Genomic DNA, 144179 nt, shown 5'->3' with positions numbered 1-144179 from the left:
TTCTCTAGTTCAGTACATGTACTTAGTACATGTAGTTCTATACGATTGACACCTATGATGAGGTAATTATAATAGAGTATATAAAAGCCAACAAGGACTCAAACAGACTCAGAGAGACATTCACACCATCTCTTAACACCATGGTGGCTGGCCAATCCTCCTTCATTTTTCCATGAGACCAAGGCCTGTCTGAAAGGCCTTCAGAAAGTTAGCCTGGGGCCCCAGGCAAGGAGATAGACTGTGAAGGAGACAATAAAGACTTTAGGATTTTATCTCTATCAATTGTCATGGTGATTATTCCGCTGAAACGAAGGCTGGTCAAAAGAACTTCAGAAAGCTAACCAGAACATTATATCTCCCTTCTGGGATTAATCCTGAAGTAGAGAGATACATTTTCTGCTTCTATAGCTCATGGCTCCCCATTCCTCTTCCAAGTGATTATTAGCAGATATCAGTTAGCCAGAAATTGACTTTTAGTACAGAATTAAAAAGGGTTTATGAGTGAGGGGGTACCAAGAAATAACAGAAGTATTCAAAGTATTACTAGTCATTATTACTCATAGGAATACAAATGTATGGCTTCCTCACCCTAAAATCTCAAGGGCACACAATAGTGGCTTGTGTGTACAATTGGGATGTATGATTTAATCAAGAACTCAGATACCCTAGATATTTGAGATACACATATCTGAGAATACAGATTCTCATATCTTACTATGAGAAAGATTCACATGGATTGGTAAAAAAGTAAACATGAAATTGTAATCATAAAGTATTCAATAAAGTTAAACTGTTTGCATTCCTTCATAGACCTCCTAAGAACTTTATCATTATTACTTTGAAAGAACTTAGATAAAGGGTATGAATGTAAGCAAATTATTTTGGCATGCTCTCCAGAAAAAAAAGAGCAATGAGAAATATAATTGCACTGGGAGAAGTGGAAAGGTAGAGATGAAATGGGTTAAAATTTATCACATAAAATGGGCACACAAGGAAATGCTTTTATACTAGATGAGAAAATGTGGATGGATAATAAGCAATACTTGAACTTCATTATTTTTTGAATTGGTTCAAAGATGAAAGAATATAAATGCATATCCAGTTGGGTAAAGAAATCTGTCTTACCCAATAGAGAAATAGGAAGGGAGATAAAGGATATGGGATTGGGGAGATGATAAAAGGGAAAATTAATTAAGGGAGATAATGGTGAGAAGCAAAATAAACTTTTGAGGAAGGGCAAGCTAAAATAAGGAGGATAAAGGGAAGAAAAACATGATGAAGGAAAACACACAGTTAGTTATTATAATTGTGAATGTGGGACTTCTGGCCAAGATGGTGGAGAGGACACATACATCTATCTAATCTCCTTCTTGCTATTAGAATACTTTATTTCCTGACAAGGCCTCAGAATTAGTGCTGGACTGAAAAAATCCATAGATAATTACCAACAGAAGATATCCTTGAAATTCCCCAGAAAAGGTCTGTTTTGCTCGCGGGTGGGGACAGTTAGATCAGGTGCAGACTTCAAGGGAGGCAGTGAGAGGACAGCAGGCAGAGAGCATGGCAGGAAGCTCACACTGACCAGAACTGAGAGAGTGTGGTGTGATCTTAGCCATTTCTGTGGGGAGAACTTTACCACAGTGTGGCCACTTTGCCCTGGCAGCAAGCCAGTAGATCAGCAGAGAAGCTATAAACACAGGGGGTAAAGACTATAACCCAGGGTCTCTTGGGACCTGGCCACACCCAGACAGCATCCAGAGTGATTCAGCACACTCTCAGAGTCTCAGAGTGCAGATGCAGCACAGTCATTGCTGCCTTGCTAATGCTTCACTGCTGCCCCCTGCTCACAAGAGTTTGGACTCCCGCCCCCCCCCCCCCCCCCCCCCAAAAAAAAGCAGAGTGCATTTGCTTTTTTTATTAGTTTGTTTTCTTTAATTCTTCTTTGACAAAATGAGCAAAAAAAAAATAAATAAAGCAAACTCTAACAATAGAGAGCTTCTATACAGATAGAGAGCAGACTTTAAACCCTGAGGAGACTAAAAACAGACTATCTCCAGATGAATCCCCAAAGGGGAATATGATCTGATCCTCAATACACAAGACTTTCATAGAAGAAATTAAAAAGGCTCTTACAACAGAGGTAGAAGAAAAATGGGCAAAGGAAAGGGAAGCTTGGCAAGAGGGTCTGAATAACTCATCCCACTCATTTAAAGATAGAGTGGATAAAGAAATCAAATCCTTGAAAAACAGAATTAGTGAAATGGAAAAAGAAAATAGCTCTCTAAAAAATAAAATTGGAGAAATGTTAAAAAAATTCCATAGAACAAAACAACTCACTTAAAAACTCAATTGGACAATTAGAAAAAGAAATAAAAAAGTGAATGAAGAAAATAATTCATTAAAAATCAGAATTGAACAAATGGAATTAATTGACTTGAGGACACACCAAGAATCAGTCAAGAAAATGAAAAAAAAAAATGAAACAATGGAAAAAATGTCAAATACCATCTTGGGAAAACAACAGACCTGGAAAATAGATCTAGGAGAGATAATCTGAGAATTATTGGACTCTCTGAAAAATATGATGAAAAAAAGAGTCTGGACACTATATTCCAGGAAATTATCAAAGAGAACTGCCCAGATGTTATAGAAACAGAAGGTAAAATAGACATTGAAAGAATTCATCTATCACCTACTGAAAGGGACCCTAAAATCAAAACTCCAAGAAATATTGTGGCTAAATTCCAGAACTATTAGACCAAGGAAAAAATACTACAAGCTGCTAGGAAAAAAAAACAATTGAAATATAGAGGAGCCACAATAAGGATTACTCAGACTCTAGCAGCATCCACATTAAAGGATCAAAGAGTCTGGATTCTGATACTCCAAAAGGCTCAGGAACTTGGCATGCAGCCAAGAATAACTTACCTAGCCAAAATGAGTATTTTTTCAAGGGAAGATGATGAATAGGTGAATTTCATCTATTTCTGATGAAAAAACGGAGCTAAACAAAAAGTTTGACCTCCAAATATAAAACTCAAGAGAAACATAAATAGGTAAAAAGAAATTTTGGGAACTATATTTCTATTACAAAGATACACAAAGAACAAATATATAATTTGTTCTAGAAACTAGAGGTGGAAAGGAAATTGTACCAGAAAAAGGGTAAAGTCTCATGAAGAGGCGAAGGAAACCTATCATATCTGAGGGAAAGAAAGGAGGGCAATGAACATATTGTGTATCTTATTCTCATCAGAATTGCCTTAGAGAGAAAAATATTAGACATATTTGATTTACAGAGAAATTTCTCCCACCTCATTGAAAAGTGGGAGGGGAAAAGTGAAAAGAGAAGGAGCAAGTTAAGTGGAAGGGAATACAGAAATTGTGAGAAAAAAGGGTAAGAAAAGGGGAGGAAATCTAAGGTGGAGGGAGGGATCCTAAAGAGGGAGGGCTGTGAGAAGCAAGTTGTGCTCACAAGTTTAATACTGGGGAGGGGGAATCAGGGGGAAGAAAGGAGAAAAACGTAAGTAGGGGTTAACAAGATGGCAAGCAACACAGAATTAGTAATTTTAACCATAAATGTGAATGGAGTAAACTTCCCCATAAAGAGGAAGCAGTTAGCAGACTGGATTAAAAGCCAGAATCCTACAATATGTTGTTTACATAAAACACACTTGATACATACAGAGTAAAAGTAAAAGAGTGGAGCAGAATGAGCAGAATCTACTATGCTTCAGGTGAAGTAAAAAAAAAAAAGCAGGGGTAGCCATTCTGATCGCAGATCAAGCAAAAGCAAAAATTGATCTAATTAAAAAAGATAAAGGAAGGACACTATATTTTGCTAAAGGGTAGCATAGATAATGAAGCAATATCAATATTAAACATATATGCACCAAGTGGTGTAGTATCTAAATTCCTAAAGGAGAAGTTAAGAGAGCCACAAGAAGAAATAGACAGCAAAACTATAATAGTGGGAGATTTCTACCTTGCACTCTCAGAATTAGATGAATCAAACCACAAAACAAATAAGAAAGAAATTAAAAAGGTAAGTAGAATATTAGAAAAACCATATGATCATCTCAATAGATGCAGAAAAAGCATTTGATAAAATCCAACACCCATTCCTAATAAAAACACTTGAGAGTATAGGAATAAATGGACTTTTCCTTAAAATAGTCAGGAGCACGTATTTAAATCCATCATTAAACATCATTATGAAATGGGGATAAAATGAAACCATTCCCAGTAAGATGAGGAGTGAAACAAGGTTGCCCACTATCACCATTATTATTCAACATTGTATTAGAAATGCTAGCTTTAGCAAAAAGAGTTGGGAAAGCAATTAAAGGCATTAGAGTAGGTAATGAGAAAACCAAATTAGCAATCTTTGCAGATGATATGATTATATACTTAGAGAACCCCAGAGATTCTACTAAAAAGCTATTAGAAATAATCCACAACTTTAGAAAAGTTGCAGGAAACAAAATAAACCCACATAAATCCTCAGCATTTTTATACATCACCAACAAAATCTCATAGCAAGAGAGACAAAGAGAAAATCCATTCAGAACAACTGTCAAAAGCATAAAATATTTGGGAATCTCTCTACCAAAGGAAAGTCAGGAATTATATGAGCAAAATTACAAAATGCTTTCCACACAAATAAAGTCAGATTTAAATAATTGGAAAAATATCACGTGCTCTTGGATAGGTCGAGTGAATATGTTAAAGATGACAATACTACCTAGAGTAATCTATTTATTTAATGCTATACCAATCAGACTCCCAAGAAACTAATTTAATGAAATAGTTATTTCATTTAAAATAAAAAAAATAAGAAAATTCATTTGGAAGAACAAAAGGTCAAGAATTTCAAGGGAACTAATGAAAAAAAATCAAATGAAGGTGGCCTAGCTGTACCTGATATAAAACTATTATAAAGCAGTGGTCACCAAAACCATTTGGTATTTGCTAAGAAATAGACTAGTTGATCAGTGGAATAGGTTAGGTTCACAGGACAAAATAGTCAATAACTATGGCAATCTAACATTTGACAAACCCCAAAATCCCAACTTTTGGATTAAGAATTCACTATTTGACAGAAACTGTTGGGAAAACTGGAAATTAGTATGGCAGAAACTAGGCATGGGCCCACACTTAACACTGCACACCAAGATAAGATCAAAATGAATCCATGATTTAGGCATCAAGAACGAGATTATAAATAAATTAGAAGATAGGATAGTTTATCTCTCAGACTTGTGGAGGAGGAAGGAATTTGTGACCAAAGAAGAACCAGAGATCATTGTTCATCACAAAATAGAAAATTTTGATTATCTTAAATTAAAAAACCTTTGTACAAACAAAACTAATGCAAACAAGATTAGAAGGGAAGCAAAACATTCAGGAAACATTTTTACAGTTAAAAGTTCTGATAAAGGCCTGATTTCCAAAATATATAGAGAACTGACTCTAATTTACAAGAAATCATGTTATTCTCTAATTGATAAATGGTCAAAGGATATGAACAGACAATTTTCAGATGAAATTGAAACTATTTCTACTCATACAAAAGAGTGTTCCAAATCACCATTGATCAGAGAAATGCACATTAAGACAACTCTGAAATAGTACTACATAACTGTCAGATTGGCTAAGATGACAGGAAAAAATAATTAATCATGAATGTTGGAGGGGATGTGGGAAAACTGGGACATTGATATATTGTTGATGGAGTTGGGAATGAATCCAACCATTCTGGAGAGCAATTTGGAATTATTCCCCAAAATTTATCAAACTGTGCATACCCTTTGATCCAGCAGTGCTACTACTAGGATTATATCCTAAAGAAGGGAAAGGGACCTGTATGTGCCAAAATGTTTGTGGCAGCCCATTTTGTAATGACTAGAAACTGGAAAATGAATGGATGCCCATCAATTGGAGAATGGTTAGGTAATTTGTGATATATGAATGTTATGGAATATTAGTTTTCTGTAAGAAATGACTAGCAGAATTTATACAGAGAAACTTGGAAAGACTTACATGAACTGATGCTAAGTGAAATTAGCATAACCAGGAGATCATTATAGACTTCAACAACGATACTGTATAAGGATGTATTCTGATGGAAGTGGATATCTTTGACAAAGAGAAGATCTAATTCGGTTCCAATTGATTACTGATGGACAGAATCAGCTACACTCAGAGAAGGAACACTAGGAAATGCATGTGGACTACTTGCATTTTTGTTTTTCTTCCCAGGTTATTTTTACCTTCTGAATCCAATTCTTCTTGTGCAAAAAGAGAACTGTACCATTCTGTACTCATATATTGTATCTCGGATATACATATTTAACATGTATAAGACTGCCTGCCATCTAGGGGAGGGGATGGAGGGAGGGAAGGGAAAAGTCAGAACAGAAGTGAGTGCAAGGGATAAGGTTGTAAAAAACTACCCATGCATATGTTCTGTCAATAAAAAGTTATAATAGAAAAAATAACTGTGAATGTGAATGGGATGAATTCATCTACCAAATGAAAGCATGTAGCAGAATGGATTTGCAACCAGAATCCAACATTATATTGTTGAAAACAGAAGTACACACATGCTAAAATAAAGGGCTCAAGAGAATCTATTATGCTTTAGATGAAATAAAAAAAGGTAAGGGTAGCAGGCATATTCAAAACCAAAAAGTTCCAAAGAAAAAGAAAAAATTAATAATTAAAAGAAACAAAAAGAGAAATTACATTTTGCTAAAAGGTACCACAGAAAATGAAACAATGAGAAAGAAAACATAAATCCTTCCCCCACAAGAAACCCTCAAGAACAAGTTTTTTTTTTTTAATATTATGATTCAATCTTTTTCTGGGTATAGATGGCATTTTTTTCATAAGTCCTACAGCATAGTCATGGATCATTTTATTGCTTGATCATCCCAAATATTGCTGACTTTGTACACAGTACATTTCACTTTGCTTAAGTTCTTGGAAGTGTTTCCAGGTTTTTCTGAGAGAATCCTGCTTATTATTTTTCATAGAACAATAATATTCCACCATAATCCCAATATCAAAAAAAATTACAGCAATTTTCTCTGATGAAGGCTTCATTTTATATATATGTATATATATACACATATATATATATATATAAATATAACTGAATCAAAATTTTAAAATAAAAATTCCCCTAATGATTGTTCAAGGATATAAATAGGCAGTTTTTAGAAGAAGAAATCAAACTTATCTAAGAAAATACTCTAATCAATAATACTATTTATTACCAAAATGAAAATTAAAACAACTCTGAGATATCACCTTAAACCTACCAAAAATGACAAATGCTTGAGAAGATGAGGGAAAATAGGTACACTGATGAACCGAGTTCTGAACTGATTCTGGAAAACAATTTGAAAGTATGCCCAAAGGAACATAAAACTATTTTAATCTAATAATACCACTATTAAGTCTATACCCCTAAAAGATAAAAGAAAAAAAGAAAAGGACTTTCATGTACAAAAATATTTATATCAGCTATTTTTGTCATGGCAAAGAATTAAAAATAGAGAGAAAGCTCATTAATTAGGTGGTGAGTCACATTACTTTAATGGTGTACTATTATTCTATAAGAGATGACAAGGAAGATTACAAAGGCAATAGTTTCAGAAAAAAATTGGCAACACCCATGTGAACTGATGCAAAGTGAAGTGAGAAGAACCAGATCATAGTACACAATAACAGCAATGTTGTATTGATGATCAAATGTGAAAGACTTGGATATTCTGAGCAATAAAATCATCCAAGACAATTCCAAAGGATTCATGATGAAAAAATGATATTCACCTTCTTAGAAAGAACTGATGAATTTTGAATGCAAATTGAAGTATAATTTTCTCTATTTATTTTTTCAATATATCTATTATGAAAATATGTTTTGCCTTCTCAGTGTGTCAGGAAGGAGTGAGAAGATGGAAATCTGGAATTCAACATTTAAAAAGAAAAGAATGTTAAAAATAGATATGCTAAATTTATTTTAAAATAAGTAAAGCAATTCCAGCCTGATTAAAAAATTCAAAAACAGAATTCATATTCATATGTTATGTTAGCATATTGCAAAAATACACAAGCATTTTAGGGGTACAAATTGATACTTTCTATCCTTAATATTTGTACTGATGCAGTAATACAAATGATATCAATAAATAAACATTGAAATAAATAAAGGTCATTTGGAAGAAACTTCTTAGTGTTAAGGAAATACAGTAAACAATAGACTGATATATGATTTTGATCTAAAAGACAAAAAAATTAAAAAAAATTTTTCTTCCTCTTCGGTAGAGAATCTATCCATTGGGGGCCCCCCCAATGTATCTTCAGGGCCAGGTTGTTTATATCTCTCTTTAAGAATCTAGGGGAACTTGAGCAACTATGAGGTTAGGGTGAATTTCATATATATGATGAATTTCACCCATTTCTAATGAAAAGACCGGACCTGAACCAAAAATTTGATCTCCGAACACAGAACTCAAGAAAAGTATAAAAAGAAAAAAAGAAAAGAACTTGAGAACAATATTTCTATTCTGGGTATACTTAGAGAATGTGGGTATAATTTGACTTTATTATGATAATATAAAAAAGAAACTACAGGTGGAAAGGGGATCATACTGAAAGAAGAGGAAAAAGGAGGTAAAATAAGGGAAATTACATCTCACAAAGAGGCAAAGAAATCTATTATAATTGAGGGAAAGAAGGGAGGGGGATGAGCATTGTGTGAATCATACTCTCATCAGATTTGGCTCTAAGAGAGAATATTAGACATACTTGGTATCACAAGGAAACTTGTGTCACCTTATAGGGAAGTAGGAGGGAAAAGGGGAAAAGAAAGGGAAAGACTAATAGAAGGGAAAGTCCTCCCCTCTAAAGGGGGAGGACTGTTTGAGGGAGGTGATCATTAAAAGCAAAATAGTGGAGGAGTGAAGGGGGATAGGAAAGAGAAAAATCATAACCTAGGGTAAATAAGATGGCAGGAAGTACAGAATTAGTTATTTTAACTGTCAATGTGAATGGGATGAACTCTCTCATAACATGGAAGCATATAGCAGACTGAATTAAAAGACAGAATTTTATGATATTTTGTTTACAAGAAACACATTTAAAGCATAGTGATACATACAGAGTGAAGGTAAAGGGCTGGAACAGAATCTGTTATGTTGCAGGTGAAGTAAAAAAAAAAAAAAAAAAAAAAAAGCAGGGGTAGCAATCCTGTTCTCAGATCAAATGAAAGCAAAGATAGATCTATTTAAAAGAGACAAGGAAGGAAATTATATTTTACTAAAGGGTAGCATAGATAATAAAGCAACATCAATACTAAAAATATATACACCAAGTGGAATAGCATCCAGATTCCTAGAGAAGAAGATAAGAGAGCTACAAGAAGAAATAGAGAGAAAAACTACACTGATAGGGAATGTCAACCTTGCTTTCTCAGAACTAGATAAATCAAAACACAAAATAAATAAGAAATATGTTAAAGAGTTAAACAAAATGTAGAAAAATTAGGTATGATAGATCTTTGGAGAAAATTAAATGGAGAGAGAAAGGCGTTTACTTTTTTCTCAGTGGTTCATGGAACACAAAAATTGGCCATGTGTTAGGGCATTAAAAACCTCAAAATCAAATGGAGAAAGGCAGAAATAGAAAATGCATTTTTTGCAGATCAAGATGCAATAAAAATCACATACAATATAAGGCCAGGAGAAAATAGACCAAAAAGTAATTGGAAATAAAATAATCTTATCCTAAAGAATGAATGGGTGAAAGAGCAAATCACAAACACAATAATTTCATTCAAAAGAACGACACTAATGAGACAACATACCAAAATTAGTGGGAGCCAGCCAAATAGGCAATGAGAGGAAATTTTATAGCTCTAGAGGCTTACTTGCATAAAATAGAGAAAGAGAAAATCAATGAATTGGGCTTGCAAATAAAAAAAATAAAGAACAAATTAAAAATCCCCAATCAAATACCGAACTTGAAATTCTAAAAATAAAAGGACAGTTAATAATATTAAAAGTAAAAAAAAAACAAACAACTATTGAATTAATAAATAAACCTAAAAGTTGATTTTAAGGAAAAAACAACAAACTAGATAAACTTTTAAGTTAATTTGATTAGAAAAAGGAAATAGGAAAATCAAATTGTTAGTCTCAAATATGAAAAGGGAGAATTATCCACCAATGAAATTAGAGCAATAATTAGGAGTTACTTTGCCCCATTTTATGCTAATAAATTTGATAACCTAACTGAAATGGAGGAATATCTACAGAAATATCTATATATAATATATATATATTATATATATATATATATATAATATATATTGCCCAGATTAACAGAAGAGGAAATAAATGACTTAAATAGTCCTGTTATAGAAAAAAGAAATAGAACAACTTATTAATCAACTCCCTAAGGAAAAATCCCCAGGATCTGATAGGTTTACATGTGAATTCTACCAAACATTTAAAGAACAATTAACTTCAATACTATAGAAACTATTTGAAAAAATAGGGAATGAAAGACTCCTCCCAAATTCCTTTTATAACACAGACATGGTACTGATACCTAAACCAGGTAGGATGAAAACAGAGAAAGAAAATTATAGACCAATCTTCCTAATGAATATTGATGCAAAAATCCAAAATATTAGCAAAGAGATTACAAAAAATCATCCCCAGGATAATACTCCACAACCAAGTAGGATTTATACCAGGAATGCAGGGCTGGTTCAAAATTAGGAAAAGTAGTAGCATAATTGACTATACCAATAGCCAAATTAACAAAAAAAATAATTATCTTAATAGATACAGAAAAAGCATTTCATAAAATCCAACATACATTCCTATTAAAAAAACTAGAGGGTGTTGGAATAAATGGACTTTTCCTTAAAATAGTCAGTAGCATCTATTTAGCATCTATTTAAAACCATCAGCAAGCATCATATGTAATGGTAATAAACTGGAATCATTCTCAATAAGATCAGGGGTGAAGCAAGGTTGACCATTATCACCATTACTAGTCAATATTGTATTAGAAATGCTATCTTTGGCAATAAGAGAAGATAAAAAGATTAAAGGAATTAAAGGTCACGAGGAAATAAAATTATCACTCTTTGCAAATGATATGATGGTATACTTAGAGAACCCTAGAGAATCAACTAAAAAACTATTAAAAATAATCTACAACTTTAGCAAAGTTGCAGAATACAAAATAAATACACATAAATTGCCAGCATTTTTATTCATCACTAACAAAATCCAACAGCAAGAGACACAAAGAAAATTTCCATTTAAAATAACTGTCCATAGTATAAAATATTTGCAAATTTATCTGCCAAGGAAAGTCAGGAATTATATGAGCAAAACTACAAAACACTTTCCACACAAATAAAGTCATATATAAACAATTTGAAAAATATCAAATGCTCTTGGACAGGTCGAGAGAATATAATAAAGATGACAATACTCCCTATACCAACCAGACTCCTAAGAACCTATTTTAATGGCCTAGAAAAAATAACAATTCATCTGGAAGAACAAAAGGTCAAGAATTTCCAGGGAATTAATGGGGAAAAAAGCAAATGAAGGTAGCCTAAGTTGGTGATTCTAAAACTATATTATAAAGCAGTGGTCATCAAAAGTATTTGGTGCTGGATAAGAAACAGAGTAGTTGATCAATAGAATAGATTAGGTTCACAGGACAAAACAGTCAATAACTATAGCAATCTGGTGTTGCCAAACCCAAAGACCCCAGCTTTTGGAATAAGAACTCAGTATTTGACAAAAACTACTGGGAAAATCAGAAACTAATATGGCAGAAACTAGTCATTGACTCTACTTCACACTGTAAACCAAGATAAGGCCGAAATGGGCTCATGATCTAGACATAAAGAATGTTATTATAAACAAATTAGAAGAACATAGGATAGTTTAGCTCTCAGATCTGTGGAACAGAAAGGAATTTGTTACCAAAGAAGAAATAGAGATCATTATTGATCACAAAATATATAATTTTATTATATTAAGTTAAAAAGTTTTTGTACAAATAAAACTAATGTAAACAAGATTAGAAGGAAAGCAATTAAAGTGGGAAAACATTTTTACATTCAAAGGTTCTGATAAATACTTCATTTCTAAAATACATAGAGAACTAACTCAAATTTATACAAATTCAAGCCATTCTCCAATTGATAAATGGTTAAAGGATATGAACATACAATTTTAAGATGAAAAAATTGAAACTGTTTCTAGTCATATGAAAAGGTGCTTTGAATCACCATTCATCAGAGAAATGCAAATTAAGAAAACTCTGGGATACCACTACACATCTGACAGATTGGATAAGATGACAGGAAAAGAAAATGACAAATATTGGAGAAGGATGTGGGAAAACTGGGAGACTGATAAATATATCAGTCGAACTGATAAATATATCAGTTGGTCGAACTGTGAATGGATCCAACCATTCTGGACAACAATTTGGAACTATGCTCAAAAAGTTATCAAATTGTGCATAAATTGTTTCTACAGGGTTTATATCCGAAAGAGATCTTCAAGGAGGGAAAGGGACCCACATATTCAAAAATGTTTTTGGCAGCCCAACAAGACTATAAGATGATCCATTCTGATAGACATGACTCTCTTCAACAATGAGATGATTCAAACCAGTCCCAGTTGTTCAGTGATGAAGAAAACCATATACACCCAGAGAGAGAACTGTGAGAACTGAGTGTGGACCATAATATAGTATTTTCATGCTTTCGGTTGATGTTTGCTTTTATTTTGTTTTTCTTCTCAGGTTTTTTTTTTTCTTTCTAGATCTGATTTTCCTTAACTGTATAAGTATGTATACATATATTGTATTTAACATATATTTTAATATGTATTAGACTACCTGCCATCTAGGAGAGGGGGTGGGGAAAGGAGGGAAAATTTTGGAACAGAAAGTTTTGCAAGGGTTAATGTTGAAAAATTACCCATGCATATGTTTTGTAAATAAAAATCTTTAATAAAAACAATTAGATTATTGATGTGGCTCAAATTTTTGGAAAAATACTTTGACAGCAGTATAAAAATTGGGTTGTACTGAGGAAAGATTTAAATCAAGGAAACTAATGAAAAACAATTGAAATGATCCTTGCAAGTATATTGAGGGCCTAGACTAGGGTAAAGGCTATGTGAATAAAGGGCAGGAAATATGTACTGTTGGAAGAGATCATATTTGTCAACTGATTGTATGTGTGGAAAGAGTGAAGGAATGAAGAATTTGAGGATACCATAGATGTCAAACCTGGATGACTGAAATAATTATGATATAGTTATAAGAAATTAGAAAATTTGGACATTAGAAAATTCAAAAAAAGTAGGTTTTTGAGAGAAAATGAGTTATGTTTGGGTAGGTTTAGCTTGAGATACCTATAGAAATCCAATTAAAAATGTCCCACATGCAATTCCTGATGTGTATTTATGGTACATACACTAGCAGCATAGAGATAATATAAAATCCATGAAAGCTGATGAAGTCCCTAAAAGAGAGGGGGTGCAGAAAGATAACAGAATGGTTAGAGTCTTGGGGTATAATCATAATAAGGATCATGATATAGACTGACCCAATAGTTCCTCTTCAAAGGTGCATAGTTGGTGTGGAGAATGTGGAAAAGAAAAGGAAATATCTTTTTTCTTATTTTTCTTTCCCTCCCCCAAAACTCTCACTCCAGAACTAATTCAAAACCTTGACTAAGGAGCTTTTAAAAGCCCTTAGAGCCCTGGCTAATTTTTTTTCTTAGCTAATTGCAATTAACTAAATCAGGTGTTCACACTTCATCAGAAATAAGGACATATTTACATATTTAATGTCCCCTTTTCCTCCGCCTCATTATTTTGTGAATGCATTCTAGGCCTCTTAACTGAGGATGGTGTGGAGGGAGCAGCTTTCTCTTCTTACACGTGGTTGATTTTTGGATAATTGTTCAATAAAGGAACTTATGTTATAATCCAGATAAAGATGAGAAAGAAAATTGGCTCATATCCTCTGATCTGGAGGTCCTGCTGCTTTTCATATGCCCCAAAGAAATCAATGGTTAAAAAAAAAAAAAAAAAAAAAAAGCTGCATAGTCACTAATAAAGAACTGGAAACAAAGTAGACATTTATTGATTTCATGATGTCTAAACAAGCTGTGGTACATGAATTTAAATTTTGAATTTAGTATTGAATTCATTATTGTTGAATTCTTAAGAAATTATGGATATTATGAATAGAGTAAAACATGTCAAAACTTATTTGATACAAACAGCAGCAGAACTTTGAAAACAATATGTACAATAGCTACAATAATGTAGGAGCAATTAGGTGATGCAGTGGATAGAGCAATGGCCTAGAGAGATGGAGATCTGAATTAAATTTGTGACCTCAAACATTTACTAGATAGATATGTGACCCTGGTCAAATCACATAACTCTCTATACCTCTGTTCTTCATCTGTAAAAATGAGGAAAAAATGACAAACCACTTCAATATCTTTGCCAAGAAAATCCCAAATGGGATCACAGAGTCAGATAAAACGGAACAATGACAATAATACCATCATAGTAACATAAATGGAAAAGCAATAATCAAACAGAAATTGAATATCGCAAAACTGTAATTGATAAACTTTGTCTTCTAAAAATGAAATGTCTTTCCACTTACTTGTAGAGTTTGGAGTCTAAGTTTAGAGCATTGAATATGATTTCAAACTGAACTTCTGCTAGAGGCAGTTAGGTAGCATAGTGGAGAGAGAGTTGAGCCTGTAGTCAGGAAGACCTGAATTAAAAATCTCTCTTTCTTTACTAGTTAGGTAACCCTGGGCCATCATTTATTTTTTTTTCCTCTGTTTTTTTCCCTCAGTTTTATTTTCCTCAGTTTTCCCAAATATAAAATGGGGATAATAACAGGAGCTAATTCTTAGGGTTGTTGTAAAGATCAAGTGAGATAATATGTATAAAGTGACTTCTTAACATGCCTGGCACATAGTAAGTATTTAATGAATGCTTATTTACTTTTTCCTGACTTTGCAGAGGGAGAGTTCTATTGCGAAATGGAAATATTGTGTAACAAAAATGTTAATAGTATGTCTTTTTTTTTTTAAAGACTCTTGCTTTGATGTTTATTCCATCAAATTTAATCACCCCTTCCAATGAAAATGATACACGGACTAAGCACATGGATTATAGAAACTGGGAAGACCAATCACTAGTACATCTGGTTATAATATCCTAATATGCCTAACTAATAGTTTCTAGTTCTACTTTCTTGCAAAATTGGTTCTTGGTTTCTTCATCCATAAAAAAGGACAAAATTGTACTAGATAACACACATCACTTCAAGCTCCACTTCTCTAATTCTTAAATTGAAAAAGGAAGAGTCCAAGAAAAGAAGTAGTAGAAGTGGGCAAATGGGAGGTGGCAAAATTGTTGATTTTGGATTTACCTTTGATATAGAGTTCTTAGGCAATTCTATGTTATTGTAGAAGTCATGTTCTAAATTCAGTTCTTTATAATTTCTTTCAGTGAGCATGCTTCTGTTGAGCCATCTCTAAATGCAACTCCTTCAGTTTTCCCAATTTCTTCACATTATACTCTCTTCTCATCACTACCTACCCAGGAAAAGAGAAAAATTTTTTTTTATTTGAAGGAGACACATTGTCTTTGATTCATGGTGTGTAGAGAGCAGGATTTGTGCTCAGGCTTAAGTTTTAGTTATCTCCCATTTGTGATCTAGGACTAAGAATGAAAGTAGGAAGGACATTGTTGATGGGAGAAATAAATTTAATTTAAAACAATAACAGTAGCAACAAGCCAAATGATGAATTTACATTTTATTTTTTATTCCTATGGTTTTGTAGCTATGGTTTGGCTCTCCTCTTGTGCTTGGCAAACATTACCCATTTCATATCTTGCTTCTCTTTTGGCTCATGTCCTACTCTATTCTTGGCTCCAGCAATTCAACTTCTGGCTGCTTCAATCCCGCATAATATTTCATGCAAATTTATATGAAATTTAGTACAACACTTAGCAAGGAAGCAACTTTTCTTTTTCTTGATATAAGTAATCATTTATAACTCTGTGTTATGGGTCCTCAATTCTTGGTAAAGGGAGCGATTCCCAGACCAATTACAATAGGCATAAAAAAGCTTTCCATCATTGATAGTATCTTTAGCCACCAAGGTAGTCTCATTTTGAAGATTACCACTCATTCAATTTAGAGTCAAAGTCAGCAAATGCTCTAATAAATTTATTTCTTCTTTTTCCCTTTGTATTTTCCCACAGATCTTTGGCTTTTTAAGACTGTTTTCTGCATCAACAATTTGACAAACTTCCTTCAGTTGTCTGGGCTTTCTTGAATGATTGTAGAAAGCTTCCTTGCATTCTCCTATCAACCACTCCTACTATTTTTAATCATGTTAAATGACTTCCTGAAGGCTAGTTTATTCACTGATATTATGCCCTGCTGATGTACTTACTGTAAGGACAAACTTGTGCATCATGAGTACTTCTACACTTTTCAATCTGACTACTGAACCCTCTTCTCTATGTTGTCTCCCCTTGTAAGAGTGAGAGCACTTCACATTTCTATTTGAATCCTTAGTAATTTTACAAGTTCATTCACATTGTTTTACGTAACACCCACACCATCCAAATTCTAACACAAAAGACTTATCAATCTCTGGAGTTTAGCTCCTTAAAATTAGAACCTGAATAAATAACATTTCTCTATTTGCCACTGCTGCTTCATTAACAATCAAGGAATTTTCTTCATTTATATTAATGATAATAGGGAATGTGCAATGCCAGTGAAAAAAATGACTTGTTTAAGCCGCATTTTCCTTTTGGCTGAATACACAAGACCGTCATACATATTCTGATAGTACTCTGGATAAATAGGATCAACATTTATTTCACTGTTTGTTTGTTTGTTTGTTTGTTTTTTTCATCTTCTCCTCCCCACTACTCCCCTATTCACAAGTCAGATCCTGCCCCCTGTGAAATTTATCTTTGGTTCAAAGTTCTCTATGGGTCTACACCTATTAAAAATCATAGCTCTTAAACTCTCTTTAATATGTTTAACAATCAGCTAGAGAAATTTATTTATTTAACCAAAATAAATGCATTTAATGAAATAGCAAAGATATGGAGAAATAAGTTTCTCCCCTGTAGGTCTTGGTATATTCTCCCATAAATAAACACAACAGCAGAGGGAAGATGTATAAAAAGACATACACACAGAGAAAACATGCTAGAGGAACATATGTTGGGCACACTACCAGCTGTATTGATGAGCTTGTAGTCCTTCACACATAACACTCCATTTGCTGATTCTGTGACCTTGGAAAATGGTCTGTATTGACAGTCCTACAAGTTTGAGAATCCTTTTCCATACTCCAATTTCCTGAAATACCTGATTTTTTTAGAAACTTTGTTCATTTAACATGAAGCTTTTTGTTATCTTCCCAGTTATGTTCCCACACTGAATGAGCTTTTCTTCATTTTGTGTATATTATGTATGTAATCACTACATGTACACAAACTGTAAATTATGCTGATTCAATAGCCCATTCTTCTCAGACATGCTTGTCAGTATTGGGGGAGATGTTGCTCTGTGGCAATTCACTCCATCTCAAGTCACCCATTGCCTGTTTGCACCTGGCAAATTGTCACATATTTGCTATGTTGAGAAGGAACTGAAATGTTTTGCTGATGTGAACCTATTTGAATTATGAAAGCCATCAATATAAGCTGTCCCATATTGAAACCCTTGCAGATTTCTAACGATCAGCCCTTTAACATATCATTACTTTGATATACTTTTAATAAACCTCTGTTGGGGAGGGTGGAGCCAAAATGGCGGAGAGAACACACCCATCTATCTAAGCTCTTCCTTACCCTCAGAACACTTCTTTTATGAAAGGCCTCAGAATTAGTGCTTGACTGTTAAAACCCACATTACCAACAGAAGATATTTTTGAAATTCACCAGAAAAGGGATGTTTTTGTTCACATGTGGGGACTGTGAGGCCAGGTGCAGTGTCAAGCAAATAGAGCACGGAAAACAGCTCATGCTGAGCAGACCAGAGGTGGGTGTGGTATGGTCTCAACCAATGGAAAATGTGAGGGAGAACTTTACCATAATGCCAAGTACTTTGCTCTGGAAGCAAACCAGTAGATCGGTTGAGAAGGTATAAATACAAAAGGTAAAGAATATAACCCCAAAATGCTAGAGTCTCTCAGGACCTGGTCACACCAACCCAGCATCAGGAGGGACTCAACGCAATCTCAATGTGCAACTGCTTAGTACAGCGCAGATGCTGATCCTAGCACAGCCATTGCTATCTTGCTAGTGCTTCATTGCTACTTCCTGTTGTCTGTAGAGGAAGCTTGGTAACACCACACTGCTCTAAAAGCAGACTGCAGTTTTTTTTTTTGTCAAAATGAGTAAAAAGGGCACTAACTATAGATAGCTTTTATACTAATAGAGAACACACTTCAAACTCTGAGGAGAATAAAAACAGATTGTCTCTAGATGAAACCCCAAAGGGGGAGATGATCTAGTCCCCACCATACAAGGCTCTCAGAGAAGAAATTAAAAAGGTTCTTACAAGAGAGCTAGAAAAAAAATTGGGAAAGGAAAGGGAAACTTTGCAAGAGGGTCTAGATAAGTCATCCTACTCATTAAAAGATAGAGTGGATAAAGAAATCAACTTCCTGAAAAACAGAATTAGTGAATTGGAAAAAGAAAATAGGTCTCTAAAAAATAAAATTGGCAAAATGGAAAAAAATTCCATATAACAAAATTCATTTAAAAACTCAATTGGACAATTACAAAAAGAAATAAAAAAGTAAAAGAAGAAATAATTCGTTAAAAATCATATTGAACAAATGGAAATGAATGACTTGAGGAGACACCAAGAATCAGTCAAGCAAAACAAAAAGAAAAATGAAACAATGGAAAAAATGTCAAATACCTTTTTGGGAAAACAACAGACCTGGGAAATAGATCTAGGAGAGATAATCTAAGAATTATTGACTCCCTGAAAAATATGATGAAAAAAAGACTCTGGATGCTATTTTCCAGGAAATTATCAAAGAGAACTGCCCAGATGTTATAGAAACAGAGGGTAAAATAGACATTGAAAGAATTCATCAATGACTTACTGAAAGAGATCCCCAAATCAAAACTCCAAGAAATATTGTGGCTAAATTCCAGAACTATCAGATCAAGGAAAAAAATACTACAAGTAACTAGGGAAAAAAAAGAATTCAAATATAGAGGAGCCACAATAAGGAATACTCAGGATCTAGCAGTGTTCACATTAAAGGATCAAAGGATCTAGAATCTGATATTCCAAAAGGCTAAGGAACTTTAGTATGCAGCCAAGAATAACTTACCCAGTCAAAATGAACATTTTTTTTTCCCCAGGGAAGAAGATGGACATTCAATGAAATAGGTGAATTCCATCTACTTCTGATGAAAAAACCAGAACTAAAAGAAAGTTTTGACCTCCAAGTATAGGACTCAAGAGAAACATAAAAAGGTAAAAAGAAATCTTGGGAACTATATTTCTGTTATGAGTATACATAAAGAATACATGTTTAATTTAGTTTAACTGTTATAATATAAAAAAAGAAGCTAGAGTTGGAAAGGAAATTATACCAGAAAAAGGGAAAAGTGGAGGTACTACATCTCACAAAGAAGCAAAGGAAATCTATTATATCTGAGGGAAAGAAGGCAGGGGGATGAACATAGTGTGTATCTTACTCTCATCAGAATTGGCTCAAAGAGAAAAATATTAGATATATTCAATTTACAGAGAAACTTCTCCCTCCTCATTGAAAAGTGGAAGGGGAAAAGTGAAAAGGGAAGGAGTAAGCTAAATAGAAGGGAATACAGAAATTGTAAGGAAAAGGTTTAAGAAAAAGGGAGGAACTGTAATGTGGGGGGAGGGATCCTAAAAAGGGAGGGCTGCATGAGGCAAGTGGTGCTCACAAGTTTAATACTTGGGAGGGGGATAAGAGGGAAAGAAAAGAGAAAAAAGCATAATTTGGAATTAACAAGATGGCAGGAAATACAGAATTAGTAATTTTAACCATAAATTTAAATGGGATAAATTCTCCCATGAATCAGAGGCATGTAGCAGACTGGATTAAAAGTCAGAATCCTATAATATGTTGTTTACAGGAAACACACTTGAAGCAGGGCAATAAATACAGAGTAAAGGTAAAAGACTGGAGCAGAATCTACTATGCTTCAGGTGAAGTAAAAAAAAAAAAAAAAGCAGGGGTAGCTGTCCTGATCTCAGATCAAGCAAAAGCAAAAAAAATGATCTAATTAAAAGAGATAAGGAAGGAAACTATATCTTGCTAAAGGGTAGCATAGACAATGAAGCAATATCAATACTAAATATATATGCTCCAAGTGGTATAGCATCTAACTTCCTAAAGGAGAAGTTAAGAGAGTTGCAAGAAGAAATAGACAGCAAAACTATAATAGTGGGAGATCTCAACCTTGCACTCTCAGAACTAGATAAATCAAACCACAAAATAAATAAGAAAGAAATTAAAGAAGTAAATAGAATACTAGAAAAGTTAGGTATGATAGATCTTTGGAGAAAACTAAATGGAGACAGGAGTACACTTTCTTTTCAGCAGTTCATTGAACCTATACAAAAATTGACCATATATTAGGACACTAAGACCTCAAATTCAAATGCAGAAAGGAAGAAATATAAAATGCATCCTTTTTGGATCACGACACAATAAAAATTACATGCAATAAAAAGACAGAGGCGAATAGACCAAAAATATTTGGAAACAAAATAATCTCACATTAAAGAATGATTGGGTGAAACAGCAAATCATAGACATATTTGATAACTTTACCCAAGAAAATGACAATAATGAGACATCATACCAAAATGTGTGGGATGCAGCCAAAGCAGTAATAAGGGGAAAATTTATATCTCTAGAAGCCTAATTGCATAAAATAGAAAGAGAAAATCAATGAATTAGGCTTGCAACTAAAAAAGCTAGAAAAAAGGAAATTAAATAACCCCAGTCAAACACTAAACTTGAAATTCTATAAATAAAAGGAGATATTAATAAAATTGAAAGTAAATAAAACCTATTGAATTAATAAAACTAAAGTTGGTTCTATGAAAAAACCAACAAAATAGAGAAACCCTTGGTAAATTTGATTAGAAAAAGGAAAGTAGAAAATCAAATTGTTAGTCTTAAAAATGAAAAGGGAGAACTTTCGACTAATGAAGAGGAAATTAGAGCAATAATTTGGAGTTAGTTTGCCCAACTTTATGCCAATAAATTCAATGCCTTAAATGAAATGGATGAATAACTTCAAACATATAGCTTGCCCAGATTGTCAGAGGAAGAAATAAATTGTTTGAACAGTCCCATTTTAGAAAAAGAAATAGAACAAGCTATTAATGAAGAAAAAACCCCCAGGACCAGAAGGAGTTACATGTGAATTCTACCAAACATTTAAAGAACAATTAACTCCAATGCTATAGAAACTTAAAAAAAAAACAGCAAATGAAGGAGTCCTACCAAATTCCTTTTATGATACAGGCATGGTACTGATACCTAAACCAGGTATGATGAAAACAGAAAGAAAATTATAGACCAATCTCCCAATTGAACATTGATGCAAAAGTCTTAAATAAAGTACTAGCAAAAATATTACAGAAAATTATCTCCAGAATAACACATCATGACCAAGTAGGATTTATACTAGGAATGTAGGACTGTCAATATTAGGAAAACTATTAATATAATTGACTATATCAATAACCAAATTAATAAAAACCATATGAACATCTCAATAGATACAGAAAAAGCATTTGATAAAAAAAACACCCATTCCTATTAAAAACACTAGAGAGTATAGGAATAAATGGACTTTTCCTAAAAATAGTCAGTAGCATCTATTTAAAACCATCAGTAAGCATCATATGTAATGGGGATAAACTGGAATCTTTCCCAATAAAATCAGGAGTGAAACAAGTTTGCCCACTATCACTATTACTATTCAATATTGTATTAGAAATACTAGCTTCAGCAATAAGTGATGAAAAAGAGATTCAATGAATTAGAGTAGGTAATGAGGAAACCAAATTATTACTCTTTGCAGATGATATGATGGTATACTTAGAGAACCCCAGAGATTATACTAAAAAGCTACTAGATATAATCCACACCTTTAACAAAGTTGCAGGATACAAAATAATCTGCATAAATCCTCAGCATTTTTATACATCGCCAACAAAATCCAATAGCAAGAGATACAAAGAGAAATTCCATTGAAAATAACTGTTGATAACATAAAATATTTGGGAATCTATCTGCAAAGGAAAGTCAGGAACTATATGAACAAAACTACAAAAACACTTTTCCACAAATAAAGTCAGATTTAAACAATTGAAAAAATATTAAGTGCTCTTGGATAGATTGAGTGAATATAATAAAGATGACATTACTACCTAAACTAATCTATTTATTTAGTGCTATACCAATCAGACTCCCAAGAAACTATTTTAATGACCTCAAGAAAATAACAACAAAATTCATCTGGAAGAACAAAAAGGTCAAGAATTTCAAGGGAACTAATGAAAAAAAAAATCAAACGATGGTAGCCTAGCTGTACCTGATCTAAAACTATATTTTAAAGCAGTGGTCACCCAAACCATTTGGTATTGGGTAAGAAATAGACTAGTTGATCAGTGGAATAGGTTAGGTTCACAGGACAAAATTGTCAATAACTACAGCAATGTAGTTAGACAAACCCATAACCAGATTTGGGATAAGAATTCATGATTTACAAAATCTGCTGGGAAAACTGGAAATTTGTATGGCAGAAACTAGTCATGGACTCACACTTAACACCATACACCAAAATAAGATCAAAATGGGTTCATGATTTAGGCACAAAGAATGAGATTATAAATAAATTAGAACATAAGATAGTTTACCACTCAGGCTTGTTGAGGAGGAAGGAATTTGTGACCAAAGAGGAACTAGAGATCATTATTGATCACAAAATAAGAAAATTTTGATTATATAAAGTTAAACAGCTTTTGTGCAAAGAAAACTCATGCAGACAAGACTAGAAGGGAAGCAATAAATTGGGAAAAGATTTTTTACAATTAAAGGTTCTGATAAAGACTTCATTTCTAAATATATAGAGAAGTGACTTAAATTTGTAAGAAATCACCCCTTCTCCAATTGATAAATGGTCAAAGGATATGAACAGACAATTTTCAGATGATGAAATTGAAATTATTTGTACTTATATGAAACTGTGTTCCAAATCACTATTGATCAGAGAAATGCAAATTAAGACAACTCTGAGATACCACTACACACCTGTCAGATTATCTAAGATGAACGGAAAAGATAACAAAGAATCTTGGAAGGGCTGTGGGGAAAACTGGGACACTGATGCATTGTTGGTGAAGTTGTGAATGGAATTAACCATTCTGGAGAGCCATTTGAAACTATGCTCAAAAAGTTATCAAAGTCTGCATACCCTTTGATCCAGCAGTGTTACTACTGAGATATTAAGGAAGAGAAAGGGATCTATGTGCAAAAATGTTTTGTGGCAGTCCTTTTCATAGTGGCTAGAAACTGGAAATTGAATGGATGCCCATCAAATTGGAGAATAGATGGGTAAATTGTGGTATATGAATGTTATGGAATATTATTGTTCTGTAAGAAATGACCAGCAGGATGAATACAGAGAGGCTTGGAGAGACTTACATGAACTGATGCTAAGTGAAATGAGCAGAACCAGGAAATCATTATACACTTCAACAACAATACTATATGAGGATCCATGCTGATGGAAGTGGCTTTTTTTTTTCTTTGGTAATAAGAAGATCCAATTCAGTTTCAATTCATCAGTGATGAACAGAACCAGCTACACCCAGAGAAAGGACACTCGGAAATTAATGTGGACTGCTTGCATTTTTGTTTTTTTCCCCCCAGATTATTTTTACTTTTCTAAATCCGATTTTTCTTGTACAAGAGAACTGTATAAACGTGTACATGTATATTGTATTTAAGATATACTTTAACATGTTTAACATGTATGAAACTGTGCCATCTAGAGGAGGTGGTGGAGGGAAGAAAGGGAAAAGTTGGAACAGAAATGATTGCAAGAGACAATGTTGAAAAATTACCCATGCATATGTTCTATCAATAAAAAGCTATAAAAAAATAAACCTCTGTTAGGGACCTCTCTAAACCACCAGGCCAAAACCAACAGGGTCAAGTAAGGGCACATTCTCATGGAAACAGAGGAATGTGCTGAGAGCTTCAGAGTGTGTGGGACCATGCAAGACTATATACTGTTTCTAGGGACCCAAAAGGAGTTGGGAAACAAACAGTGGCCTTTTGCGCAGGAATATGCATGTCCTCCTGTTTGTCTCTCCCAGGCTCCTGGTTGATTGACTGTGGCTGTTTCCAAGAGCCCCACATGTTCACTTGTTGTTATTTGGCTTTGGATGGGCAGAGGGGATGAGGAGGAGGAGAGGAGTTCCTGAACATGTAACTGATTGACAATAAAGCTGTCTTCTCTTTCCTGCTTTTCTGGCTCCTGACTCTTCCTCTCAAGAACATGGCTGGCTGTGTCCAGTAGTACTCTGCAGACCAGTAATGGTAAGACCCCTTGCTGCCCCCAGTGGTAGGATATGGACAAGTGGCACCCAAACAGGGACTTTTTCAGAGGGGGCCCTTCAGTAAGAAGGAAGGGGAGGTAGAGTGCCCTGTAGGTTAATGACTCTAGCTCAAGTCCAGGCAGGAGGATGGGGAACATGATTCTGATAATTAAGCCAGAGGAGCAAGAAGTATGGCCTAGACAACTTTACAAAGAAATAGAGAAACAAAGTCTGAAATCAGAACCAGAAAAAGAGGTCAGGAAATTTACAGTTGGAACACAGACAAGTCCATCTCTTAGTAGTAGATATCTCTCTTCTGAGTCTGAGGAGGACAATAATGAATGGCCTCCCCCTGCTCCACCACCTTAGGTCCCACCTTACTCTTGTGTCTATCTGAATTTACAGCCTTTCAAAAGCTCTCCTAATGTAAAGCCTAAGAATGAAATAGGGATGACAGAATTTTAGAAGAGATTTAGAAGAGATTTTGTTGACTGCTGCTCAGGTTGCTCCAGGAGCAAACATGAACTTTTATTTCAAGTAACTTAGTGGCAGGAATAGGTGTCAGTAAGAAGACTCTGATGTCCACTGAACTGGTAAATTGGCAAAAAAATCTAAAGACAGGAATCATTTTTCCTTTAATAATAGATGACTTACAACAAACTTATGGGAGAGGGATATTTTATATCAATTAGGGATGAAAATCACCACAGATTTTTAGGAGGGGTCTTTGCTGCTGCAGCTTCCACCACTCCATAAATGTCTTGGACTACTGTCACACTGATATTGGGGGAGCAATGGCCCCTGACCAAAGAAAAAACAACCACTCTACATCAATTAGTACAAGAACAATTAGAGTTAGAACGCATTGAGAAAATAAACAGCCTGTGGAACTCTCCTGTATTTGTTATAAAGAAAAAATCTTAGTAAATGGAGAATATTAACATATTTGAGACAAGTAAATTCAGTCCTGGAAGACATGGGTTTTTTATAGGCAGGTTTGTCATCCCCAAACATGATTCCCCAGGAAATGGCCCTTATGTTTAATAGATATTAAGGATTGCTTTTACTCTATCCTCCTTCAACCTGAGGACAGGGATAAATTTGCTTTCTTAGTACCAACATATAATTCTTAAAGACCTGTAGGGCTGGGGACTAACCCCAGAGATGACAGGTCAAATCATATATGGCAAATGGATGTTATATATTGGGAAAAATATGCATTCATGTTACAGTTGACACGTATTCAGGCTTTTTATCTGCATCCTCTAAATGAGGGGAAGCTGCTTCACATGTAATAAATCACTTACTTCACTGTTTTGCCTCTATGGGTATCCTACACACCATCAAGACTGATAATGGATCCTCATATGCCTCAAAAATATTAAAACAGTTCTTATAGGAATTCTTCACACATCATATTTTTTTGGATTCCTGACAACCCCACAGGACAGGCCATTATAGAAAAGACTAATCAGACCCTCTAGAGATTCATCAAAAAACAAAAAGAGGGAGAAGGAGGTAGGATCACTCAGAAAGATATAGAACACAAGAAATTATTTAAAATTTGATTCAAATGATTTATGTCCAGCTATGAAGTACTCTCTTATGAATATAGGCAGAGAATTAATAAAAGACAACATGCCATTTTCATTAAGAAAGCCCTCTAAGAATGAGACCATGGTAATGAAAAAGGGTCCTGAAGGATGGGAGGGATCCTCTAAGGTTCTAATGTAGGGGCCAAGATATGCTTGTATCTCCATGGGAGAAAATCTTCAACAGTGGATTCCTACCAGATATCTCAAAGTTATCCACAGAACTGAAGAGGAAAAGAAGGAAGAAGAGTTGACTGATCAAAAGGAGGAGAAGATGTGCCCCCAAGACCGCTAACAAGATGCTTTCTGTACCTATAGGTTTGTGTTACATACAATCAGGACTGGAAATAGAGGCCAAAAGGTGAGCTATGGATCCACCATGGCTTAGGATTGTCTCATGGGGGGAATGGGGTATCTTATGTAACATGCTGAATATGCAGGGGACGCACTGTCATAGCAACACCCTTACCTGCACAGGAGGATTGCAGCAGTGTGTCTACATAAAGGACCATCAGGTTGGCCCCTCACAAGCCTCTATGAAACACCTTCTTGTCACTCAGGAATTGGGTCAGCTGTTTGAAACATGGAAAAACATCTTGGACCCTGGTTCTTGGACAAATGGCATGAGAATTGGATACCAGTTCCTTACTAAAGCCTATCTGCAAGGGAAATATGCATTCAGGTTGGGGGATTCTGTAACTGTTACCAAAGAAACAATAAATTTTTACAATGCTACTTGTAGGAATTGTACAGTCAGTGATTATCCAGAGAGTGAAATTGAAAATCAGGGTGTATTTGTTATTGCTCATGAATCAATATTACTGTAAAAAGTGAGAAATGTATCATACTAACATTGATCATATGTTCAATACCATAATAGAAAAGAAGGAAACTGACCTTAGTTCCATTAGAAAAAAGAGATGTATCAACTGATACATATCATACATGTCATATTAGGTATATCATTATGTAGGTTTCACTTAGAATTTTATCAGTCTGTCTTGCAATGTCCCTATCTAATATACAAAACAGTATAGTACAAGCTAGATATATAGAGAAACTAGCTAGGACTGTCTCAGCAGGTGTTGCCTGACAAACAAGGTTTAATAGATTTATAGTCATTTACATTGACATTTACAGGCAAATTCCTGGTGGGCAGATATACAAACCATATTGATATGGTTTTTTACTTTTTTTAAACTTGTTTTTACTATTGCTTGGATTGTTCCCTTGTATTATCAAATATGTATTGGCTATACTCAGAAAGACACTCTATGTCTGGCAAGTCTTTCTACTCTGACACCCCTTTCCCCATACCTGTGAGCACTCTGAGCTATAAGGGGATTCTTTCCAATTGTATTGTTACATAATGTATAGGTCCAGGGGCAACAAGCCCTGAATCTCCAGAAAACTGCCAAATAGATTATAGACTTTTTTTTTTGGTAATCATTTTTTTCTTAATGGGGCAAGAATCTGCTTATTAGGATTATTATGATCATTTTTTGTTGTATTTCTCTTGTGCTCTTTTATTCCTGTTATATTGTGCTGTGTATATACTATTGTAGATAATTCCCTCTCTATGCTCAGACATCCTCCTCCTCTTCCTATTATTTAAAATGTATAAGTGCCATAACGCCAAAGAGAAAATAAACCTCTGTTAGGGGCCTCTCCAAACAACCAGGCCAAAACCAACAGGGTCAGGTAAGGGCACGTTCTCATGGAAACAAAGGAACATGCCGAGGGCTTCAAAGTGTGTGCTGTCACAGAAGACTGCACTGTTTCCAGGGACCCAAAAAGAGTCGGGAAACAAACAGTGGCCTTTTGTGCAGGAGCATGCATGTCCTGTTTTGTCTCTCCCAGGCTCCTGGTTGGTTGACTGTGGCCATTTCCAAGGGCCCTGCATGTTCACTTGTTGTTGTTTGGCTTTATAAGATGGGGCAGAGGGGATGAGGAGGAAGAGAGGAGTTCCTGAACATGTAACTGATTGACAATAAAGCTGTCTTCTCTTTCCTGCTCCTCTGGTTCCTGACTCTTCCTATCAAGAACAGGGCTGGCTGTGTCCAGTAGTATTCTGGAGAACAGTAATGGTAAGACTCCTTGGCTGCCCCCGGTGGTAAGATCTGGACAAATCTTCCTTTAATTCTCTTTGTCTTGAGTTTTGCCTTGTTAATCAGAATAAAAGCCCAAACAAACAATTTTCCTTTTAATTTTAGAAATTCACAGAAGTTTTGAGCAAGACTGATGCGGTCTTCTGTTGTTGCCATCTGGGCTTGTTCCTCATTGCTGGTCTTTTTTGTTTATCTGTGCCAGAGCCTAGTCTTGCAGAATCTGCCACATAATTCTTCTGCTTTCAGCTTTTGGGTTCAGCCTAAGCCTTATGGGTGTTGCGTTTGTTCTTTCTTATGAGAAGTGGTTTCTACCATTCTTTTTCAGTTCAAAGATTTGGAGCTTTTTAATACTTCTTTGAAAAGGGCAGTTACCTTTGTCAGCCAAACATCCAGTAACAGTTTTCTCAAGGTGGTGAGGAGAATCCTTCCAGATTTTCCTTTCAGAAAGTTCTGTTCAGTTTTTTTTCTAGAAGTTTGAAAAAAAAGAAACTCTAACAAGAAATTCTTTGTCCCAGGTATCAATCTTTCTAGAACAGAAATTTTTAAATATGCAAATAATCAATGGATCTATAATCTCATCAAATCAGGAGTTCCCTTCAATGATACAGACTGTAAACATGCCTGTCCATCCTGTGAAAATGTGAAATGTGAAAAAGTCACATCCATTTTCTTCTCAAAGTATACCATATGGTATCTACCTAACTATCTAGAGACCTTTCTTTAATTTTTTAGGTGAGGACATTTACTAAGACTGAACAGGTCATCCCTTACTTTCTTCTAGGAGATTCATCAGTCAATAAAATAAGTCAATACAATGCCATCTTCAAACAGGAGTTTTTAGAAGACTTCACCATTGATAGGGGTTCTCTCCTTGAATCTGAGAAGAATTCACTCTACCACAGGGTAAATACCTTTGATAAGCAAACATTTCTTTGTTTTTATTAACTTGATAATAATTTGTCTAAAAAAGTAGCAATGTGTGTAATATAATGTAACTATCATCATGATTTTTGTATAGTGTGAGAAGTAAATTTATGTCTCTCATGTTTAATAACTAATTATTGTATTAAGGCCAATTTTTCATCCAAAAACCAGTCAATGTGGGAAATCTCTTAAAGATTTATCCAGGCTCATATGAAAAGATGCTCCAAGTCATTATTAATCAGAGAAATGCAAATTAAGACAACTCTAAGATACCACTACACACCTGTCAGATTGGCTAAGATGACAGAAAAAAATAATGATGATTGTTTGAGGGGATGTGGGAAAACTGGGACATTGATGCATTGTTGGTGGAGTTGTGAATGAATCCAACCATTTTGGAGAGTAGTTTGGAACTATGCTCAAAAAGTTATCAAACTGTACATACCCTTTGATCCAACAGTGTTACTACTGGGCATATATCCCAAAGAGATTATAAAGAAGGGAAAGGGACCTCTATGTACACGAATGTTTGTGGCAGCCCTTTTTGTAGTGGCTAGAAACTGGAAACTGAATGGATGTCCATCAGTTGGAGAATGGTTGAATAAATTGTGGTATATGAATATTATGGAATATTACTGTTCTATAAGAAATGACCAACAGGATGATTTCAGAAAGGCCTGGAGAGACTTACACGAACTGATGCTGAGTGAAATGAGCAGGACCAGGAGATCATTATATACTTCAACAACAATACTATATGATGAACAGTTCTGATGGACCCGGCCATCCTCAGCAACGAGATCAACCAAATCATTTCCAATGGAGCAGTAATGAACTGAACCAGCTACGCCCAGAGAAAGAACTCTGGGAGATGACTAAAAACCATTACATTGAATTCCCAATCCCTATATTTATGCCCACCTGCATTTTTGATTTCCTTCACAATCTAATTGTACAATATTTCAGAGTCTGATTCTTTTTGTACAGCAAAATAACGTTTTGGTCATGTATACTTATTGTGTATCTAATTTATATTTTAATGTATTTAACATCTACTGGTCATCCTGCCATCTAGGGGAGGGGGTGGGGGGTAAGAGGTGAAAAATTGGAACAAGAGGTTTGGCAATTGTTAATGCTGTAAAGTTACCCATGCATATAACCTGTAAATAAAATGCTATTAAATAAAAAAAAAAAGATTTATCCAGGCTAAGATATAAAAAGACAGTAAAAGAAATTCTGAGTTTGGTCCAACAGGTATATTCTTACTTACTGACTTCTCAGAAGGTTCTGGGAAAAGGTTGATTCTCCTTATTATCAAAGATAGATGATATGGAAATCGATGACTAAGATTTGAGTGACCTAAGTCATGTATCACAAAACCTTCATTTTCAAATATATTGGTCCCTGAATGTTTTTGTAATTATATCACTTTCAACATGTTTCTTTCCTCTATATATTTAGTCCCAAACAAGCTTTTCTTCTTTTCTATCTCTTTAGAAAAATTTGTAACTTTGTGAATAATATATCAGATTGTGATATTAGGGACCTACTAACTGGTGGTTGGTTCCACTATCCTTGATGAAGAAAACAGATTGTTTTCCCAAATATTTTCCATTTTTCTTCAGTTTGTTATTCTTCCATTTTCAATTTTAATGTTCTTGGATGACTTTTTTAGTTGGATTTCTCGCCAACTTTTCTTTTAAATTGATTTTACCTTTCACTGCTTTTTTCTGCTTTATAGAATAATTATACTTATAACCATCTATCCTTACTCTTCATAAGATTTTACAAATGAATGTAGCTCTTCCTTATGAACAATGGCAAAGAGCTATAAATGTCTTTGAAGAAACTTCAGAAAGTCTCTCTGAGAAAGTGATTTGAATTAGTTCCCAAAGAGAATGCTATCACTTCCTGCTGAGTTTTGTTTAGAGTGAACAGAAATGCTGATGATTTATATTATATTCTATAGCTTTGGTGAAGTTGTGAATTGTTTTAATTAATACTTTGGTTTACTTTCTAGAGTTCTTAAGTTTATAATATCATTTGCAAAAAGTGAAACTTTTGTTCCTTCTATGTCTATGCTTATTTCTTCAATTTATTTTCTTTTCTTATTCCTGTAGTTATCATGTCTAAAACTCTATCAAGTAACATTGATGCTGAATAACCTTGCTTTATCTCTAATCTTATTGGAAAAAATTCTAGATGATCCTCATTATATATAATGCCACCTTTTGATTTTATGTGTAAATTATTTACCAAGTTAATAAAAAGGTCTGTGTATTTCTATGTTTTATAGATTTTCTTTTTAACAGAGTTGGGTGTTTTATTTGTCAAAAACTTTTTTTGTTTCTATTGATATAAACATGTTTGTTTTCCTTATCAACATTATCTATGATTTCTATAGTTTTCTTAATATTCTACCACCCTGAATTCATGGAATAAATTCTACCTGATCATTTCACACTTCCCTAATTGATTCACCAGTGCAGTTAGGTGGTTTAATCAACAGAGTATTGGGCTTGGAGTCAAGAAGATCTGAGTTCAAATCTGGCTTTTAGCTATTGACCTGGGAAAGTCAGTTAACCTTGTTTGCCTCAATTTCTTCATGTATAAAATGAACTGGAGAAAGAAATGGGAAACAACTTCAATATCTTTGCAAAATGGATGCATGAAAATTTGGACACAATTAAAATGACTGAACAATAACAACAAACTAAATGATTATCATGGTCACCATAATGGCTTTTCTGAATTTTTTGCCCCTCTGAAAATCTCTCATGGCTTCTCTTACCCTATTAAGAACCTATATTTCACTGAAAACAGGCCCATGGCAAAGAATTCCCTATTTTCCCTTCCTCATCATCTCATATCACTTAGATGACTTCTGCCATTAATCTTTTTTCTTTACCCTTGTCTCACACCAGAAATGTGGCCTGTCTCCTTGCTAAGTCATGCTCCTTTAAATGTGTATATGAACCTATTCCATCCTGTTTCTCTAGTATATTTCTCTCTACATTATCATTAATATTTAATTAGTCTTTGTTTACTAGCTGCTTCTCTGCTGCCTATATAAACATGTTTATGCCTTTCCATTCAATTTCAAAAATCCTATCACATGATCTGTCTATCTTCATGATTTATCTTCCTACCTCTCCTCCTTTTTTTTTTTTTTTTGATAAACTGCTTAAGAAGATTGTCTACTTTGGTGCCTTCACTTCCTTTTCTCTCATTTTTTTCTTAACTCTACATTCTGACTCTTGATCTTATCATTTAACCAAAATTATTCCATCTAAAATTACCAATGATCTCTTAATTACCAAATTTTAATGGTCTTTTTTTCAATTCTCATTCTTTTTGAACTTTCTGTATTCTTTGACCTCATTGGGTACATTTTTCTCCTTTATATTCTCTTCTTCCTACGTTCCCTTATATTATTGTTTCTTGATTCCATTCCTATCTTATCACTCTTTCTCTGCCTCAACTACTGGATCTTCATCTAGATCATTTTTGCTAATAATTGGTATCCCACAAGGACAACCTTGTTCTGGACTCTTTTCTGTTCTCTTTCTATACTATTTCATCAGCTTCTCAAATTCAATTATCATCTCTATTTTAATGATTTCAGATGATTCACTGACATTCATATCATTCTCTATTATTTATATCATATCTCTAACTGCCTATTGGCCAGATGGGAATTTGATATCTCATAGACATATTAAACTCTACATGTTTAAATATTTAGTTAGCATCTGCTTTCTTCCAGGCACCACACTGTTTCCTGGGGATAAAAAAAAAACAGTCTCTGGCCTCAAAGTACTTGAAGTTTAATAAGGGAGACAATATACAAACAATTATGTACAAACAAGTAATATCTAGGACAGATAGGAAATAACTAATTTAGGGAATTTAAAGGGGCTGGAAAAGACTTCTTATAGAATAGCACTTCTTAAACTTTTTCTACTTGTGACCCCTTTTCACCCAAGAAATTTATACATGACCTTGAGCACATAGGTATATAAAATAGGTATACAAATCAAATATTTACTAATAATAAATTATAATTTTGGGATCCTCCTATATTCAGTTACATGATCCTGTATGGGATTGCAACCACAATTTAAAAAGTTTTACTCTAGAACATGCGATTTTAGTTCAGACTTGACAGATATTAAGCAGATCAGTAATCAGAGCAAAGAAAGAAGACAATCAAAGTAGATGCCTAGAGTTGAGAGATGTAATGTCTTGTTCCTGGAACAACTCAGAGATGCACCTAGCTTGAAGGGTACACCTGGAGAAGTAAGGAGGATACTGGGAAGATGGTGGTTGGCAAATTTCAAGCTCTCTCAACTTCCCCCACAAATAGAACAAATTTATGTCTCAGGGCGAACTAAGATTGGTAGAAAACCAAGAAGATCAGGAGTGGTCCTAATACAACTCTACAAGATCTGAAGAAATATGCTAGGCCAGGATTAATCTGTCTGAAGTGCAAACACTTACGGGCTAGTTCCCCAGAAACATCCAGTGGGGATCCCTTAGGCTAGTTGGGTGTGGCTGGAATCTCAGCAAGAACCACAGACATTTTCACTTTCAGTACTGTCTGTGAAGGGGGAGAGGAGGTTGAGTTCTGAAAGACAAGATTGAACTTTGGCTGATTAGGAACTCCAGCCCAGCTGTGCTGCTGAGATGCAGTTCTGGGCAAGAAAGAACCAGCACTTAATGAGTGCAGAAGCAGTGGGGGCAAGAACACTAATGGCTGTAAGCACTTGCAGAAGGGTGGAACTCTTGATTTGGGGTTCCTGGTCAGAGTAAAAAGCTGAAGGGAAGATTGAGGCATCATCCTTCCTACCCCACAATTAGAGGTACTTACATTTATACCTCTTATTTAAAAAAAATGACCCAGCAAAGAAGAAAGAACTATGACATTGAAACAAATTATGGAAACAGGGAAAACCATGATTCATTTTCAGAGAACACTCTAGTAAAAAAAAAGTTTCTGCCTCAAACAGTAATATGAAATGGCTCCCTGCCCAGAGAAAAATTATAGAAGAATTCAAACATCAAATGAGAGATATTGAGGAAAAATTGAAGAAAAAATTAAAACCATCCAAGAAAAACAAGATTATGGAAAAAGCTAACTAATTAGAAAAGGAAATAACGATCTCAAACATGAAAATAACTCTTTGAAAATTAGAATCATTCAAGTTTATTAAGCCAGTGAAGCTATGAGCAACCAAGAAATAACAAAACAGATTATAAAGAATGAGAAAATAGAACAAAATGTGAAATAGATCATAAGAAAAACAACAGATCTGAAGAACAAATCAAGAAGAAAAAATGTAAGAATAATTGAACTACCAGAAATTTGTGACCAAAAAAAAAATCTTGACACAATAACGCAGGAAATTATCTTAGAAAATTGTCCTGGAGTGATAGAACATTAGGGAAAAGTAGAAATAGAAAAAATCCACCAATCACTACCTCGAAGAGATCCTTTATGAAAAACACATTATATCATTATATCATTATATCATTGCCAAATTTTGAAACCTCCAGATCAAAGAGAAAATTTTGCAACAAACAAGGAAAAAACAATTCAAATATGCTGAAGCATAATTAGAATTGTACAAAACTTAACAGCAGTTACAATAAAAGACCACAGGTCTTGGAATCCTATCTACAAACAAGCAAAAGAACTAGATCTATGGTCCAAAATATCACATCCAGCAAAATTGGGAATGGGTAAATAAGTTATTGCCCATGAAAGAAATAGAATATAATTTTTCTATGAAAAATAATAAATAACCTGATTTTAGAAAGATCTGGAAAAATTAAGAGGACTGATGTTGAGTGAAACAAGCAGAGCTAGAAAAACATTGTACACAGGAACAGCAAGACTATGTAATGATCAAGTATGACAGACTTGGTTCTTTGCAGAGGTTTAGTGATTCAAGACAATCTCGATAAACTTTGGATAGAAAATGCCATTCACATCCAGAGAAAGAATATGGAGATTGAATATAAATAAACACATGCTCTGTTCACTTTTTTCTCCTGTTTTTTTTCTTGTGGTTTTCTCCTTTTGTTCTGATTTTTCTTTTTTTCATGATTCATAGGGAAGCATATAAAAAAGATAATGCACATGTATAACCAAAAAGAAGTTATTTTACATGTAACTGGAAAAAATAAAAATAAAAAGGAAAAACAAAATAGGCTAAAAAGAAAAAGAAAACAAACAAAATAGGCAAAGGAAGCACAAAAATACAATGAGAAAAATGCCTTGAAAATGTGTTGACACACAATTAGGCTCTCATGAGATTTAGCAACTTCTATATCAAAGGTTCTGAGAGCTTGGAACATGATATTGGAATGAAATAGAGGAATTTTAACATTCCTGATGAAAAGTCCACAGCTGAATAGAAAATTTGACTTTCAAATACAAGACTCAATAGAAGTATAAAAGGATATAAACAGGAATGGAAAACATAAATGGCTTAAGGGTAAACTGTTGTGAAATGATTCCTATCTGGTAAGATGAAACTTGTACTTAATAAGAACTTTCTCATTGTTAGGAAAGTTAGGAGTATATTTTGTCAGAAAGCGTAAGTGTGAGTAGAACATAATGGAATGTTACCTAAAAAATAAAATTAAGGGGTGAGAAAGAGGAATGCACTGGGAGAAAGGGGAAAAGGGAAAGGTAGAATGCGGTAAATTAGCTTACATAAAAAAGGCCCAATGAGATTTTACAGTGGAGGAGATGATGAGAGAGGTGACAGGGAATACATGAACCTTCCTGCCACTGAAATTACCTCAAAGAGGGAAGAACATGCATATTTAATTGGTCATAAAAATTTATCTTCCCTTACAGAAAACTAGTAGGGGAAGGGAACAATATCATGAGGAGGTGATGATGGAAAGGAAAGTGGATTTAGAGAGGTGATAAAACACTTTTGAGAAGGAATAAAATGGAAGGAGAGCGTATAGAATAAACAGAAGAGAAATAGGATAGAGGAAAACAAAGTTATCATAACTGAAAGAAATTTGAAGTAAATTTCTCTGATAAAGGCCTCATCTCTCAAATATAGTGAAATTTATAGTTAATTTATAGTAAAATTTATAAAAACAAGAATCATTATCCATTGATAAATGATAAAAAAATACAAACAGTCAATATTCAGATGAAATAATCAAAGCTATCTATAGCCATATATATTTTGGGGGTATTTTTAATTAAAGCTTTTTAATTTACAAAACATATGCATAGGTACTTTTTCAACAGTGATCCTTGTGAAACTTTCTGTTCAAAATTTTTCCCTCCTTCTCCCAACCCCTTCTCCTAGAGGGCAGGTAGTCCAATACATGTTAAATATGTTAAACTATATGTAGAATCCAATATATGTATACATATTTATAATAAGAAAAATAGAATCTAGGGGAAAAAACAGAGAAAGAAAACAAAATGCAAGCAAACATCAACAGAAAGCATGAAAATGCTATGTTGTGGTCCACACTCAGTTCCTACAGGGCTCTTTCTGGGTGTATATGGCTTTATTCATCACTGAACAATTGGAACTGGTTTGAATCATCTCATTGTTGAAGAGAGCCATGTTCATCGGAATGGATCATCTTATAGTCTTGTTGTTGTAGAGTATAATGATCTCCTGGTTCTTCTCATTTCACTTAGCATCAGTTCACGTAAGTCTCTCTAGACCTCTCTGAAATCCTATTGGTTGTTTCTTACAGAGCAATAATATTCCATAACATTCATATACCATAATTTATTCAGCCATTCTCTAATTGATGGGTATCCATTCAGCTTCCAGTTTCTAAGGGGACCACAAACATCTTTGCCCCTGTGGGTCCCTTTTCCACCTTGAAGATCTTTTTGGGATATAAGCCCAGTAGAAATACTGCTGGGTCAAAGAGTATGCACAAATTGATAACTTTTTGAGCATAGTTCCAAATTGCTGTCCAGAATGGCTGGATTCTCAAGGATTCTCTAAGTATATCATCTTATCATCTTCAAAGAGTGACACTTTTATTTCCTCATTGACTATTCTAATTCTTTTGATTTATTTTTCTTCTCTTTTTGCTATAGCTAAGATTTATAGTACTATATTTAATAATAGTGGTGATAATATATCATAACTTATTCATATTCAGCCATTCTCTAACTGATAGGCATCCACTCAGTTTCCAGTTTCTTGTATCTACAAAAGTGGCTGTCACAAACATTTTTTGCACATGTGGGTCCCTTTTCCTCCTTTAAGATCTCTCTGCAATATAAGCCCAATAAAAACACTACTGGATTAAAGGGTATGCAAAGTTTGATAACTTTTTGAGCATAACTCTTAAATTCTTTCCAGAATGGGTGGATTCAGTCATAATTTCAACAACAATGTATTAGTGTTCCAGTTTCCCCATATCCCCTCCAACATTTATTATCTTTTCCTGTCATTTTAGCCAATATGAGAGGTGTGTAGTGGTAACTCAGCATCAGTTCGTGTAAGTCTCTCCAGGTCTTTCTGAAATCATCCTGTTGGTCATTTCTTACAGAACAGTAATATTCCATAATATTCATATACCATAATTTATTCAGCCATTCTCTAACTGATGGACATCCATTCAGTTTCCAGTTTCTAGCCACTACAAAAAGGGCTGCCACAAACATTCGTGCACATACAGGTCCCTTTCCCTTCTTTATAATCTCTTTGGGATATAAGCCCAGTAGTAACACTGCTGGATCAAAGGGTATGCACAGTTTGATAACTTTTTGAGCATAGTTCCAAACTACTCTCCAAAATGGTTGGATTCATAGAACACCTTTTCATATGATTAGAAATGGTTTTAATTTCTTCAATCTGAAAATTTCCTGTTCATATCCTTTGACCATTTATCAACTGGAGTATAGCTTGAATTCTTATAAATTTGTATCAATTCTCTATATATTTTAAAAATGAGGCCTTTATCAGAACATTTAAATGTAAAAATGTTTTCCCAACTTATTGCTTCCCTTCTGATCTTGTCTGCATTAGTTTTATTTGTGAAAAAACTTTTTAGCTTAACATAATTAAAATTATCTATTTGGTATTCAATTATGAGTTCCAGTTCTTTGGTCACAAATTCCTTCCTTCTCCATAGATCTGAGGAGTATATTAACCTATGTTTTTCTAATTTGTTTATAATATCACTTTTTATGTCTAAATCATGAACCAGTTTCGACCTTATCTTGTTATATAGTATTAGAAGTGGGTTAATGCCTAGTTTCTGCTGTCCTAGTTTCCAATTTTCCCAGCAGTTTTTGTCAAATAGTGAATTCTTATCGCAAAAGGTGGAGTCTTTGGGTTTGTCAAATAGCAGATTGCTATAGACATTGACTATTTTGTTTTGTGAAATTAACCTATTCCACTGAACAACTTTTTTATTTCTTAGTCAGTAGCAAATGGTTTTGATGACCACTGCTTTATAATATAGTTTTAGGTCTGGCACTTCGTTTGCACTTTTTTTTCATTAATTCCCTTGAAATACTTGCTCTTTTGTTCTTTCAGATGAACTTTGTTATTATTATTTTTTTACATCTGTAAAATAATTTCTTGGGAGTTTGATTGCTATGGCACTAAATAAGTAGATTAATTTGGGTAGTATTGTTATTATTTGCTTGGCCTACCCATGAGCACTTGATATTTTCCCAACTGATTAGATCTGACTTTATTTGTGTGGAAAGCGTTTTGCAGTTGTGGTCATATAGTTCCTGACTTTCCTTGTACAGAGATTCCTAAATATTTTATACTATTGACAGTAATTTTGAATGGAATTCCTTTTTCTATTTCACTGCTGGATTTTGTTGGTAATATATAAAAATGCTAATGATTTCTGTGGATTTATTTTGTATCCTACAACATTGCTAAAGTTGTAAATTATTTCTAGTAGTTTTTTAGTTGATTTTCTGGGGTTCTGTAAGAATACTATCATACCACAAAAAGAAATAATTTGGTTTTCTCATTATGCATTGTAATTCCTCTAATCGCTTATTCTTCTCTTATCGACAAAGCTAACATTTCTAATACAATATTGAATAGGAATGGTGATAGTGGGCAACCTTGTTTCACTCCGGATTTTGTTGGGAATGGTTCGTTTGTCCTTCTTATATATGATGCTTGCTGATGGTTTTAAATAGATGCTACTAATCATTTTAAGGAAAAGTCAACTTATTCCTACACTCTCTAGTTTTTTTTTTTTTAACAGAAATGGATGTTGGATTTTATCTATTGAGATAATCATATGATTTTTATTAGTTTGGTTATTGATATAGTTGATCATGCTAATAGTATTCCTCATATTGAACTAGCTCTGCATTCATGGTATAAATCCTATTTGGTCATAGTGTATTATCCTGGAGATGACTCTTTGCTAATGTTTTATTTAAGATTTTTGCATTAATATTCATTAGGGAGATTAGTCTATAATTTTCTTTCATTGTTTTCATCCTACCAGATATCCTATCTGTATCATAAAAGGAATTTAGTAGGAGTCCTTCTTTTCCTATTTTTTCAAATAGTTTATATAGTATTTGAATTAATTGTTCTTTAAACATTTGGTAGAATTCACATGTAAATCCATCTATCCCTAGAGACTTTTTTCTTAGGGAGTTGATTAATAGCTTGTACTATTTCTTTTTTTTTTTTTAAATGGAATTATTTAAATAATTTATTTCCTCTTTTATTAACCTGGGCAATTTACATTTTTGTAGATATTTCTGCATTTCACTTAGATTATCAAATTTATTGACATATAATTGGGCAAAATAAATTTCTAATTGTTGATCTAATTTCTTCTTTTCATTGATGTAAAGTTCTCCCTTTTCATTTTTGAGACTAACAGTTTGATTTTCTCTTTCCTTTTTCTATTCAGATCAACTAAAATTTATCTATTTTGTTGGTTTTTTCGTAAAACCAATTCTTACTTTTATTTATTAATTCAATAGCTTTTTACTTTCAATTTTATTAATCTCTTCTTTTATTTTTAGAATTTCTAGTTTGGTGTTTGATTGGGGTTTTTTAGGTTGTTCTTTTTCTAGCTTTTTAAATTGCAAATTCAATTCATTGATCTTCTCTTTCTCTACTTATGCAAGTAAGCATCTATAATTATAAAATTTCCTTTTATTACCATTTTTGCTGCATTCTACAGATTTTGGTATATTGTATCATTGTTGTTATTCTCTTGGATGAAATTATCAATTGTGTCTTTGATTTGCTGTTTCACCCTTTATTGTTTAGAATGAGATTATTTAGTTTCCAGTTACTTTTGGTCTATTTTCCTTTTATTGAATGTAATTTTTATTGCACAATATATCATATTGTGATATGAAAAAAATACATTTTATCTTTCTGCCTTTCTGCATTTAATTTTGAGGTCTTTATATCCTTATATATGGTCAAATATTAGGTTAAACTTTATGACCTAATATTTGATCAAGGTTCCAAGTACTCCCAAGAATAAAATATAATCCTTTCTGTCTCCACTCAGTTTTCTCAAAAGATCAATCATGCATAGCTTTTCTAGAATTCTATTTACTTTCTTAACTTCTTTCTTATTTATTTTGTGGTTTAACTTATCTAGTTCTGAAAGAGCAAGGTTGAACTCTTCCACTAATATAGTTTTGCTGTCTATTTCTTCTTGCAGCTCTCTTATTTTCTCCTTCAGAAATTTCCATGCTATATTACTTGGTGCATATATGTTTAGTATTGATAATGCTTCATTATCTATGGTACCCTCTGGCAAGATACAGTTTCCTTCTGTATCTCTTTTAATTAGATCAATTTTTGCTTTTGCTTGATCTGATCGGGATGGTTACCCCTGCGTTTTTTTTTTAACTTTACCTGAAATATAATAGATTCTTTTATCTTTATCTTTTATCTTTACTTTGTATGTATCACTCTGCTTTAAATGTGTTTCTTTTAAACAACATATTATAGGATTCTGGCTTTTAATTCAGTCAGCTATCCACTTCTGCTTTATGGGAGAGTTCACCCCATTCACATTTATGGTTAAAACTACTAATTCTTTATTTCCTTCATCTTATTTACCCCAAATTATACTTTTATATTTCCTTTTCCCCTTTCCCTCTTCCCCAGTATTTTACTTATGAGCACCATTTGCCTCAAGCAGCCCTCCCCCTTTCTTATATCTTTCCCCTGCTATTTCTGTTTTTCCTTTTATATAGCCTATCCCTTCCCTTTTCCCCTTTCTCTTCGCACTTTTCTACAAAGTGAGAGAAATTTCTTTGTGCAACCAAATAGGTATAATATTCTTTCTTTGAGTCAAATCTGATGAGAGTAAGATTCACTCAGTGTTCTCTCCCTCCATTCTTTTCCTTTATTATAATAGATTTTCTTTGCTTCTTTGTAAAATGCAATTTCCCTCATTTTACCTCTATTTCCCCCCTTTTCTGGTACAATCCCCCTTCCACTTCTAGTTTCCATTTTATATTATAACAGTAAAATCAAATTATACATGCATTCTCTATATATATCCATAACAGAAATACACTTCTCAAAAGTCTTTTTTTCTTTTATGTTTTTCTGCTTCTCTTGAATTCTATATTTGGAGATCATTTTTTTTTTATTTAGCTCTGTTTCTTTCAACAGAAATGAATGGAATTCACCTGTTTCCTTGAATGTCCATCTTCTTCCCTGAAAGAAAATATTCAGTTTAGCGGGATAGTTTATTCTTGGCTGCATTTCAACTTCCTTTACCTTTTGGAATATCAAATTCCAGGCCCTTCAATCATTTAAGGAAGCTTCTAGGCCTTTGGTAATCCTTATTGTGACTCTCTCAGCTTTTTTTTCTGATGCTTGTAGCTTTTTTCCCCCTTGTTCTGATAGTTCTGAAATTTAGCCATGATATTCCTTGGAGTTTTCATTTTGGGATCTCTTTCAGGAGTTGATATGTGAATTATTTTAATGGCAATTTTACCTTCTGATTCTAGGATATCAGGCAGTTTTCCTTTATGATTTCCTATAAGATAATGTCTAGGTTCTTTTTTTTTCATCCTGGCTTTCAGGGAGTCCAATAATTCTTAGATTGTTTCTCCTAGCTCTGTTTTCCAGGTTAGTTGTTTTTCCTAGGAGGTATTTCATATTTTATTCTATTTATTTATTTTGGTTTTGTTTGTCTGATCCTTGAAATCTTATTGAGTTGCTCACTTTTAATTTTTAGTGTATTATTACTAATTTTTGTGTCTTATTTTCTTCAGTTATCTTTTTAGCTCCTTTTGAAAAGAAAAGAAAAATCCTGATCAGGTAAGTGATGGCACATCTATAATTAGGCAAATGCACATTTTAACTTTGCTTAGTAGATATATATCCCAGGCAAGGAAGAGATGTTTAGAGCTGTGGAGATAGACTTTCAAACAGTAATTGCCCTTCACTATCTTATACAAAAAAATCAAGCCCCCAAAACGAAGATTTTGGTAAAAACATTCCCAGCAAGCTCCCAGTGGAGTCAAGCTGACAGACAAGACACACATGGCTTTCTAAGCTCCTCTCATACCCTCACTACTAATTACCAAATACATATTCAGAAATAAAGCTTGGGTAAAATCCACAAATATTGGAAGTATAACAACTTACCAGTAGAAGATAATCTGGAAGATTGCTAGAAAAGGTTTGTTCTGATAGGTGGGAGCAGGCCATCACAAGCAGGGAAATAGAACCAGAGGCTAGCACACTGAGTGGAATGGGGAGTGGGCTGTCTCTGCTTGTGTGGAGATTTTGCAGGGAGGACTCTACCACAGGTTGGCTGCTCTGCTTTGGTTGCAAAGCAGTAGATCAGAAGAGAAGTTACAAAAAACCCAAAGGTAAAGTGTACTCCACAAACAGCCAGAATCTAACAAGATCTGGCTACACCCATATAGCACCAGAAGTGACTCAACATGGACCACAGCACAGCTATGCAGCTGCATTCTGCAGCACGGGGCTTTTGCCCAGGGCAGTCACACTTCTGCACAGTAAGGAGTCCCTGACCAGGGCAGCCTCTGATCTGCAGAGGGCCAGTGATCTGCCTGGGACAGGCACAAATCTACATACCAAAAGGGCTCTGCCCAGGGCAATAAAATTTCCGTAGCTGCTGTGCTTCCCGGAAAAGTTCCAATGCAGGGCTCTTCCCAGGGCAGCCACTGATCCACACACAGTGAGATTCTGCTTTCTGCAATGATACTTTCGCTGCTCAACCACTAGCCCCAGGATAGCCACTGATCCACACAGGGAGACTATTCCCAGGGCAGAGACACTTTTACTATGTGGAGCTACTCCCAGAGCACTTCTGCAGCTCCGCAGCTCTTAGCAGCAAGTTTGCAGGACAGCTACTGTAGTGGAAGCTGGTAATCTCCTCGCCCTGAAGGCAGACCCTAAGGGCTTTTAAAAAATGGGGAAAAAGCCAAGTTTACACTAAGTTGGATAGCTTCTATACAGAAAGAGAGCAGGTTTTCGATCCCAAGGAAACTATTAGCAGACACTCTCCAGACAAAATCCCAAAAGGGGATGTAACCTGGTCCCCATCATACAAGGCTATCCTAGAAGAAATTATAAAAGATCTTAAAAGAGAGCTAGAAGAAAAATGGGGAAAGGAAAGAGAAGCTCTGCAAGAGAGTATAGAAAGGACATATAATTTGCTTAAAGAAAAATTTGATAAAGTGGAAAAAGAAAACAACTTTCTGAAATGTAAATTGGAAAAAATAAAGAACTCCCAAGGAAACAGATTTTGTGAACTGGAAAAGTAGGATTTGTGAACTGGAAAAAGAAACTAACTCAGTTAAAAAAAAGTTAATGAAATAGAAAAAATTCCATAGACCAAAACAACTCATTTAAAAACTCTCTTGGACATATACAAAAAAATCAGAACTGAACAAATAGAAATGAATGATTTGTGGAAACATCAAGAATCAAGAAGCAAAACCAAAAAAAAAAAAATAGAAAAAATGTTAAATATGTACTTGGAAAAACAACAGACCTGGAAAATCGATCTAGGAGAGATAATCTCAAGATTATTGGACTTTCTGAAAATTATGATGAAAAAAGAGCCTAAACACAATTTTATAGGAAATCATCAAAGAGAACGGCCCACATGTAATAGCATCAGAATGTAAAATAAGCATTGAAAGAATCCATCGAACACCTTCTAAAAAGACCCTAAAATAAAAAATCCCAAGGAATATTGGGCTAAATTTCAGAACTATCGGACTAAGGAAAAAATATTACAAGCAGCCAGAAAAAAACAATTCAAATATCGAGGAGCCACAATAAGGATCACTCAGGATCTAGCTGCTTCCATATTAAAGAATTGAAGGGCCTGGAATCTGATATTCCAAAAGGCAAAAGAACTTGGAATGCAGCCAAGAATAAACTATCCAGATAAGCTGAGCATTTTCTTCCAGAAGATGGACATTTAATGAAACAGGTGAATTACACTTGTTTCTGTTAAAAACAACCAGAACTAAACAAAAAATTTGACTTCCAAATATAAGACTCAAGAGAAGAAGAAAAAGGTAAAACGAACACTTGAGAAATGTATTTCTGTTATGGACATACATAAAGAGTGCATGTATAATTTGATTTTACTGATATAATATAAAAAAGGAGAAGTAGAAATGAAAAGGGGATAGTATCAGACAAAGGGAAAAGAGGAGATTAAAAAAGGGAAACCACATCCCACAAAGAGGCAAAGGAAATCTATGATATCTGAGGGAATTTAGAGAGGGGGAAGAACATTTTGTGAATCTTACTCTCAACAAATTTGTCTCGAAGAGTTATGAGAAATTTCTCTCACCTCATTAAAAAGTGGGAAAGGAAAAGGGAAAAGGAAAAGAGTAATAAAGAAAAGGTATAAGAAAGGGGAAGAGATTTAAAGGGGGCGGGAGGGAAAGCTGCGGAAGGCAAATGGTGCCCATAAATTTAATACTGGGGAGGGGGTTAAATGGGGTAAGAAAAAGAAAAGTATAATCCAGGGATAATAAGATGGCAGGAAATACAGAATTAGTAATTTTAACTGTAAATGTGAATGAGATGAACTCTCCCATAAAGCAGAGACAGATAGCAGACTGGATCAAAAGCCAGAACCCTACAATATATTGTTTACAGGAAACACATTTAAAGCAGGGAGATACATACAAAGTAAAGGGAAAAGGCTGGAGCAGAATTTATTATGCTTCAGGTGAAGTCAAAAAAGCAGGGATAGCCATCTTTATCTCACATGAAGCAAAAGCAAAAATTGATCTAATTAAAAGAGACAAGGAAGGAAACTAAAGGATAGCATAGACAGTGAAACAATATCGATACTAAACATATATGCACCAAGTGGTATAGCATCTAACTTCCTAAAGGAGAAACTAAGAGAGTTGCAAGAAGAAATAGACAGCAAAACCATAATAGTGGGAGATTTCAACCTTATACTCTCAGAATTAGATAAATCAAACCACAAAACAAATAAGAAAGAAGTTAAAGAGGTAAACAGAATATTAGAAAAATTAGGTATGATAGATCTTTGGAGAAAACTGAATGGAGACAGAAAGAAGTACACTTTCTTCTCAGCAGTTCATGGAACCTATACAAAAATTGACCATATATTAGGATGTGAAGACCTCATATTCAAATGCAGAAAGGCAGAAATAGTAAATGCATTCTTTTCAGATCATGATGCAGTAAAAACTACATTTAACAAAAAGTTAGGGGTAAATAGAGCAAAAAGTAATTGGAAACTAAATAATCTCATCTTAAAGAATGATTAGGGGGGACTTCCAGCTAAGATGGCAGAGAGGATGCACACATCTGTTTAAACTCCATGTTTTCTCTGAGAATAATTTATTTCATGACAAGCTTGGAATTAGTGCTTGACTGAAAAAAGTCACAAATAATTACCAAGAGAAGATATCCTCGAAATTCACCAGAAAAGGTCTGTTTTTGCTCAAGGGTGGGGATGGTTAGATCGGGCACAGACTGAAGACAGGCAGGGGCAGCACAGCAGACAGAGTAAGGAAGGCAGCTCACAGCGGAACAGACCAGAGAGGGGTGGGGTGTAATCTCAGCCCTTTCTGTGGAGAGAGCTTTAACACAGTGTTGGCTGCTTTGCCCTGGCAGCAAGATAGTAGACAAGCAGAGAAGGTAAAAACAGAGAGGGTGAAGACTAGAACCCTGAGAAGCTAGGATCTCTTGGGTCCTGGCCACACCCACCCACAGTGTCTCAGCATGCTCTCAGAGTCTTAGAGCACAGACTCAGGGCAGCCATTGCTGTCCTGCCAGTGCCTTGCTGCTGCCCCCTGCAGTCTGTAGAGGAAGCTTGGTAATACCATCCTGTCCCCGGCCCTCCCACCTTCCCCCCAAAAAAGCAGACCATTTGTTTTTCTTGTTAGTTTGTTTTGACTCTTTGACAAAATGAGCAAAAAATTAAAGTGCACTCTAACTATTGATAGCTTCTATATGGATAGAGTAGACTTTAAACCCTGAGGAGACTAAAAACAGACTGTCTCCAGATGAAACCTCAACACATAAGACTCTCCTAGAAGAAACTCAAAAGGCTCTAACAAGACAGCTAGAAGAAAAATGGGAAAAGAAAAGGGAAGCTGGGCAAGAGAGTCTGAATAAGTCATCCCACCCATTTAAAGATAGCGTGATAAAGAAATCAAATCCTTGAAAAACAGAATTAGTGAGTTGGAAAAAGAAAACGGCTCTCTAAAAAACAAAATTGGCAAAATGGAACAAAATTCCATACAATAAAACAACTCACTTAAAAACTCAATTGGACAATTAGAAAAAGATATAAAAAAGTGAGTGAAGAAAATACTTCATTGAAAATGAGAAATGAACAAATGGAATTGCATGGCACAAGGAGACACCACGAATCAGTCAAGCAAAACCAAAAAAATGAAACAATGGAAAAAAATGTCAAATATCTTCTTGGGAAAGCAACAGACTTGGAAAATAGATCTAGGAAAGACAATCTGAGAATTATTGGACTCCCTGAAAAATATGATGAAAAAAAGAACCTGGACACTATTTTCCAAGAAATCATCAAAGAGAACTGCCTAGATGTTGTAGAAACAGAGGGTAAAATAGATTGAAAGAATTCATCTATCACCTACTGAAAGGGATCCTAAAATCAAAACACCAAGAAATACAGTGGCCAAATGCCAGAGCTATCATATGAAGGAAAAATACTGCAAGCTGCTAGAAAAAAATCAATTCAAATATAGAGGAGCCACAATAAGGATTACTCAGGATCTAGCAGCGTCCACATTAAAGGTTCGAATGGCCTGGAATATGATATTCTGAAAGGCTAATGAACTTGTTATGCAGCCAAAAATAACTTACCCAGCCAAAATGAGCATCCAGGGAAGAAGATGGACATTTAATGAAATAAGTGAATTTCATCTATTTTTGATGAAAAAATTGGAACTAAGCAAAAGTTTGATCAACGAATATAGAATTCAAGAGAAATCTCAAAAGGTAAAAAGAAATTTTGGGAACTATATTTCTGCTATAAAGAACACATGTATACTTTGTTCTAGAAAGGAAATTGTACCCGGAAAAGGGTAAAGTACATGTCATGAAGAGGCAAAGGAAACCTATTATATCTGAGAGAAAGAATAGAGGGGGATGAACATAGTGTGTATTTTACTGCCATCAGAATTGGGTTAAAGAGAAAAAATAATAGACATATTCAACTTACAGTGAAACTTCTCCCACCTTATTGAAAAGTGGAAGGGAGAAAAGTGAAAAGGGAAGGAGTAAGTTAAGTGGAAGGGAATACAGAAATTGGCAGGAAAGGGGGTAAGATAGGTGGAGGAATTCTAAGGTGGAGGGAGGGATACTAAAAAGGGAGGACTGTGAGAAGCAAGTGGTGCTCACAAGTTTAATACTGGGAAGGGGGATAAGAGGGAAGGAAAGGAGAAAAGCACAAGCAGGGGTTAACAAGATGACAAAGAATACAGAATTGGTAATTTTAACCATAAATGTGAATGAGGTAAACTCCCCCATGAAGCAGAGGCACACAGCAGACTGGATTAAAAGCCAGAATCCTACAATGTTGTTTACAGGAAACACACCTGAAGCAGGGATATACATACAGAGTAAAGGTTGGAGCAGAATCTACTATGCTTCAGGTGAAGTCAAAAAACCAGGGGTAGCCATCCTGATCTCAGATCAAACAAAAGCAAAAATTGATCTAATTAAAAGAGATAAGGAGGACACTATATCTTGCTAAAGGGTAGCATAGATAATGAAGCAATATCCATATTAAACATACACACCAAGTGGAGTAGTATTTAAATCTTAAAAGAGAAATTAAGAGAGCTGCAAGAAGAAATAGAAAGCAAAATTATAATGTGGGATATCTCAACCTTGCCCTCTCAGAATTAAATAAATCAAACCACAAAATAAATAAGAAAGAAGTCAAAGGGGTAAATAAAATGCTAGAAAAGTTAGATATGATAGATCTTTGGAGAAAACTAAATGGAGACAGAAAGGAGTACACTTTCTTCTCAGCAGTTCATGGAACCTATACAAAAATTGACCATATATTAGGACATAAAAACCTCAAATTCAAATGCAGTAACACAGAAATAATAAATACATCCTTTTCAGACTACGGTGCAATGAAAATTACATTCAATAAAAAGCCAGGGGAAAATAGACCAAAAAACAATTGGAAACTAAATAATCTCATCCTAAAGAATGATTGGGTAAAATAGCAAATCACAGACATAATTAATAACTTCACCCAAGAAAAGGACAATAATCAGATGTCATACCAAAATGTGTTTGGATGTAGCCAAAGTAGTAATAAGGGAAAATTTCATATCTCTAGAGGCCTACTTGCATAAAATAGAGAAAGAGAAGGTTAATGAATCTGGCTTACAAATAAAAATGCTGGACAAGGAGCAAATTAAAAACCCCCAGTCAAACTCTAAACTTGAAATTCTAAAAATAAAAAAGTAAAAATAAAAATAAAATTGAAAGTTAAGAAACTATTGAATTAATTAATAAAACTAAGAATTGTTTTTATGAAAAAAACCCAACAAAATAGACAAACCTTTAGTAAATCTGATTAAAAAAAGAAAAGAGGAAAATCAAATTGTTAATCTTAAAAATGAAAAGGGAGAACTTGCCACTAATGAAGATGAAATTAGAGCAATAATTAGGAGTTACTTTGCCCAACTTTATGGCGATAAATTTGATAACTTAAATGAAATGGAAGAATACCTTCAAAAATATAGCTTGCCCAGATTAACAGAGGAAGAAGTAAATATCCTAAACAGTCCCATTTTAGAAAAAGAAATAGAACCAGGTATTAATCAACTCCCTAAGAAAAAATCTCCAGAACCAGATGGATTTACATGTGAATCCTACCAAACATTTAAAGAATAATTAACTCCAATGCTGTATAAACTATTTGAAAAAAATAGGGATTGAAGGAGCCCTACCAAATTCCTTTTATGACACAGACATGGTACTGATACCTAAACCAAGTAGGTTGAAAACAAAGAAAGAAAATTATAGACCAATCTCCCTAATGAATATTGATGCTAAAATCTTAAATAAAATATTAGCAAATAGATTACAGAAAATCATCCCCACGATAATACACTATGACCAAGTAGGATTTATACCAGGAATATAGGGCTGGTTCAATATTAGGAAAACTATTAGCATAATTGACTATATCAATAACCAAACTAGCAAAGACCATATGATCATCTCAATAAATGCAGAAAAAGGATTTAATAAAATCCGACATCTATTCCTAATGAAAACACTTGAGAGGATAGGAATAAATGGACTTTTCCTTAAAATAGTCAGGAACATATATTTAAAACCATTAGTAAGCATCATATGCAATGGGGAAAAACTGGAACCTTTCCCAGTAAGATCTGGAGTGAAGCAAGGTTGCCCACTATTACCATTATTATTCAATATTGTATTAGAAAGTCTTGGCAATAAGAGTTGAGAAAGAGATTAAAGGAATTAGGGTAGGCAATGAGGAAACCAATCACTCTTTGCATATAATATGATGGTTGTACTAAAAAGCTTTTAGAAATAATTCATAACTTTAGCAAAGTTGCAGGATACAAAATAAATCCCCATGAATCCTCAGCATTTTTATACATCACCAAGAAAATCCAACAGCAAGAAATACATAGAGAAATTCCATTCAAAATAACTGTCGATAGGATGAAATATTTGGTAATCTATCTACCAAAGGAAAGTCAGGGATTATATGAGCAAAATTACAAAAAAACTTTCCACACAAATAAAGTCAGATTTAAATAATTGGAATAATATTAAGTGCTCTTGGATAGGCCGAAATATAATAAAGATGACAATATTCCCTAAAATAATCTATTTATTTAGTGCTATACCAATCAGATTTCCAAGAAAATATTTTAATGACCTAGAAAAAATAACAACAAAATTCATATGGAACAACAAAAGGTCGAGAATCTCAAGGGAATTAATGAAAAAAAAATCAAATGAAGGTGGCCTAACTGTACCTGATCTAAAACTCTATTATAAAGCAGCAGTCACCAAAATCATTTGGTATTGGTAAGAAATAGATTAGTTGATAAATGGAATAGGTTAGGTTCACAAGACAAAATGGTCAATAACTATGGCAATCTAGTGTTTGACAAACCCAAAGATCCCAACTTTTGGGATAAGAATTCATTATTTGACAAAAACTGCTGGGAAAACTGGAAATTAGTATGGCAGAAATTAGCCACGGACCCACACTTAACACCATATGCCAAGACAAGATCAACATGGGTCCATGATTTAGGCATAAAGAACGAGATCATAAATAAATTAGAAGAACATAGGATACTTTACCTCTCAGACTTGTGGAGGAGGAAGGAATTTGTGACCAAAGAAGAACTAGAGATTATTATTGATCACAAAATAGAAAATTTTGATTACATCAAATTAAAAAGCCTTTGTACAAACAAAACTAATGCAAACAAAATTATTAGGGAAGCAACAAACTGGGAAAACATTTTTATAATTAAAGGTTCTGATAAAGGCCTCATTTCCAAAATATATAAAGAATTGACTCTAATTCATAAGAAATCAAGCCATTCTCCAATTGATAAATGGTCAAAAGATATGAACTATTTTCAGATGATGAAATTGAAACTATTTCCACTCATGGAAGAGTGTTCCAAATCACTATTGATCAGAGAAATGCAAAGTAAGACAACTCTATGAGATACCACTACACACCTGTCAGATAGGCTAAGATGACAGGAAAAATTAATGATGAATGTTGGAGGGGACATTGATGCGTTGTTGGTGGAGTTGTGAGCGAATCCAACCATTTTGGAGTGCAACCTGGAATTATGCCCCAAAAGTTATCAAACTGTGCATACCCTTTGATCCAGCAGTGCTACTACTGGGCTTATATCCCAAAGAAATATTAAAGAAGGGAAAGGGACCTGTATGTGGCAAAATGTTTGTGTCAGCCCTTTTTGTAGTGGCTAGAAATTGGAAAATGAATGGATGCCCATCAATTGGACAATGGTTGGGGAAATTGTGGTATATGGATGTTATGGAATATTATTGTTCTGTAAAAAATGACCAGGAGAATGAATACAGAGAGGCTTGGAGAGACTTACATGAACTGATGCTAAGTGAAATGAGCAGAACCAGGAGATCATTATATACTTCAACAATGATAGTGTATGAGGATGTATTCTGATGGAAGTGGATTTCTTTGACAAAGAGAAGATCTAACTCAGTTTCAATTAATCAGTGATGGACAAAAGCAGCTACACCCAGAGAAGGAACACTGGGAAATGAGTTTAAAGTGTTTGCATTTTTGTTTTTCTTACCAAGTTATTTTTTGCCTTCTGAATCCAATTCTTCCTGTGCAACAAGAGAACTGTTTGGTTCTACACACATATATTGTACCTAGGACATACTATAACATATTTAACATGTACAAAACTGCTTGCCATCCAGGGGAGGGGGTGGAGGGAGGAAAGGGAAAAGTTGGAACAGAAGTGAGTGCAAGGGATAAAGTTGTAAAAAATCACCCAGGCATATGTACTGTCAATAAAATGTTATATATAAAAAAAGAATGATTGGGTGTAACAGCAAATTATAGACATAATTAATAATTTCATCCAAGAGAATGATAACAATGAGACAACATACCAAAATTTGTGGGATGCAGTCAAAGCAGTAATAAGGGGAAATTTTATATCGTTAGAGACTTTACTTGAATAAAATAGAGAAAGAGAAGATCAATGAATTGGGCTTTCAACTTAAAAGGCTAGAAAAAGACCAAGTTAAAAACCCCCAATCAAATACTAAACTTGAAATTCTAAAATTAAAAGGAGAAATTGATAAAATTGAAAGTTAAAAAAAACAATTGAATTAATAAATAAAACTAAGAGTTGCTTTTATGAAAAAAAGCAATATAATAGACAAACCTTTGGTTAATCTGATTAGAAAAAGGAAAGAGGAAAATCAAATTGTTAGCCTTAAAAATGTAAAGGGAGAACTTTACACCAATGAAGAGAAAATTAGAGCAATAATTAGGAGTTACTTTGCTCAAGTTTATGCCAATAAATTTGATAACCTAAGTGAAATGGATGATTACCTTAAAAAACATAGGTGTCCCAGATTAACAGAGGAGGAAGTAAATTCTTAATAGTTTCATTTTAGAAAAAGAAATAAAACTATTAACCAACTCTCTAAGAAACAATCCCCAGGGACCAGATGTATTTACATATGAATTCTACCAAACAATTAAAGAACAATTAACTCCAATGTTATATAAACTATTTGAAAAAATAGCGAATGAAGGAGTCCTACCAAATTCCTTTTATGACACAGACATGGTATTGATACCTAAACAGGTAGGTTGAAAAGAAATTTATAGACAAATCTCCCTAATGAACATTGATGCAAAAATCTTAAATAAAATATTAGCAAAGAGATTACAGAAAATCATCCCCAGGCTAATACACGATGCCCAAGTAGGATTTATACCAGCAATGTCTGGCTGGTTCAATATTAGGAAAACTATGAACATAATTGTCTATATCAATAACTAAATTAACAAAAACCATATGATCATCTCAGTAGATGCAGAAAAAGCATTTAATAAAATCCAACATCCATTCCTATTAAAAAACACTTGAGAGTATAGGAATGAATGGACTTTTCCTTCAAATAATCAGTAGCATCTATTTAAAATCATCAGTAAGTATCATATGTAATGGGGATAAATTGGAACCATTCACAATAAGATCAGGAGTGAAACAAGGTTGCTCAACGTTGTAAAAAATTACCCAGGCATATCTGTCAATAAAAAGTTAGAATAAAAAAAAAAAGTCATCAAACTGTGCATACCCTTTGATCCAGCAGTGTTACTTCTGGGCTTATATCCCAAAGAGATTTTAAAGAAGGGAAAGGGACCCGTATGTGGAAAAGTATTTGTGGCAGCCCTTTTTGTAGTGGCCAGAAAGTGGAAATTGAATGGATACCTGTCAACTGGAGAATGGCTGAATAAATTGTGGCATATGAATGTTATGGAATATGATTGTTCTGTAAGAAATGACCATCAGTTTGATTTCACAAAGGCCTGGAGAAACTTACATGAACTGATGTTAAGTGAAATGAGTAGAATTAGGAGATCATTATACACTTCAAGAACAACACCATATGATGATCAATTCTGATGGACGTGGCTCTCCTCAACAATGAGATGAACCAAATCAGTTCCAATTGTTCAGTAATGAAGAGAACCAGCTACACCCAGCAAAAGAACTATGGGAAATGAGTGTGGACCACAATATAGCATTTCTACTCCTGTTATTGCCCACTTGCATTTTTGTTTTCCTTCTCAGGTTATTTTTACTTTATGTCTAAATCCGATTTTTCTTGTGTGGCAAGATAACTGCATAAATATGTACACATATATTGTATTTAAGATATACTTTAACATATTTAACATATATTGGTCTACCAGACATCTGAGGAGGAGGTCAGGGGAAGGAGGGGGAAAGTTGGAACAAAAGGCTTTGCAAAGGTCAATGCTGAAAAATTACCTATGCAAATATCTTGTAAATAAAAAGCTAAAATTAAAAAAAAAAAAGATAAGCTTTTGTTTTAGGTAGAAGCTTGGGTATCCCTAAAAGTATTATGTATATAGGCAGGAAATAAAAGAGTCAATAAGGGGATAAAAAGCAATAGGTGACAATCTAAGAAATATATTAGCATTGGTAATGGAAAATAAAGTAAGACATTCTTATAGGATAATAATTGATTATATTACTAGAGGGAACAAAAAGTTAATTGCTATTGTAATACTATGTGCTAGGCACTGTGCTACACATATTACAAACTATTAAAATTTGCTGTTATTCTTATTTTACAAATGAGAAAACAGGCACAGAGAAGTTAAGTAACTTGCCTATAGTCAAATTGCTAATAAGCCTCTGAGGCTGAATTTGAACTTGGATCTTTCGGACTCCAGGTTCAGCATTTTATCCATTGCATTCTAGCTGCCACAATACATATATATATATATACATATATACAAATATATGTGTATGTGCACATATATCTATGTATATATACGTTTACACACATACACAAACACACACACATACACACACACACACATATATATATATATATATATATATATATATATACATATGCTTACCTATCTTTCTACATAGTCACTTAAAAATTTATGGATATCTACATTTCTTCAATTGCTTTGCTATTATTACCCCTTACATAAAATATCGATTGCATATTTATGTGTATATACACACATAAATAAGTTTTGTATGTATTCTACAAATATGTTTATATATGTATATGTACATATACAGTTTTCTATATATGTATAAAATAACTTTGCCTTTTACTGTTTGGATAAAAGAAGTAAACATATGACTAGTTGTGGTGTTACTTAATCAGTGGGTATGTGCAGCTTAATGACTTTTTTAGTATAATTACAAATTTTCAATCAATGCTCAATAAGGTATTTGTATGCCCTATGCAAGATTTAAAAATTTCAAGGCCCTGTTTTTGAAGATTGTGTTTCTTTGGAATATTTGTTTGCCAGAGGCTTTGAACTTTCACTTCTGATTTTATTTATTACAAAACACTTAGACATGTAGAGCAGAATTTTTTGGCATAGAGGATATGTGTGAGGCAATATGAAGAAGCATTTCTTGTTTTAGCCACCACATTCTGTGCCCTTTACAACTACCTGTCTTGTTTCTGCCTTGCTTTGGTTCTGTCTACTACTTCACTGTATTATTGAAAAAACAAAGTTAAAAGATATATGTGAAATGTATTGTTAAAATGACAAGCACTTGGCCTTGATAAAGATAATGTCCTTGCTAGGAATTCCCTACATTGATGAAATCACAGCTTTAGATTATCCCTAAATCATGCCACTTATTACTAAAGTAATGATAGTAAAATATGTCAATATCATTTTTAGTAATTTATAAAATAAGAGAGGCAGGGGAATTAAGAAATGAGAAATCTCAGTTATACCAGATGATAAAAAATACCTTCACTATGACCATTTAAATGGCATGATTTAGGGATAATCATGCAGTTTTTGCAAACTATAAGACAGGATTTTAATGTTCTGTGACTTTAGGAGAGAAGATGGCTGCTTTTCAAAATGGATGATTGAGTGAGGTGTGGATGGTGAACTTGGGCAGTAAGGAATCTCAGATGATTGTGAGGCATCTAATCTCTGATGAGAACTAGGACCCAGCCTATAGAAATTTGCAGTTTTACTGGTGCTTTGGATGGAAATACTTTCATGGAAATTTTGGCTATGTGACTATATTAATATTGGCTTAGATTTGTGACTATTTTCAGAGTCTTTCACGCATTTACAGGAAGTATCTTTCCTTTTAAATTTACATACAGTATTATTATTTTCATGTGTTATGCAAACACAACAACAGTTTAATTTGCTGCCATCGATACTCATGTTTAGTAAATCTCACACAAATAAACACAAACACACACAGTGGCTAAGCTAGGATTAAAAAAAAAAACAATAACAAACCCAAACCCTAATGTGTTGGAGATGCCATTCTTGAATGCTCTTTCTAGAAAACAGAGGGTCTAACAGAGTTATGGTCAAGTCCAAAAGTGGGCTTCAGTATGAGCTGTGGCAACATACATAAACAAATAAAATAAAGACTACAAGATCCGTGGAGAATTAGATCTTGCTGTCTCTTTCATGAGTAATGAATGTGGCAACCCCACAGACTTGGAATGGACTCGGGAGCTTCAAATCTATAAGCAGACTTTCAAATTGGTCAGTATAAGCTTATGGAGATTTGCTCAGAGGAACAAGAGAATTGATGAGATATGTGTGTATATGGGGAAGTGAGGGAGGGAATGCATGGGGAAGGGTGGGGAAGGAGGTTTCAGGGACAACAGCATGACTGAGAATATAACAGGTCTGGAAAGGGAAATATTTGATTTTGGGTGTCCCAGAACTGGAAGTCTTTGGGACTGTTGTGAGGGATCTAAATGCATTTTCCAGCACAGTTCTTTAAACATAAGAGAATTTATTCCCAAAGAGGCCCACCTGAGAAGGCCATCTGTCTCAAAGTTCTGCCTCACTGACCTGGGTGGTCCTTAGTCCCTGAAAGAGAATGTCTGTCACTTGAGAAATTCTGCATGAAGTAAACAGAAGACCAACTAGCTATTACATTTTTCCTTCCCACTGCCTCCCAAACCTTGCATGTTTTCTTCAACATGAACTTTCTTGACTATTTCACTTTATCCATTAGACCATTAATATGGTACGTTATGGTTATGAAACTAAGAGTATAGAGTTTGCTTTCAAATGTGGAGACATAAAGCACTGAATATAGTAGGTCAAATACTAATTGGATTCCATTGACTAAGAATGGAAAATGGTACTTATCCACTCTTAGTTTAACACATGTCAGAATAGTGAAGACCAATCTACAGCTCTCTTGAGATAGAACAAGGTGTAGATACTATAGATTCCATGAGTTTGCAATCTTGGTGATCACTATGGGAAGGATGAAGGTGATCTATGATAGGCAGGGAGATGGACCACTAAGTTGGGAAAGTATCACTAAGTGCCTTGGATTTTCTCTGGAGGGTATGCTTTGGGTATGCTATTATTGGAAATGAATAAAGTAGTATAGAGTTAATCTTCAAAGTGTATTGATTATCTTTGGATGATTAGTAACAAGTTCTCTTAGTTAATTCATTAACTACTTGTCAGGGATTATGCCAAACATTGGGAGCTCACATTCTAAGGAGATGTGGGGAGAGAAAACAGGTAAGCAACTATGTATGATAAAATAACTATACAATGGAAATGTGAAGTATGGGAAAGTGCTAGCTGGGTAAAAAGTTTTTTCTAGTTTTTCTGCAGAGATAGGGCTTTGGCATTTTTAAGGATGCCAGATCTCCAAGAGGTAGAGGTGAGGAGAGATAGAATTTTAGGCATAGGATCAGTGAAATGGAACAATATCCCAAGATAAAGTATCAAGAGAAGATACCAGCAAGATCAGTGGTACTACACTGAAGAGAGTAAAGTGAAGGAAGCCTGGAAATGTAAGAAGAGGACAGGTTGTGAATACCAAATGGATAATACTGAGTAAGTTTGAGTAGAGGAATAACGTTAGTCTTTAGGAAAGTTACTTTGGTAGTTGAGTGGATTCTGGAAATAGGATGAATTTCTTTAAAAAGTGATACTGGCCAAGAAAAAACACATAGTCCTTGAAGGTTTGAGCTTGGTTCCCCAGAAGACTCTACTATTGTCAGGGAGTGACAGAAGTTGGGATTATACAGTGGAAGAATATATTGAGCTATAAATTATTTAACAAATGGTATTAAAAGGGAATTGGTGCTTCCAAAGACATACTTTTCCCTTTTTAAAAAAATAGCTTTTTAATTTTCAAAATACATGCAAAAATAGTTTTCAACTTTCATTCTTGCAAAATGTTGTGTTCCAAAATTTTCTCCCTCCCTCTTCTTTTCCCTCTCCCCTAGACAGCAAGTAATCCAGTATAGGTTAAACATTTACAATTCTTTTAAGAATTTCCACATTTATCATGTTGCACAAGAAAAATCAGATCAAAAAAGGAAAAAAAATGAGAAAGAAAAAAACAAGGAAACAAAAACAACAATATATTATATTCAGTCCCCATAGTCCTCTCTCTGGATGCAGATGGCTTTCTCTCCATCACAAGTCTATTGGAAGTTGTGGTGTTCTCTTCTTTTTTATAATATGGTTCTCTCCGGGAGCAGGTTTCTTGGGGAGGTTTTCTGGAGGCAGCCTTAGTTTCAGTTCTGTGTAATAATCGCTCCAAATACAACCAGCTGATAAAATCCAAATGTTTATTTCTTATCTCTTTCCTTGGGCCCGGTTAGCTTTCTTAGAGGCCAATCTCTCTGCTTGGTTCCAAGAACTCTTGCAGCTTGTCCTTTCCCTCTGCTTTCTACAGCCTCCAGCCAGCACAAAGGTGGAAGATGGAATGAATCTGACTTCGCCTCCGAGAGTGGGCTCGTAGGCTTCTGTATCTCCGAGAGTGCTCTTTGGCCCTGAGAGCTTCTTGCTTATATGCTGTTCACTGAGTACACACCAATCATTATATCACTGGGAAACCATTATTTGTTGTACGATTAAATCAATGCTAAGCTAGATTTAAACATTGTCTCCTCAATTCCACTTAGTGCCTTGTTTCAAGTTCTGGCCCATAACATCCCCTTGTAGGATCAGATCAATCATACTGAACCATGCGAAATTAGATAATTATTGTCTCTATCAACTCTAATGAGTTAACACTTTGTAAGGATTCCAACAGGAAGTGACCTGAATCATCTTATTGTTGAAAAGAGGCAAATCAATCACAGTTGATCATCAAATAATCTTGTTGCTATATACATTGTTTTCTTTGTTCTCCTCCCTTCATTTAGTCTCAGTTCAAATATGTCTCTCCAGGCTTTTCTGAAATTGTCCTATCAATCATTTCTTATAGAACAATAATATTACATTATTGTCATATTGTAATGTCCAGGCTAGTTTTCTCAAGGGTCTTTGGAGAGTTCTTGGTTTGATGATGGTCAGGGGATAGAGTTTGGAGTCTGGAGGCTGGAGTTTGGAGTCCTGAGTCTGAGCTCGAGCTTAACACACTCGAGTGTACTTATTTCAAGTCCTCTAAGCCCTTATATACCTTAGTACAATTACATCACTACAGCACACTGAACATGTGCCAACTGTACAACCATTACATCACCATACTAAGTATTAAGCAAATGTGAACTAGAGAATCATTATCTCAACAATCACACTGAGTAAACACCCTGCTATATTGTTGTTTCAAGTATACTTTTCCTAGAGTTCTCCAATATCTGTGGTCCTCTACATCTCCTGCTTTCTTTTGTTTTAGAACACATGGGGTCATGCCCTCCCTGACTTCTCAGGAAGGAAGGTGAGAACACCAAAGGGAGGTTATCATGCCCTCCATGACTTCTCAGGAAGGGAAGTGAGAACACTAAAGGGAAATGAGGAGTTAACCAGATATTGTTAGCAGGTTTCCTCTAGGCTAAAGAATCTTACATGAAACGGGTCTACATAAATCCATCAGCATGGGTGGTAGTACACAAGCACATAGTAATATAACACAGGCTAGTAGTGATGTAACAAACAAGATGAATCAACATGAGGAATTATACATGTTCATAAGTCCTAGAAGGAGGATATATAAAGAATAATAACACATACACCTTCAGCAGCCAAGAGACAGTCCAAAATCAATCTATTGTCCACTACTTCATGTATCAGGGAATCCAGTGATTCCTGCAGATTTTGAAGCCCTAAAATAGTCTTATCATATGTCAGGAAATCCAATGATTCCTGTAAATTTTGAAGTCCTGTAATAGTCTCATTAATACTTTTTGCTATCATTGGTACATGTAGTTAGAGATAGAACTATCTGCTGTTTCTTGGATCTTCTCCTTTGTTTTAAGGGTCTTTCAGTCTCTCTCTGATAGACAAGGCAAATATGGCTCATTGGCCCCCATCTGATTCCTTCTCCATCTGTAGAGATACAAGCAAACCCTCTCCTGCAATGGTTAAGTTATCTGGTCCCTTCCATTTACCACTTTCTGGATCTCTCCCCATCACCTGGAGATTATCTAAAAATAGTGGAGCTGCTAGTGCTGGATACTGCCCTTCCAGTGTGTTATAAAACCTGTCTGCAGGAGCCAGTGCATCTTTATCAAAAATCAAAAAAATTAAGAGTGTAAAGAGCTAAATTTAAAAGTTCTCTAGGCTTACCTTTGGCTCTCCCTTTCTTTTGTTGTTTGGAGAAGTGTCTTGATGTCTCTGTTTCTCCTCCTATTTCCTGTCCTTGAGGATTAAAAGATATGCCAGTGGTGTGTAAAATCTGATATTATGCACAAAAATGTGCAAAATGTTTCTCTCCTTAAAATGTCATATAATGATTGTAATTGATAGGTAGTTAAGACTGACACTACACCCGTCCATTGGATATCTCCTTTCAATTTCTGAAAGTCATTTAAGGTCTTCAACTTCTCTGGTCTTAAAGAAAGCTTTTGTACTGTAAGCACTTTAGGATACACTTTATATCCTAAATTTTGAAAAGGAGCATGCCTTTGAATTTTTTTCTGGAGCTATATGCAATTTGCAGTTTCTTAGTGTTTCTATGGTCTTTTGTAGACATACTTCTAACATTTGCTCCTCAGATGCACACCCCAAGATATCATCTATTTAATGTAACAACATAACCTTTGGAAATGCTTTTCTTACTGGAGTAAGAGCAGCACAACATACATTTGACACATAATAGGGCTATCTTACATTCCCTGTGGCAAAACTGTCCATTCAAATCTTTTATAAGGTTCAGTTAAATTAATACTCAGCACTGAAAAGGCAAATCTTATTCAGAAGAATAAAATAGAAACAGTCCTTAATGGCTATAACCCAAAAAGGCCATTCCCTAGTCAACTGAGTAGAAGATGGAAGTTCAGGCTGAAGAGTTCCCATAGTTTCCATATGTTCATTTATTTTTCTCAAATCAGTCAACATTGTCCATTTTCCAGATTGCTTTTTTTTTATAGCAAATACAGGGAAATTCCAAGGACTTAGAGAAGGTTGTAAGTGTCCTTGGTGAAATTGCTGTGTACTATATCTAATGAGGCCTGAATTTTTTCACTAGCTAAGGGCCACTGTTCTATCCACACTGGTGTATCAATTTTCCATTGAATGGGAACAGGTAAGAGTACAGGCAGGCCTTTAACAGCAGCCCTGCCCAAAAAGCCAAAGTCCTCAATTGTAATCCTAATGGTTGTAAGATGTCTCTTCCCCATAGATTGATGGAGATTTAATTTAGTACAAAAGCAGTAAAAAACTCCTGTTTTATCCGTTACCCCATATCAAAGGGACAGCACTAATTTCAGTTGCTATTGATCCCTCTATGCCAGACATATGGGTGTTTGCCACAATTTTTGGCCAATGACTGGCCAACTGGCATCTCTAATGACTGTATGATCTGTACCTGTGTCCACTAACTCTTTCAATGGTATGCTGTTTACATAGGTAGTGAGCATAAGATGGTCAGCTGTAACAGCTGCAGTCTAGAATATTCATGTTGCTGCTGCTGAGAGTCAAAATCTGGATAAGACTATTAGGAGTGTTTATCTATATAATCTGTGTAAACAGTGTAAATCTGATGCTACTACTTCTCCTGGGTGATATATCACACATTGTCCATCTGTATTAGTGACTGGGATATTAGCTATACATTCCCCAGTTTCCCAAATCAGTGTGTGGATAGACACTCAGGAGGTGACATGGTCAAGCCTATCGTGTGTGGATGCAAAGAATCTATAGGCTAGACAGGGATAGATTTCACCTCTCCAGGGGATAGCTCAGTAATCTCAGCTGCATACAACTCTATTCTCCCCAATTGTAATCTCTTTCCCCTATCATATTGCTTCTTGGCTTATTGATCATGTCGAAGTACTGAATTCCTAAGGACTCTGTGGGTAAAACATCAGCTGATGTTTCAGGTGCCATCAGGCTCCAAGTGTTTTTTGCCTGGGGCTCTGGAGCTGAGAGCCTCTTCCTGTTTCCCTGAGTCAGTCTACATTCTGATGCCCAATGGAAGCCTTTGTTGTATTTTGGATATAGTGTTTTTTATGCCTACATTGAACTTTCAGATGTCCACATTGAAAGCATTGATGAGTTTCTCTGGAAGTCCGTTACCAAAAGGGAACCTGCCTTCCCATGTTCAGATCTTGAAAAGTCTGCATCATAGACTGGGTATAAAAGGTATTTGTGTCCACTGTGGCACACCATCTTATGATCTTCTCTAAAGGAACATCCTTGTGTTGTCCTAGTATAATTCTACAAACCTCATTAGCAGTTTCTCTAGCAAGTTGCCTTGTCATAATTTCCATTGCTGTATTTTTACCAATAGTTTGTATGACAGCTGTTTGCAGACATCCCTTGAAATGAGCAAACGGTTCATTTGTGTTGGAATACATGGGAGCTGTTGGAATACACGGGAGCCACCTGACAGTGGTTTTTGGAGAACCGACCCAGATCTGCAGAATGGATCTCCTCTTATGAGAGGATGATACAAGGAGACTAAGAGGCAGTTGCTGTTCTTGTGTTTCTTCTGGGCTAATCAGTTCTGCTTTGCTCATAGAGCACAGCATCTTCTCTGGTAAGAGCACAGCACCCTGGCAGGTGTCTCTCGTGTCATACAACTGATTATAAAGTTGAGAGTGTCTTTGTATCACTTTTTTCTGACTATCTTGTTGTTGTCCTGTGTGAGTTCTCTGTAAAATATTTTTTTTTGGCAAGTGTACTTTTGGTATTCAAACAATGTGGCCAGTCCAATGGAGTTGTGCTCTCTGCAGTAGAAAATCTTTCTAAGACAATTCAAATGGAAATGATTCACTTTCCTAGCATGGTGCTGGTATATTGTCCAGGTTTCACGGGTGTCCAAAAATGAAGTCAGTACAATAGCTCTGTAGACCTTCAGTTTGATAGTCTAATAACTCTCATCTCCCACATTTTAGATGGAGTGTATATAGATTTTTTAATCTCTAAAAGAAAATAGGAAGAACACAGGTAACATTTTAATGATGATAGGCCATTTCCTTTGCTTTGTACAATTGAGAACCATTTTGCCTGGTATGTGAACGTGGGAACTAGAAGACTTCTGCTATAGCCAAGGTATTATTCCTCTATGTACAATTCAAGGCAATAAAGTATTGCTCTTTTAACAAGGTCAAAATTCCTTGAAATACACCTTACTCATTTTCCTTGCTCCCACATACTCTACAATTCATGGATGCTGGGACTCCTTGCTTTTACTTGGTGAAGGCATCAATTCTGGGAGAGTGTAGAGCAGACTGACTCAACCCTAATGTACCCAGCTCATATGTTGAAAGCACATGTCTCAGGGTCAGTAAAAGGAATGTCTTTGTTTTGTAAGGTCACATTCTCAGTCAATGAGGATGAACCAATGGTGGGAAGAAAAGGGGTTTAATGTTGCATCAGGGAACTTATATATTGCCCCATTATCTGTGCTCAGAGCCCTCACATTCCCCTTCCCCCAATATGGTGAGAGTGATTGCCTGCCTCTCATGAGAACTGAATAAACTTTCTCTTTGCATCTTGAGAGATCTTTGTGATTTATTGGGTTAGTTGTGTATCATACAGTTTGGGAGCTTGTCCATGATCACATGATCAAAGAGGTTCACCAGGCTCTTAGAACTTGGCAAAAGGTGCCCTGCCTGATTTTAGCAGTTGCCATGGTTTGAAAGTCCTTGTTCCCACTTTGAACAAAAGTGATTCGAAGCAGAGAGGCTTGGTGTAAAGTGAAAATAAAATCTGCAATTGAAAATTTGATCAGTAAAAGAAGTTGGATCCTGGAATATGAGGGCATTAGCATTAGATTCCTGAAAGAGATCAGGACTTCAGTCAGCAGTTCTGTGCACAGAACACACAGTAAGTTTAATCTTGGAATGTGAGAGCACTAGATTCCTGAAAATGTCAGAACAGTTTGTTTGGGTGATTGAAAAAGGGTAGGCTAGAAGCAAAACACTGAATTGAGACTTGGAGTGAACCTGATCCTGGAGGTCTTGTCCAATGGGAGTTTCTCACTCAAAAATAAATTTTCTACTGTGGACAAGCAAATTGAGGTACCAATAGACAGACCCTTGGGGAATAGATTTAGAAACTGGGATAAATTACCAAAATATAGGGACAAAACCAAAAAACTGTTTTGTTTTGTTTTTTGTTTATTTTTTGCATGGGGAAACAAGAATATAGAGGATGGAACATTTGGCCCTTTTAAAGTTCCACTAAAGATTGGGTGTATCAAAAATTCAGTCTATTTATTAATGCAAAGGAGTCTGTGAATCCAGAGATTATATGTGCTAGCTTGTGGCTTCCTGGGGCAAAGGTATTTTTGAATTAGGGAAGTAAGACACAGAAATAAATAGTGAAAAATGAGGAGATCCCCTCCTCTCTCTACCTTCTCCTTACCTCAACTCCCCTTCTGCTTCCACTTCTGCTGCTATCGCTCCCTCTGTCCCTACTCTGACAAGGCCACATAGTTCTCTAAGGACAGAAATCAGATAGTTGCAATGGAATCTTGAAAACTTCCTTTTAGGATTGCCAGATGCCAGGATGCCAGAAACTAGACAATTCCCTCTGAGAGAGGTTCCCACTGGGCCAGGGACTATGGGTTATATAAATGCTCCACTCAGTACAACTGACATTAAGAGTTTTAAGAAGGAAATGAAATCCTGAATGGAGGACCTATCAGGACTGACAGAGCAATTTGATCAGTTTCTGGACCCAAGCTTATATCCCTGGGGTGAATTAATGTCAATTTTAAATACTCTATTTACACAGGAAGAACAGGGAATGCTGAGGCAGGCAGCTCTGAAAGAATGGGATTGTAAACATCCCCCCAGCAGAAGGTGTAATTCCTACTGACCAAATAGACCTACAGGATTTGAGAGAATTGTTACAGAGGTCAGAAATGCAGTACCCAGAACACAAAATCTTAAGAACACCTTTTCGGTGACAGAAGGAAAAAAGGAATCCCCTGCAAAATATTTGAATAGCTAAAAGAAAGTATGAGGAAATATTCTGGTCTGAGTCCAGATGATCCAGAAATTAAGCAACTTTGAAATTGCACTTTGTAACAAACTCCTGGCTAGATATTAGTAGAATGTTGCAGAAGTTAGATGGGTAGAGCTATAAATCACTAGCTAGTCTTCTAGAGGAAGTAACTAAAGTTTATACCTGAAGGGATGAGGAGAAAAAGAAAAAGAAGGCTAGGATTCTAATGCTAGTTGGACAAAGGGAGAGGCCCCAGCCAGTGAGCTATACTGAGGCTCTGTTGATAAGGGCCCTTCAAGGGGAAGAACTTTCAGGGACAGGAGTGAGGAAAGCAGAGCCCCAACCAAGTGTTGGCGATGTCAGGCAGAAGGGCACATTCTGTGAAATTGTCCACAAAGAAAGAATAAGACATATACTCTCTCACACAACTAGGTGAAAACTAGAGAAGTCAAGGGTTTTTCAGCACTCACGGTGAACCTTTAGCAAATTATTGGTGGGGTCAAAAGAGGAGGAGGAACAATGTTTCCTCATAGACATGGGAGCCACCTGAAACCTCAATCCTGGGGTTGAATTATCTAAAGAAACATTGATTATCTTAGGAGTAAAAAGAGAAAGTTTTCTTGTCCCCATAACCAAAAGATGTAAAATCAGAATGAGGGTTCAGGAAATATTCTGTAAAGTATGGTTCCCAAAGCTGAAACAAATTTAGTGGAAAGGGATTTAATTACTCAACTAGGAATAGCCTTGATACTGAAGGAGGTAAATATATGTACCAGCAAAATGACAAAGCTCCAAGAGGTGGAACTAACATAAATCTTACAAGATTCTGGGCAATATTAGATAATCCAGGTAGAATTGACATCACCCCAATCAAAATTACCCTTGGAGACCCAAAGGAGGTAGTAAGAATTAGGCAATATCCTATTTCTAATGAAGATAGACTGGGGTTGAGACCTGTCATATAGAATAAACTGATTGAGCTTTGTATTTTGCCCTTCAATATGCCAATCCTACCAATCCAAAAGGAAGATGGCACATTCGGATTAGTACAAGACCTAAGAGAAATTAATAAAATATTCCTGCCTTCCCATCCAGTTGTACAGATCAACACACTATCCTGAGAAGGATCCCAAGTTCCAGTAGTTTAGTGTGCTGGAACTTTTATTTTTTATCATTATTAAAGCTTTTTATTTACAAAGCATATGCATGGATAATTTTTCCAACATTGACTGTTGCAAAAACTTTTGTTCCAAATTTTCCCCTCCTTGCCCCTACCCCCTCCCCTAGCTGGCAGGTAGTACAATACATGTTAAATATGTTGAAATACATGTTAGATACAATATATGTATACATATTTATACAGTGATCTTGTTGCAGAAGAAAAATCAGATCAAAAAAGAAGAAAAAGAAAAACAAAATGCAAGCAAATAACAACAGAGAGTGAGAATGCTACATTGTGTTCCACAGTCTGTTCCCATGGTTCTCTCTCTGGGTTTAGATGGCTCTCTTCATCACTGCACAAAGGGAACTGGTTTAGAACTCTGGGAAATGATTATGAACCACTCCATAGAATTCCCAATCCCTACATTTTTGTCCACCTGCATTTTTGATTTTCTTCTCAGGCTAATTGTACACTATTTCAAAGTCTGATTCTTTCTGAAGTCTGATTCTTAATTTCTTTCTTATTTGTTTTGTGGTTTGATTCATCTAATTCTGAGAGTGCAAGGTTGAGATCTCCCACTATTATAGTTTTGCTGTCTATTTCTTCCTGCAACTCTTAACTTCTCCTTTAGGAAGTTAGATGCTATACCACTTGGAGCATATATATTTAATATTGATATTGCTTCATTGTCTATGCTACCCTTTAGCAAGGTATAGTTTCCTTTCTTATCTCTTTTAATTAGATCATTTTTTGCTTTTGCTTGATCTGAGATAAGGATGGCTACCCCTGCTTTTTTGACTTCCCCTAAAGCATAAATAGATTCTGCTCCAACTTTTTACCTTTATTCTGTATGTATCTCCCTGCTTTAAATGTGTTTCTTGTAAACAACACATTGTAGGGTTCTGGCTTTTGATCCAGTCTGCTATCCGCCTCCGCTTTCTGGGAGAGTTTATCCCATTCACATTTACAGTTAAAATTATTAATTCTGTATTTCTTGCCATCTTATTATCCCCAGATTACGCTTTTCTTTTTCTTACCCTCCCTTTCCCCCTTCCCCAATATAAAACTTATTGGCCCCACTTGAGTCACACAGCTCTCCCTCTTTAAAATCCCTCCCACCCACTTTCAATCCCTTCCTCTTTCTTGTATCTTTCCCTTATTACTCTTTTCCTTTTCTTTTTTCTCTCCCACTTTTTAATCAGGTGAGAAAAGTTTCTCTGTAAAGCAAATATGTCAATTATTTTCTCTTTGAGCCAACTCTGATGAGAGTAAGATTTACACAATGTTCTTCCCCCTCCCTAAATTCCCTCAGATATGATAGGTTTCCTTTGACTCTTCGTGGGATGTAGTTTTCCTCTTTTTATCTCCCCTTTTCCCTTTTCTTGATACTATCCTCTTTCAATTTCTACTTCCTTTTTTATGTTATATCAATAAAATCAAATTATACATGTACTCATAGCAGAAATACAGTTCTTAAAAGTTTTTTTTTTTTTTTTTTTTTTTGTTTAGTTCTGGTTTTTTCCTTAGCTGGGTAGTTTATTCTTGGCTGCATTCCAAGTTTTTTGCCTTTTGGAATATCAGCTTCCAAGCCCTTTGATCTTTTAAAGTGGAAGCAGCTAGATCTTGAGTGATCCTTATTGTGGTTCCTTGGTATTTAAATTATTTTTTTTCCTAGCTGCTTGTAATATTTTTTCCTTAGTCTGATAGTTCTGAAATTTAGCCACAATATTCCTTGGAATTTTTATTTTAGGAACTTTTTCAGAAGTTCTTCGATGAATTCTTTCAATGTCTATTTTACCTTCTGATTCTATTATATATGTGCAGTTCTCTTTGATGATTTTCTCTGTAAAATAGTATCTAGGCTCTTTTTTTCAATATAATTTTCAGGAAGTCCAGTAATCCTCAGATTATCTCTCCTAGATCTATTTTCCAGGTCTGCTGTTTTTCCAAGTAGATATTTTAAAAGTTTTTTTGTAATTTTTCATTTTTTGGTTTTGCTTGGCTGATTCTTGATGTCTCAATGAATCATTCATTTCTATTTGTTCAGTTCTGATTTTTAATAAGTTATTTTCTTCATTAGCTTTTAAAAAAACTTTTTGTATATGTCCAATTGAGTTTTTAAATTAGTTGTTTTGCTCTATGGAATTTTTTTCCATTTCACTAATTTTTTTTTTTTTTTTTTTACTGAGTTATTTTCTTTTTCCGATTCACAAATCCTACTTTCTTGGGAGTTCTTTATCTTTTCCAATTCACAAATTCTGTTTTCCACCACTTTCTGGGAGTACTTTACCTTTTCCAATTCACATTTCAGGAAGTTGTTACTCTCTTGCATAACTTTTCTTTCCTTTCCCCATTTTTCTTCTAGCTCTTTTTAAAGATTTTTTATAATTTCTTCTAGGAGAGCCTTGTGTGATAGGGATCAGGTTACATCCTCCTTTGGGGTTTAGTCTGCAGACTGTCTGCTATTAGTCTCCTCAGGGTTGAAAACCTGCTCTATATAGATGTATATCTGTATATAAGCTATTGATGGTTAGCATTTGCTTGGCTTTTTTACTCATTTTTTTTTTTAAAGCCATTAGAGTCTGCCTTCAGGGCAAGGAAGTTACCAGCTTCCTGTGCAGACCAGGGATAGGTATATGGCCAGTAGCTATCCTGCCAATGGGCTGCAAAGAATAGCTGAGTTGCAGAAATGTTCTGGGAAAAGCTCTGCAGAGGGAGTAACTCAGGCCTTTATATCACTGGCCAAGCTGCAGAATGTGAAGAGCCCTGCTCTGGGGATTAGTGACTGCCCTGGAGCTAGAGGTTAAGCAGCTTAAGTGTCAGTATTCCAGGCGAAAGCCCGCTGTGGGTATTAGCAGTTTTCCTGCGAATAGCCTGGCATGGCACCAGAAGTGTCTCTGCCCTGGGGAGCACAGTCACACTACGGAAGTTTTATTGCCCCAGGCTGTGCAGATTAGAGGGTGCCCCAAGTTGTGCCCCCTTGCCGTGCAGATTTGTGACTGCCCTGGGCAAAAGCCCCATGCTGCAGAATGCGTTTGCACAGGTGTTCTGTGGTCTGTGCTGAGTCACTCACTTCCAATTTTGGGTGCGTAGAGCTAGATCCTGTTAAGTTCTGGCATTTTTTAGAGTACTCTCTACCTTTGGCTTTAATTTTTCTGCTTGTCTACTGCTTTGCAACCAAAGCAGAGCAGCCAATCTGTGGTTGAGTTCTTGCTGTAAATTTTCCAGCCACTGAGACTGCCTCTGCCCGGTTCCGTACACTAGCCTTTGGTTCTATCTCTGCTTGCTCTGGCCTGCTCCCGCTGCTCAGGACAAACTTTTTCTGGTGATCTTCCAGATTATCTTGGACTGGTAAGTTGTTGTATTTCCAATTTTTGTGGATTTTACCAGTCAAGCGCTATTTTTGAGGCTGAATTTAGTAGTTAGTAGTGAGGGTATGAAAGGATCTTAGAAAGTCACATGTGCCTTCTCTGCCATCTTGGCTCCAAGTGGATTCATTTTACTACCCATTTGATTACTCTGATTAATTTAGTTAACCTGAGTAGCTCAAAATAGTATTAACAAGATGGTAACCATCACTTCCAGCCAAACAAGGATGCTAATCTTGAAAAGACAAGGGTGGATTCCCCTCAACACTATGGGACAAGAGGATCCTAAGATTGACAGTCAGATAGACCAAAGTGTGAATTAATCTTACAAAAATATGAAGAAATCTCATCAATATGAAACAGAGGGAATGAATGGAAAATTTGATATTTCTTCAAAAGGAAGATTATAAAATCACCAAGCTATGGGATCAGGTTCCTATTTTCCCCTGGCTTTTCTTACTAGCAAATAGTTTTCAGTATATGGGGAGGGAGAGCAATTCTGGGAGAGTGTAGAGCAGACTGACTCAGCTCTAATCTACCCATTTCATATATTGAAAGCACATGTCTCAGGTCAGTAAAAGGAATGTCTTTGTTTCAATTTGAATCTAAGTGTTGCTTTCCCATTTGCTGTAGTTTTCATGCTTAGAGTGTAAGGTTACATTTTCAGTCAATGAGGATATACCAGCAGGGGGAGAATGAGGGTTTAATGTTGCATCAGGGAACCTATATTGTCTGCTCTCAGAGCCCTCACTCTCACAACACTCCCCCCACCCCCAATATGGTGAGAGTGACTATGCTTCTCATGAGAACCGAATAAACTCCTTGCACCTTAAGAGATCTCTGAGAGTTATTGAGTAAGTTGCATACCATGCACAGGAAAGTGAGCCCTTACCAGGTTGTACCTCAAAGCAGGGGAGCATGGCAACAGACTAGAGCTGTGACTGTTATGAGGAGTGTGCTCCAGGACTCTAGGATTGTGTGACTGAGTTATGGACAAGAGGCTCATGGAAAGTCTTACATTTTTGGAACTGGTTAGGTCTAGAGACCAAAATAATAGTTCTCATTTTCCTCTTGTTCTTTTTTCTGTTTTTGTTCTTCTTGTTCTTCTTTTTCTGGTCCTTTTTCTTGTTCTTGTTTTTCTCTTTCTCCTCCTCCTCCCTATCTTTTTTGCCTACTTTACTCTCCCCTCCCTCTCTCCAAGACATATATATATATATATATATATATATATATATGTGTGTGTGTGTGTGTGTGTGTGTGTGTGTGCGCGCGTGTGTGGTCTATAAGTTTTTATTACATCTTTCTATTCACTTTGTCTTCTAAGCTGGTTTTATAACATAGTTTGAATATGTATTTTTTTTATACAAATATAGTTAGGAAAGTTCACAAGAAAACAATTGAGATAGGAGATTTTAAATTGTGGTATTTTGCCATAATTTTTTCCTGTGGGCTCAGAGCAGAAAAAAAGTGAATTATTGATTCATTTTTTTAATGTATGAAGAAAAAAAGGAACACATTAAGGAGATCTAACTAGGCAAAAAGTTAACAGTCTGACAGGAAGTGGAGAAACTGACTACCTGAGCTGAGATAGACATAGAATCTTTTCAGTGTTCCTCCTATTGTTTCCAGCAGTTAGTTTGAAAAGAAAATAATTCCCTCAGAGAGGAAAATCAGGAACTGACTGGAAGTTAGCCATGCTCAAGGAGAGGGGTTAAAGGTGATGATGGGACAAGGGTGGTCCACACAAGTTTGAGCCAAGTTACTCCCAAGCATAGTACCATATTACCATAATAAAGATCATAAGATCAACTTCCCCATTTTATTGATAAGAATTTTAAGCTCCATAGTAGTAGAATGACTAATGAGTAGGAGAGTTGTGGTTCAACTTCAAGTTTTGACTTTAGTTTGAGTGCGCTTTCCATTATTCTTTAAAATTTAATCCTAATTAGAGCAGTAAAAAAGTGAAATGAGTTGCTCCAGCATGTGGTGGGTTCATTCTCATTTAATGGACATTTTTTAGTTGGGGGCTGCACAATAACATGTCAAGATTTTGTAGAAATGGGTTCCTGTTCAGGTAGAGATGGATTGATATCTGAGATCTTTCCAAATCTAATTTTCTGAGACTTTATGACATGCTCTTTAGTTACCTAACCTTCATTTCCTATTAAAACATTAAAAGAAATATGACTCTTCCTTTCCTTTGAAATAATTGGCTCTACAATCCAACAAACATTTATTAAATGCCTACTGTGTAAAACTTCTAAGTGCTGAGGATACAAAACCTAAATTGAGACAATTCTTGTCTGTCTATCTATCTATGTCACTACAACTTTTTGGGAGGTAAGAAAAATCACAAGGTAGAATTTGGATGGTTTTTAAAGTGGATTTAAAAAAACACAACAAAAATTAATATAAAATAGAAATGATTTAAAATTTAACGAATCAAAGGTGGTCAGAAGGGAAAAGTCTAAAAGGCTAAAATCTGTAGCATGATAAATGACTTGAAAAATTAATGAAGAATACTGCAGATAAAAATTATTTTTGTTGGTACAAAGAACAGAAAAAATAGTTATGTTCCCCCTGACGTCTTAGTGTGGGATAAAGGAAAAAATCGCTTTCTGGTAACTCTTCAGAGAAAAGAAGGCGACTAAAGATATTCCTTATATTATAGATGTACAGTAGCAATGTAAGAAGACTTAATATTAGAAAAAAACATTTGTGACAAATTGTTGTTATTGATATCTTCTGTTATCTAACCAAAATATAAAGTTATGTCAGACAATACAAATGAATATCAATCCTTGCTCCCATTACAAAATAACCAAACATCCCTGCCTTGTCCCTTAAAAAGGTCATTACTTTTATCTCAATAGAAAAACTGAAAATTCTATTTCTAAAATGAAGTACTGTCTTTTCCACTATAGCTGTTCCTTAGTTACCACCAATTTCTTTTATTCCCCTTCATGCATGGGAGGAAAACTACAAAACAAGTCAAAGACAAAAAAACCTAAATAACACTTTCCACTAGAGGGACTCCAACACAACAGTAAGAATTTCAGGGGCCCATAAACCTGCAGCCCCAGAAAATTCAAAATTCTCAGATATGCTCAAATCTCATAACATTCTTGAAGCTAAAAGAATCTTAACTGGTAGAACTGATGGATGCCTAAAAGGTCTTACATCAGGGATATTTAGGAAAGCACCACTGTTTTTAAAAAATTTTTTTTTCTCATGTACACACTGATAACTAATACTCATCTGGAAAAAATCCCATTATTAAATCAATCTAATTTGATTGAATTTGGTAAATAATTATTAATGATCCATGATAATCCACAGATACTGGACTATGTATTATAGAAATAAAGACAAAAATGAAAGATCTTGCCCTCAAGAAGGTTTCTTTTTATTGTGAGAAATAACATGCTCACAGATAAGTAAATACAAGAAAATTATCCTGGAGAGGTAGAACTCACTGAGGGAACTAGAAAAGTCATATATCACTCAGTTAGACCTTTAAAGGATATTCCTGAGGAACAGAAAAGGGAACATTTTCTAGACATTGTGGGTGCTATGTGCAAAGGAACAGAGAAGGAAAATAGAAATTCATATATGAAGAATTAAAAAAGCTACTTTTGATCAGAACACATAATAAGTGAGGAGTCATGCATAACAGACAGAAAAGATAGGTTGTAACTAAATTGCAAAAGCTTTCAATGCCAGACAAAGAAGTTTATATTCCATCCTAGAAAAAATAGAGTCACTGATACTTCTTGAGCAGGAATGTGGCATAGAAATATATGTGTATTTTAAGAATATTAATTTGATAGCAGAGAAGAGGATGGATAAAAGTACAAAAAACTGAGTATAAGAGAATATTGTAATAGTTCAAGTGGAACATGCTAAAGATCTGTGAGTAGAGAGAGATGGAAAAGAAAATATGTTGCACAGATTGAGTTAACAAGATTTAGGGCTCCTAGTTACTATGATTGTCTATATGGAGACAGGCCACCCAGCTCCCATAAACCTATTGCAACAAAAACCTAAAATTAGCCCCAGACAGTTGAGAACATCTAATGAAAAATAACAGCAAGTAACTTCTATCCAGAACTGCATAAGAAGTCAATCAAAAATCCACTGACAAGAGGAAAAAGGGATTGTGCAAATAGTATGTAACCTTTCAGCATAACAAGACACAAGACAGAGACCTGTGTATAGCCTGCAAGACTCTGCATTTAGGAAATTATGGGGATAGAGAATAGATCATTCTATTGATGGACATTCCCAAGAAAATCAGAAACTCCTTGTAAAACCTGGGGAGTTTCAGTGATCAGAGTGGTGCAGCATTGCTCATAATGGAACAACTCAAAGACCTAGGAGCTTTGATGTCTTCAGCTTTGATGTCTTGAAACAACTGATAGAGCCATAAAGATCAGCATTCTGAATTTCAGAGATCAAAAGTTGCCTAATTATTAGAGATAGAAGTCAGTGCAGGAACCCAGGTGACCTTCATGGCTGAACTCTCTACCCCAAAACACATCAGAGAGTGTGGCCTAACAGAACTAAATATTAGGAGCTATCAAGATGGAGAAATGAGTATATACAACAAAAATGACACTGATCTGTATGTTCTCTTCTCTAAAATATAATGGTTCTCTGAAAGCAGGTTTCTTGGGAGGTTTCTGGAGGCAGCCTTCGTTTCAGTTCAGTTCAATAATCACCTCAAATGCAGTCAGGAGTTAAAGTCCAGTTCTTTATTGTCTCTTCCAAAATAGCCCAGTTAGCTTTCCTTGGTTCCGAGATACTGTTTGGACAATTGCTTGCTGATTGATCTCTCTGCTTCAAGTCTCTCCCCATTCCAGTCCATTATATTTTTGCCAAAGTAACATTCTTAAACTATTCCTAAAAGATTCTGACATGTTACTCACTCTTCTACTAAGTAAACTTTATTTTTTTTTAATGTTCAGGACCAAATATAAAATTCCATTACCACCACATTCCCTCTGCTGATTTAACTTGGCTTGGCTTGACCTCTTTTTAGCAAACCCCCCCCCCAAATTCACATTCCCTTATGGATTTCCTAAGCTGGCTGTCTAGCTTGCCTACCTAGGAAGAGCAGAACACTATTTCATTGAGCTCCCTTCCTAACGAAAGAGAGAAATGTCTTTCTATCATATTCCCTTCAGGAGAAGGAGAGAAGCATCATTCCATCAATATCCCTCCACTGGTGTTTGTATCTCTTGTTGCCTCAACATAATTCTTACTCATCCAATATTATACTGCTTTCCAAAATCCTGAAAGGATTCTATCCTCAGAATGAAACCTAAGGGATGTTGATAACCTATCTGAACTCATTCCTTAAAAATCACACACACACACACACACGCACACACACACACACACACACACACACACACACACACACACACACCTGTCCCTCTCCCTCTCTCTTCCTCTCCTTTCTTCCTCTCTCCCTCTCCCTCTCCTTCTCCCTCCCTCTCTCCCTCCCTCCCTCCTCCCTCTCTCTTTCTCTCTCTCTCCTCTCTCTCTGTCTCCATATGTTTACACACACACACACACACACACACATATATGGATGCAGATAGTGTCTTCCTTCATTTGTTCTTCATTTTTAATTTAGTTAGTTTATATATATATATATATATATATATATATATATAATAGTGAAAATGATTTAATTGATCAAGGCTACAGTAAACAATATTACTGTTACTCTATACAGTGCTCTATTCATTTTATTCTTTACTCATTCATGCAAATTTTTCCATGTTTTTATAAAATCATTGAACTCAACATTTCTTATAACATAGTGGTGTTCCATCACAATCCTATATTATGGCTTGTTCACCCTTTTCCCAATTGATGGGCTTTCCTAAATTTTCCAGGTCTTTGCCATCACGAAAAATTTTATACACACACACACACACACATATGTATGTATATATATGTATATATATATATATATATATATATATATATACACACACACACACATATATTCTAGAACTTATAGGTAATTTCTTTGGAAATAGATAAAATCCTTACCTGCAAAAAGATAAAAATCATATTATTAACTAGAAAGAAAACTTTTGAGAATTTCAGAGTGTGAAAAAGAAAGTACTCAAAGTTTTTCAATGCAAAAAGTGGTTATTTCTTTACCTTTAGTGAGTACTACAGAGATATCCCCTTGAGCATAATAAGATAATAAGATTGATAAAATGATTTATGGTTCCCTTTCAATCTTAATGGACTTTTTATTTTCACAAAAGTATTTTTGGCTGTTAATTAAAATTAAATTTTACTAATTTATGCTCTAATTTATAAGATATTTGCATTTTTAATGACAAAACAAAATTTTCTGTGCTGCTTTTTACATTAGATGATTGTCATCTCAAGTCCCATTAGAAAGTTTAATTTCTACCTAGAACATGTTTAAATTATACATAGAACTTTCTGATGTATAAAAAGGTGCTTCATACCCCATCTAGTCATACCTTTATCTAATTCCTTGCTATGTGACATCACACATCTATGGAACCCCAAAGCATTTCCACTTCTTGCTCTTGGAACTATAATCAAATCAACTACAATTGTTTCTAAAAGGGACATGTCAGTTGACTTCATTCCACTTCACTCCATTATGCAATAGCTCTATTCTCTATCCCCATAATTTCCTAAACCTAAACGCCCTTTCTTGGATACCAGTTGCTTCTATGTGTTGTCTCCTGATCATATTGGCTTCTTCCCAGAGTTTTTATCTACTTTCAAGGAACTGAAGAGAATATGAACCTCTGTGTTTTCTTTTATGAAGCTGGAAGTAAAAAGATCAAATTTTTGTGGGCAACACACCTTATGCAGGCATGGGACATTGGGTTCTTTACTAGGAGAGTCTTAGCCAAATTAGCTGTAAACCATGGGGTACACAAGCAGAAATAATTTTGGGGAACAATCTATTCTCTTGATACCATTTCTTCTAAAGAGAAAGAACTAAAGGGTTGAGATGGAGAATGGCAGATTAAGTGATATAGAGTAATGTTAATACTCTTTGAAGGCAAGCTCTATATATTCAAGTTCCAACTTTGCCAGTTGTTAACTATCACCTTACATAAATCATTTAAATTCTCAAGGTTCTTTCTTTGCTTGAAAAATGAATGGGTTAGATTAGATAATTTCTAAAATTCCTTCTAGGGTTAATTCTTATGAATAATATTTAAGAGTAACAATTCCTGCTCTTTGAATTTATGTTTTTCAATTTAAAGTTAGACTATTTAATATGGAGACAAATAGGTGTAGCTTATTACATTTTGCAGTCAATAAACTTTAATGTTGGACTTACCAAGTCCACATTCAGTTTTTCAGTTAGTAATCTGAGGCTGAATATGAAATGACAGATTATAGCTTTCTAGAAGCAGTTTTACATGAGAAGCAAATAGAGATTTTGTCAATCTTTCTTTATGGACTGTCTTAAACTGAGAGAGCAAGTAGAGTTGAAAGTGAAGTACAAGGTAAAACATATTCGATTTGTAGTAAAAAACCCTGGATTCTATACATTCAGTTAGTCAAATACTAAATATCAATATAGGCTAAAGGAATATATACTCTTTTAACAGATTATTTATCTATAGAGTGATTCTAAAAATTCTAAACAATAAGACTTACTTGAATTTCTCTCAACAAATTCAGGACTTAGTATTTCAGTCAGAAAAATGTATAATGTTATAAACAATTCAAGCCAATATGATTATTAAAAGCCAAGTTTAAATAAGACATAGAATATATTATCTGCTTTAAACTTATTTTACTTTCCAACCATAGACTCTTTTTTAACTTTTAAAACAAACTAGGTTTCTTACTTTTCTTTATACCTCAATCATAACAATTAACATCATGCCATCAGAATATCCTTTGGTAGCTCCTATATATAACTTTTCTTCTTTATTTTTATGCCATAAAGACTCCAACATGGTTCATACTCTGCTTCAGAAGAAAAATAAAGGTACAACATAAAATGAAACAAATATTCTTTTAAAAAAAGAAAATAGAAAACTATATTCTGTTATTTACCTATAGTACCTTACATTACAGTTGTATGCTTATATATAACTCCATACAGAGACTGTTTTGTGCCTATCAGACATTTGGGCAGTGGGAAAGGATCTGTTAGAACAGGGAGGCAATGAATATTTCTACTCTCACTGAAAGACAGAGAAAGGCTATAGAACTCAGAACTGTTTTGGTGCCTAGAGCAACTAAGTCTTAAATATGTCTGAGGCCTGGGGACCTCATGGAAAACTACTCAAAACAAAACAAAATAAAACCCCACACCAGAGTTGAAAGGGTCTTTCTTCTGCTTAGCATCAGAATATATAAATTGATTTTAATTTTTATTAGCTACTAATATAAAATTGTATTAAAATTAAACCCATAATTCTTTACATTTTTTTCCTTCTGAGTATATCTTCAACTTATCACTTGTGACACTGAAATTATCACATGGAAGTAATTGCCAAGGGAATGAGTTGATGGAGTCAGTATTGGAAATTGATGTAGAATCTACTTAAGGCAATCTGGGCAGAGATAACTATAGGTTCTGGAGAAGTGAACTCCAGAATTTCATCTCATCTATGGCTCTGATATAATTTGTATCCTCAAAAAAGAACTATAAAGACATCCACCAAAATACAATAATATCCTATAAAATTAATTCATATATCCTACCTTCCTTTAAATTGAAGAGTAATGAAGTCTATTGATTTTCCAAAATCAAAATATTTTTGTATTCCAGCAGTTTTTTTTTCCCAAAGAAAGAATCCTTTCCAGATTCTCCAGAAAACTTTGGATAGATACACCAAAGTGTTTCCATACAATACAAGTCTAATTTTTCCCCTGGAGCCATTTGGACACTAAAACCTGAGTGAAAGATTTGAGCTCTATGTACATGAGTGTGTTTACACAAACTTGGTGAAAAGCAAGGAGACAGTATCTAGTATTTGGATAATTGAAATAAAAATTGGTTGACCAAACAAAATCTGTGTACGCATTTAAAGAATAAGGTTGAGGTAAGTAGGATTATTCGATTTGGTTTGGCTGGAATTCATTGAAACATCACTTTCTCCATTGCCATTCAACCAGATGCTACAAAATTGGTGTGTACTGAAAGCAAAGGAAATAGGTGGTGTCCATAAAAAAGTGATATCCATGATTAGGAAATATTTAGACTAGGTTTAAGTTGTGCTTCTGGTTACAATCCCTTAATAAGAAAGGAGCATCACAAGCTATATATAAAAAAGCTTCATTCCTTTCTCACCAAATGTCAATTATAAAAAAGAAAACAAATAACACAAAATGAATAGGAAATAAGCTCATTTTCCCAAACTGGCAAGCAAACAGAAATCAGAGAAATTATATAGATGAGACCATCTTAGAGAAAACAGAATGAATGACCTTTACAGTTTGGAGAAAGAAAACTCATGCCCAGATCTCACTTAAATTGAAATTCTCCAAAGTAAGCTAAGTTGGGCAAATGAAGTTAGTGAGGTACTGACATCCCTTCTTTCCAGAATCTTTCCCTTTGAGGAGCTCTTCCTAAGAAGAATTTGGAATCTTCTTCCTTATCTCTTGGAGCCAGAAATCAGAAGATCAGGATCTCTCTCCTTTTCTAAACTCTAAGTAGGCTATATTTTATCCACAACAACAGAACTAAGTGGCATGGAAAGATATTTATACATCCAACATTTTTATAGCTTTTTATTTACAAGATATATGCATAGGTAATTTTTCAGCATTGACAGTTGCAAATCCTTTTGGTCCAACTTTTTCCCTCCTTCCCCCACCCCTTCCCTCAGATGGCAGGTTGACCAATACATGTTGAATATGTTAAAGTATAAGTTAAATACAATATACGTATACATGTCCAAACAGTTAATTTGCTGCATAAAAAGAGTTGGACTTAGAAATAGTGTACAATTAGCTTGTGGAGGAAATAAAAAATGCAGGCAGACAAAAATAGAGGGATTGGGAATTCTATTTAGTGGTTCATAGTCATCTCCCAGAGTTCTTTCCCTGGGTATAGCTGGTTCAGTTCATTACTGCTCTATTGGAATTGATTTGGTTCATCTTCATTGTTTCAGAGGGCCATGTCCATCAGAATTGATCATCATATAGTTTTGTTGTTGAAGTATATAATGTAGATCCAATATTCTAATATTTCTCTTAGAAGCTATAGGCCCACTGTAGGAGTTTCAAATCTTCCTTAATACATGAAAAATGATTCCTTTATTATACTTTTTCTTTGGTCTTCATTTAACTTCATGTCAAATATGTTTGACATATTTCATTAAGATGTAGTCCTCAAAGAAATGAATTAAATTTATTATTTCGTCCAAATTAACCATTAAACTTTGCTTCAACAACAACAAAATAAAAAAAATTGAATGTAAACAATGACAAACAAAAATGCCTGTAGTGATTCTCTCAGTGTAATGATGTCTATAGTGTTTTCTCAGTGTAAAAGAAAACAATATACATGGTCTTTATGTTTAATTAAATAATTTTTTACCCAAATTGACCAGAGCAAGTTAATGTTCCATCTTCCTTGCCTAGAGAATAAATCTTCATTTGTTAGTTGTTATAGACAAATTCTTGATCTATGTGCAAAATCAAGTCAAATATTTTGAAATAAGTTATCATAGCTACCATTTACTTCTTTGTAATTTTTATCCATTTTATTTGCTTGTCTAGAAAAATAAGCCTAACACCTTTTTTAGGAGACAATTCTTCAGATATCTGAAGATAGCATATCTTCTCTTTTCTTCCTCAAGTTAAACATTTCACATAATAGCAGAAAATAGTGAATTAATCCATGTCTAGTAACCCCTCCCATACTTTTACTCTATTTTAGCTTTTTTCTTCTTTCTTCTTTTTTGGATGCTATATTTTTAAATTTTTCTTCTACAAGTACTTTTGCCATCTTTCTTCATTTTGCTCAAAACTCTTCAGTCTTATTGACAATCTATAATCTATTCAGCCATTCCAAATGTTTCCATTCAATCATACTTCCTGGTATTTCTCCTCAACAAGGAATTTTTGATATTCATGTTTGTAAATGATCCAAATATTTCATTATGCCAGCAAAACTAATCAGTTTCCTTGTACACAGACTTATAGTCCTGTATTTGAGAAATATCAGAAATGATTCCTCGGCCTAGTTATTGTTTTGTTTTGATACTGAAAGATATGTCCAAATAGTTTAAGAATGGAATTAGCTAGCTCATTATTTTTAAATAATTAAAAAAAACTTAGCATTCCTAAATTCTTTCAGATTTTTTCTACCATTGGATAGAAGAAAATAATTTGTTTTCCTGTTCTCATTATTTAGAGTGTAGTTTTAAAAGAAAGTTGCATCTTGTGAGAGAACGAGTTTGGGAGAACATAACTGTGAAGCACTTGAAAAAAGTCTTAAATTTAATCTCACTCCCAAAGGTGCATCTGAACAAGATTGGCAATGATGTTGTCATTATTTCATCAATCATAATAAGGAAGAATTTTTTTATTAAAGCTTTTTATTTTTCAAAATATATATGTGGACAATTCTTTAATATTAGCCCTTGCAAAACCCTGTATTCCAATTTACCCCCCTTATTTCCCCATGCACTTCCCTAGATGGGAAGTAGTCCAATATATGTTAAACATGGGAGAAATGTATGTTAAATCCAATATATGTATACATAATTATACAATTATCATGCCGCACAAGAAAAAAAGAGAAGAAAAATAAAATGCAAGCAAACAACAACAAAAAGAGTGAAAATGCTATGTTGTGAACCACACTCAGTTCCCACAGTCTTCTCTGTGGGTGTACATGGCTCTCTTCATCACGATTATTTGGAAATGGTTTGAGTCATCTCACTGTTGAAATGAGCCACGTCCATCAAAATTGATCATCATATAATCTTGTTGTTGCTGTGTATAATGATCTCCTGGTCCTGCTCATTTCACTCAACATCAGTTCATGTAAGTCTCTCCAGGCCTCTCTGAAATCATCCTGCTGGTCATTTCTTACAGAACAATGATATTCCATAACATTTATATGCCATAATTTATTTAGCCATTTTCCATTTGATGGGCATCCATTCCATTTCCAGGTTCTTATCACTACAAAAAGGGCTGCCACAAACATTTTTGCACATGTAGTTCCTTTCCCTCCTTTAAGATCTGTTTGAGATATAATCCCAGTAGAAACACTGCTGGATCAAAGGGTATACACAGTTTGATAAGTTTTTGAGCATAATTCCAAACTGCTGCCCAGAATGTTTGGTTCCACTGACAGTGTATTAAGAGTCCCAATTTTCTCACATCCCCTCCAACATTCATTATTATCTTTTCCTGTCATCTTAGCCAATCTGAGAGGTGTATAGTGGTATCTCAGAGTTGTCTTAATTTGCATTTCTATGATGAATAATGTTAGAATACTTTTTCATATGATTAGAGATAGTTTCAATTTCTTCATCTGAAAATTGTCTGTTCATATTCTGTCATCATTTATCAATTGGAGAATGTCTTGAATTCTTATAAATTTGAGTCAAATGAGACCTTCATTAGAACCTTTGAATGTAAAAATGTTTTTCCAGCTTATTGCTTCCCTTCTAATCTTGTCTGCATTGCATTGTTTGTGCAAAACATTTTTAACTTAATATAATCAAAATTATCTATTTTGTGATCAATAATGATCTCCAGTTTTTCTTTGGTTATATACTCCTTCCTATGAGAAAGAATTTTTAGGAGATAAGCAACTCAAAAAAACTTTCATGAAGAACATAATTAGACTAACTACGCCATATTCTTGAAAAAGGAAATGGCAAACCACTGAAGTGGGAAAACTGGGACACTGATACATTGTTGGTGGAACTGTGAATGGATCCAACCATTCTGGAGAGCAGTTTGGAACTATGCTCAAAAAGTTATCAAACTGTGCATACCTTTTCTTTCTTTCTTTTTCTTTTCTTCTTTTTTTTTTTTTGGCTGAGGCAATTAGGGTTAAGTGACTTGCCCAGGGTCACACAGCTAAGAAGTGTCAAAGTGTCTGAGACCAGATTTGAACTCAGGTCCTCCTGAATCCAGGGCTGGTGCTCTATCCATTGCACCATCTAGCTGCCCCACTGTGCATACCTTTTGATCCAGCAATCCACTTCAGTATCTTTCCCAAAAAAATCTCCAAAATGAGGTCATTAAAACTTGGGCATGACTGAAAAATGACTGAATAGCAATGCCATATTCATCACAGAAAGAAAAAGTTGAGTCATTTCTTTACTGGAAAACATTTTGAATTTCCAGTAGTCTAAATATAAAAAAGAAGAAATAGTTTCTTGAGAGAAAATTTCTTGGATGAATCCACTCTAAGAATTGAAAAATGAAAGTAAAGTAATTTGTTAAGGAAAGTTATTCTCTTCTATTTCAAAGCCAGTTAAAATTAGTAGCATCTATTGAGAAATTTGTTCACGTAAAAATTGCTTTTCTAAAATGCAAATTAGTCCCTGAAATTCTAAAAATGAGAAGAGAAACTTTCTTAAACTTTGAATGTTCTTAGCACCTAAGTGTGTTCTGGATATAGAAGATGCTTAATAAATGTTTCTTTGAATTGAAATTGAATGTTGAGTGAATGTTGTCAAGGTACTAAATACCTGTATATTTTAGGGTAAAGTTGGGGATGATAAGGCAACTACTATATAAAATCAAGAGGGTGTGGTATAAATTACATCATTGAAACGGCTATCTATGGTAGTGTTTATTTCATTCTCTTTCTCCTTTCATCTTGTCCCTCCCTTAATGTGTCCTCCCTACTATCACTCCCCTTTTCTTATTCCCCTTGCCCTCCTATTTTCTTGTAGGAAAAGGTAGATTTCTGTGCATAATTGAATGTGCCTGCTATTCCCTTTGTCCTAATTCTGATAAGAAGAATGTTCACTCATTTTCCTTGACTCCCTTTATCTTCCTCTTCTCTATAAAACCTTTTTCTTGACTCTTTTATGTGAGATAATTCATCCCACTTTACCTTTCCTTTTCTCCCAATATATTCCTCTCTTATCCATTAATTTTATTGTTTTAGATACTATTCCTTTACATTTAACTCAAATTTGTGCCACCTTTCTATATGTTTTTTTCCTAACTTAGGAAAGTTCTTATGGGTTCAAGGATCATGTTCCCATGTAGGAATGAAAACAGTATAAATTCATTAAGTTCCTTATGAGGGACTTTTCTAAAGTTATGTATTTGAAAAACAAATTTTATATTAAATTCTCATCTTTTCATCAAGAATGCTTACTGGAAAGACTTCCATGGAATAATGCTCAGTGAAGTGAGCAGAATCAGGAGACCATTGTACACAGTAACAATAAGATTATGTGGTGACCAGTTATGATAGACTTAATTCTTATCAGCAATATATTGATCCAAGACAATTCCAAAAGACTTGGGATGGGAAATGGCATCTGCATCCCAAAATAGAACCAGGGAGACTAAATTTGGATCAAAGCATACTATTTTCATTTTTTTTTTTTTTTTTTTTGCTTTTTCTTTCTTGTTCTTATCCCCTTTTGTTATTTTTTTTTCTTTCACGACATGACTAACATGGAAATATGTTTAAAGTGAATGTACATATATAGCCCTCTTAGATCACTTGCTGTTTTGGGAAGGGGGACGTAATGGAGGGAGAGAAAATTTTGGAGATCAAAATTCTAAAAAACTGAATGTTAGATACTATTTTTATATTGTAATTGGAGAAAAAACATACTATTGAATAATAATAATAAAAAGAATGCTTGTTCTCTATTTTGTTGAATATTCATTTTCCCCTTGAAAGATTATAGTCAGTTTTGCAGGGTAGGTGATTCTTGGTTGTAATGCTAGCTCCTTTGTTCTCTGAAATATTATATTTCAGGTTTTCTGATCCTCTAATGTAGAAGCTGTTACATTGTGTAGGATCATGACTGGCTCAATGATATTTGAATTATTTTTTTTCTGACTGCTTGCAATATTTTCTCCTTGCTAGAAAAAAATAACTTGGGAGCTCTAGAATTTGGATATAATATTCTGGGCATTTTAATTCTGAAACATCATAATGTGATTGATGGAGTCTTTCAAGTTGTATTTTGCTCTCTGGCTCTAGAATATCAAGACAATTTTCCTTGATAGTTTCTTAAAAGATGATGTTGAGACTCTTTTTTTGATAATGGCTTTCAGGGAGTCCAAAAATTTTAAAATTATTTCTTCTAGAGATTTTTCCAGCTTAGTTGTTTTTTTAAAGAGATATTTCATATTGTTTTTGCTTTTGTTTTATTGTATCCTGATTTCTCATAAAGGAATTAGCTTCCATTTGTTCAATTCTTATTTTTAAGTTATTATTTTCTTCAATGAGGTTTTATTCTTCCTTTTCCATCTGTTTTAATTCTACTTTTTAAAAAGTTGTTTTTTTCTTGTGAATTTTTGCACCTCTTTTTGAACTTGGTCAATTCTGCTTTTTAAAAAGTATTGTTTTCCTCACTGGCTTTTTGTACTTTTGTACTTTTTTGTACTTTTTTTTTTTTAAACCATTTGGCCTAGTGTTTTTTTAAGATGCTATTTTCTTCAGTTTTTTTTTTTTTTTTTTTTTGTATCTCCTTTACCAAGCTGTTGATTTTTTTCATGGTTTTTTGCACACTTTCATTTCTCTTACAAATTTTTCCTCTACCTCCTCATATTTGATTTTCAAAATCCTTTTTGAGCTCTTCCAAAGCCTGAGATCAATTTGTATTTTTCTTGAAGGTTTTGATATAAGAGCTTTGACTTTATTAACTTCTTTTGGATTTTTTTTTGATCTTCCTTGTCATAATAGTAACTTTCTATGGTTAGAATTCTTTCCTCTTTTTGTTTGTTCACTTCCCCAGCCTATATCTTGATTTTTAATTCTTAGTTAAAACAGTGCTCTGCCAATTTTCAGATGAAGAAACTGAAAATATTTGTAGCTACATGAAAAGGTGCTTGAAATAACTATTGATGAGAGAAATGCAAATCAAGACAACTCTGAGATACCACTACACACTTGTCAAATTGACTAAGATGACAGAAAAAGATAATGAATGTTGGAGGAGAAGTGGGGAAACTGGGACACTGATGCATTGTTGGTGGAACTGTGAACAGATCCAATCATTCTGGAGAGCAGTTTGGAACTATGCTCAAAAAGTTATCAAACACTTCTGGCCAAGATGGCGGAGAGGAGGCACACGTCTGTACAAGCTCCATGTTTTCTCTCAGAATTCATTTCATGACAAGCCTTGAATTAATGCTTGACTGAAACCCCCCCTACCCCCCACAAATAATTGCTGAGAGAAGACATACTTGAAATTTGCCAGGAAAGGTCTGTTTTTGCTCGAGGGCAGGGACGGTTTTAGATCAGGTGCAGGCTGAGGACAGGCAATGGCAGTGAGAGCACAGCAGGCAGCTCATAGCCAAGCAGACCCGAGAGGGGTGGGGTGTGATCTCAGCCATCTCTGCAGGGAGAGCTTTACTACAGTATTGGATACTTTGCCCTGGCAGCAAGCCAGCAGACAAGCAGAGAAGCTAAAAACACAGGGAGTGAGGAATAGAACCCTGAACAGCTAGAGTCTCTTGTGACCTGGCCACCCCTCCCCCACAGTGTCTCAACACGCTCTTGGAGTCTCAGAATGGAGGCGCAGCACAGCCTTTGCTGTCCTGCTAGTGCTGCACTGCTGCCCCTCCCCCCCACAGTCTTTAGAGGAAGCTCAGTAATACCACCCAGCCCCCTCCCCCCAAAAAGCAGATTCCATTTGGGGTTTCTTTTCTTTTTTTCTTTGCTAGTTTGTCTTTGATTCTTCTCTGACAAAATGAGCAAAAAATTTAAATGGACCTTAACCATTGACCACTTCTATATGGATAGAGAGCAGACTCTAAACCCTGAGGAGACTAAGAACAGACTGTCTCCAGGTGAACCCCCGAAAGAAGGATATCATCTGGCCTCAGCACAGATGAATCTCATAGAAGAAATTAAAAAGATTCTTACAAGAGAGCTAGAAGAAAAATGGGAAAGGGAAAGGGAGGCTTGGCAAGAGAGTCTGGAGAAGTCATCCCACTCATTTAAAGATAGAATGGATAAAGAAATCAAATTGTTGAAAAATAGAATTAGTGAACTGGAAACAGAAAATAGCTCTCTAAAAAATAAAATTGATGAAATGGAAAAAAACTCCATAGAATAAAAAAACCTCACTTAAAAACTCAATTGAACAATTAGAAAAATATGTGAAAAAAGTGAGTGAAGAAAACACTTCATTGAAAATCGGAATCAAACAAATGGAATTGAATGACTTGAGGAGACAACAAGATTCAGTCAAGCAAAACCAAAAAAATGAAACAATGGAAAAAATGTCAAATACCATCTTGGGAAAACAACAGACCTGGAAAATAGATCTAGGAGAGACAATCTGAGAATTATTGGACTCCTGGAAAAATATGATGAAAAAAAGAGCCTGGACACTATTTTCCAGGAAATTATTAAAGAGAACTACTCAGAACTCATAGAAACAGAGGGTAAAATAGACATTGAAAGAATTCATTGATCACCTACTGAAAGGGATCCTAAAATCAAAATACCAAGAAATATAATGGCCAAATGCCAGAACCCTCAGACGAAGGAAAAAATACTGCAAGCTGCTAGAAAAAACCAATTCAAATATAGAGGAGCCATGATAAGGATTACCCAGGATCTATCAGTGTCCACATTAAAGGCTCAAAGGGCCTGGAATATGATATTCCAAAAGGCTAAGGGATTTGGTATGCAACCAAAAATAACTTACCCAGCCAGAATGAGCATCTTTTTCCAGGGAAAAAGATGGACATTCAATGAAATAAGCGAATTTCACCTATTTTTGATGAAAAAATCAGAACTTAACAAAAAGTTTGATCTACAAATACAGAACTCAAGAACTAAAAAGGTAAAAAGAAATCTTGGGAACTATATTTCTGCTATAAAGATATATAAAAATACATGTATACCTTGTTCTAGAAACTAGAGGTGGAAAGGAAATTGTATCAGAAAAAGGGTAAAGTGGGGGTATTACATCTCATGAAGAGGCAAAGGAAACCTATTATATCTGAGAGAAAGAATGGAGGGGAATGAATATAGTGGGTATCTTACTGCCATCAGAATTGGCTTAAAGAGAAAAATTTTAGACACATTCGATTTATGGTGAAACTTCTCCCACCACATTGAAAAGTGGGAAGGGAAAAGTGAAAAGGGAAGGAATAAGCTAAGCGGAAGGGAATACAGAAACTGAAATACAGAAAGGGAGTAAGATGGGGGAGGAACTCTAAGGCGGGGGAAGGGATACTAAAAAAGGGAGGGCTGTACTAAGAAAGTGGTGCTCACAAGTTTAATACTGGGGAAGGGGGAAAGGGGGAAGGAAGGGAGAAAAGCATAAACATGGGTTAACAAGATGGCAAGTAATATAGAATTAGTAATTTTAACCATAAATATGAAGGGAGTAAACTCTCCCATAAAGAGGAAGCAGTGAGCAGAATGGATTAAAAGCCAGAATCCTACAATATGTTGTTTATAGGAAACACACCTGAAGCAGGGAGATGCATGCAGAGCAAAGGTAAAAGGTTGGAGCAGAATTTACTATGCTTCAGGTGAAATCAAAAAAGCAGGGGTAGCCATCCTAATCTCAGATCAAGTAAAAGCAAAATACCAAAAATACCAAAATGTGTGGGATGCAGCCAAAGTGGTAATAAGGGGAAATTTCATATCTCTAGAGGCTTACTTGCATAAAATAGAGAAAGAGAAGGTCAATGAATTGGTCTTGCAACTAAAAATGCTAGAAAAGGAACAAATTAAAAACCCCCAGTCAAACACTAAAACAGAAATTCTAAAAATAAAAGGAGAAATCAATAAAATTGAAAGAAAAAAAACTATTGAATTAATTAATAAAACTAAGAGTTGGTTCTATGACAAAACCAACAAAATAGACAAACCCTTAGTAAATCTGATTAAAAAAAGGAAAGAGGAAAATCAAATTGTTAGTCTTAAAAATGAAAAGGGAGAACTCGACACTAACGAAGAGGAAATTAGAGCAATAATTAGGAGTTACTTTGCCCAACTTTATACCAATTAATTTGACAACTTAAATGAAATGGAAGAATACCTTCAAAAATATAGCTTGCCCAGATTAACAGAGGAAGAAGTAAATATCCTAAACAGTCCCATCTTAGAAAAAGAAATAGAACAAGCTATTAACCAACTCCCTAAGAAAAAATCTCCAGGACCAGATGGATTCACATGTGAATTCTACCCCACATTTAAAGAACAATTAACTCCAATCCTATATAAACTATTTGAAAAAATGGGGATTGAAGGAGTCCTACCAAACTCCTTTTACGACACAGACATGGTACTGATACCTAAACCAGTTAGGGTAAAAACAGAGAAAGAAAATTATAGAGCAATCTCCCTAATGAATATTGATGCTAAAATGTTAAATAAAAGATTAGCAAAAAGCTTACAGAAAATCATCCCAGGATGATACACTACAACTAAGTAGGATTTATACCAGGAATGCAGAGCTGGTTCAATATTAGGAAAACTATTAGCATAATCGACTATATCAATAACCAAACTAACAAAAAACATATTATCATCTCAATAGATGCAGAAAAAGCATTTGATAAAATCCAATCTCCATGCCTAATAAAAACACTTGAGAGTATAGGAATAAATGGACTTTTCCTTAAAATAGTCAGGAGCATATATTTAAAACTGTCAGTAAGCATCATATGCAATGGGGAAAAACTGGAACCTTTCCCAGTAAGATCTGGAGTGAAGCAAGGTTGCCCACTATCACCATTATTATTTAATATTGAATTAGAAACACTAGTCTTGGCAATAAGAGTTGAGAAAGAGATTAAAGGAATTAGAATAGGCAATGAGGAAACCAAATTATCACTCTTTGCAGATGATATGATGGTATAACTAGAGAAGCCCAGAGATTCTGCTAAAAGGTATTAGAAATAATTCATAACTTTAGCAAAGTTGCAGGATACAAAATAAATCCCCATAAATCCTCAGCATTTTTATACATCACCAACAAAACCCAAAAGCAAGAGATACAAAGAGAAATTCCATGCAAAATAATTGTTGATAGCATAAAATATTTGGGAATCTGTCTACCAAAGGAAAACTTTCCACACAAATAAAGTCAGACTTAAATAATTGGAAAAATATTAAGGGCTCTTGGATAGGCCGAGCGAATATAATAAAGATGACAATACTCCCTAAACTAATCTATTTATTTAGTGGTATACCAATCAGACTTCCAAGAAAATATTTTAATGATCTAGAAAAAATAACAACAAAATTCATATGGAAGAATAAAAGGTCGAGAATATCAAGGGAATTAATGAAAAAAAATCAAATAAAGGTGGCCTAGCTGTACCTGATTTAAAACTCTATTATAAAACAGCAGTCACCAAAATGATTTCATATTGGCTAAGAAATAGATTAGTTGATGAGTGGAATAAGTTAGCTTCACAAGACAGAATAGTCAACTATAGCAATCTAGTGTTTGACAAACCTAAAGATCCTAACTTTTGGGATAAGAATTCATTATTTGACAAAAACTGCTGGAAAAACTGGAAATTAGTATGGCAGAAATTAGGCATGGATCCACACTTAACACTGTATACCAAGATAAGATCAAAATGGGTCCATGATTTAGGAATAAAGAATGAGATTATAAATAAGTTAGAGGGACATAGGATAGTTTATCTCTCAGACTTATGGAGGAGGAAGAAATTTGTGACCAAAGATGAACTAGAGACTATTACTGATTACAAAATAGAAAATTTTGTTTATATCAAATTAAAAAGTCTTTGTACAAACAAAACTAATGCAAACAAGATTAGAAGGGAAGCAACGAACTGGGAAATCATCTTCACAGTTAAAAGTTCTGATAAAGGCCTCATTTCCAAAATATATAGAGAACCGACTCTAATTTATAAGAAACCAAGCCATTCTCCAATTGATAAATGGTCAAAGGATATGAACAGACAATTTTCAGATGATGAAATTGAAACTCTTACCACTCATATGAAAGAGTGTCCCAAATCATTTTTGATCAGAGAAATGCAAATTAAGACAACTCTGAGATACCACTACATACCTGTCAGATTGGCTAAGATGACAGGAAAAAATAATGATGAATGTTGGAGGGGGTGCAGGAAAACTGGGACACTGATGCATTGTTGGTGGAGTTATGAACGAATTCAACCATTCTGGAGAGCAATCTGGAATTATTCCCAAAAAGTTATCAAACTGTGCATACCCTTTGATCCAGCAGTGCTACTACCAGGCTTATATCCCAAAGAGATACTAAAGAAGGGAAAGGGACCTGTATGTGCCAAAATGTTTGTGGCAGCCCTGTTTGTAGTTAGAAACTGGAAACTGGCTAGAAACTGGAAAATGAATGGATATCCATCAATTGGAGAATGATTGGGTAAATTGTGGTATATGAATGTTAGGGAATATTATTGTTCCATAAGAAATGAACAGCAGGATGAATACAGAGAGGCTTGGAGAGACTTACATGAACTGATGCTAAGTGAAATGAGCAGAACCAGGTGATCATTATATACCTCAACAACAATACTGTATGAAGATGTATTCTGATGGAAGTGGATTTCTTTGACAAAGAGACCTAACTCATTTTCAATTATCAATGATGGACAGAAGCAGCTACACCCAAAGAAAGAAATGAATGTAAAGTGTTTCCATTTTTGTTTTTCTTCCTGGGTAATTTCTACCTTCTGAATCCAATTCTCCCTGTGAAACAAGAGAATTGTTCGGTTCTGCACACATATATTGTATCTAGGATAAACTGCGACATATTTAACACATCTGTTTGCCATCTAGGAGAGAGGGTGGAGGGAGAGAAGGGAAAAACCGGAACAGAAGTGAGTGCAAGGGATAATGTTGTAAAAAATTACCCTGGTATGGGTTCTGTCAATAAAAAGTTATTATAATTTTAAAAAATTAAATTAAATAAAAAAATCCTGTCAGTTAATTGGAACATAATATAGATTGAAAGCAACAGAACTATAATATTCTGATATTACATGATTTCTGAGTTTTATTATTCAGTTACAAGTCTCAGTCCATTCACATGGGTTGCATCCCTGTGCCTAGTCAAGTATTGAATGAATATAACTGTAAGGTCTTCAATAATTCATAGTCTAACTACCATTATGGTCCCAGTACATAACTGCAAATCACAGATCCTAGTGCCTTCAAACTGGAAATCTCTGAGTTTAGTTCTAAGGTTAAAAGAAACTTAATGAATCCTTGAATCTATTTATGGGGTCAGAACAATGAAATAATAGATTTGTTTTTAGATCATTTCTTTCCTTTTTATCTTCAACACTTAGCATGTTTTTTTTTTTTTTAAGCAGGAATAAGTGCTTTTATAAATGCTTATTGATTGATTGGACCATGTTCCCTATATCATCTTACTCCATAAATCCTAACATAGTCTCCTCAGTAGACTTTCTCCTCAATGCCTGATAATCTAAGATGGAAGATTTTAGTTATTTCCTTTATCATTCACTACATTTCATAGTATTCTTGCTTGATCTTTGTGCAAGTAGTTATAAGAGAGTTGAGATGTACTGTCTCATCTTATTTCTCCACCTTTTCTGGTGTTGTGGATAATCTCCATGGATAATTCATGATAAATCTCCTTGATTCAGTTTACTACCCATTAATAATGTATCCTATTCATTGAAAGCTATAATGCATTTCAAAATTAAAGATAAATGATTTTAGGTACAAAGCCTGGAAGAAACCATGTTTTATTTTCTCTTTTACATAAAATTTCTAAGTTTTAAAAATATGGAAATAAGAAATAAGAGTAAACATTTCTTTATGCCTATATTAAAGCATAATGATTTTTAATTGGCAGTATGACTTTCATAAGTAGCATTTTATAAAACTAAAAATACTAAAAAAACTAAAAATACTAATCTCTAGAATATTTGCTAACTAGTATGTTTTTGATCAAATAAATCCCATCCCATGATTTTTCTTGATATCATATTGTTAATTCATTTGTTATTGGACATAATTAACTCATTCCGGAATAATGCATTTTGGCAGTATGGTAGTGAGGATATAAAAGAGATATTATCATAATTTGTAAACAAAAGAGAGAGAAAGATTACTATTCCATGAATGTGTTCACACTTGAGAGCTTCAGGGTCTTGATCTCTCTTTCTTTTTAAGTTATAGTGCTGATCTGAGTGATAATTAAAGAATAGAAACCAGCTGTCCCAGATTTCACTCATCAGTAACAAATGAGGTCTGATTTCTATAAGTGCAGGTGTGTGTGGTATGAGTACACACATGCCCAAAATGATAGACTCTTACCCTGTTCTTGCATGTGAGATTTAGAAGATTGGAAATATTCTTCATGGTCTCTTCATGTATCCATCATCTATACTATCATAGCCTTCAGCCAGGTTAGGCTTGCTTATTAGAGAACAAATAATAGCAGCTGAAACTTATTGTTGTGAGCATATTCTACACATAATGATGTGCCCTAGTCCAGGCATAAAGGTGATAATACAATCCATTCAAGTCTTGTTTCCTTAGTGTTTACCTAGAAGAAGGATCAATTCTAATTTCTCTCTACAACCACCCTGTTGACACTTCTAGGTACACATTTTTAATTATTCCCTAACTATTGTGGTTTGAGACAAATCCTAAAGAGAAGTATATTTCTTCTTTAGTCATTTTTTTTACCATTTATTAAGATAGACTAATCAAATAGGTTTCAGTCTCAGAACTTAGACCCAAAGAATTGGTAGTGCTATTGATAAAGCAAAATTAGTTTTATAATAACAAAGTTTAAAATAACTTAAATAAAAAATAATTTTATAAATAAATTATATAACACAAAAGTATAAAGCAGGGTAAAAAAGAACTAAATTTAAACAAAACATAGTAATGTGAGGCAGGTAAACCAACCAGGAGGATATTGCAGTAACAAGTGTAAAATTATGAGGGCTTAAATGAAAGTGGTGGTTGTTTTGTCCTCTGTTCTTGAAGAGGACTACGACATTAGGGAGGTAATGCCATGACATGCAAGTAAATTATATTTAAGTGAGGGAGGGCTATGCAAAGTCACCAGACTTACTTTCTCCTCCAAAGCCATCTGAGTCCACTGGCTAGATATACATGAGGATGACTGTAGATGGCCCTGTATTCAATAGGAGACCTTAGTCTTTTTAAGTTAAGGTCTTTAAGAAGTTTAGGTTTGACTGAGGCCACATCCATTCAGTAAATAAAGCTAGGTAGCAACTCAAGGCGAAGTATGGAACCTGTCACATAGTTTTTTTTTTTTTTTTAATCTAAATAAATAAATCTGGGAGGGTTTCTGGCCAAAACGGAAATGGTTGTTATTTACATTCACTCTGATTCAATGTCAGTAGAGACTAATGTCATATAAATGCTGACAAATTCAAGAATCAAAGAGGAAAGAAAAGGGAAAAATTGGGTAAAGATCAATGGGAACAAGTAATACCTACATGTATTCTACTGCCCAGTTGAACAGAATGAGAAAATAGAAAAGACTTCTGGAAAAAAAAGGTAGCAAAGCTTAGATCAGGGGCATTATAGAGCATTATTATATTATATGGTATTTACTATACCTAATTCTCATCAACAGCTTTCTGGTTTGAACACCATGGGATCTAATATTCTACCCGGATGAGGTGATCCCATGAAACCTTATCAATCTGATTGATTAGTTTTGCTTTGGTTTTTTTTTGTTTTGTTTTGTTTTTACATTAAATTCTTTATGGGATTCCTCTAACTGAGGAGCTGGAAGGTGAGCACTAAACTCTTCCCAAAATCCTTTATGCAGTTCAAGAGTCCTGAATTTTCTAGGTTAACTCTCCAAATTGTTTGGTTTGGGCTCCATTGATCCATGTTCTCTGGTCCCCAACCCTCCTCTTTTCAGTTTTCTTGTGTATATTGGGTTGTCTTTTATTGTAGCTGCTGATAAATCCTGTACAATTCTTATTGTAGTTCTAGCATGTTTAAAATATTTTTATTGTTTTTGTTCCTACTTGTAATTTTTTTCTTCTTGATCCAAGGGTTTTGACATTTATCAATATTTCTACAAGTTTTGAACATGCAATCCTTAAAGAAGAAGACACCCAAGATAGCAACTGTTATGGGCCAGAACTTGAAACATGAAACATGAAAGGTGCTAAGTCAGTGGAATTGATAGAGACAATGGTTATTTAGCATGGTGGTTAACAGTTCTCTAATTCAGTACATGTACTTAGTACTTACTATAGTTTTATAAGATTCACACCTTTGATAAGAAACCATATAAGCTCAGACAAACTCAGCCAGAATTAGATTAGGGAAAAATAGAGAAGTGGTGGCAGGATATCCTCCTTCACTTCTCCACTGAAACCAAGATCTAGAAGGCCTCCAAAAAAACTAGCTGAGCCCCAGGTGAAGGAGACAAGACTTTAAAGGAGACAATAAAGGATTTGGACTGTAATCCTTGGGTGTAGTCTTGTGATTATTGAACTGAATCAAAGGCTGCTTCCAGAGACCCCAAGAAAACCCCAAGAAGAAAATATTTCATTTTAGAAAGAATATTACAAGCAGCCATATGGGAAAAATTATTCTGAATAACTAATAAACAAAAGATAGTTTTGCATCATGCCCTTTAGATTAGCAAAGATAACAGAAAAATAATTGGAAGAACATTGGGAAAATAGATATATCACTGCTATTGATTGGTTGAAGCCAGTGTTGGTGGACCTGTTCCAATTATTCTGGAAAGTCAATTGGAACTATGCCCAAAAAATCACTATACTAATCATGCCCTTTAATTCAACAATACTGCTATTTATCATACACACCAAGGAAATCAAAAAAGAAGGAAAGGACCAGAGTATACAAAAACATTTAAAGCAGTTCTTTAAAGACCTGAAAAATAAGACAGTACCCATAAAATAGGGAATAAAAGAACATATTATAGTATACAGTTATAATGTAATACTATCATACCATAAAAATGATGAAAGGAATGATTTCAGAGAAACCTGGGAAATCTTATATGAACAGATACAGAATGAATTTAGTAGAACCAAGATCACAACTTATAAAATAACATTTTAGGGGTAGGCAACTTTGGAAGACTTCATAACTGTAATCTAGCAGTAATGGTGCTAATGAGGAAGCATGCTACTTATTTCAGACTGAAATAGAATAGATTACAAAAGAAAAAATAAGACATTCATTTTTGGAAATATCCAATTCAGTAATGTGTTTGCTCTGGCTGTCCATATTTTTACAGGGATTTTATTTCACTTTTTCTTTCAATATTCATTCATTTAAAATAACTGAAATGTATGTTTGAAGAAAATATCATCCCTACTCTCTCCCTAACCTTCTGTATATCCCATTCTACTGACTGTTTTCATATATATATATATATATATACCCATGTGTTCTTTACCCTTTATTCTTTAAAAAAAAAAACCTCACTTGATCTAACCATTCTGATTAGCTGTCAATATGTCTTCTCCTTTTTGTAGATAAATTATTTTAAAAAGCAACCTACAATTGGTAACTCAGTTCCTCTGCCCTTACTTGATTCTAAACCACCTGAACTCTAACTTAACCCCATAATTCAAATGAAATCATTTTTTGCAAAGTTACAAATGATCTTTTAATTTTCAAATGTAATAGCATTTTCACAATTCTCATCCTTCTTGACCTTTCTCCACCCTTTGATACTGTCAATCAACCTCTTTTCCTGCATGCTTTCTCCTATGTAGCTTTTGATAATATTGTTTTCTTCTGGTTATCCTCCAATCTTTCCAACCCTTCCTTTTCAGTCTTCTTTGCTGGATCTTCCTCCACTCAGTATGGGAGTCTCCCAAGATTCTGTCTTGGGCCTCTTCTTATCTCCTTCCAAATGATATAAAGATGATTTCCATATCTGTATATCTAACCTTGCTCTTTCTTCTGGAGTAAAATCCCATTTCACAAGTTGCTTATTGAATATCTTGAATTCATAATCTTTTCCCTAAGTACAGGTTTTTTTTCAAATTCTCCTATTACTATCAAGGATATCACATTCATCTATGTCATTCTGGACTCCTCACTCACAAGTAAAATTGACAATCTGTTGCCAAATCTTGTTGTTTTTACATACTCAGCATTTTTTTTCTCTGTCCACCCCATGCTCAAATAACTTACTTATTTATTATTCCTTATCATGATTACTTTTTTTTTTTTTAACAAATCTAATTGTGGACTTTATTTATAATGTGTTACTTTATTTTTTTAAATATTTATTTCATTTTATTTTTGTTACATTTGAGTTCTAAGCAACACTAGAGAAGCAAACATTTGACGCAGTTATTTATGTGGAACTTTACAAAGATTCAATATATCAATTCTTTCCATGGAAATAGTTAACATCTTCCAATTTGGATATTCATGTAACTCAGAATAGCTTGATCCTTCACATTAACTATTCAAACAACATTACTATTAGTTATACAATGCTCTCTTGATTCTAACAGTTTCACTCTTCCTAATTTCATAAGTCTTTCCATTTTTTCCTAAAACTAACCTGTTCATCATTTCTCAAAGCACAGTAGTATTTAATCACAATTATATTTTCCAATTAAAGGGAATCATTCTAATTTCTAGGGGATTTTGCCCACACAAAGTGAGCTGATATAAGTATTTTAGAACATTCAAGTTCTTTAACTTTAGCCTGATCACTTTGGAAAACACATCTAATATAGTATTTTTGGATAAAAAATCGAAAATAATTGAATCAGTTCACAGATCTACGAACAGAATATTGGTGTCCCAATTTTTTCACATCCCCTCCAACATTTGTCATTTTCCATTTTTATCATTTTAGCCAATCTGATAAATATGAGATGATACCTTAAAGTTGTTTTAACTTTCATTACTCTAATCAATAATGATTTAGAACATTTTGTCATGACTATATATAACTGATTTTTTTCTCCAGGATCTAGCTGTTCATACCTTTTAACCATATATCAATCAAACAATGACTCATATTCTTAAGTTTGACAAAATTCTCCATATATATGAGGTGTGACTGTTATCTAAAAATTTTTCTATAAAAATCCCCCAATTTTCTTTTGGTTATCCTCATTTGGCTACATTAGGTTTATTTGTACAAAACGATGTTAATTTAATGCAATCAAAATTATCCATTTTCATTTCATGATACTATCTCTTATTATCTTCCTATCCACACATCTTACAGATAACGTTTTGTGTTCTTTGAATTTACCTATAATAATTTCTTCTTGCCCAATTCTATTTTTAAAAGAATTACTTTTTTTTTGTTCTGTTTTGGGATCACTTCCAATTGGTTAAAATTCTTTTCATAATTTTCTTGCTTTTCTTACATTACTCATTTCTTTTTCCAATCTTTCTTATTTGATTTTAAAGTCCTTTTTATGCTCTTCCAGGAACTCTTTTTGGTCTTGTGATCATTTTACATTTTCTTTGAAGTTTTACAAAAAGCTCTTTTGTCTTCTAAATTTGAATCCTGATGTTCCCTCAGACCTAATTCTTGGTTGTTAATATTATATTAGGGTTGAATTCTGCTTCCCAGAGTGCATAGGATAAAATCTCAGGTTTCAGCTGTTTTTTTTCTGAACTCTACGCGAGGGTATTTGACCTCTTTCTTAAAAATATTCTATAATTCAAGACCAGATGTGGTAGCCATTCGTCTAGCTAACACTTTGTTTCAAAAGTGATCTCAGATACCCTTTAGCTATAATGTCAGTACCATTTCCAGTAGAAGTGCTTGCCCTCTGTGGCCCTTAAGAGGCTGCAAGTCTCAGCTTCCCTCTGCTCTGAAAAATTTAACTAGGTATTCCATCTCTTGTGAGTGACCACAACCAGCAGCATAACCTCACAAAAAGGAAGTCCTTTTGACCATATTGATAGGTTTGTGCTAGTTCCTCCTGTTCTGCAGCCACAGCCTGAGACTTGGTCTGATTGGTGCACTTGGGATCTGTGTCCAATACCAGCAGATTTCCCCCATAGTTTTTCCCTGATCAGCTGCCCCCACACCATCCATGGGGTGAAATCTTCTGACCCTAAAGCTATTTCCCACAAGCTGCTCTCAGATCTTGGTATTTCTTAAATGGAAGATATCTGCCTGGAGGTATGTGCACTTTGGGCCAAACCACTACTCTGAGAGGTCATATTTTTCTTAATGTCCTCCCAATGGCCTTTGGCAGAGTAATTGCTTTATCCCAACTTTTAATTATGTGTGACATTCTAAAATTTACTTTGAGGTATACTTTTGAATTATTTAAGGGGGAATTTGGGAAAGTCATAGTATACATCCTTATTTCACCATTTACACACAGTCTACCCATATGTTTATTTTAAAACATTGATTGAGTTCAGCATAAATGCAGATGGAGGGCTCAGGAAATACATTCATTGCCAGACTGGAGACTATGTGACAGGAGGCTAGCGATGATGATGATGATGATGATGATGATAAATATGTCATTTTTACTGTAATTTTAGATTTACAAAATGCTTTACATTTGTTATTTAAGTCTTGTCTTTGGACAAGTTAAAATCTTTTAGAGCTTCACTTTCTTCATCTATAAAACTAGAAGGATAGGAATGAGGGATTGCTATGCTTCTCTCTAGTGCTACATCCTGTGATCCCCAAAGAACAAAAATCGGAATTAAGGGGTAGAATAATATATTTTTATGACACTTTTAAATAACACTTTCCATATATTATCAAATGAAAGTTTTTGAAACCACCATGGTGCGGTTAGTAGTATAGTAGTAATATGTAGTAATAGTAGTAATTATGAGATTTGCTTAGCTAGTTGTGTCAGAGAAAGGAATTGAACCAAAGTGAATTTTAAACCTAAAGTTGGTTTTGTACCCACTAAGTCATGGGAATTCTGTGCACAAAATACTTGTTTTGTACATGTTTGTTAAATGGGTGCAGGTGTAATGTTAAAATCCTATGAGGAAATTTGGAAAGTACTCTGTTGCTTTACCCAGAGTCATATATTTATATCTAAGTCACAGACCTAGGTGATAGTCCCAGAATGAAAAAGAACACTAACACAACAGAATTTGTGGGAGCAGGGATCATCTTCACAGTTCCAGAGCACAAAAGAGTACTCGTGATCACTTATAGGGCAGAGCACAGACCAGGAGAATAGTAAACACTCATCTCCTTTGATGACACCACTTTGGAAGAACTGAAGACTTACAAGTCTCTAGGAGTATCTCTGAAAACAACTTCACAAAATCTTTGAAGGATGGGACAGTTTTCCACTCTGGAAGCAGAGCCCTATTTTTTTTTTTTTTTATTAAAGCTTTTTATTCACAAAGCATATGCATGGGTAATTTTTTCCAACATTGACCCCTGCATAACCTTCTGAAGCAAATGTTCCTCTCCTTCCCCCCATGCCCTCCCCCACCTGGCAGTCAGTCAATGCACATGTCAAATATGCTGAAATACATGCCATGTCCAATATGTGTATACATATTCACACAGTCATCCAGTTGTGCAAAAAAAAAAAATCAGATCAAGAAGGAAGAAAAATAAAAACTGAGAAAAAAGAAACAAAATGCAAGCAAATAATAACAGAGAGAGTGAGAATGCTATGCTGTGTTCCATCCTATGCTCCCATGATCCTCTCTCTGGGTGTAGATGGTTCTCTTCATCACTGCACAAGTGGAACTGGTCCGAATCATCTCAATGTTGAAGAGAGCCACGCCATCAGAATTGATCATCATAAAGTCTTATTGTTGCTGTGTATAATGATCTCCTGGTTCTACTGATTTCACTTTGCATCAGTTCAGGTAGGTCTCTCCAAACCTCTCTGAAATCATCCTGCTGGTCATTTCTTAAAAAATAGGATTCCATAGCATTCATGTAGCATAATTTATTCAGCCATTCTCCAAATGATGGGCACCCACTCAGTTTCCAGTTTCTTGTCACTACAAAAAGGGCTGCCACAAACATTTTTGCACATATGGGTCCCTTTCCCTCTTTTAAGATCTCTTTGGAATATAATTCCACAGTGCATTTCTCTAATCAATAGTGATTTGGAGCAACTTTTCATGCGGCTACAAATAGTTTCAATTTCTTCATCTGAAAATTATCTGTTCATTTCCTTTGACCATTTATCAATTGGAAAATGACTTGAACTATTACAAAGTTGAGTCAATTCTCTATATATTTTAGAAATGAGGCCTTTCTCAGATCCCTTGGATGTAAAAATTGCTTCCCTTCCAATCTTGTCTGCAATTTGTTTGTACAAAAACTTTTTAACTTAATAAGATAATCAAAATGATCTATTTTTTGATCAATGATGATCCCTAGTTCTTGTCTGATCACAAATTACTTCCTCCTCCACAAATCTGAGAGGTAAACTAGCCTCATTTGTTTATAGTATCATTTGTTATGTCTAGATCATGAATCCATTTCAATCTTGTTTTGGTATATGGTGTTAAGTGTGGGTCTGTGCCTATTTTCTGCCATTCTAGTTTCTAATTTTCCCAGCAGTTTTTGTCAAATAGTGAATTCTTATCCCCAAACCTAAGGTCTTTGGGTTTGTCAAATACTAGATTAGTATAGCCATTGACTATTTTTGTCCCGTGAACCTAACCTATTCCACTGATCAACTTCCCTGTTTTTTAGTTAGTGCCAAATGGCTTTGATGACTGATGCTTTATAATATAATTTTAGGTCTGGCACAGCTAGGCCACCTTCATTTGTTTTTCTCTTCATTAATTCCTTTGAAATTCTTGACCTTTTATTCTTCTAGATGAATTTTGTTGTTATTTTTTTCTAGTTCAGTAAAATAGTTTCTTAGAAGTTTGATTGGTATAGCACTAAATAAATAGATTAGTTTAGGAAGTACTAAACTTTTATTATTATTATTATTTATTATATTCGCTCAATCTCTCCACGAGCATTTGATATTTTTCCAGTTGCTTAGATCTGATTTAATTTGTGTGGAAAGTGTTTTGTAGTTTTGCTTATATGGTTCCTTACAACCATATCTTTGGCAGATAAATTCCCAAATATTTTATATTATCAACAGTTATTTTAAATGGAATTTCTCTTTGTATCTCTTGCTGTTGGATTTTGTTAGTGATGTGAAGAATGATGATGATTTGTGTGGGTTTATTTTGTATTCTGCAACTTTGCTAAAGGTGTGCATTATTTCTAATAGCTGTTTGATTCTCTGGGGTTCTCTAAGTATACCATCATATCATATGCAAAGAGTGATAATTTGGTTTCCTCTTTACTTACTCTAATTCCTTTAATCTCATTTTCTTCTCTTATTTCCAAGGCTAGCATTTCTAATACAATATTGAATAGCAATGGTGATGGTGGGCAATCTTGTTTCACCCCCGATCTTACTGGGAATAGTTCTAGTTTATCCCCATTACATATGATTCTTGCTGATGGTTTTAAATAGATGCTACTGACTATTTTAAAGAAAAGTCTATTTATTCCTATATTCACTAGTGTTTTCAATAGGAAGGGGTGTTAGATTTTATCAAATTTTTTTTTCTGCACCTATTGAGATAATCATATTTTTGTTAATTTGGCTATTGATAAAGTCAATTATGCTAATAGTTTTCCTAATGTTGAACCAGCCCTGCATTCCTGGTATAAATCCTACTTGGTCTTGGCATATTATCCTGGGGATGATTTTCTTTAATCTTTTTGCTAAATATTTTATTTAAGATTTTTACATTAATATTCATTAGGGAATTTGGTCTATAATTTTCTCTCTCTGTTTTCATCCTACCTGGTTTAGGTATCAGTACCATGTCTGTGTCATAAAAGGAATTTGGTAGGAGTCCATCATTCCCTATTTTTTCAAATAATTTACATTGCATTGGAGTTAATTGTTCTTTGAATGTTTGGTAGAATTAACATGTAATCCATCTGGTCCTGGGGGTTTTTTTAGGGAGCTGATTAATACCTTGTTCTATTTCTTTTTCTAAAATGGGATTATTTCCTCTTCTCTTTATCTGAGCAATCTATATTTTTGTAGGTATTCCTACATTTCACTTAGGTTGTCAAATTTATTGGCATAAAGTTGGGCAAGGTAATTCTTGATAATTCCTCAAGTTTTCTCTTCATTGGTGGATAGTTCTCCCTTTTCATTTTTGAGACCAACAATTTGATTTTCCTCTTTCCTTTTTCTAATCAAATTAACTAAAGAATTATCTATTTTGTTGGTTTTTTCATAAAACCAACTCTTAGTTTTGCTTATTAATTCAATAGTTTTTTTCAGTTTCAATTTTATTGATTTCTCCTTTTATTTTTAGAATTTCAAGTTTGGTATTTGATTGGGGTTTTTTAATTTGTTCTTTTTCTAGCTTTTTTAGTTGCAGGTCCAATTTATCGATTTTCTCTTTCTCTATTTTAGGCAAGTAAGCATCTAAAGATATAAATTTCCCCTTATAACCATTTTGGCTGCATCCCACAAATTTTGATATGTTGCCTCATTATTGTCATCGTATTGGACGAAATTATTGATTGTGTGAAATTATTGATATGCTGTTTCACCCATTCATTCTTTAGGATAAGATTATTTAGTTTCCAATTTCTTTTTGGTCTATTTTCCCCTGGACCTTTATTGAATGTAATATTTATTGCATTGTGATCTGAAATCAATGCATTTACTATTTCTGCCTTTCTGCATTTAAATTTGAGTTCTTTATGTTCTAATATATGGTCAATTTTTTTATAGGTTCCATGAACTGCTGAGAAGAAAGTATACTCCTTTCTGTCTCCATTCAGTTTTCTCCAAAGATCTATCATACATAACTTTTCTAATATTCTATTTACCTCTTTAACTTCTTTCTTATTTATTTTGTGGTTTGATTTATCTTATTCTAACTGTGCAAGATTCAGATTTCCCATTATTATAGTTCTGCTGTCTATTTCTTCTTGCACTTCTCTTAACTTCTCCTTTAGGAATTTAGATGCTATACCACATGGTGCATATATATTTACATTGATATTGCTTCACTATCTATGATACCCTTTAGCAAAATATCATTTCCTTCTTTATCTCTTTTAATTAGATCAATTTTTCTTTTGCTTGATCTGAATTCAGGATGGCCATCTCTGCTTTTTTTTTTTTTTAACTTCACCTGAAGCATAATAGATTCTGCGTCATTCTTTTACCTTTACTCTGTATGTATCACTCTGTTTTAAATGTATTTCTTGTAAACAACATATTATAGGATTCTGGCTTTTAATCCAGTCTTCTATCTGCTTATGTTTTATGGAGAGTTCATCCCATTCACATTTACAGTTAAAATTACTAATTCTGTATTGCCTGCCATCTTATTAACCTGAAATTATACTTTTCTCTTTCCTTTTCCCCTTTTCCCTCCTTCCCATTATTTTACTTATGAGCACTTCTTGCCTCAAGCAGCCCTCCCTATTTAGAGTCCTTATACATTTTCCCTACTATTTCTGTTTTCCCTTCTATTTAGCCTACCCCTTCTCTTTTCCTCTTTCCCCTCCCACTTTTCTATAAGATGAGAGATGTTTCTTGGTGAAGCCAAATATGTCTAATATTCTTTCTTTGGGCCAAATCTGATGATAGTAAAATTCACACAATATTTTTAACCCTCTCTTCTTTCCCTCAATTATAATATGTTTTCTTTGCCTCTTTGAGAGATGTATTTTCCCTCATTTTTACCTCCACTTTCCTCTTTTTTTATTCTATTATAATCTCCTTTCCATCTCTAATTTCTTTTTTATATTATAACAATAAAATCAGATTGTACATGTACTCTCAATGTGTACCCATAACTCAAATGCAGTTCTCAAGAGTTTTTTAAAAAAGTTTTACCTTTTTATGCTTCTCTTGATTTCTATATTTGGATGTCATTTTTTTCTTTGTTTAGCTCTGGTCTTTTCATAAAAAATAAATAGAATTCACCAGTTTCATTGAATGTCCATCTTCTTTCCTGAAAGAAAAGACTCTGTTTAACAGGGTAATTTATTCTTGTCTGCATTTCAAGTTCCTTTGCCTTTTGGCATATCAGATTCCAGGTCCTGTGATCCTTTAAGGTGGAAGCTGCTAGATCTTGAAGTAATCCTTATTGTGGCTTCTCAGCATTTGAATTATTTCTTTTTGGTTGCTTATAATCTTTTTTTTCCCAGTAGTTCTTAAATTTAGCCATGATATTCCTTGGGGTTTTCATTTGGGGGTCTCTTTCAGGAGGTTTTGGTGAATTCTTTCAATGGTTATTTTGCCTTCTGATTTTATGATATCTGGGAAGTTCTCTTTGATAATTTCCTGAATGACAATGTCTAGGCTCTTTTTTTTTTCATCATGTATGTCAGGGAGTCCAATAATCCTTAAATTGTCTCTCCTGGATCTACTTTCCAAGTTGGTTGTTTTCCCAATTAGGTATTTTCCATTTTTTTCTATTTTTTTTTTCATTTTTTTGGTTTTGCTTGACTAATTCTTGTTGTCTCATTGAGTCATTCATCTCCATTTGTTCAATTCTGAAGTTTAGTTAATTTTTTTTCATTTGCTTTTTTCACTTCTTTTTGTATTTTTGTATTATTTGTATTTTTGAATTTTTAAATGAGTTGTTTTGTTGTATGGACCTTTTCCATTTCACAAATTCTGGCTTTTTTTTTTAGCAATTATTTTCTTTTTCACAAATTCTGTTTTTTTAAGGAGCTGTTTTTGTTTTCCCATTTTATCAGATCTATCTTTTAATGAGTTATATGCTTTTTCCATTTCACTAAGTCTATTTTGTAGTGAATTTTCTTCAGATAGTTTCTGTGTTGCCTTTTCCAAACCCTCTTGCAAATATTTCCTTTCCTTTCCTTATTTTTCTTCTAGCTCTCTTTTAAGATTCTTTTTAACTTTCTTTTAGGAGAGCCTTGTGTGATGGGGACCAGGTTATATCACCTTTTGGGGCTTCATCTGGAGATAATCTGCCTTTAGTCTCCTCAGGGTTTGAAGCCTGTTCTTCTCTTTTGCCATAAAAATTGTCTGTCTTCAGAGTCCTCTTTATTTTTTTTTTACTCATTTTTTAAAAAAGTTAAGGTCTGCCTTTAGGGTGGTGGAAGTTTTCCAAGGAGTTGTAACTGCACTGGATCAGTGCTTTTGGGGAGTGGCCAGGTACCATGAGATTCTGGAGTTCCAGGGTTCACTAATTATCTTTTGAGTTTGTGTTGGATGTTTTATAACTTCTCTGCTAATCTACTGGCTTGTTACCAGGGCAGAGAAGCCAACACTGTTGTATCTTCCTGTAGATTCCTCCCAGTAGATTCTCCCCCATATGGAGTCCTCACCACTCTATGGAATCCACACCTCTCCAGGATTCTGCGCTGTCTGTGCTGACATTTGTACTCAACTGTTTGTGCTGGTTGCCTCTCTCTCATTTCCAATTGAAACAGACTTTTTCTGGTGATTTTTGAAATTATCTTCAGCCAATAATTTGTTGTACTTCCAATATTTGTTTTGATTGTGCCAGTCCAGAGCTAATTCAGAGGCTGAATTTTGTAATTACTATGAGGATTGTAGAAAACATCAGAGAGAAACATGTATCGTCTCCACCATCTTGACTCCACCCCACCATGATCATTTTTTAAAAAAAGAATGAAAATTACCTAGAATCAGAGGAGAAAAAATCTATTGAGAACTTCCTAAAATAAACTCCAAAATGAAAACTCCCAGTAACATCATAGTCAAAATTCAGTTTCTATGCCACCTTCCCAAGAAAAACCTCATTGAAAACTACCAACCACACAATTTTCAAGTCAAGTCAAGAAACATATATTAAATATCCATTATATATTTAATGCGCTTTCCTAAGCACTAGGTATAAAAAGAAAGACAAAACCAATTCTTGTTTTCATGGAGTTCATAGTATAATGGGGGAGAGAACATGAAAATGACAGGATAAAAGCAAGACACAATTAAGAAATCATCTCTAAAGGAAAATACTAAATTTTAAGAAAATTATCATGTATCTGCCTTCTCACTACTCATGTAAAGTCAATGAAAACAAATTTCCATTTTGGACATGTCCAGAAATATTTGCCTCACTTTGGTACTTTTACCTCTCTATCAGGAGGTGAATAACATATTTCATCATTGGTCTAAGGGAATCACTTGGTCATTAAACCAATAAAAGTCACTTTTTTTTCAAATAGTTTTTTACCTTTGCCACATTGTTGCAGACTGAATTAAATAGAAACAATAATTTATACAATAACTTAATAAAGTTGCATGAAGGATAAATACTTTACAAGAAAAGTGAGTCATTATATTTGAATATTCATGTACTATCATCTGTTCTTCAATGTACAATATATACTAATTTTATTTGTTAAATTTAGAATCATATGGGAAAAAGAAAGACATTTATTCATTCTATTTCTTAATAACTACAAATGTGATACTTCATTATCATAGAGCTGATAAAATACTTCTAATATGTTCTTAATTCAACTAGTAATATCATATTGACTATATAGATTTCAGCAACAAAATAGAGATTATGGCACTGGATGGAAAATTGCCTGATACTATTTTCATATTCTTGCTAATCTGAAATAAATAAGTATTTAGTATTTACCAGTCACAACAATGCCCTCACATAAATCCAAATGTGAGATAGTACTTATACTGAAGGAGTATATGTTTTAGGAGAAATAAACAAGACCTAGGTGATTTGGGGCCAGGGAAGGTAATTGGAATTTGGCAAATCACAGGGATAAGAGTGTTGATACATAGGACAATCAATGGATATCTTTCTCAGATGAAATTATGATTTGGCTTTTAATATTGTGCTCAAAACAAGATATATGGAGTGAGGGGTAGAATGGAGGTTCACATGCATGGCTTTGAAGATACTATTTTGAGGAAGGTAATTTGCAGATAAGTTTGAAATTTGTTGTTTTCTTAATTATTGGTTTGTTAACTTGAGACTTAAAACAGTGAGAAAGAAAACATTAATATGAAACTTGAATTTATAGTCTTTCATCTCAGAGAGCTAGTTGATAATCTTTACTAACACATCTGTGCACATGGCAATAAGTCAAATTAATTGTTCTATGTCAAGTTTCCAAGGAATGACAAGACCTGGGAAATCTGCATAGGGTTGTGAAATGTGAAGGACTATTACACCCTCTGGATTCCCTTCTTCAGCATCAAATTTCTTTGCTTAGTTGAATCAGTCCTTCCCTGGGTCCACCATCATTAGTTTTGAACCTTTTGTGAATTCCACTATGATTATGTTTCTTTCCACATGTATTCTTGATGTGTATTTCACAGTCCCTATTCTCTTTTTTTCTCAGAAGTCAATCTTGCATACTTTCCATTCATTTTTTTTCATTCTTTTTTCCATTAATTTTCCTTTTATGCTTCCTTCATGCTGTGTGTTTCTAGTGACAAGAAAGTACTCATTTTGATAAAAGTGAATTCTTATATAACAAGTAGAGTATTTGAGTGATATTAATTTTTAAAATATAATTCAAAAATTAAAAGATGGCACAGTAAATTTAATTACATTTTCCTTGACAAGGCTTCACATGCAGATTGATCCTGTAGACAAATATTTAGGAACCTTATGTAAATCATGGGCCATTAGTTTGACTTACTTTTTAAACTCAAGTTTCTGAAGGATTGCATTTTGAATTTATTAAGTTTTTTTCGTTTTATTTCAACCCAATTCCAGATGTGCCATATGGATTTGGAACACATGTTGTGCCAGGCATAATCCTGAATGTATTAACTTGCTGCAGTCTTTCCTCATGATGAAACTTGACAGACAAGTAGTTAAATGAAGTGAGCACTTTCTCAATTTCAATGTTTGCCAAGAAAAACAGAAACAAAAACATGGGAGAAGTATATAATTCAAGTTGGAAGAACTTTTTGAGAAGTTATTATTTGGGGCTTGATAACATAAATCCTTTTGCCAAAAGTTTTCCTTCACTGATATGAGGGTTAATATCTGAGCGAAGGGGAAAACCATATTCTTCACTTCCCAGACAACATGGACTGAAATCAGAACAGATTTCTGAGGGGGAAACACTGATCTCAGCTTCAGTCTCTGGAGGGTAGTAGCCCCCTGCATGACAAAATAAGTCCTTAGTAATCAGACACATTTGGCATCTTAGGTGTTTGGAAGAAGTCATATATGAGCAAATATGAATATTTGGATTTTATGTTTAAAGGTGGGTGGTCTTTTAAATTCCAGGTCAGCAGTAAGTGAATACAGAGTCAGGGAGGGAAACATGTGGCCTCCTTGACTAACATGACCTCTGGATAATTAGATGACTGATTTCTTCTTGTTATGAGACTCCTGTAATATCACAGTAATGGAAAAATAGGTAGGGAGAAATGAGACACAATTAATACTGTTTTTGTATAGCAATGTCATACATATTTAATTCCCCATCCATCTTTGTATTTCCTATCTCATCCCAATACCGCCCTAACAAAGAAAAACAACTTATGCCTCCTACCCTGTTTCTTGACATGCTCCAGCATTTAGGCAAAGACTTACAAAGGGAAGGAATATTTCAATTGGGTTATATTTTGTATAGGTTTTACTTTTCCACGTATTTGTTCATGGAAACAAATACCAGGGAAAACAAATACAAGTCCATACCTACTTAAGATTACAACTCTGTATGATATTAACATGTGTTAATGTTAATTAACATGTAACAAGTAACATGTGTGTTCTCAGAGGCATCATGTCACCTGTAACACTCATTGCAGCTTATATTGGGAATTACACAATTTCAGGATTTCATTGGGTCTTAGTAGCCAATTAATCTAACTCCTATTTAAACAAGTAGTCACCATATTTCTGTTTTAAGATTTTCAACAGGACTGGGTTAATTGGGGAATCTAATACAATACCTAATGCGACCTATTCTGCTTTGGGTCAACTTTCGTTTATTAGGAAATTATTCCTGATACCAGGACTAAAATTTGTCTCCTTTTAAAACAAAATCTACTATTTATGATTCTGCTTTCTGAGGATAAGCAAAACAAGTCCAGTATTTTACTTGGCAATCTTTCAAACATTTGAAGATTGTAATTAAGGCCTCCCATAGTATTCTTTCATGTTAAATGCCCACAGTACCTTCAATGGAATTTCTTGTAACTTAAACTTAAGTTCTTTATGATCTCAGTTGCTATTTCTGATAACTCTCCAGTTTACTATCAATGTCCTTCTTAAAATATGAATTTTATATATAAACACAATACTGTAGATGTAGTCTTAATAGGATGGAATACAGATGAATTGTAATCTCCTTACTTCAGGAGCATACTTTTATTTCACTTTTTTTTGTTATAACTTTACACTGCTGACTTGTATATTTATAGCTTAATAAATACTCTGTCTCTTTGTTCTATTTATTTCACTCTGCATCAGTTTACACAGGTCTCCTCAGGTTTCTCTGAACTCTCTTCATTTCTTATAGCAAAATAGAATTCCATTATGTATACATATCACTTTTAGTTTGGCTACTCTGGAGGAGGAAGAAAATGAAGAGAAGGAGAGGGAAGAAAAGGAGAAGAGAGAAGGGGTAAAGAGGAAAAGAAAATAGGAGGAGTGGGATGGGAAGGAAGAGGCAGAAGAAGAAGGAGAGGAGGAGGAAAAAGAAGAAAAGGCAGAAGGAGGAGGAGAAAGACAAAGAGGATAAAGAAAGGGACAGGGAGAAGAAAAAGGAGAAGGAAAAAGAGAGAGAAGAAGAGAGAATTAGAGAGAAGAGAGGAAAGAAGAAGAGAAGAAAGAGGAACAAGAAAAGGAAGATGAGAAAGAGAAGGAGGAGGAAGAGCAGGAGGAGCAGAAAAAGGAGGAAGAGCAGGAGGAGGAAGAGGAGAAGGAGGAGAAAAGGAGAAGGAGGAGGAGGAGGAGAAGGAGAAATCACTGGGTCAAAGGATATGCCTATTTTAGTAACTTCTGGGACATAGTTCCAAATTGCTTTTGAGAATGCCTGTACCAAGTCATAGATCCAATGAGTTAATCTCAGTGCCTGATTTCTCCCAGTCACTTTAACAAGTATCATTTTCCTTTTTTGTCAGTTCCAATCTGATACATTTAAGGTAGAAGCTCAGAATTTTTTTAATGTTCATTTCTTTGATTATTAATGATTTGGAACTTTCCCCCATATCTTGGAAGTTTTCCTCTCCACCCTATTTAACTAATTTCCTACCTTCTAATGTTAGCTGCATTAGATTTATGAAAAAACAAACAAACAAACAAACAAACAAACAACCACAAATCTTGAATTTATAGTAAGTTACTCTTGGTATCAATTCTGTTTTTTTTGAATATGATATTCTAATATTAACCACTTATAGTAGAAGCAAGGATAGCAATAATGATTTCCAACGAAACAAAAGCAAAAATAGATAGAATTACAAGATACAAGGAAAGAAACTACATCTTGGTAAAAGGTAAAAGTCAAGCAAGTTATAGTGATATTAAACATATATGTATCAAATGTTATAACATTTAAATTTCTAAAGCAGAAGTTAACTAAATTACAGGAAAAAAGAGAATAAAACTACACTTATGGGGGACCTCAATTTTACCCTCTTAGAACTAGGTAAGTTTGATAAAAAATAAGCAAGAAAGAAGTTAAGGAGATGAATATAATTTTAGAAAAAGATATGATAGATCTCTGAAGAAAATTGAATGGAGATAGAAATGAATATACCTTTTCCCTCAGAAGTGTATGTCATTTACACTAAAACTGATCATATATTAGAGCATATATTTAGAGCATTAGAGAAATTGTGATTTCTCACAATCAAGTTGAAAAGGCCAAAAAATTAAATGTGCATACCTAATAAAGGGCTGTGGGAAAAGAGATAAAAATTTAATTGAAAATTAAATTTAATCCTGAAGAATAACTGGGTCAAAGAATAAATCATAGAAACAGTTAATAATTTCATCAAAGAGAATGACAAAAACCAAACAGCATACCAAAATTTATGAGATGCAGTCAAGGCAGTACTTAGAGGGAAATTTATATCTCTCAATACTTACATCCATAAAATAAAACACAAGTAGATCAATGAATTAGATATGTAACAAAAAAGTGATAAAAAGAACAAATTGAAAATTCCCAATTAAATATCAAATTGAAAATACTAAAAATCAAAAGAGAGATTAATAAAATCAAAAGTAGGAAAAAACATTGAACTAATAAATAAAAAAAGAAGCTGGTTTTATTTAAAAAAACAATAAAATAGGTAAACTATTGATAATTTGATTAAAAAAAAGAAAACCAAATGACCAATATCAAAATAAAAAATGATTAAATCACTACCAATGAAGAGGAAGCTAAAAAATTACTTAGGACCTATTTTGCCCAATTGTGTGTCAAAAAGATCAAAAACATAAGTGAAATATAAATATTTTCAAAAATATAAATTGTCCAGATTAATAAAAAAAGAAAAGAATGTTTAAATAATCCCCATTTTAGTAAAATAAATTAAACAAGCTATCAATAAATTCCCTAAGAAAAAAATACTAGGGTCAGTTGGATTCACAAGTGAATTCTATCAAACATTTAAAGAGCAATCAATTTCAATATTATATAAATTATTTGGAAAAATAGGCGAAGGAGAAATACTACCAAATTCCTTTTATAACACCAATATGGTGTTGATATCTAAATCTGGAAGAGCCAAAACAGAGAAAGAAAACCACAGACCAATTTCATGAATATGGATGCAAAAATTTTAAACAAAATAGTAACAAAGAAATTATAGCAAAATATCACCAGGATGATACACTGTGACTAAATGGGATTTATGCCAGAAATGCAGGCCTGGTTCAATATTAGGAAACCATCAACATAAGTTAACATTTTAACAAAAATAAAAACATCAAAACAAAACAAAAAAGAATATCTTTAAAAACATAAAAATGGGGGGGCGGAGCCAAGATGGCGGAGAAGACACACGCGACTTTCTAAGCTCTTCTCTTACCCTCTTTATCAATATTATATCGAGCCTCAAAAATAGTCTTGACTGCTACAATTCAGAAGATAAGAAGTAGAACAACTCACCGGCCAAGAAAATCTGCAAGTCCTGCAAAAAAAGGTTGGTTCCGGGGGCCAGGGTGAGATCAGAGACAGGGAGAGAAATTAGTTCCGAGGAGGGAGTCTCAAACCGGAGGGTGAAAGCACAGATCTCAGCACAAGTGCGCCCCAACCCACAGTAAGGGCTTTTCCTTGGGCAGTTGGATCCTGCACGGCAGGAGGACGCAGCCTGGGTTAGCCTCCAATCTGCACAGTGGGGAGCTCGGCTTGGGCCATAGAGTTTTTCCAGGGCCGATTTACGGGCAGAGACACTGGGGCAGAGTTCAGGGCGGTCTTGGGTTCTGGGCTGCGGTCTCGGTCTGTGGTCTGCAGTCAGCTGCTAAACTCGTCCCACAAGAGGCCTCGGCCTGGGGCAGTGACACTTTCACCCTTAGGCTCTAGCCAGGGCAATGCTAACCCACTCAGCCCTACTAAGCAGTTTGATAGCTTGATAGTTTGATAGTTTGATAGCCAGTGCTGAATCCACTTCCTGATGGGGGAAGGGAAAACTCTCACTCAGAGCACTCCCATACCTCGGAGCCGGAAATCAGTTTACATCTCTCCCTGCTCTGCAGAGGAAGCTTAACCCCTTGCTAAGAGACATACCCTAAAGGCTTTAAAACATGAATAAAAGATGAAAAGAACTATCGACAGCTTCTATGCAGAAAAGAGCAGGTCAGCAAACCTGAAGAGACCTCAAACAGCAAATATGCATCAGACTGTCCTCCTTACATGATGCTCTCATAGAAGAACCATTAAAAGTCCAAAAGAGTTGAAGATAAATGGGAAAGGAAAGAGAAGCCTTACAAGAGAGCAAACAACTTCCTGAAATGAATTGGAAAAAGTAAAAAAAATCTCGGAAAGTAAGAATTGTGAATTGGAAAAATAAAGAATTCACTAGAAAGTAGGATTTGTGAATTGAAAAGACAAAGAACCTCACAAGAAAGTAGGATCTGTGAATTGGAAAAATAAAATAATTCACTAAAAAAAAAATTAGTGAAATGGAAAAAAATTCCACAGACCAAAACAATACATTTAAAAACTCAATTGGACATATACTGAAAGAAGTAAAAAAAGCTAATGAAGAAAATAATTCTTTAAAAATTAGAACTGAACAAATAGAAACTAATGATTCATTAAGACAGCAAGAATCATCACAAACCAAAAAAATGACAAACTGAAAACCATGAATTATCTACTTGCAAAAACGAGACTTGGAAAATAGATCTAGGAGAGATAATCTGAGGATTATTGGACTTTCGAAAACTATGGATGAAAAAGAGCCTAGATACTATTTACAAGAAATCATCAAAGAGAACTAGATGTAATAGAATCAGAAGGTAAAATAGGCATTGAAAGAATTCATCGAACACCTTCTGAAAGAAACCCAAAATAAAAACCCCAAGGAATATTGTGGCAAAATTTCGAACTATCAGATTAAGGAAAAATTTTACAACAGCCAAAACCATTTAAATACTGAGGTGCCAAACAAGGATCACCCAAGATCTGGCTGCCTCTACATTAAAGGAAAGAAGGGCCTGGAATATGATATTCCGAAAGTCACAAGAACTTGGGATGCAGCCAAGAATAAACTACCCAGCTGGCTGGAGCATTTTCCAGGGAAGAAGATGGACATTTAATGAAACAAATGAATTCCATTTGTTTCTGAAGAAAACCAGAATTAAACAAAAAATTTGATCTCAAGAATAGAACCCAAGAGATGCAGAAAAGGGTAAAATAACTTTGAGAATTGTATTTCTGTTGTGGATATACAAAAAATACATGTAAAATTTGATAGTACTGATATAACATAAAAAGGAAGTAGATATGGAAAAGGGATGATGGCAGAATAAGGTGGAAGGAGGATAAAAAGAGGGAAACCACATCCCACAAAGAGGCTAAGGAAACTTATCATATCTGAGGGAATTTAGAGGGGGAGGAACATTGGGAATCTACTCTCATCAGAGTTGGCTCAAAGGAAAATAATTGACATTTGTTTAGAGAGAATTCTCTCTCGCCCATTAAAAAACGGGGGAGAGGAAAAGGAAAAGAAAAGAGTAATAAGGGAAGGAAGGGGAAAGACCAAAGGGGGAGGGAGGGATTATAAAGAGGATAAGTATCGTGATAAAGAGGGTACATAAGTTTAAAGGGAAAGAGGTTGGGGAGGCAAGAATAAGTAAAGCACAATCTGGGGTTATTAGGATGGCAGGAAATACAGATTTAGTAATTCTAACTGTAAATGTGATGGGATGAACTCCCATAAAGAGGAGGCAGATAGGACTGGATCAAAAGTCAGAACCCCTACAATATGTTGTTTACAAGAAACACATTTAAAGCAGGGAACATATAGAGTAAAGGTAAAAGTGAGCAAAATCTAATGCTTCAGGTGAGTCAAAAAGTTAGGGTAGCCATCCTATCTCAGATCAAGCAAAAGTAAAAATTGATCTAATTAAAAGAGATAAGGAAGGAACTACATCCTGCTAAAGGTAGCATAAACAACGAAGCAATATCAATATTAAAACATATATGCACCAAGTGGTATGGCACTCAGCTTCCTAAAGGAGAAGTTAAGAGAGTTGCAAGAAGAAATAGACAACAAAACTGTAATAGTAGGAGATCTCAACCTTGCACTCAGAATTAGACAAATCAAACCACAAAACAAATAAGAAAGAAATAAAGAAGTAAACAAGAATATTAGAAAATTAGGTATGTTGGATCTTTGGAGAAAATTGAATGGAGATAGAAGGAATAATTTCTTCTCAGCAGTTCATGGAACCTATTCAAAATTGACATAATAGGACATAAAGACCTTGAAATTAAATGCAAGAAGCAGAAATAGTAAATGCTTTCTTTTCAGATCATGATGCAATAAAACTAATTCAACAAAAATTAGGGGAAATAAGACCAAAAGTAATTGGAAACTAAACAATCTCATCTTAAAGAATGATTGGGTAAGCACAAATTATAGATACAATTAATAATTTCACTAAGATAATGACAACGATGAGACATCATACCAAAATTTGTGGGATGCAGCCAAAGCGGTAATAAAGAGGAATTTTATATCCTTAGAGCTTATTGAATAAAACAGAGAAAGAAAAGATTAATGAATTGGCTTGCAACTAAAAAACTAAAAAGACCAAATTAAAAAACCCCAATCAAATACTAAATTGGAAATTTAAAATTAAAAGGAGAATTAAAATATTGAAAGTAAAATCTATTGAACTAATTAATAAAACTAAGAGTTGGTTCTATGAAAAGCCAATAAAATAGATGCTTCTTGGTAAATCTGATTAGAAAAGGAGGAGGAAAATGAAATTAGTAGTCTTAAAATGAAAAGGAGAACTTTCCACCAAGGAAGAGGAAATTAGAGAAAATAAGGAGTTATTTTGCTCAACTTTATGCCAAAAATTTGATAACCCAAGTGAAATGGATGACTACCTAAAAATACAGACTTCCCAGACTAACAGAGGAAGAAGTAAATTGTTTGAATAGTCCCATTTCAGAAAAAGAAATAGAAAGGCAATTAAACAACCCCAAGAAAAATCCCAGGACCAGATGGATTTACATGTGAATTTACCAAACATTTAAAGAACAATTGCCCAATGCTTATAAATTATTTGATAAAATAGGGAATGAAGGAGTCCACCAAATTCCTTCTAAGACACAGACATGGTAATTGATACCTAAACCAGGTAGGCTGGAAACAGAGAAAGAAAAATTATAACCAATTCCTAATGAATATTGATGCTAAAATCTAAATAAGATATTAGCAAAAGACTACAGAAAATCATCCCAAGATAATACACTATGATCAAGTAGGATTTATACCAGGAAATGCAGGGCTGGTTCAATATTAGGAAACTATCAATATAATTGGCATGTTAATAACCAAATTAACAAAAACCATATGATCATCTCAATAGACAGAAAAAGCATCTGACAAAATCCAACATCCATTCCTATTAAAAACACTTGAGAGTATAAGAATAAATGGACTTTCCTTAAAATAATCAGCAGCATCTATTTAAACCATCAGTAAGCATCAGTAATGGAGACAACCGCAACCATTCCTAATAAGATCTGAGTGAAACAAGGTTGCCCACTATCACCGTTACTATTTAATATTGTATTAGAAACATGAGCATAGAATAAGAGCTGAGAAAGAGATTAAAGGAATAAGAATAGGCAATGAGGAAGCCAAATTATCACCTTGCCATGAAGATGGTATACTTAAGAACCCAGAGATTCTGCTAAAAGTTATTAGAAATAATCCACAACTTTAGCAAAGTTGCTGGTTATAAAATAAACCCACATAAGTCATCAGCATTCTTATATATCACTAACAAAATCCAACAAGTCAGAGTTACAAAGAGAAATTCCATTTAAAGTAACTACTGATAATATAAAATATTTAGGAATCTATCTGCAAGGGAAAATCAGAAACTTTATGAGCAAAATTACAGACCACTTTTTCACACAAATTAAGTCTGATCTAACCAATTGGAAAATATTAAATGCCTTGGATAAAGGGCGGAGCAAATATAATAAAGATGACAATATTACCTAAACTAATCTATTTATTTAGCGCTATACCAATCAGACTCCCAAAAACTATTTTAATACCTAGAAAAAATAACAAAAAGTTCATATGGAAAACAAAAGGTCAAGAATTTCAAGGAATTAATGAAAAAATCAAATGATGGTGGCTTAGCTGTACAGATCTAAAATTATATTATAGAGCAGCAGTTACCAAAAAACTATTTGATTGGCTAAGGAATAGATTAGTTGATCAGTGGAATAGAGTAGGTTCAAGGGATAAAACAGTCAACAAAATAGCAACCTAGTCTTTGACAAAACCCAAAGATCCCAGCTTTTGGGATAAGAACTTACTGTTTGATAAAATTGCTGGAAAATTGGAAACTAATATGGCAGAAACTAGGCATTGATCCATACTTAACGCTGTACACCAAGATAAGGTTCAAATGGGTTCATGACCTAGGCATAAGAATGAAATCATTAATAAATTAGAGGAACATAGGATAGTTTACCTCTCAGACCTGTGGAAGGGGAAGGTCTTATGACCAAAGAGAACTGAGATCATTACTGATCACAAAATAGAAAAATTTTGATTATACCAAACTGAAAAGTTTTTGTACAAAACAAAACTAATGCAGACAAGATTAGAAGGGAAGCAATAAACTGGGAAAATATTTTACAGTCAAAGGTTCTGATAAAGGCCCATTTCCAAAATATATGAGAATTAACTTAATTTATAAAAATCAAGCCATTCTCCAATTGAAAAATGGTCAAAGGATATGAACAGACAATTCTCAGATGAAGAAATTGAAATATTTTAGTCATATGAAAGATGCCCAAGTCATTATTAATCAGAAATGCAAATTAAGACAACCTAAGATACCTACTACACACCTGTCAGATTTGGCTAAGATGACAGGAAAAAATAATGATTGTTGGAGGGGATGGGAAAACTGGGACATTGATTCATTGTTGGTGGAGTTGTGAACGAATCCAACCATTTTGGAGAGTAGTTTAACTATGCTCAAAAGTTATCAAACTGTGATACCCTTTGATCCAGAGTGTACTACTGGGATTATATCCCAAAGAGATTATAAAGAAGGAAAGGGACCTGTATGTGCACGAATCTTGTGGCAGCCCTTTGTAGTGGCTAGAAACTGGAAACTGAATGGATGTCCATCAGTTGGAGAATGGCTGAATAAATTGTGGTATATGAAAATTATGGAATATTACTGTTCTGTAAAATGACCAACAGGATGATTTCAGAAAGGCCTGGAGAGGACTTTAAGAACTGATGCTGAGTGGAAATGAGCAGGACCAGGAGATCATTAATACTTCAACAACAATATAGATGATGACCAGTTCTGATGGATCAGGCCATCCTACAACAAGATCAACCAAATCATTTCAATGGAGCAGTAAATGAACTGAACCAGCTATACCCAGAAAAAGAACCTGGGAGATGACTAAAACCATTACATCGAATTCAACCCTATATTTAGCACACCTTTGATTTTTCTTTCAAGCTAATTGTACAATAATTCAGAGTCTGATTCTTTTGTACAGCAAAATAATGTTTTGGTCATGTATACTTATTGTATCTAAGTTATATTTTAATATATTTAACATCTACTGGTCATCCTGCCATTTAGGGAGGGTGGGGGGTAAGAGGGAAAAATTGGAACAAGAGGTTTGGCAATTGTTAATGCTGTAAAGTTACCCATGTATATATCCTGTAAATAAAAGGCTATTAAATTAAAAAAAAAAAAAAAAAAAAAGGGGAAAGACAAAAAAAAAAAAACATAAAAATAAAAAAAAACATTAGGGAAATGGGGATAAATGGAACTTTCCTTAGAATGATAAATAGCATCTATCTAAAATCATTAGCTGGAATTATTTATACTGGGTTTAAGGTAGAAGCCTTTCCAATAAGATCAAGGGTGAAAAAAGAATGCTCATTATCACCACTATTATAAAATATTGTACTAAAATGTTAGTTTCAGCAATAAGAGAAGAAAAATAATTTAAAAGAATCAAGAAACAAAACTACCACTCTTTATAGAGAATATGATGGTATTCTTATAGAATTCTAAAAATACCAATCAAAAAAATTTAGCGAAGTTGCAAGATATAAAATAAACCCACATAAATCAGCATTTCTCTATATTACCAACAAAGTCTATCAGGAAATATTAAAAAAAGAAATTCCATTTAAAATAACTGTAGACAATATAAAACATGTGAAAGTCTATCTGCTAAGACAAACCAGAAACTATATGAACAGAATTATAGAATGCTTTTCATACAAATAAAATCAGGTCTAAAGAAGTGGAAAAATATTAATTGCTTCTGTGCCATACCAATCAAATTAGCAAAAATTATTTTATTGAGCTAGAAAAAATCATGACAAAACTCATCTGGAAGAACAAAAGGTCAAGGACATCAAGGAGTTTAATTTAAAAAAAAAAAGGAAAGTGGTCTAGCAATAAGAGATCTCAAACAATAATTTTCAAAAGTGTCTTCTACTAGTTAAGAAACAGAGTAGAGACCCAGTAATAAATAACCACAGTAATGTACTTTTTGCTAAACCTAAAAACCTAGCCTCTAAGGTAAGAATTCACTATTTGACTATATGATGACCAATTCTGATGGACCTGGCCATTCTTAGCAATGAGATGAACCAAATCAGTTCCAATGGAGCCGTAATGAAATGAACAAGCTATGCCCAGCGAAAGAACTCTGGGAGATGACTAAGAACCATTACATTGAATTCCCAATTCCTATATTTTTGCCCACCTGCATTTTTGATTTCTTTCACAGGCTAATTGTACAATATTTCAGAGTCTGATTCTTTTTTGTACAGCAAAATAACGATTTGGTCATGTATACTTATTGGGTATCTAATTTACATTTTAATATATTTAACATCTACTGGTCATCCTGCCATCTGGAGGAGGGGGTGGGAGGAAGGAGAGGAAAAATTGGAACAAGAGGTTTGGCAATTGTCAATGCTGTAAAGTTACTCATATATATAACCTGTAAATAAAAGGCTATTAAAATAAATAAATAAATAAATCTAAATTGGAACATTGGACAGTGCCATGAGCAATGTTGTCATTAAATAAATGTGTGTTGAACTGAAAAAAAAAAAAAGAATTCACTATTTGATCAAAACTTCTAGGAAAACTGGAAAAACTATATGGCAGAAACTAGTCATAACCAACATCTCAAACTATATATTAAGATAAAGCCAAAATGGAAATGTGATTCCTATGTAAAGGATCATAATCAAACTATGAAATTATAATCAAACTAGGAGAGCAAGAAATAGTTTACCTGTTAGATCTATGGAAAAGAGAATTAAGGAGCAAAGGAGAGAGAACATTAGAAAATGCAAGGTGGATGATTTTGATTATGTTAAATTAAACATGTTTTACAGAAACAAAACAAATGCAATCAAGATTAGAAGAAAAATAGAAATCTGTATAGCAAATATCTGATATTGGTTTCATTTCTCAAATATATAGAGAAGTGACTCAAAGATACATTTAGAAATACTGAAAAAAGCTCTAAATCACTATTGATTAGAGAAATGACAGAACTCTGATATCAGCTCATGAATATCAGACTGACTAATATGACAAAAAAAGAAAATGATAAATGTTGAAGGAGATGTGGGAAAATTGGCATACCAATGCACTATTGGTAAAGTTGTGAACTGATCAACCAATCTGGAGAGCAATTTAGAATTATATCCAAAGGGCAATCAACTGTGTACATTATTTGACCCAGAAATATCACTACTATTTATGTATACCAAGGAGATCATAAAAATCACTATTACTATTCAATAATATATTAGAATGTTAGCGTTGGAAATAAGAAAAGAACAAGAGATTAAAGGAATTAGAGTAGATAATGAGGAAAGCAAATTATTATTCTTTGCAGATGATATGATGGTGTTCTTAGAGAACCCCAGAGAATCGACTAAAAAACTACTAGAAACAATTCATAACTTTAGCAAAGTTGCAGGATACAAAATAAATCCACAAAAATCATCAGCATATATATATATATATATATATATATATATATATATATATATATATATAGATATATAGATATTACCAACAAAATCCAGCAGCAAGAGATACAGAGAGAAATTCCATTCAAAATAACTGTTGATAGTATAAAATATTTAAGAATCTATCTGCCAAAGCAAAGTCAGGAACTATATGAACACATCTACAAAAACACTTTCTACAGAAATAAAGTCAAATCTAAACAACTGGAAAAATATCAAGTGCTCATGGGTAGGCTGAGTGAATATAATAAAGATGACAATAAACTGAACTGATCTATTTAGTCCCATACCAATCAAACTCCCAAGAAACTATTTTGCTGAACTAGAAAAAATAACAAAATTCATCTGGAAGAACAAAAGGTCAAGAATTTCCAAGGAATTAATAAAGAGAAAAGTAAATGAAGGTGGCCTAGCTGTACCAAATCTATATATTATAGATTATAAATCAATATATATATAATATATATATATCTATATAAATATATAATTATAAATTATAAAGCAGTGGTCATCAAAACCATTTATTAATGGCTAAGAAATAAAGCAGTTGATCAGTGAAATAGCTCAGGTTCACAAGACAAAATAGTCAACTACAGCAATCTAGTATTTGACAAGCCCAAAGATCCTAACTTTTGGGATAAGAATTCATTATTTGACAAAAACTATTGGGAAAACTGGAAATTAGTATGGCAGAAATTAGGCATGGATCCACACTTAACACCGTATACCAAGATAAGATCAAAATGGGTCCATGATTTAGGAATAAAGAACAAGATTATTAATAAATTAGAAGAACATAGGATAGTTTACTTCTCAGACTTGTGGAGGAGGAAGAAATTTGTGACAAAGATGAACTAGAGATCATTATTGATCAAAAAATAGAAAATTTTGATTACATCAAATTAAAAAGCGTTTATACAAACAAAACTAATGCAAACAAGATTAGAAGGGAAGCAACAAATTGGGCAAACATTTTCACAGTTAAAGGTTCTAATAAAGGTCTCATTTCCAAAATATAGAGAGAATTGACTCTAATTTATAAGAAACCAAGCCATTCTCCAATTGATAAATGGTCTAAGGATATGAACAGACAATTTTCAGATGATGAAATTGAAACTATTTCTACTCATATGACAGAGTGTTCCAAATAAGTATTTATCAGAGAAATGCAAATTAAGACAACTCTGAGATACCATTACACACCTGTCAGATTGGCTAAGATGACAGGAAAAAATCATGATGAATGTTGGAGGAGATGCAGGAAAACTAGGACACTGATGCATTGTTGGTGGAGTTGTGAACAAATCCAACCATTCTGGAGAGCAATCTGGAATTATGCTCCAAAAGTTATCAAACTGTGCATACCCTTTGATCCATCAGTGCTACTACTGGGCTTATATCCCAAAGAGATACTAATAAAGGAGAAAGGGACCTGTATGTGCCAAAATGTTTGTGGCAGCCCTGTTTATAGTGGCTAGAAACTGGAAAATGAATGGATGCCCATCAATTGGAGAATGGTTGGGGAAATTGTGGTATATGAATGTTATGGAATATTATTGTTCTGTAAGAAATGACCAGCAAGATTAATACAGAGAGGCTTGGAGAGACTTACATGAACTGATGCTAAGTGAAATGAGCAGAACCAGGAGATCATTATATATTTCAACAACGATACTGTATGAGGACGTATTCTGACAGAAGTGGATTTCTTCGACAAAGAGAAGATCTAACTCAGTTTCAATTGATCAATGATGGACAGAAGCAGCTACACCCAAAGAAAGAACACTAGGAAATGAATATAAACTGTTTGCATTTTTGTTTTTCTTCCTGGGTTATTTTTACCTTCTGAATCCAATTCTTCCTGTGCAACAAGAGAACTGTTTGGTTCTGCACACATATATTGTATCTAGGATAATACTATAACATATTTAACATGGATAGGACTGCTTGCCATCTTGGGGAGGGGGTGGAGGGAGGGAGGAAAAAAGTTGGAACCAAAGTGAGTGCAAGGGATAATGTTGTAAAGGAATTTTTTTCAAAATAAAAAAAAATAAATGTTTGAACCAGCAAGGAGCTGCAATTTGTTAAAAAGCCACCATACTTAATGGGGGGGGGGGTGGATTAGATTGTTACCTGACAAGTCCCCCTTCCATGTGATCGTCCTTCCTCCATTCCACCATGCTTCTCGACCCCAACTTCTTACAGCTAAGATTTTAGGGTGCCATTTCCCCCAAGATCCAATCTGCCAGCTAAAGACAGGCCCCACCTTTATGGGGTATCTCATTCCCATAGCAAATGGCAAATTCACTAGGGGTTTGTGCCTTTTTGTTCCCTATTTCTAGAAAGCCATTTTCCTCTCTCTTCCTCCTTCTCTCACACCATCTTTTCCTGTTTCATCTCTCTTTCCTTCCAATGCCTACTTGTTCAAATCTTCTCCAACATACTTTGAATACTCCTAAACTAATAACCCTTCTGACTAGATGCTCCATTCAAACTATTAATTGCTTTTGCAAATCAATCTCTCTTGTCCCTTGTTTTTAAATCACTTTTAAAAAAAACTTTAAACTTCAAGATTTGCAAATAACTTTTAACCAAATTTCATAAAACTTATACATAGCTGACAAATTTTAAGGCATAACTCATAGTTTATAAATTACCTAATACTTCTAGAAAGCAACATACCATCTAAGTAGGGAGATACAAACACGACTTCCCCTAAGTAAGTAAACTACTGGCATTTTGTTTTAATAACCTACATTTTAATTTAAAATCCAATCAAACACAGCTTTAAGTTCCCAATAATATAAAACTGCTTTTGCTATCATATTTTAAATAATGAATTTCACTAAACAGCATAATTTCTTTCTGTCCCTCTGGCCCCACGTGGCCCTGCTGAAGTCAGAGAACATAGGAAAAAAAAAGAAATTACCATCTTCACTCTCTTCATGATCCTCCCCAGTTTATTTGAATTGCTTTTGAAATAACCAATTGCCAAATTCCCTAACCATTATTCCTGATGGACTTTCCTAAAGCTCCAACTTTGGCCAGAGGAAAGTCTCTTTCCCTTTTTTTCCTAACAAATTCTAGCTCACAAAACAAACATGACAAAGACATTCTGCACAAAGACACACAGACAAAAATCACAAGGAAGAGATCATCCCTTCCCCACTTTCCCACATACCACAGCAATATTCAAGAGCACTTTTTTTTTTTTTTTTTTTTTTTGCTGCAAAGATTTGAGTTGGACTTGCCCCCTCTCAGAGCATCCAATCTCACCCCTGGTCTCCAGCAAATGTATAGCTGACCCCACTGCCGCTTGGCAGACCAGCGTCAGAAAGAGTTGCCTACCTTCATAGTCAACCATAGAAGACTCCTAACCTGTACCATTAATAGAACTACTTAATCTGGCCCTCACCTCTTAATCTGGATCACCCAAGGATTGATGATCCCAGGGCCCATAAAGATAGTTCAAGAGCACAGTAACAGATAGTGGTCTAGAATCATGTATGCATAAGTTACTTGGCTCTCTTACCCGGGTTTCATCTTTGAAGACTTGTGTGCCTTTTGTTTGTATCTTAATGTCTCATCTCTCTTAGACCCAGTCACAGAGAGGGAGACTGAGAGTCTAATCTCAGGGTCGGTTGGAGAACCCAACCTGGCGCCTGCCTTGGATCAGGACCCACCAGCCATATCTCTGAGAAGCCAGATACTTTATTCAATCAATACCATTCAAGAGTGAGCCAAATTAGAATGACAGGGAAAGATAATACAGAATGTTGGAGGGGATGCCAGAAAACTGGGACACTGATACATTGGTGGTGGAATTGTGAATACATCCAGCCATTCTGGAGAGCAATTTGGAACTATGCTCAAAAAAGTTATCAAACTGTGCATACCCTTTGATCCAGCAGTATTACTACTGGGCTTATATCCAAAAGATATTTTTAAAGAAGGGAAAGGGACCTGTATGTGCAAGAATGTTTGTGGCAGCCCTCTTTGCAGTGGCCAGAAACTGGAAACTAAGTGGATGCCCATCAATTGGAGAATGGCTGAATAAATTGTGATATATGAATATTATGGAATATTATTGTTTTGTAAACAATGACCAGCAGGATGATTTCAGAAAGGCCTGGAGACACTTACATGAACTGATGCTGAGTGAAACGAGCAGCACCAGAAGATAATTATATACTTGAACAACAATACTATATGATGATCAATTCTGATGGACCTGGCCCTCTTCAACAATGAGATGAACCAAATCAGTTCCAATAGAGTAGTAATGAACTGAACCAGCTACATCCAGCGAAAGAACTCTGGGAGATGACTATGAACCACTACATAGAATTCCCAATCCCTCTATTTTTGTCCACCTGCATTTTTTATTTCCTTCACAGGCTAATTGTACACTATTTCAAAGTCCGATTCTTTTTGTACAGCAAAATAACGGTTTGGACATGTATAATTGCATTTAACAATTATTGTATTTATTTATTGTCTTTAACTTATACTTTAACATATTTAACATGTATTGATCAACCTGCCATCTGGACAAAGGGGTTGGGGGAAGGAGGGGAAAAGTTGGAACAAAAGGTTTAACAGTTGTCAATGCTGAAAAACTATCCATGCATATATCTTGTAAATAAAAAGCTATATTTAAAAAAATAGTTTGCCTCAGTTTCCTCATCTGTAAAATGGAGATCATAATACTTTACAGGATATTTTGAAATCAAATGAGATAACATATATAAAGCACTTTGCAAAATTTTTAATGCTAAACTGTCCTAATAAAAGTACAATGTCCAAAAGGGGAAAAAAAAGAGTGAGTCAATTTAACTTGTTCATGTGGTGAACTAAACAAGATGGAAGGGGAAGTGGCAGCATCACCTAGCTTGTTGCCATCAAATAGAGGTCCAAGTCCATTTATATGGGATTGGACATGTAAGAAGTAAACTGGTTCTATGAGGGCAGAGAAGGTTTGTTGAGCCTGTAACAGTAATGCACCAATAGTGGTTTTATGGTCTAAAATGACAGCATTTTCTAATTTTTGCATAGCTCGGACAGCACAGGCACTATCAGAGATAACATTAATAATGTATAATATAATAATTATACCTGGGGATATAATGAAAGAGCATGAACTATAGCATAAAGCTCATTTTTCTGTGTACTGTCATAGGGGGTATCTAGGATGGTGACTTCTATAGACTTACCAAGGACTATTGTTGCCCTGTATCTTTTAATTGCATCTGTGAATATATTAGGCTCTTGGACTGGTTGCTATTGTACTATTTTTATAGAGGTCGCTGCCGAATTTTCCCACATAATTTTAGTTAGTAGTCAGGAGGTACCTTGTGGTAACTGTGCCCATTGGATAAGGGTGGCCCATGTGAAATTTTGTTGAGCCAATTTGTCTATTTCTTCTTTTGATAATTCTATATAAGCAATAGGCAGGTAGCCAAACAGTATAGGTGTTCTCTTAGCTTCATTAAAGAGGACTTTGCCTGCCTTTTATAAGTAAGTGACAATAATCTGACATGTTCTAGTTCCATATACCTACTCAAGAATTCTAAGTCCTTGATGTATAGCAACAAATAGTGTTTTGTTCTTTATCAAAGTAACAGCTATATGTATGTTGATTAGTTGGACCCATGCAGACATTATCTCTTGGACAGCCCTTTTCACTTCAAGTGTCCATACGCAAGGAAATGTCAGAGAAGAATCCCCTTTCAGTATTTCATAGAGAAGTTTCATCAATATAGCAGGGATAGGGTTGCAAGTTCTTACCTATTGGATGGAACCAACTAATTTCTGAAAATCATTTAAATTAGTAGCTTTTTCCCATTGGTTTGCCAAGGGTGGTTGGATTATTTTTATATCATTTAGCATCAACCCCAGATATGATAGAGGAGGGTGGGTTTGTACTTTATTTGGTGCTACTTGCAAACCTAATTGCTGTAACTCTATTATAATGACTTTGCTAATTTCTTTTAAAGTAGCTTAGGGAGGTTGAGCTACCAAAATGTCATCCATATAGTGGCAGATGTATGCATCTGGCCACTTGTTTTGGGGGCTTTATAAGGCCTGTGAAACATATCATTGCCTTAATGTGGGGCTATTAGCCATGCCTTGTGGGAGGACTTTCCATTGATATCTTAACATGGGTGTTTTATTATTGACCTGTGGCACTGAAAAAACAAATTTTTCCTTACCTTGTTCATGAAGGGGGATACTAAAGAAACAATCTTGAATATCTTCTATCAATATCGCATACTCTTGAGGGATAGCATTTGGTGGTGGAAGGCCAGGTCACAAGGGGCCCATAGATTCAAGAACAACATTTATCCCTCTTAAATCAGTTAACATTCTCCACTTCCCTAATTTCTTTTTGATGACAAACACAGAGGAGATGCAAAGGGAAAAAGTCTGTTCAATGTGACCACAAGCTAATTAATTGTTCTTGGACTAGTTCATGTAAAGTGAAGAGCTTCTCGGGAGTCAGGGGCCACTGCTCTCTCCATATAGGTGTGTTGGTTTTCCATGTTAAAGGAGGGCATGTGCTCCTCAACTTTACAGTGGCCCCTACTAAAACCTTTCATTTGTGAGTCTCAGATTTGTATTATATCTCTTCCCTGTAAGCCCCTGAATAACTAAAGGTTTTAATCATCTACTCTTCCGAACAATCTTTCATTCTACCCATTCCTTGGCCTGCGTAGCACTCTGTTGTCCTCCCACACCTTACACATGAGTGAATGCTTGTTCTAAGGGCCATTCTTGGGGGCAATGAGAGGCAGAAATCACCATCTGATTTGCCCTGCTATCTAAAAGACCTTTGAAATGGCATCCATTTAAGAGTACTGAAGCAAAAGGTTTTCCTAATTCTATAGTTTGGCTGAGTGCCTTGACAGATTGGTCAGGATCAGGGGATAATAGGACAGCTAATGCAAAAGAACAATTATTATCTATATAAGCCGGCTCATCATGGGGGTTGGTAAATACTGTAGATGAAGTGCCTGCAGAAAGTATGCAAGGATGGACCTATATGCCCAGGACATAATTTGCCTGACACAGGATAAGTGCTGACCAAGGGAGAGAATTTATAGGGACTTCCACTGTTGCTAATGGGGATACTTGATATTTCCCTATGCTGTATATGGGTTTAGTGATGTTTTTTGGTTCATCAATACTTTGTATTCTTCTTTTAAAGTCTGAGTGGGGTAGATCTGTGACTTGTGTTCCATTTTTGACTGGTAAAGGACCCATGAGGGGTCCCTCACCCTGTTTCCCTGTTTTTTATTAGTTCTGCATTGTTTGGCATAATGTCCACTTTTGCCACATTTAAAACAAATGATTAAAGGATGCTTTGGTTTGCAGTCCCCACTTGATATGTCTGGGCTGACTACACCCATAGCATTTTTTCTCTTCCCTCTTATTGGTGTGAATGGTCCCAGCAAGCAATTCAGCTTGATATACATCAGATCCTACTTTTGCATACCTATTCATCATATCTTCTATTCCTGCATTTTTACAATCACGATTAGCGTTTTCTCATAACATCATTTTTAGCACTTTTTCTGCACCTTCTACAGGTTCCATGCATCTGGCTACAGCCTCTTGCATGTGGGCAACAAAATCAGGAAAAAGGTTCTTTCTGGTTCTGTTTAACTTGAGTGATACTTTTTCTATCATACTGTTCTCTTGATAAGGTTTAGATTTAGGGAATCAAAATGAGATTAGGGTTTCTGGTGGTCAGGGAGTTAAATGATAAGGTCTAGTGTCAGTTTCAAGGTTCAGGGAACCAAATGGAGAGGTTTGACTCCTCTGCAACCTCTTGGTATTCGGGGCAAGGGTAGAGAGTTTTGGAGAACCCCCTTCTGGTGGTGCAGGGATTCTCTGTAAAGGAATTTACAGACCCCAAAACCTAGATTGATAAAAGAGATTTATTATAGAAATTTGAAAGTAAGGGTAGAAATCCTGACAGAGAGGCATGAAATCTGGTTAGGGAAATAGGTGAGGGTAAAGAGAGGATGACACTGGAAAGAATATTCCAGTGGACAGAGGTTCCTTGGCATCCCAAGCATGGCATAGCTGGCATGTTTGGAACCTCTGCAAAGAGAGGGTTTGGCTCTTTTATAATAGGAGTTTTAGCTGAAGGGAACTTGGGTAGAGTCCCAAGTTGGCTCATTGCTGGGTTTCAGCTTGAGCTGAAATTTGAATTGAATTCAATGAGTTTCAGGACTGATCCCACCTAGGTAACAAGGAGTAAATTGTTTGTCCCTTGGGGCAGGGTCCCTCACTGAGGCAGAGTTGAAGGAGATTTTCTCCTTCAAGGATTTTTACAGTTTTGGGGTCTCCTCTTCACTCCTACTAATTTAGTCCATGCCCTTCTGGCACAATTAGCCACTAATGTATATTTGGCAGGCAAGTACTGCAGTTGTACAGCTGTAGTTTCATATTGATCTGTCCCTGATAATGCAGCAAAATCTTACTGTGCTCCATTCCCATGTCTCATTGTTTCCTGTTTAGCCTGTTCTGCAAACTCAATATGCCACATGACCGCTTGACCAGGTGAGAGACAAGGTGAGCTTCTAATCATTAGGGCAAAGAATAAACATCAGGGACAATTGCTCTACTTGAGCTAAAACAAAAGGAGTGGTGGGGCCAAACTGAGCTACTGCTGTTTTCAGATCCTTGATATGTTTCTAAGGAATGGCCATATGTTCCCTACGTACTCAACCTGGTGCCTGTGGGTCTTGTGTTTCTATAACTGGACAAATTTCCCATCCTTCCACATTCTCCCCTTTCTCAAGAGCTTGTTCTATTGCTTTTTCTAGTCCACATTTTTCCCTTTCAATAGAAACTTCTATTTTTGCAGCTGTGGTTAAAGTGGGACAGCTGGTGAAGACTTTTTCTCCTCCATCTGCTATGGATTCTAATCTTTTTTCAGGAAGAGAAGTTTCTATTTTTAAGTCAGGATATAACTGTTGATAAGAGGGTACACTGGGTCGAGGGAGTGGCCAAGGCTGTCTCACTGAGGTTTATTTTACTTTCAGTTTGGCTCTCTGTGGCAAAGCTGCATTGTGGATGCCTAGCCCCTTCAAATGCAGCTCTGACCAGGCTAAATATTATCCTTATCTTGCAACAACCCAGGGGTATCTTTTTCATAATTAGTTATTTGTTCTCCTACAACTTTCCATTTTGCCTTATTCAATCCTGAGTCAGTGGTACAGTCTGAATTTTAACAATAAATGCTCATGGATCTTTTAGGAAAAGTGACTCCTTATTTCTTAATGGCTTTATCACGGGTATTGAGTTCCCCATCTTCTCACCTGGCAACGTCAGCGAGGAACTCTCTTTGCCTTCCTGCACTTCCTGCAGGATCCAGGTCCCTTTCTGGGGACCTCACCTGTGTGTCCTAAACTTTGTGTCCCTGTTCGGGTGCCATTTTACCAGGTGCTACATCTGGCAGTCAGGTTCTACACCTGAGGACAGTCGGGCCTTACCTCCTCTTGAGCTACAGTGTGCATCTGGACACGAGCCAGCCGTGTTTGCCAAAAAGTCACAAGCCAGAAGAGATGAAATCAAGATGCTCTTTATTAGAGGCGCTTTCCTCTGCCTTCCTCTGTCTTCCTCCTCTACAACCTTCGGTCCCTCCTTATATCCCCCTTTCCACACCAACCTCAAGGAAATAAGCTTATGCTGACATGGGTGATTCAGGAAAGGTCAGAGACCCCAACAAGGAGCCTTATGCTGACATGCTGAGTCAGGAAAGTCATGGAGCTCACATCCTGATGACGGAGCACTTCTCGGGACAAGCATGTTTTGGGGTCACTGTGACTTGCTCTTTGACCTGAGCTATTGTCAGCAACCTTTGTAAGTCCTAGGTCTCATGTTTGTCAGGGGAACTACAAGGTAATACTTCCTTCTCTCCAAGCCAGCACAGATTTTCTGTCTGAGCCCATGACCCCTGAGCCCTGTGTCAGCACAAACGTCTTACCCAGGCCCTCTGGACCCCATTATTGGAAAATAAGAGATCATTCATAACATTAAAGGAGACAATTTTAGTAAAATTACAAAATCAAAAAGTCATAATTTAGGAAATGAGAAAAAGTGAAGCGGCAGCAAATATGTATGATTTTTTCTAGGAGTTTAGCCTGCAGAAGATATAGGATGATGCCTAGCATGAATTGATGGATGAACTGAGCATTTTTGAGAATGGCAAGACATGGGTATATTTGTGTACAGTGGGGAAAGAACCAATAAATAAGGAAATAAGAGAATGGGAATAATGGAAGCTAGGGGGGCTATCTGCTGAAGAAGACAGGATGGAATGGGATCCTCTGTACTAGGATTTGCCTTGTGAAGGAGAAGGGCCACTTCTTTCTTTGAGATAGGGGTAAAGAAAGAGATGGTATTGAAAAATACCTTAATAATGTGAGTTGAGAAAGTGGGTGTGAAGATGGAGCCATTGTTGAATGCTCTCAGTTTCTTCAGTGAACTATGAAATAAATTTCTCATCTATTTGTATGGGGGTTGTGGCCCATGGACTGTTTGAGGAGGAATGAAAAAATTGGGAAAAGTCTCTATAGTAAGTGGCATTGTGAATTGACAGGAGAGATATTGCCTTTCTGTAGCTAATGCCTACTTAAGGTTTTGTAACACATATTTGTAATGCACCCAATCATCATGATTTCATGGTTTTCTCAAGCTTTGTTCAGTAGTGATGAATAGTACTTATTATGTTTTTATTGTTCAGTTATTTTCAATTGTGTCCAATGCTTCATGATCCCTGAAGTTTTCCTGGCAAAGATACTGGGGAGATTTTTCATTTTTTTCCAGCTCATTTAATAAATAAGAAAATAGTCAGAATCAAATGACTTGCCTGAAGTTAGATAATTCATAAGTATCTGAGACCAGATTTGAACATTTAAAGATGAGTCTGACTCCAGGCTTTGTAGTCTTGGCACTATACCACTTAATTGTCCCATTCACTTATTGAGTACCATGAATTTATATGACACTAGAAGGGCTTTTTGGTTTTGTGAGGAATTGTACACCCATATGTGTTTATACACACATAGTAACCAGCAAACCATACAAATATTATTTGACAAAGTGATAAATGTGTATCTTATTGTATCTATAGATAGCAAGTATAGATTGACATTATAGGTACAACTTTACAGTATCCTTTTAGTTCAGGTTTAGTTCAGGAATGAAATAAGGGACATGTGACTCATTGAACAAATGAAGTTTACTTTGCCAAACATAACAATTCCCTTGATATCATATGGAAATATGTCTGATCAGTACATCATCAGGGTATAGTGTCTCTTATGGCACTTATTACATCTTTAGTCACTGACTACATGTGATCTTATATCACCCCATTTCCCTCCTGAAGCTAGGAAGCTGCATCAGGAAAGCTAGGATCCATCAGGGTGCTTCAGGGAAGTCAGGAAAAACTGAATCAGAAAAATAATCATATTATCACACTTTTAGCTATAAACAGATTAAACATAGATTGAAGTTATCAAGAAAGGCTTCTGGTAGAAAGCAGAAAGCTCTTGCAATTATATGTGCTGGAGATCTCAGATCATTGAATTTAAATTGAAATTTTGTTATTGTTGTACAGTGGTGTCAGTTTTATCCAATTCTTTGTGAGTCTATTTGAGATTTTCTTAGCAAAGATATTGAGGTCGTTTGCCAAAACTGGGGCAAATGGGTTAAGTGCCCAAGGTCACACAACTAGTAAGAGTCAGAGGCTAGATTTTAAGGTAGGTCTGCCTGACTCCACATTGAAGCTTAGGAATGAAAAATTATTGAGCTCACATAGCAAATATGTTAAGAAGTCTTCTTCAGCAAGGTCTAGGATGACTTGAATTATGTATATAAGTATATTACATTTAAAGAGATTACAGCATAATATTATTGTGCCCTTTGCTATAAGCTAGTTGCAGCTAGATATAGTGGATAGAGTGCTGGGTTCAAATCTGACCTTCATTTACTTACTGGCTGTGTGATCTTAGACAATTCACTTAAACATATTTGCCTCAGTTTCCTCATCCATAAATAAGGAGGAAATGAGAAGCTACTGCAGTATCTCTGACAAAAAAAAAAACCCAAATAGGGTCAACAAAGCGTTGGACACAACCGAAAATGATGGACAACTATCATCAAATGAATTCTAAATCTAAATTAAACAAAGTGCTAGCCTAGGCTATAGATATAATATCCAAAACCAGAAGCATTTAAATTAGAGTTTGAGGTATGTATGTTGTGGGAGAAAGAATGGGGGTAGTGGAAGGAACCAAAATATCTCATTCCTTTACTCTCCAAACTTGATTATATCCTGTCTACCCAACAACTTTCATAAGATTTTAGGAAAACCTCAGAGAGGGAAAGAAGAGGTTAACAGAATGAGAAAATATGACATTACAATGAAGTGGTTTATAACTACTCCAAAGTAGAAGAGCAAGATTAAAGCCACTACACAGGAATAGTACTCTCCATCTTCCTCTCCAGCCTCAAGGGCTGACCCAAATATAATGCTAGTTAAATTTTTCATTGGCTCCACTTGAATAGTAAACATATCTAAAAGCTATTTTTCTGCAATTCCTGTGTTTATGTCTGGTAAATATGTCATGAGAAATGGTTTCTACCCCAAAGTTTGAGAGTACAATACACGTACTGAATTAAAAGCAAACAAACAAAAACAACTGTTTAAGATATGGTAGCAAACCTCAAATTCCAAGATAGGAAATGTTGACATCTCATTAACTCACTTCTAAAGACTTTAACTTTTCTTTTTCAAAGGTTCAAATACAGTTAAAGAATGGGAGTTGTACTATAAAATTACTTGAAGCAAATAAAGTAGAACTGATAGATTCATGGTCATCTTATTAATAAAGAGATAAGTAAACAAATATAGAAAAGCTAAAGAAATCTTTGTTTTCTACAGAATTTCATTTCTTAGAAATAGCTGAGTTGTCAGGTTTCACAGGACTATCTTAGCTAAATTCAGAGAGGCTTGGTCATTTGGCAGCAAGTGCCTTGACCATAATAATTCATGAAGCAAAGAAAAATCAAAGGAGCTCTTAATACTAGGTAACTTTCATCTGTTTCTACAATGATGTTAATTAAAGGGTAGAAGGCACTTAGAACCATGAAGTTTTTATTCCATTAAGTTTTACACCAGTTTTAACTTAGAGCTGGTCTTCTAACTAAGTTAGGATTTGTTGACAAACTACCAGATGAACTGAATTATTTTAATCTACACTTTTTCTTTTCTTTCTTTTCTTTTTTTTGTAATTTAAACCAAAAGATAGAAGATCATTTTGAGCAGTATTGTTTCATGATGTAGTAAGAATCAGCTCAAGAAAGAGTTTAACAAATTTAAAAGTTTTTAAAGAAAGTTAACAAGAGAAACAATTAAGCCAATTCTTCCTGAGGGCACTTAAGGATTAAAGTGGAATGAAAACAAAGGGGGCAAAAAATAGGAAAACAAACTGCAAAGATTCTTGTAAAGACTTTTTTTTTTTGGTCATCATAAAAGGTAGGACTATTGTATTACGCACTTGTATTTTACAAGAGTCCAACATATACTTCCAGAGGAGAGTGAAAGTAGAATTGGAAGAAAATGATGATTTTGTTGGAAAAAAAACCATTAGATTAGACCAAATGTACAAAAAGAAGGTCCACATTGGAGATTACAATGTAAGAACAATAAAACATACATTTTCATTATGTCAGTAAAGAAGGAAGTTACAAAAGGTACGGAGAAAAACAAAACTCAAACACAAAGACCTTCCTCAGTTAAACCTCCAAAAGATCAACCAGTGGAATTATTTATCCATTCTTTCCCATTATATGAAAACTTTCAAAAATGATCTATATACACATCTTAAATTTGTTAAAAGTACTAGGAGGAAATGAGTGATTTTTCTCAATCATAATGGATTCTCTGGACATGCTCAGTTCTCTTAACATGGAGATACCTTTGGAGAGCTTTTTAAGCATGCTGATTTACCTAATATGGAATCTACTGAATTCCCTACCAGGTAGATGGGGATATTTTTTGGCTGCCTTCACCTTTAAAACAGTTAAATCTGGGTCATTCATTCATTTTCCCCAAAATGTTGTCTTTCTGCATTTCTCTTTTCTGTAGCATTTGGGGTGGGGGTGGTGAAGATCCTAATTCACCTACAGTTAGAAAACCATGAACTAAATGGATAAGAAGGGAAGGAATGGCCTTCCCCGTTCCTTCTTTTATACTTTGGCTCTGAGAAATGGACCCTGGAGATGTTTGTTTTTGTTTTCCATTTTCTGTCCTTAGTTTCAGATATTCCTGGGACCAACTATCTCAAGCCATGATGACTTTGGAGCCAGATTTACAGTCAGGGTTGTGTAAGCTGGCCAGCCTAGCATGGAAATCTTGAGAAGCCAGTGTGCCTGAAACTCAGGCTCAAGAGGAGTGCAAATCCAAGCACCCTGATTCGGATATGGAACTGGGAGTGTGATCCAGGGGAACTGAGCTAAACTATGAACTTTATCCCTTTCCCTTCCCCAGAGATTGAAGTGGTAAGAGGGAGGGAAGAGGAGGGGGGGAATTATATCTCTCACAAGATGGAGGAGTAACTATATCTTTGTGATTTTCTCTTCTGAAGAAAAAATTTTTGTTAAAAAACTAATCAGACTAGTAGTGGTTAAATGGAACTGACATGCAGGAAGTATATCCTTAAATTTGGAAGAAACTATTTGTGGTGATCTTCTTTAAAATATAAGAATTCTCTCTGAGAGAAAGCAGGTTTCTTGGAGAGGTTTTCTGGAGGCAGCCTTAGTCTCAGTTGAATTAAATAATTACTCCAAAATCGCAGCCAGGTGATAAAAGTGTTCAGATCTTTTATTGTGTCCTTCAATATATCCGGGTTAGCCCAGAGGCCTATCTCTCCATTTGGGTCTAAGAGCCTCCACCCGAATGTCTCCAAATCCAAAGGTTTGTCCTTCCAACTCCAGCCAGCACCAAGGTAGAAGATACAATGAATATCTCTTTCCTGGAAGATAGGGCTTGTAGGCTTCCTCCCAGAGTACTCCTCTCTGACTCCTGGGAATGTTCCCAAGTAACTCTCCCAAACTCTAAGAGCTTCTTGTATATATATATATGATCTCCCAAAGGTTAACTCCACCTTCTGGAGAGAGAAGGATTCTGGGTTATCTCCCAGAGTGCTCTCTGACCCTAAGGGAGGTATGAATTCGGATATCTCATACTAAGCCTGAAATCTCCCAAACGTATGAACTCCATTGAATACTTAGATACTTATGAGCTCTCTAAAGGTGTGAACACAAGCATTGTTTCCATCAGTTGTACTTAGTATGTTTCAAGTTCTGGCCCAAAATATCTCCTTCTAAGATCAAATCAATCATGTGGCACCATGCCAAATTGGATAATTATTGTCTCTATCAACTCCAGTGGTTTAATAGTTTGTAAAGATTCCAACAACTATTAGTGGTGCTGGAGCCATTTATAGAGTCTATACAGTCAAGAAGCATTTATAAAGCTTATTATTAATTATAAAGCTACTACTTTACAGGTATGTCGCTAAATGCTTAAAGACAAAAGCCAACCAACAACAATTTGTTCAACAACAAAGTAGTTCTGTTCACATGCAAAGAAGACATATAATGAATAATTTAGAGATAATTAACAAAAGGAAAGGACTAATATTGAAGTGGATTTGGAAAGACTTATTGTAGAAGACAGGAATTTAGTTAAGATGTGAAAAGTCATGGAAGCCAGAAAGTAGAAATGAGAAGGGAGAGACTTTCAGGACTGGGGAATAACTAGTGACAATGCACTGATTTGGGAGATGAGGTGTTGCATGTGAGGAACAAAAAGGAGGCCAGTGTTTCAGAATATATAAAAGGCATAATAAGATTGGAAATATAGAGAGAGGTTAGGTTGTGAAGAGTTTTGAATGACAAGCAGAGGATTTTATATTTGTTAGAAAGACATGACATTGAAATTCAGATAATGAGAAAAATTTATTACAGATGAATCTTAAGGAATTGTCTTAACATTTCTGGCCAAAAGTAGATTCCTCTCCTCTTCAGGAAGAGAGAACGCTGAATATAGAAGTGAGAGAAACTTTATAATGTTAGCTTAATGCAATCTCTTCCCTTCAGAGAACAGATTGGTACATTCTCTTCTAGGTTACAATCTTTCTGATACACCCACTGTATGTTTTCCCCTAAATGTGTATAAGCATGTCCTCCCTCCCTTGTCATACCTCCATGTTCAAAAATGGCAGCATGTATTATTTAATATTCAATTTAGCCTAGTAAGCAGGTATAATAGTGATTTGGACAAATCAAGTATTGACCCAAATCAGTTTGAGCTGGTTTCACTATTATCTTAAACTTTTGTTTTTCTCAAATCACAAGACTATTTCTGATTTGTTAGGAGAGGGATTAGGATCTGATAAGATCAGAGAGTCATTAGCATAGAGATAATAATTAATCAATTGAGCTGATGAGATCAATCTGGGAATTAGGATAGAGGGGAGAAGAGAAGGTGGCTGAGGAAAGAGTCTTGGAGAATACACACCATTTGCAGGTGTGTAGATTAGCAAAATGCTCAGCATGGGAAGAGGCTGATGCACTTTGAAATCAAGCCCTTAAGGAAGTAGATGTAGTCAGAAAGTTGAATAATTTGGGAAAATTGGGTTGGCAGAGCCAGGGAGGTGGGAATGAAGACTGAAATTGTCAAAGATTTCAAGAGGAAAAAACTCAATTAACAGCGAAATGTTAACAACAGAAGGAAATATGGCATTGGAATTTAGCAACAGTTATAAAAACCATCTGGTATTGGTTAAAAAAGAAACAAAGAACAATTGAACAGATTAGACAAGGTGAATCAGAAAGATGGAACTCAATAATAACTTAGTTTTTGGTAAAATGAAGAAATTACATAGAAAAGGACAAGCAAAAAAAAATGACCTCTATGGAAAACACTGCCAAGAAACTGGAATGCAATCTGGCAGAGATTATTACACTCTTCCACATGCATTTTAAAAATTATAATAGATTTTTATTGACAAAACATATGAATGGGTAATTTTTCAATATTGACCCTTGCAAACATTTCTATCCCAATTTTTCCCTTCCTTCCCTCCACTCCCACCCGTAGATGGGAGGCAGTTTCATACATGTTAAATGTGTTAAAGTATATCTTAAATACCATATATGTGTACATATTTATACAGTTCTATTGTTGCACAAGAAAAATCTGATTTAGAAAAGTAAAAATAATCTGGGAAGAAAAACAAAAATGCAAGGAAACAACAACAGAAAGAATGTGAATGCTATGTTGTGATCCACACTCATTTCCCAGTGTTCTTTTGCTGGGTATTGCTGGTTCTGTTCATCAATGATCAATTGGAACTGATTTGGATCCTCTCATAATTGAAGATGGCCACTTTTATCAGAATTGATCCTCATATAGTATTGTTGTTGAAGTGTATAATGATCTCCTGGTTCTGCTCATTTCACTTGGCATTAGTTCATGTAAGCCTCCCCAAGAATCTCTGTATTCATCTTGCTGGTCATTTTTTACAGAACAATAATAATCCATAATATTCATATACTATAATTTACTCAGCCATTCTCCAGTTGATGGGCATTCATTCAATTTCCAGTTTCTAGCCAAAATGAAAAGGGAATATAGTTCTAACTTTCTCTTCAGAATGTTTGGATCCATTCACAACTCCACCAACAATGCATCAGTGCCCTGGTTTTTCCACATCCCCTCCAACATTTGCCATTATCTTTTCCTGTCATCTTAGACAATCTGACAGGTGTGTAGTGGTATCTCAGAGTTGTCTTAGTTTGCATTTCCCTGATTGATAATGATTTTCATATGAGTAGAAATAGTTTCAATTTCATTATCTGAAAATTGTTCATATTCTTTAACCATTTATCAATTGGAGTATGACTTATTTCTTATAAATTAGAGTCAATTCTCTATATATTTTGGAAATGAGGCCTTTATCAGAACCTTTAATTGTAAAAATGTTTTCCCAGCTTATTATTTCCCTTCTAATCTTGTCTGCATTAGTTTTGTTTGTACAAAAGCTTCTTAATTTGATATAATCAAAATTTTCTATTTTGTGATCAATAATGATCCCTAGTTCTTCTTTGATCACAAATTCCTTCCTCCTCCACAAGTCTGAGAGATAAATTATCCTATGTTCTTCTAATTTATTTATAATCTCATTCTTTATGCCCAGATCATGAACCCATTGTAATCTGATCTTGGCATATGGTGTTAAGTGTGAGTCCATGCTTAGTTTCTGCTATACTAATTTCCAATTTTCTTTTTCTTTCATTTTTTTTATTATAGCTTTTTATCAACAGAACATATGCATGGGTAATTTTTCAACATTGTCCCTTGCAATCACTTTTGTTCCAACTTTTCCCTTTCCTCCCTCCACCCTCTCCCCATAGATGGCAGCAGTCTCATACTTATTAAACATGTTAAAATATATCTTAAAAACAATATATGTGTACACATCCGTACAGTTTTCTTGTTGCATAAGAAAAATCGGATTTAGAAAGGTGAAAATAACCTGGGAAGAAAAACAAAAATGCAAGTAGTCCATATTCATTTCCCAATGTTCTTTCTCTGCATGTTGCTGGTTCTGTCCATCATTGATCAATTGGAACTGAATTGGATATTCTCATTATCAAAGATATCCACTTCCATCAGAATATGTCCTTGTATAATGTGGTTGTTGAAGTGTATAATGATCTCCTGGTTCTGCTCATTTCACTTAGCATCTTAGCTCTCCAAGCCTCTCTGTATTAATCCTATTAGTCATTTCTTACAGAACAATAATAGTATATAACGTTAATATACCACTATTTATCCAACCATTTTCCAATTAATGGGCATCCATTCATTTTCCAGTTTCTAGCCACTACAAACAGGGCTGCCACAAACATTTTGGCACATACAGGTCCCTTTCCCTTCTTTAAGATCACGTTGGGATATAAGCCCAGTAGTAACACTGCTGAATCAAAGGGTATGCACGGTTTGATAATTTTTTGAGCGTAGTTCCAAATTGCTCTCCAGAATGGCTGGATATATTCACAATTCCACCAACAATGTATCAGTGTCCCAGTTTTCCCACATCCCATCCAACATTCCAGCATTATCTTTTCCTATCATCCCAACCAATCTGAGAGGTATGTAGTGGTATCTCAGAATTGTCTTAATTTGCATTTCTTTGGTCAATAGTGATTTGGAGTATTTTTTCATGTGGCTACAAATACTTTCAATTGCATGAAAATTGTCTGTTCTATATCCTTGACCATTTATCAATTGGAGAAAGGCTTGATTTCTTATAAATTATAGTCAATTATCTATATATTTTGGAAATAAGGCCTGTATCAGAACCTTTGACTGTACAAAAGGTTTCCCAGTTTATTGTTTCCCTACTAATGTTGTCTGCATTAGTTTTGTTTGTACAAAAGCTTTTCAATTTGATATAATCAAAACTTTCTATCTTGTGATCAATAATGATCTCTAGTTCTTCTTTGGTCACAAATTCCTTCCTCCTGCATAGGTCTGAGAGGTAAACTATCCTATGATTTTCTAATTTATTTATAATCTCCTTCTTTATGCTTGAATCATGAACCCATTTTAATCATATCTTGGTATATGGTGTTAAGTGTGGGTCCATGCCTAATTTCTGCCATACTAATTTCCAGTTTTCCCAGCAGTTTTTGTCAAATAGTGAATTCTTATCCCCAAAGTTAGGATCTTTGGGTTTGTCAAACATTAGATGGCTATAGTTATTGACTATTTTGTCCTGTGAACTTAAACTATACCACTAATTAACTAATCTATTTGTTAGCCAATACTAAATAGCTTTGGTGACCACTGCTTTATAATTTAGTTTTAGGTCAAGTATAGCTAGGCCACATTCATTTGATTTTTTTTTTCATTAATTCCCTTGAAATTCTCGGCCTTTTGTTCTTCCATATAAATTTTGTTGTTATTTTTTCTAGGTCATTAAAATAGTTTCTTGGGAGTCCGATTGTACTCCCAAGCACTAAATAAATAGATTAGTTTAGGGAGTATTGTCATCTTTATTATATTTGCTCAGGCTATCCAAGAGCATTTAATATTTTTCCAATTATTTAAATCTGACTTTATTTGTGTAGAAAGTGTTTTGTAATTTTGCTCATATAATTACTGAGATAATAGCTGAGGCAGATAGATTCCCAAATATTTTATGCTATTGAGAGTTATTTTAAATGGAATTTCTCTTTGTATCTCTTGCTGTTGGATTTTGTTAGTGATGCATAAAAATGCTGAGGAATTATGTGGATTTATTTTGTAACCTGCAACTTTGGTAAAGTGGTGGCTCATCTCTAATAGCTTTTAGCAGAATCCCTGGGGTTCTTTAAATATACCATCATATCATCTGCAAAGAGTGATAATTTGGTTTCCTCATTACCTACTCTAATTCCTTTAATCTCTTTCTCAATTCTTATTGTCGAAGCTAATAGTAATGGTGATAGTGGGCAACCTTGTTTCACTCCTGATCTTATTGGGAGCTGTTCCCGTTTATCCACACTGTGATAAAGTTCTCTCCACAAATTTTCTGCTGGCTGAGACCACACCCCATTCTCTCTCTGGTCTGTTCAGTGTGTAGCTACCTTCCAAAATCTCACTGCCTGCCTGAGGTCTGTGCCTGGTGTAATCGTCCCCACCTGGGAGCAAAAACAGACCTTTTCTTGGGAATTTCGAGTATATCTTCTGTGATAATGTGTTGTACTCCCAATATTTGTGGTTTTTTTCAGTCAAGCACTAATTCTGAGGCCGTTTCATGAACGAAGTAGTCTGAGGGCAAGGAAGAGCTTAGATAGATGAGTGTGTCCTCTGTATCATTTTGGCTTCACCCACTAATTTCCAATTTTCCCAGCAGTTTTTGTCACTTAGTGAATTCTTATCCCAAAGGTTGGGTTCAGTTTTTCAAACACTAAATTGCTAAGTTACTATCTTGTCCTTTAACCTATTCCACTGATCAAATAGTCTATTTCTTAGCCAATACCATACCATTTGGTAGTTATCTTAAACATCTTTTTGACAAGTAATTATAATTTCCTTAAGAATCACACTAGAAGGGGATGCAGTGGATAAATCACCAGCCCTGAAGTCAGAAAGACCTGAGTTCAAATATGGTCTCAGAAACTTAACATTTCCTAGCTGTGTGACCCTGGGCAAGTCACTTACCCCCAATTGCCTCAGGAAAAACAAAGTCAAACCAGGGTCTTCCTAAATAGGAAAATTTCCTTTTTTTTCTTTATTATATATTGTTATTGTTGTATTTCTGTATTATATACTTTTATACACATTTATTATACTATTCTTTTCTCTGTATTATATTCTCTCCTCCCCCCTCCCCTTTTTCTGGTGATTGGCACAACCAACCAACCAACCAATCAAGCAGTAAGCATTTATTACTTACTATTCACCAGCTACTAAATTAATTGTTAGAGATAAAAAGTCAGAATTGAAAGAAATAAAAAATTATTTTCTTCTCACATGGATAACTTATGATGTTCATTGTGGAGCATGGCATCAGCAAAAGATGAGTCATTCTGCTGGGCTGGTTCTTCAAAGGGTGTGGCATCTCTGGGAGATGGTTCCATTTGCTGCTACTGTGCAATCTCTCCAGTACTTAGAATGTCACTTCCTATGCACATCCATTTTAAGACAGCAGCTTGGTCCCCTGCTCACTCTTATGGCTACTGCTTTTAACTTCAAAGTTCCAAATATTGATTACTTTTGGGACCTTCCTGTAATCTCAAGAGTTCTGGAATTCATATGGTTGTTTGGGATATAGTATATAAAAAGAATATACATTTTATATAGATTTGGGGTACTTTGCTCCCAATTATCTAATTGGATTAAGCTGAAACCCAGCTGTGGGTTTTAGGCAGGGAGTATGAAGGATCATTGTGGATTAGATGAAGTTAGAGGATGCTAAAATCCTATAGAATCTTGTTTCAGGGGTGTTATTATCTCTTTAATTTTACTTATCAGTTACCTAATAAGTTTTTTAGTAAAATAATTGCTTATCTAAATCAGCAGTCTCTGATGGTCCATTGTACTAGATGTGGAATCTACCCC

This window comes from Sarcophilus harrisii, chromosome 5 (assembly GCF_902635505.1).
Source record: "Sarcophilus harrisii chromosome 5, mSarHar1.11, whole genome shotgun sequence".
Classification (NCBI taxonomy): Eukaryota; Metazoa; Chordata; class Mammalia; order Dasyuromorphia; family Dasyuridae; genus Sarcophilus; species Sarcophilus harrisii.
Note: the sequence above shows the minus strand (reverse complement) of the source record.